General features: G+C 34.3%; 10 protein-coding genes, 1 non-coding gene and 1 pseudogene across 14 annotated transcripts; 3 read left to right on the forward strand and 9 right to left on the reverse strand.

Moving 5' to 3' along the window:
* Positions 1–3,211: 3,211 nt before the first annotated feature.
* LOC112714747 (basic form of pathogenesis-related protein 1) lies at positions 3,212–3,886 on the reverse strand. The gene has a single exon (XM_025766413.3). It carries the CDS (start codon positions 3,821–3,823, stop codon positions 3,347–3,349), a length of 477 nt encoding a protein of 158 aa, XP_025622198.1. The 5' UTR covers positions 3,824–3,886; the 3' UTR covers positions 3,212–3,346.
* An 8,442-nt stretch (positions 3,887–12,328) lies between these two features.
* LOC112714748 (probable pectin methylesterase CGR3) lies at positions 12,329–20,831 on the reverse strand. The gene is made up of 7 exons (XM_025766414.3): positions 20,362–20,831; positions 19,572–19,718; positions 19,259–19,298; positions 18,850–18,888; positions 13,386–13,760; positions 13,204–13,259; positions 12,329–12,769 (listed from the first exon to the last, which is right to left on the reverse strand). Exons 2-7 carry the CDS (start codon positions 19,692–19,694, stop codon positions 12,617–12,619), a joined length of 786 nt encoding a protein of 261 aa, XP_025622199.1. The 5' UTR covers positions 19,695–19,718; positions 20,362–20,831; the 3' UTR covers positions 12,329–12,616.
* Positions 20,832–22,409: 1,578 nt separating this feature from the next.
* On the forward strand, positions 22,410–23,331 carry LOC112714749 (histone acetyltransferase MCC1-like; annotated as a pseudogene).
* Positions 23,332–27,815: 4,484 nt separating this feature from the next.
* Positions 27,816–29,141, reverse strand: LOC112717207 (uncharacterized). Its single transcript, XM_025769302.1, has one exon. It carries the CDS (start codon positions 29,139–29,141, stop codon positions 27,816–27,818), a length of 1,326 nt encoding a protein of 441 aa, XP_025625087.1.
* A 2,810-nt stretch (positions 29,142–31,951) lies between these two features.
* LOC112714750 (squalene monooxygenase SE1) lies at positions 31,952–35,947 on the reverse strand. Of its 2 annotated transcripts, XM_072204469.1 has the most exons (9): positions 35,334–35,741; positions 34,807–34,918; positions 34,474–34,648; positions 34,201–34,369; positions 33,900–34,118; positions 33,708–33,810; positions 33,535–33,659; positions 33,012–33,290; positions 31,952–32,488 (listed from the first exon to the last, which is right to left on the reverse strand). In XM_072204469.1, exons 1-9 carry the CDS (start codon positions 35,616–35,618, stop codon positions 32,375–32,377), a joined length of 1,581 nt encoding a protein of 526 aa, XP_072060570.1. In that variant the 5' UTR covers positions 35,619–35,741; the 3' UTR covers positions 31,952–32,374. The 2 variants fall into 2 exon arrangements, with proteins under 2 accessions (XP_072060570.1, XP_025622200.1); XM_025766415.3 differs by having other exon boundaries at positions 33,535–33,810; positions 35,334–35,947.
* An 8,431-nt stretch (positions 35,948–44,378) lies between these two features.
* LOC112714752 (uncharacterized) lies at positions 44,379–47,300 on the forward strand. Of its 2 annotated transcripts, none has more exons than XM_025766417.3 (8): positions 44,379–44,671; positions 44,792–44,856; positions 44,957–45,018; positions 45,129–46,097; positions 46,199–46,274; positions 46,370–46,459; positions 46,561–46,784; positions 46,884–47,300. In XM_025766417.3, exons 1-8 carry the CDS (start codon positions 44,518–44,520, stop codon positions 47,131–47,133), a joined length of 1,890 nt encoding a protein of 629 aa, XP_025622202.1. In that variant the 5' UTR covers positions 44,379–44,517; the 3' UTR covers positions 47,134–47,300. The 2 variants fall into 2 exon arrangements, with proteins under 2 accessions (XP_025622202.1, XP_025622201.1); XM_025766416.3 differs by having other exon boundaries at positions 44,381–44,671; positions 46,872–47,300.
* Positions 47,301–56,198: 8,898 nt separating this feature from the next.
* On the reverse strand, positions 56,199–62,457 carry LOC112714753 (proline iminopeptidase). 2 transcript variants are annotated; one of them, XM_029289553.2, is made up of 12 exons: positions 61,974–62,457; positions 59,573–61,881; positions 59,121–59,323; positions 58,682–58,780; positions 58,499–58,609; positions 58,347–58,409; positions 58,166–58,259; positions 57,602–57,699; positions 57,098–57,199; positions 56,742–56,855; positions 56,589–56,663; positions 56,199–56,501 (listed from the first exon to the last, which is right to left on the reverse strand). In XM_029289553.2, the coding sequence occupies exons 2-12, from the start codon at positions 59,727–59,729 to the stop codon at positions 56,397–56,399; spliced, it is 1,221 nt and encodes a 406-aa protein (XP_029145386.1). In that variant the 5' UTR covers positions 59,730–61,881; positions 61,974–62,457; the 3' UTR covers positions 56,199–56,396. The 2 variants fall into 2 exon arrangements, with proteins under 2 accessions (XP_029145386.1, XP_025622204.1); XM_025766419.3 differs by lacking the exon at positions 59,573–61,881 and having other exon boundaries at positions 61,974–62,320.
* Positions 62,458–62,475: 18 nt separating this feature from the next.
* LOC112717208 (uncharacterized) lies at positions 62,476–63,820 on the forward strand. The gene is made up of 3 exons (XM_025769303.1): positions 62,476–62,560; positions 62,802–63,309; positions 63,451–63,820. The coding sequence occupies exons 1-3, from the start codon at positions 62,476–62,478 to the stop codon at positions 63,818–63,820; spliced, it is 963 nt and encodes a 320-aa protein (XP_025625088.1).
* A 9,561-nt stretch (positions 63,821–73,381) lies between these two features.
* On the reverse strand, positions 73,382–77,162 carry LOC112714754 (receptor-like protein kinase HAIKU2). Its single transcript, XM_025766420.3, has 2 exons — positions 74,231–77,162; positions 73,382–74,071 (listed from the first exon to the last, which is right to left on the reverse strand). Exons 1-2 carry the CDS (start codon positions 76,809–76,811, stop codon positions 73,725–73,727), a joined length of 2,928 nt encoding a protein of 975 aa, XP_025622205.1. The 5' UTR covers positions 76,812–77,162; the 3' UTR covers positions 73,382–73,724.
* A 12,783-nt stretch (positions 77,163–89,945) lies between these two features.
* Positions 89,946–92,226, reverse strand: LOC112714755 (protein TUNICAMYCIN INDUCED 1). Its single transcript, XM_025766421.3, has 3 exons — positions 91,875–92,226; positions 91,430–91,768; positions 89,946–90,930 (listed from the first exon to the last, which is right to left on the reverse strand). The coding sequence occupies exons 1-3, from the start codon at positions 91,995–91,997 to the stop codon at positions 90,106–90,108; spliced, it is 1,287 nt and encodes a 428-aa protein (XP_025622206.1). The 5' UTR covers positions 91,998–92,226; the 3' UTR covers positions 89,946–90,105.
* Positions 92,227–92,459: 233 nt separating this feature from the next.
* TRNAV-AAC (transfer RNA valine (anticodon AAC)) lies at positions 92,460–92,533 on the reverse strand. Its single transcript has one exon. It is a non-coding gene; the product is annotated as a tRNA-Val (tRNA).
* A 2,065-nt stretch (positions 92,534–94,598) lies between these two features.
* Positions 94,599–97,293, reverse strand: LOC112714756 (uncharacterized). Its single transcript, XM_025766423.2, has 5 exons — positions 97,110–97,293; positions 96,977–97,022; positions 96,275–96,883; positions 95,356–95,712; positions 94,599–95,199 (listed from the first exon to the last, which is right to left on the reverse strand). Exons 2-5 carry the CDS (start codon positions 96,995–96,997, stop codon positions 95,125–95,127), a joined length of 1,062 nt encoding a protein of 353 aa, XP_025622208.1. The 5' UTR covers positions 96,998–97,022; positions 97,110–97,293; the 3' UTR covers positions 94,599–95,124.
* Positions 97,294–127,295: the final 30,002 nt, after the last annotated feature.

Here is a 127,295-nt window from a genome sequence, read left to right on the forward strand (position 1 = left end):
TGACAAAAATTTCTGACTAAGAAAACCAAGATATCTGCAGATAAAAAATTAAATAATAAAATTTTTAGTTATTATTTTTATATGAAAAAGTCTAATTTTTTATTAGTAATTAATTTTAACATTCGTTATCTAAAATTTAAAATAATTTAATGTGTATAATTTTACATTTAAAATATTTTAATTGTAAAAAAATATCGAATGACATATTTTGATTTGTCAAATTACTAATATAAAATATAATTATATATAGAGTAAAAATAGTAAAGAGAAATATAAAAATGGAGAGAGGTAGATGAGAGAATTTAGGAAATTAGTTTATTAATTTTGAAAAAAAAAAATTTCAAGGACCTATTTGTCCTTCGAACTTTATTTATAAAATGACGTTAAGGACTTATTTGTCCTTCGAACTTTTTTTTCCTTCCAACGTGGCACCGTAACGGATACCTAGACACCGTTTCAGCCACATCAGCCAGTTCCGTTAGGTGTATGAGAATCAAATAGACGGAAGGATTAAATTGTCCTCCATTTGTTAAAGTCAGAGACTTTTTTTATTTAAATTTTATCAGGGATATATTTGTCAAAAGTTTGAAAAGTCAGGAATCTATTTGTCTTTTTTCCAATATAAAAAGCATAAAACGCAAGCTAACCTTGTGTGTTGCACAAAAATTGTATACCAGGGATGATTATTATTCCGATCTTTTATGTTTTCACGAGTTGCATAAAAAGCGTCACTAAAGTCAAGTTGGGTTGGTTTAATAATTAACTCATTAATTTCTTTAAATAAGTGTTGGCAATTTAAATCTCGTTAAAATAAAAAGCGTCGCTAGTGAAGACTTTTAGAAATCAGGACTCAAGAGGGGTATGGCGTCACTAGTGAAGACTTTAGAAGTCAACCGGCCGGCAATTTTCATGTCCGTAAATCTTGTAAGCACCCCAAATTAAGCAGTAAATTTTGCCTAGTTAAACCTAAAATACCTACATCATCACCAGTTAGGGGCTAATTTTTTTATATATAGAAAAAAATTGCGTATAATTCACGGATAATTGGTATGTTTTTTTAATATGGATTTAATTTTTTAAAAATTTTAAGTAACAAAGCATGTCTTTAGATTTCGAGGAGTAGAAAAATTTAAAAGTAAGATTTTTATAGTATACAAAATAGAGGGTCCAATTTGTGTTAAAATAAATTTTGGGAAAGTTTAGGATTAGTACTTTAATTAAAATTTGGCTAACACTTAATCAGCAAAAGAAAAGTGAGTAATTTCACACTATTAAATATAATCTTACATTATTAAAAATACTAATAATGGCTAATTAATAACTAGAAATCACAAAATTCGTTGTCCCTAACACTCCTCATAAATTTTTTTCTACCGTGAAACAAATTGAAATGTCTGATTTGAACATTTTAAATATTTTTAATATTAAAATACAAATTTAAAGATCAAGTTTGTATATGTAAAAAAATTTAGAATAAAAAAACTCAAATCTAATTCTCATATTTGGGCATTTAAATTTTTGATTAAATTTGTACTCTTCGCATGAAAAAAAATACATAAATTCTTCACATTATTTAAAATTATCATTGGAAGTCCAATAACAAAAATAAAAAGCGCCAATCAGGCCCATCTTTATTTTTTTCCATGATATCTCTAAATTTAGCCGGTTAAATATTAATTTATTTATTACGAATTTAAGTTTCATTTAAGAATTTATTATTAATTAATGTGAGTTATTATATGTACAAAATGAAATTTAAACCTTCAATATTTATTTAAATATCAAATATATTAAAAAAATAAAAGAACAACCAAAACTTATTTTATTTAATATTTATTGTTTAATTTTATTTGTTACCAAATATTTTCGCTTAAACATATATTAGTACTCTCCTAAAGTCCTAATGATTAATTGATTATTCAAATTCCTAGACTTTATGTGTTGATAAGTTGAGAACCAATAGCATTTGTTGGTGATCCAGACATGGCACTATTCACTTGTGAACACATTTTGGCACCACTCTAACCATTCACTTTTTTAAACAACCCAATCCTTCGGTATATAAATATATTAATTTTTAGTACTATATATTCAATATATATACACACACCCACGTCTCTATTATTATTTTTCCTTTGAGAGACACGTATGGCTTCAATGAAAATAATATTACAGGCAATGGCCTGTTGAGTTATGCATTGCAACCTCATCCAAATATATATAATTAAGTTAATTATTAGTATTGTTTATGAACTCATCGATCAGTTAGTGACAGTTATTCTGTTTTGGGAATATATAATGGAGAACTTGCATCAAAGCTAAGTCTGATATGTAACAATAACATACGTACTTTACTTCTCCTTGGTCTAATGTGTATTGTTAGATGCCACATTTCACTGCCGTTGGATAGGGATTAGGATTCTAGAGCGAGTGAGTTGATAATGTAATAAAATAAGAGACTTAATTAATCATTTTTAGAAGAACCTCAGAAGACCTTCTCGCAGGTGATTTCTAGTCAGTGTTAAAATAGTTGGATTTAAATATGATTGGAGTTACAAATTAAATAATATTTTTTAAATTTATTATTTTATCAATTTTTTATTTTAAAAAATCTAAATTCATTTGATAGCATATGTCTAACATATATGCCATCAATCAACACGAGATTATATCAGTTATTCACCTCTCATCTGCTGCTGAACCAAAATTATTGAAAAGAAAAATAGTGTTATAATTTTAAGAGAAAAGTGTTATTTTAGGTTTTAATGTTTTGGATTTAATTTTAAATGTCTTATTTTAATTTTAAAAATTTTTAAATATTTTATTTTAATATTAAAATGTTTTAAATAAATTTAATATTGTCCTAATATTAAATTTAATAAGAATAATTAATATATTTAAGAGCCAATATTATATTACGGAGAATTAATAATTAATTGATAAGATTTAAATTTTTTTTGAAAGAAAATTGAAAAGACAAAATATTATAAAAAAAGTTTTAATTATGTATCTCTAACACAAAAAAATATTATAACTTACTAATAACGATATTAATATTTACGTCATTGGTATAAATTTAATATTAGAACACTCTTCAACCCGTTTTATCCCCACATATTATATATCAAAATTCGCAACATAGATAATTGAGTTAGGGTGAAAACTCAGATATAGTCAATTTTACGTAAAATTAATAATGAGAGCCATTAAATAATTTGAATAAATTTTTATTTAACGACTATAAGTTATCAACTTAACTTAAAATTCACTCCAACATGAGTTTCTAGCTTGATTTAGTGACATATACTTGATATTATTTTGAGATGAATAGTGAGCAACAGATTAATCAATAGGGACGTTGGCCTTCAATGTTGCCGGGTGGGTCATAGCTGTAGATAACGAACTCCCAATGGTTGTTACACTTAGCTCTTGCGCACCCAACATGAACCGAATCACGCCACACTATCTGAGTGTAATGCAGGCACTCATCGTTAACGCATGAGTTTGAGTGGTAGTCATAGTTTGGCTTCTCCGTCAGCCAAAACTTCACGGCGTCGGACCCCTTCATGTCGCCGTAGCCTTCGGCGATGTTCTCGCCGTAAGGCCCCATCGAGTGTTCCAGGTTGCAGTCCGGGATCCTCTCGTTGGCGTAGCGCTGAGCGTAGGCTTCAAGTGTGTGGTTCCATGAGAGTGGACCCACACCAACCTCTTCACGAGCCTCATTGTGAACTGAAAGGAAGTCTTCAGGGGTATTTTGGGCAAAACACATTGTCCACATGAAGAAGAAAAAAATAAGGGCTAATAAGATAACATTCATATTCATTTTGTTTGTTTGTTTTCCTCTCAATTTTTTTTCTTCTCTGTTGGATGTGTCTGAAGAATTTGTTGTTCAATCTTCGGTATTTATAGAATGAGAATGGTGCGCATTAAGCCATAACAATTTTTTTTTGTTAATTATTATATGATTGTAGTGGCTGGCCTTATAGTTCTACTTTTCAAGATTCCCTACTGAAAAGGAAGTGGTAACAACAACAGAGAAATCCACCAACTTAATATTTTCTAATTTCTTATGGTCTATTGAATATAAAACTCGATCGGCTGGAAAAAGTTAACTAGTTAATGGCTTGGATAGAGGGAGGAAAAAAAGGGAACATTAATTAGATTCAGATACAACAAACAAAATATTCATGCATGTAAGTATGGTAAAGAGTGGAATTAAAGTATAATAATTATAAAAAAAATATTTTAGTGTCTTGGTCAGTGTGTATGATAAAAAAAAAATAAAAATAATAATTCATAAACTAATTTCCAAACTTGATATTAATTATATAGTTTGACAAATCTCTTAGTTTTATAAATAAAGTAATTACATTCAATAATGACCATATTATGCTAACAGTAGATAGATTCATGTTATCATGATTCTTCTCATTATTTATAGAACCAAGGTTGCGAGAATTGAATCGGTCATTGAATCGGTCGAGTAATTAGTTTAATAATTTAACCGAAATTAAACTGTGGTTGAACTTGTTTAATTAAATATAAAATAAAATTATAAAAAAATTCAATACATAATTTTAAAAATTTAAATTCAATAATTTCTAAACTAATAAAATTCAAAATTTAATAATTTCACAAAATAAATTATCCATAATTTATCATAAACAACTTCAAATATCAAAGTTTATAACTAAAGAAAATCAAAATGCACATAAATGACAAATACAAAATCATTGAACAAACAATACTTCAACTAAACAAAGACACTACTCATCAGAAGTCATGATTTTCAAGTCGGGTTAGATTTTCCTTGAGAGAGGAACCTATCTGAGTTTCTTGTACAGAATTGTGTTGTAGTTGTTGATGATTTTGTGGTTGTTCCATCTAAATTTAAAATGACAGCAATCCAAAAGCTAAACGAATATATCAATCCACACAATTCATATGATATTCAACATAATTAACAGAGCATAATTGAATTTATATACCAAAATTCAACAGAGCAGAATTCAACAAAACTTAAATAGCCAAATTCAACAAAACTCAAATTTACCCTAAAAGAATAATTAACAAAAATTAAAAACAGAACAAGAACTTAAAAGAAGAATAATTAACAAAACTCAGAACCAGAACTCAGAAGAAGAATAATTAACAACACTCAAATTCAACAAAATTCAACAAGAATAATTAACAAAATAAAAAAATTAAAAAATAGAACAAAAACTTAGAAAAAGAAGAACTCTGCATCTGAAGTTGTTAACTCAAATCTACCCTAATCTAATAAAAACTCACTGAATAAAAATTTATTGAAAAAACCAAAAACTCATGAACTCAAATCTGTCCAATTCATACAATTTTGTCACCAAATAAACAAAATTAATTGAAAGAAGGAAAAGATTGAAGTACTGAGTACTCACTGTGGGAGAGGCCGAGAGCATAGAAGGTCAGAGCCAGACAACGACCAACGCTTCGGTGACGGTGACGGTTCGGTGCCAACGCCAAGCTGACGACCAGACGACACCAACGCTTCGGTGACGGTGAAGGTGACGCTTCGATTCGCGAGAGCTGCCTCAATCCGTGACGGTGATGCTTTGCTCTGGCGTTTGTTGGAGATGATAGTGGTGTTTGAAGGAAGGTTGAAGGTTGAAGGTTGAAGGGAAACTGAAAAAGTTAGGGTTCGGAGGTGACTCTTCGAAGAGAAAGTAAGAGAAATTGATGCTTTAGTCTTTTTTCTCCCTTTTTTTAAACCCAGCGCCAAAACGACGCCGTTTCATGGCTTGGAGAAAAACCGACACTTGCTGAAACTCGGTCGGTTCGATCAGTTCACCGATTAATCGCCGGTTTGGCCAGTTTTTTTTATAGGACAGTTTTGTAGATGAACCAGACCGGCTACCTGATCGGTTAATCTGGTTGAATCGGTCGGTCCAGTCCGATTTTCAGAACCTCGAATTATAACCTGACTTGGCGACTTGCATGTAGTTAACTAATAACAGCAATGAAAAGTATAGGTAGACAATGAAAATCTTAAACAATGTGAACTAGGGGTGTTATCGGTTCGGTTTTGGACCAAAAACCAACCGAACCGATATGTTCAGTTCCTACAGACACACAACCGTTCGGTTTGCTGCTTTTACAACAATCGAACCGAACCGAACCGAACCAACAACGGTTTGGTTCAGTCGGTTTTTTTGATTTTTAATTTCTAATGAGAAAAATATGAATAACAATAATTAGAGGTTCAAAATAGTCAATAAACTAAAATAATAAGAGTAAAACATTGAAATGGTTAGGAGTTGGGGGTTTTTGTTGTTAGGTTAAAGATTAATAAAATGGTTAAAACATTGAAATGGATGCATATGTTCGGTTCGGTTTCTATCGAACCAACCGAAAACTGAGCCGGACCGATCGGTTTTGTTAGAAAAACAAAAAAACAAAAAAACCGATTTTTTTGTTTTTAAATCGGTTGTTGTAATTTTCAGTTCGGTTTGCGGTAATTTTCGGTCCGGTTCGATAACTTACACCCCTAATGTGAACAATAAATTTATTGGATATTCAATTCACTACTAGATGTGCAGATAGTGAATGTAGTGCATTTTATTTGAGTTTGACTAATTTTAGGACCCATTATTCATATTGTTTAAAAAAGTCATTAGTTACCTAACATAACCCTAACAACAATAATATGAATGTAATTAATTTATCAAATGATATGAACCTACCAGCAATTGTGTGAGATGAGGGACCCAATAATTCACATGAGTGCCTCTCTCCATGAGTTGACTCCTGCCCACAAATTTCGGCACCCTGGTTAAGATCATTTTCGCAACAGACATACATGAAATTAGTTTCCGTGAAACAATAAGGACGACATGTGAATTATATATCTTGTATTATAAAATAAGAACATAATGTGTACAAGTTTTAACAAGTTCACGTATATGTTTCTTTTGTTTAACACATTAATATATTGAAACCATGACATTAAACTAGCAAAACTTTTGCTAATTAGTGATGTGCATGATGTGAGTTGAAAAGAGAAAGTGCTTGTCGTGGACTTGAAGGGACACAAACAGTTTAACGATATTAACGGGTGAGTAGCCTTTCGTCGCAAAGTTTGACTTCAAGAGTTCACGAGACGTTGTGAGAGATCCAGAGAAAATACATTGATAAAGACTATATAGAGAGAGAGAGGAACCAGCGGAAAAAGAAAATTTTTATATATTACCAATAGTTTAATTATTCTGTTTCTATATCGAAATTTTAATTAAATTTTTATATTTTTTATTTTATCTTTATACACTAATTTTTTTAATTTAATCTTTAATAAAAATGTTTGAAGTAACATAATATTCTATTAAAAAAAAATATTCTCATAACTGGATTAGAATAACTAATTGAAGACACTTTCATATTTTTAAAATACCAAAAGAATCCTTGACATTTTGTCTCAAAGTCAGAAAATCTTAGCTGGCCTTAAGTTCTTCTCCAAAGTTTCCATCTAGCCGCGTTTCTCTTTTGTCGCATTGTGGTGTCGTCGTCTGTAGCGTAATCATCGTCCGTCGCTTGGTGGTCATCATTTCTCTCTGTCGTCGACGGGTGCTTTGCTCGTCCACCATCAATGGACCCATTGCCGCACCTCGCTTCATTGCTATTTACGCAAATCCTTGAGGACCTGGCCTTTACAGTTCAACATTCTCATAAAAAAAACCTCAGCTAATGACAAGGGCTTTAGAGCGGTTACCAAAATTGTAAAATCTAAGTGGAGCCACGCTCAGATTTCACGTGCCCTTGGGTGGTGGTCAAAGACACAGGCGTGCGTCTCGCAGGCACTTATGGTGTGCGCCAAAGCGATTCAAGAAGGAAAGCTTGACCTCGCTGACGTGCTCGTGAGCCATGTGTCGCTCCTTGTGTCGCAGCAGGCGGTGCGATGAGGAAAATCGCCACCAACGTCTTCCTGGTGAATGCTCGCGTCGCTGTACCGCGCCTCCGTCCCTCCCTTGCCTCCAATTTAATTGATTGTAGGTGGAAAAATAATTTCTTAAGATATTTGAGTCTGATAACTAAATGTTTGAATATATTAGTCTTTGATGAAGTTGCAGATTTAAAATTTAGCTGGTTCTAATTTGAGAACATTATTATGTCTGAAGTAAGAAACAAACTGGAATTTGATAAACTATTTGAGTTCATGGTTTGCGAAATTTTTAATTTCTTAATGTTATATTGGATTACAAAGTCTATTATTTTTTGTGATATATTATTGGTATTAAATTTTTTAATATTGAAATATAGTAGTGCTGTTTAAATTGTATTGATTTGCACTCCAAATATTATGTAGTTATTGAAAATGGCTTTTTCATTTTGTCCCATGTTCTATCATATTTTTCTTATGCTGCAGGTGAAGTTCCATTAGGTGTAAAAAAATTCTTTTTATTAGTATTCTCTTTTCTTTAACTATCAAAACTGTTGGATTGGTTGAGAATGAACTTCGTAACATCGATCAAAAGAAACCGAGCTGCAATGTGTGTTAGAAGAGAAAAATTGGAAAGTAGAGAAATCTAAGAAAAATATGAATTTATTATAAGTGGAAAATAGGGGTATACAAATAATTTCACAATTCAATATCGTTTGTTTGACGTTTAACGTTATCAAAGGACTAAATTTAAAAAAAAACTTAACGTATAAAAACCTAATTGAAAAGAAAAAAATATAGAAACCTAATTAAAAATTCGATAAAATTATAGAAACTTACAGAATAATTAAACTATAGAGTAAAGGACGAATAAGTCCCTGACTTTTTTTTTCGTAGACATTTTCGTCCTCAAGGAAGGAAAAATACATTCAAGTCCCTCACCCCCGAAAAACGTGGATATTTCAACTCTTTCGTTGAATTCAGGCATTTGGACTGGACGGAAAAGTCTGACCTGGCAGAGGTGGCGCTGACCTGGCCGTTACGGAGCCCACATGGCAGGGGACTTTTCGAAACAGGACATATAAGTCCCGGGAGAGTAAAACGATGCCGTTTTGTTACCTCCCCCAATCTTTCAAATTCTTCTGTCCTAATCTCTCGCCTGCACAGAAACGACAAAGTGGGTGTTGTGGGGAGTGGAGGAAGAAAAGAAATTCTTCCTTCCATGGCATCTGAAGGAGTATCATCAAGCTGGAGAAGAAGTGGAGGTCAGTTCGGCTCGAGCTCGCATCCTAACGGAAAGGAGGGCAAAGATGGCGTCTCACCCAAGTGCTGGTGTTCCATTCTTTTCTCTATCAGGTTCAGAGTTCATTGAGATGTTTGTTGGTGTAGGTGCTTCAAGGGTGAGGGACTTGTTCAACAAGGCAAAAGCGAATTCGCTGTGTTTGGTGTTCATTGATGAATTAGATGTTGTAGGGAGGCAGAGAGGTACTGACATTGGTGGAGAGAATGATGAAAGAGAAAAAACACTAAATCAATTACTCACTGAAATGGACGGATTCACCGAAAACACTGGTGTTATTGTCATTGCTGTCACTAACAGACCTGAGATTCTTGATTCTGCATTGCTTAGACCTGATAGGTTTGATAGGCAGATAATAAACTTTTGTGTTTCATAAGCATGAAATAATTTCTATCTATAATTGAAGTTGAATCCGTGTCAAAAAAAATACGTCATTAATGTTTATTTTTATTTTTTCTATAGGTTAGTGTTGGATATCCTGATATAAGAGGGAGAGAATTTGTATTGTAGAAGAATGATTCAAGAAAGTAAAAAAAAATGGCATGGCTTCTTTGAATTTGTATCAAGTTCATGTGATTAGAATGCAATGTTTTCTAAATACTTAATACATTTATGTTATCCATGAGTGAGGTATATATTCCAGCTATTCCAATTATCACAACTCCTACAATTATAGCCACTATGGCTATTGTTTCACACCCCAAAATGGCTATTGTTTCACACTCCAAAATCTTGTATTTTCCTGAAATCTTCAAGTAGCATGAACATGAAAGAAGAATAGAAGCTCTGACACTTAGAAATGCTCCAACTAGAGACATTAGTTTCCCAAATAAAGGCACAATCAATGCAATAATGACAGTGCTGATTACTATCATAGTGCTGACCAAAATTTTGGTGAATCTATTCTTGTACTTTTTTGGAAGCAAATTTTTCAAAGCATTGGTGATAGGTGTTGTCATCAAAGCATACTTTGATATTGGATTGACCAATATTGTGTATATTACTACTCTTGAGCTTAATTTGTCTTTGGCAGGTTCAATGTTACTTGTGATTGAACGTTTGGACCGAATATGAGGTATCCGATTATAGCCATAAAAGCATAACCAGCTGTGGTTAAAAAAAAATACACAAACAGAACCTGCAATGTAAAGAAAAAATCCAAATTGGATGAGAAACAAAAACAATTCCTCTTGCGTGAAAATTTTACATTAGCTAGTCCTCCATGATGTATATTTTTTATCAACAAAATTTTGCCTTTCGAAATCAGGTCTTCCATTTTCAAAGCATCAAAAATCTTGATCAAGGAAGGAGCAATTGGCAAAGTGGTAGAAAAGGTAGGATTCATCCCAAATCTAGTTACCATCATAAACATTGCATTGATCGCCCTTTTTAGAGAGAAACTGAACTAGTGGAGGAGCAGCGGAAGAAGAAGAAGAAGCAGGAGAGGAAGGCGAGGAGGATGAGCAAGAAGAAGCTAGCTATGCCAAGATTGGAGGAGCAATAACTCATAAGCAAGAAGAAGCTACTTGGGTAAAACAAAGTCTTTCCTTTCTTCTTCATCCACTACACCCACTTCACCGTTTCTATGGAGTCGACGGATTAGGGCTCAACAATTTGAAAGATTGGGGGAGGTGGTGAAATGGTGTCATTTTAGTGCGTGGGGACTAATTTGTCCTATTTTCAAAAGTTAAAAGTCACGTGTCATCTCGTAACGGTCAGGCCAGCTTTACGTTTGCCACATCAAAATTTTTTGTTGGATTCAACGGAGTAAATTCAACGAAAGGATAAATTTATTCGCGTTTTAGAAGGGTCAGGGACATGAATGTATTTTTTCAATCCTTGAAGACTAAAATGTTCAACAAAAAAAAAGGTCAGGGACCTTCCTTTACTCTAAACTATATTATAATTTATAAAGTATATACTCAAGTGTCAATAATTTGTTTTTTAAGAAGAAAAAAAATTATGCATGGATGTTGTGTGCACACGTGATTGATCAAGGATTGTACAATTCATAAATGTTGTGCATTATTACACATACAATCATCCAAATATTTTTAAATGTTACCTAACAGTATATACAAAACTCATAATGCCTTTTAAGACCTTTCTTAAGTTTTAGTAAGACGAAAGAATTCATATGGCACGAGATGTTTGTGCTTATGGAGCCATGCTTTGTCCAGCTGTAACATCATGGGTGGGATTGTGGGAACTGGAAAGGGTATTCGAATATTATATATTCTAATTGAATCTTGAATGCACCTTCAATTCAATTCCCATCCAAACAATTCAGAACCGCTATGTATCACTAATTCCCAAAAGCCTCTTTTCTTACATGAACCATTCAACTTGAACTTAGGAACAAGTATGATTGTAAATTCAATGTACATGAGCAAGCATGCGTGTAATTTATTACAAAAAATATTATTTGTAAACTAAAATTAACCATTAAAATAATTACTAATATATTTGTATATAAATATATATGTATATATATAATCTAATTTATTTTTAATATATATTTGTATTTTAATATATATTTTATATTAATGACAAATTTTAATAGCTAATTTTAGTATACACGTAACAAAATCGAATTTATTATGCATCTTACATATTCCGGCATATATAATTGAGATACTATTAATTAGATCCGATTCCTCTAAAATTATATTATAACCTTAAAAAAAATACACCATTAATCACTATTAGATTAAAATAATGAGACTTACAAATAATAAATATTATAAATTTAAAAATGATTAAAACTTCATTTTATTACTTTATTACCATTGTCACTTTAGAAGATATTTTTTTCTATTAATTAATGATAACTGACAAGATAATAATTAAGATATTAACACATATTTAGTCGAACACGTTAAATATTAATGATTACTCATAAGATAATAATTAAGATATTAACACATATTTAGTAGAACACATCAAAACATTTAACGATTATCAGTTATCCTAATTCCTGTTTGTGCAGCTCTCTGCTATTAAGAATAAAAATAAATAAAAAAAACAAACCTGCCTTATAAGCAACAAAGGGATGTTGCTCTTTGATGATATAATAAGATTCAAATAAACTAGAGATTACTTGTAGTAGTCATGAAACATGAGTGTCAATTGTGAAATTATATTGGCGATTCTTCTAAATAATAAAACACCATCAAGACGAATTAAATAGTTTACAAATGGGATTACCAAGAAAATAATAATTAATGTATCAATGTCTCATCATTATAGTAATTTGGAATATCAAATCAAATAATACTATAATTTCCATCAAAATATATATATGTGGAACTTTTACCCTTCGGGTGCTCAAGGTGCCTATATATATCAGCATGCTTTCTAAACCAATAATAAGTGATGAAGAGTTCAAAACAAGGAAGCTGAAAAATTCAAGCGTATGATTTGAGGTGAAATACTTGGCAACCTGGCTTGTATCCTTTCTTGGTTGAAGCCTGCTCAAACTTCTTGCCAGCAGTTTCATTCTCTTCCAAGCTTGTCTGAACGAAAAACCTAATCCACCACGATGAGCTGCGCAGTTTCGCCTTCATAAAAACAAGAACATCAAGTCCCCAACAAGGAGAAGCTTAATTAGAAGCATAACTATGCTCAAGTGAAATTTGGACGTAAATATGCAGTCTACTTAGTTTTTCTTTGAACAATTTCAGGATTAACTTATCAGTATGGTAATTTCCAATTTGGACCTACATTTGCTTATGTTTGTACTAAATTATTACGTCTTTATTGATTAATATAAAGAAAATTCACGAAAGCGAGCTTGATCAAAAAATTAACTCAACTTGATATTTGGCCATACAATCAGTTGAATCTAATTCATCTTCTCTCTTTCTGCCTATCAAACTATCATGGTTTCAATCTATGCTACTTCCCTTTCTTCTTTCCAAGAGAAATCATTCCCTTATCCAAATATGCCAAAATCCCAAAAAGATATCAAATTCAATAAATACTAGTGACTTACTGGACGACCAAATTTGGCCACTTCTCCACCTCTAGCTCTCTGCTGACCTGGATAACCTGAAACAAAGATGACATGTCAGGACAAAGAAAGCGAAAAGTGAACCGAATATAACCTGCATAACTTTTTGTATACAGTTAATCAGTTATGCCATCAAACAAGCTGCTTAACATAAGGGGATCTACCTGCGAAGATAACAACTCCATCAGCAGATACCCTCACCAACTCTGGCACGGTTCTGTTCAGGTATCTTGGAGATAAGTAGTCCAATGCATCTGACACAATTACAAGAGAAAATGACTTTGCTCGGTAAGGGAGAGGAAACTTCAAGTCAGCTACACGCACAATGCCCTTGCGTACAAGACTCTTGCACTTCGAACTGACATCATCTAACTCATATGGTTCAATTCCCCAAGCCTCGGTATCCTCTTCTTGATATAGGCTGGATACCACAGAACAAGATTCAGGGCCGACATGCAAAACCTTGTGCATACTGTCTCCGTATGCTTTCTTCAACAGGGGCAAAGCTTGTAGAACTTCTGCTGTGCAGGAGCCACCACCTGCATATGCACACTAGAAATGTTTAAATTGCTACAGGACCCAAAATCTGAAAATAACAGTTCTAAATTACATACTAATGAAATTGTACTACTTAAAATACCCGAGACAGTTATAAACAATGTCCAACATTCAAATTCACAAACATTATCATCAATTAAGCATGGATAAATATGATACACCTCGTCACCAACTATATTATAAAAATATCTGTCTCTAGCAAATTTTAGAAAGAACATGAAAAATATAAAACTGATTCTTTATGTCTAAATTATTGCACTGAGAGACAAAAGAAAATTTATGTTGCCATGGCACTCAAATTCAGAACAGTTGAAGTATATTGACAAGAATCATTATTGTTAATTATTTGCTTTTGGACTGCATTAAGTTTTTTTTTATTATTGTTTCAGTTTGTTGTTTCAGTCAATTAGTGGTTCCTGCACTTTAGGAGAAAAGTAGTTTTTGTTATTCCACTTCCTTATCTAGTGGGTATGTGGCAGTTTCTGTTCATCCCACTTCCTAGTTTAGTGGTGATGTGGTAGTGTCATGGATTAAAAGCCTATAAATGTACTGCTTCAGTAAAGTAAAAAAGTGTGATTCTCATTCCTTTCAACTACGTATTTTTCTTATACCTCTGTCATAAATATTTCTGTTTATACCATAAACCAACAAACTGGTATCAGAGCATTCTTCTTACGGGGCCTGTGAAAATGGAAGGTGAAGCAAGTCTCTCACAAATTGCTCCGCCCACCTTTGATGGAGAAAACTATGACCTTTGGGCAGTTAAAATGGAGTCTTATTTGGAGGCATTGGACCTTTGGGAAGCCGTGGAAGAGGATTACGAAATTCCTCCGCTGCCAAACAATCCTACCATGGCTCAAATAAAATTGCACAAGGAGAAAAAAACAAGGAAGGCAAAGGCAAGATCATGTCTCTTTACTGGTGTTTCATCAATAATCTTCACCAGAATCATGACTCTCAAAACACCAAAAGCAATTTGGGACTATTTAAAGGAAGAATACGCAGGGGATGAGAGGATTCGAGGCATGCAAGTGCTCAACTTGATGAGGGAATTCGAGATGCAGAGAATGAAAGATTCTGAGACAATCAAAGAATACTCTGACAGGTTGCTTTCTATTGCAAACAAAGTTAGATTACTCGGCACTGAATTCACTGATTCTAGAATTGTGGAAAAAATTCTAGTTACAGTGCCAGAGAGATATGAAGCATCAATAACTACTTTGGAGAATACGAAGGATCTGTCCAAAATCACCTTAGCAGGAGTGTTACATGCCTTGCAGGCCCAAGAGCAGCGAAGGCTTATGAGACAAGATCACGTGGTTGAAGGTGCTTTACCAGCCAAGCATCATGAAGTTGGAAGTAGTCAAAGCAGCCAAAGCAAAGACAAAGGTAAAAAGAAAAATTACCCACCTTGTGAGCATTGTGGCAAAATGGGTCACCCACCCTTCAGATGTTGGAGAAGACCAGACGCAAAGTGCAACAAGTGCAATCAGCTTGGACATGAAGCTGTAATTTGCAAAGGCAAATTTCAACAACATGAAGCTAATGCCAATGTTGTAGAGCAAAATGAAGAAGATCAAATCTTTGTGGCAACATGCTTCTCAGCAAGGAGTAGTTCTGAATGCTGGCTGATTGATAGTGGTTGTACAAACCACATGACATATGATAAAACTCTTTTCAAGGATTTGAAGCCTGCTAAATTCTCAAAAGTCAGAATTGGGAATGGTGACTATATTTCTGCAAAAGGAAAAGGAACAATTGTAATTTCAACTAGCTCAGGTATGAGAACCATTTCAGATGTTCTGTATGTGCCTGACATTGACCAAAATCTGCTTAGTGTGGGTCAATTGTTAGAAAAGGGATTTAAAGTTTTTTTCGAAAATCTACATTGTCTTATCTTTGACACTACCGGTCGGGAGATTTTAAGGGTTAAAATGAGAGGAAAAAGCTTCTCATTTGATCCAATTGTGGAGGAGCAGACAGCTTACATCACCCAAGTCAGTCCCACTGAACTCTGGCATAAGCGACTTGGTCACTGTCATATTCAAAGGATGCTGAACATGAAGAGGAAAGATATGATTGAAGGTCTACCAATACTCTCTTATCATTTGCCAAATTGTAATGCCTGTCAATTTGGTAAACAAAACAGAGTGTCATTTCCCAAAACAGTTTGGAGAGCCTCTCAAAAGCTGCAACTCATCCACACTGATGTGGCAGGACCTCAAAGAACTCCATCGTTACAAGGTAGTCTATACTTTATTCTTTTCATAGATGATTTTACAAGAATGTGCTGGATTTTTTTCTTGAAATTCAAGCATGAAGTGGCTGGAGTCTTTGTAAAGTTCAAGAATATGGTGGAAACTCAAAGTGGGTGCAAGATACAATTTCTAAGATCAGATAATGGGAAGGAGTACACCTCAACACAATTTGATCAATTTTGTGAAGAAGCTGGTATTGTACATCAACTCACAACCCTATACACTCCAGAGCAAAATGGAGTTAGTGAAAGGAGAAATAGATCAGTAATGGAGATGGCCAAATGCATGCTGCATGAGAAGGAATTGCCTAAAGAATTTTGGGCTGAAGCGGCCAACACAGCCGTTTTTCTTCAAAATCGACTTCCATCCAAGGCTTTGAAAGACAAAACTCCTTTTGAGGCTTGGTATGGATATAAGCCTTCACTAACCTTTCTTAAAGTGTTTGGTTGTGTTTGTTTTGCACATGTTCCACAGGTTAAGCGCGACAAGCTTGACAAGAAAGCAATTCCGGGTATTTTTGTGGGTTATAGTTCTGTTTCAAAAGCCTACAAAGTGTATCATCCTCAATCTGGAAAGTTGACTGTGTCTAGGGATGTGCATTTCAATGAAGATCAATAATGGGATTGGAAGAACCCAAGAAAAACAATTGGACCTTGTAACAATATTGAAGATGATTATGGCGGAAACCAAACAACAGAGTTGTGTCAAAATGAATTAGAAGATGATCATCCCATCAGAGGCACAAGACTGCTGTCAGACATTTATCAAAGATGCAATGTAGCAGTATGCGAACCTAGTTGCTGTGAAGAAGCACTCAAGGATCCAAAATGGAAAAAGGCAATGGAGGATGAGATTTCAATGATTCAAAAAAACAACACATGGGAAAAGGTTGACAAGCCTCAAGACAGAAAAGTTATTGGAGTTAAATGGGTGTTCAGAACAAAGCTTAATGCGGATTGCTCTATCAATAAATACAAGGCCAGACTTGTAGTAAAAGGGTATGCACAAATTTTTGGTGTTGATTATTCTAACACGTTTGCACCAGTGTCCAGATTAGATACAATTAGATTGGTGTTAGCAGTTGCTGCTCAACAAGGCTGGAAAGTATTCCATTTAGATGTCAAATCAGCTTTTTTAAATGGAGTTTTACAAGAAGAGATATATGTGGAGCAGCCAGAGGGATTTGTTATGCATGGAGAAGAAGATAAAGTCTATCTACTAAAAAAAGCCCTTTATGGATTAAAACAAGCACCAAGAGCTTGGTACAGTAGGATAAATGAACACCTATTGAGCATAGGCTTTGTAAAAAGCTTGTCTGAGGCCACTCTTTATGTAAAACATAAGGGAAAAAATTTTCTCATAGTTTCTCTCTATGTTGATGATCTTTTAGTAACTGGAGATGATACAAGTTTGGTTGAAGAATTCAAGCAAGAAATGATGCAAGTTTTTGAAATGACTGATCTTGGTCTTATGTCTTATTTTCTTGGAATTGAGATCAAACAAAATGAGGATGATGTGTTCATATGTCAAAAAAAATATGCTAAGGAAATCTTAAAAAAATTCCAGATGGAGGAGTGCAAAGCGGTTAGCACACCAATGAACCAAAAGGAGAAGCTGAGCAAAGAAGATGGTGCTGATAAAGTTGATGAAGGCTATTACAGGAGCTTGATTGGATGTTTAATGTATCTCACTGCAACAAGGCCGGACATTTTGTTTGCTGTAAGTCTTCTCTCTCGATTTATGCATTGTGCTAGTGAAATGCATTTAAAGGCAGCAAGAAGGGTATTGAGATATATTAAATGTACTGTTGATTATGGTGTGAAGTTTGAGAGCTGTCAAAATTTCAAGTTGTGTGGATTCTCTGATAGTGATTGGGCTGGATCCATTGATGACATGAAGAGCACTTCCGGATATTGTTTCAGTTTAGGCTCAGGAGTTTTTTCATGGTGCACAAAGAAGCAGGAGACAGTAGCACAATCCACTGCAGAATCTGAATTCATAGCAGCAACAGCAGCTGTAAATCAAGTTTTGTGGCTGAAAAAGATCTTATGTGATTTACATCTCCAACAGAATCACAAGACAGAAGTGTTTATCGACAACCAGGCAGCAATTGCGATTTCAAAGGATCCAGTGTGTCATGGTCAGAAGATCAATTGGCAGATTTGTTTACAAAGCCACTTCTTGTCAGCAAGTTTGAGCTATTGAGGCAGAAAATTGGAGTTTGCAGATCCTAAAGCAAGGAGGAGTGTTAATTATTTGCTTTTGGACTGCATTAAGTTTTTTTTTATTATTGTTTCAGTTTGTTGTTTCAGTCAATTAGTGGTTCCTGCACTTTAGGAGAAAAGTAGTTTTTGTTATTCCACTTCCTTATCTAATGGGTATGTGGCAGTTTCTGTTCATCCCACTTCCTAGTTTAGTGGTGATGTGGTAGTGTCATGGATTAAAAGCCTATAAATGTACTGCTTCAGTAAAGTAAAAAAGTGTGATTCCCATTGCTTTCAACTACGTATTTTTCTTATACCTCTGTCATAAATATTTCTTTTTATACCATAAACCAACAATTATGAAACAAGCATAAGGGAAAAATCAGAATATCAGACGAGCTCCCCAAAATTTTAGTATCTATTTTTGCACACATGCTTTAAAAAACAATAACAGTCTTTAGAGCCTATCTGGAGGAAATTAGAAAAACAGAATAACTCAGTATTTCAGCTTTACATGAATAATGCACATGCTGTCCTATAAGGAAAGTGCTTAGGAAGCTTAACATTTAAAAAAAAATTAAAAAAAAAATTATAGTTTAGATATTTACCTTCAAGTTTACTTACATCCTTGATATCACTGCTACTCCCTGCATGTGACAAATGCATTGGAGCAACAATCAGTACCACTAGAATTTTGAAGCATAGACAAATTCATGACATTATTTTCATTGTCAGTTCATTCACCGATTTTGCTATTTTTCTCCTTCTTTCTATATATTTGTCTTTGTAATGGTTTTATTTGACCAAATTTGACCACTTCAGAGTGACATAATGATCATGGCAGGATGATACAGATTCTAAATGATTGATGCAAATCAAGGACCATCTTCTTCCAGATGCCAACATAACTTGTGCATTGCTTTTAGAAAGTAACAAATCCAAAATCCTTTTATCTTTGACAACTAGGGTTGTACTTACAGATTCTATGCTACATTGCCAATTGACAAAGTTACAAACCTGAATTGCTATAACAATAACCGATCAGAAGGATTGCACCCTGTAAATTTGCAAATAATCAAATCCCACCTATTAGATATGCAATGAGTTGAAAGCAAGCAGTGACAAATATACTGTATAAAGTAAATTCAGAAAACCAATAATGATTAATGAGTTGCAAAAGGAGGAGATCAAGGAGAACATTGTTTACGAATGTAGGATTTTTTGGTGCTAAAAAAGTGCACATCTAACAGGCAAACAAACATATTGCACATAAATATAATGGATCCATAGTATCTTTGTAATGAAATGCACAATTCAAATAAAAGTTTACCACAACAACAAGACCGATAGATAGCACGGGAGAGTTGCGAGATTTGGACTGAATAGAGGCCACAAATGGTATACTTCCAGCATCAGCTAACCGACGCGAAGGATTTACCAGCCTCCTTGACATGATAATAGCAGTGAGCCTTCAAACCTATCAGAAGTTTTAAGGACATGTTCAATTCTGGTATTTCCACAAAAGGTAAATAAGATACTTCTAATTTTATATTCCAAGACATGTTTTCCAGAATCCAGAGTCACTATCAACTAACTATATTTTGCAGTGCTAACAACCTAAGTTACACACAGCAAAAGTCACCTAACAATCCCATTATACTTCCATATAAAAAAATCCAATTTTCTTCCCTATATCACTTTTCATTAAAGAAATTAGCTTGGCAAGTTGTAATTGCTAACCATAGTTACTTCTCTATGAGAGTAAATAACAACCGACATCAATGATAGATTCTAACAACCTCTAATAATGATGAAAAGGGCTCAGAAACAGGGCACAGTTACGCTAAGCTTAATAAAAATGTCTATTTCACAACTTCAAAAAATACTTGAAAAAAGATCACCCCAGAAAGGGTTTAAGTTCTAATCGAACACGAAGTTCATACAAATCCATTCAGAAAATGGCTATAGCTTTGAAGGAAGCAAAGAAACAATAAATTACAAACTTAATACTAAAAATGTAAGCTTTAGCGCATAAGAGTTCAGAATCATTAAAGGAAGCAAAGTGGGTATACATGGAAAATGGAAAGATTGAAGAATTGCGGGAAGTGAGGAATGGTTACCTGAGGCTGATAACAAAATGAAGAAAGATTAGATCTCTGTATAGTGAGAACTGAGCACTGAGATCAGATCTGAGAAGTGTGTGACTCAGAGTCAGAAAGCGGTGAAATCTATAGACTTGGATTTGGATATAGACGCAATGGCATCTAGTATTTTTTTTTCCTTTTTATTTTTCTTTTTTTTTTAATATTCGTTTTCTGATATAGTATTTTTTTTCCTCAGTTAGATTTATGCGCACTTACTTTCCGAGTGTTAGAGAGATTCTGATGGATGTGTGTGTATGATAGTAGTAGTAAAGTGCAAGTTGCAACAGCTATGATCCACAACTATTATTTAATTCAAATTTCACTTAATCGGTAACTTTGCACTTTGTGATAATTACAAATTACATTGCATGATTACTATAAAGTTTGGATTTATATCCTTTATGGGCAGAGGTTCTTGCCATTTTGTACTTCCACATTTTTTCCTTGAGATTAATAGTTACTTACTCTGGTCTTTAAAACCATGGAGTCTCCTATAATTTTAAACTTCTTGTTTTCCTTCGAGGCTTGTTCAGATGGACTTTTAAAAAAATATTTTTTAGTTATTTTATTAAAAGATTTTATAAAAAATAAAAATAATTTTATATTTAGATATTATATTAAAAAAAATTTTATTTATCAATTACGTTTTAATATAACAATATAAAAATATTTTTTATTTATTTATTACGTAAAAAAATCATTTTTTAAAAAGATCTTTTTCTAAAAAAAATATAAATTATAACTTCTCAAAAAATTATTTTTTTATATTTTTACTAGTATTTTATTTTCATTACTAGAAATTTATTAAATACGATAAAAAAAGATTTTTTTATTAAAAATATTTTTTTATCAATTTTATCACACTCAAATAATCAACAAGTCTACTTCAAAAATTTAAGATGTTTATATTAAACTACTCTTCCACTTTAACCATGACAACAAAAAAAATCTCATGGTCTATAAATTCAACTCAACAAAATACATAAATTCAGTTACAATTTTATCATGGTATCAGAGCCTTGGTATCCTCCTTGAAGAGGATACATAAGCTATCATCTTTCCGGTGAAAAATCACCTTACTTCTTTTTCAACTTCCTCCCACAATGAATAATCAATCTTTTAATTTAGCTCAGAATCCAACCAATCTCTGTTACGTCCATTCAAGTAAAAAATCTAACATTAGTCTTGGTTACAGAAACAACTATCATTCATGGAATAGTTACTATGGTTTGTCTGCACCTTCTTCCCCCAGTTCCATCTGCATCCGAGAGTTTCGTCTGCATTCTGTTTCAGCAGTTCAATCTGCATCTGTTTTAACAGTTTTATCTGCACTCTTATTGCGCTCCACGCGCTCTTTTTATAGCGCTCTACACGCTATTTGAAGAACACTCTTATTGCGACATACGCGCCCTCTAAAGATCAATCTTATTGCGCTCTACGCGCTTATTTTTTTTTTCTGCTCAAGCACAACATCTCCTTTTATATTTTTGCCGTCGACAGCTCTAACTTCTGCCGCACGCATCTCACTTTGCGTCACCACGTTAGACGCGTCTTCCTCAACAATTTCATTAGAACTTATCCAATCTGCGGATTATCTTCCATCCGACAGCTTGCGGGGACGTATTAAACTACTCTTCCACCTTAACCCATGAGGTGGTCTACAAATTCAACCCAACAGAATACATAAATTCAATTACAATTTTAGTCTTTATTATCTTATCTTATCTTTATGTTATTTTCTTATCTTATCTTATCTTTATTTTTATCTTTCTTAGGCCAATGCTCTATATATATTTAGTTTTACTTTCATAATACAATTTAATTCAATCAATCAAGAAATACAAAGTATAATATTCTTTCTCTCTTTTTTTTTATTCAATGAATTAAGTCGTTTTTGTCGCTCTTTCTCCATCAAAAGAGTTATAATTCAATCCTACAAATACACAAAATTTGGTTGAAAAAAATCTAAAGAACACAATATCCAAATCTTTCCATCAATTTCTGATTCTATGAATAAAGTAATAGCAAGTATTCAATGGCCTTTATCATTGTTGTAGAGTAAATAGAAGGAGAAGTGGTTGCACGACCGTTCCAAGGACATCAGATATTTGCTGGCGATTAAGTTATTTCTTCTTGAACAAAAACCTCAATGGTAGCCTCAAAATTTTCTACTAAGCCAAAAATATGCTACAGGCCCATTCGACCTTCTGACTTAGAGACTTTAGAGCATATCCATACGAAACTGTTTCCCATCAGGTATGAAGCTACTTTCTTCCACGATGTGGTAAATGGATGTGACATTGTGTCATGGGGGAGTTGTAGACTCTAATCGACCAGATGGCCGGTGTGATGAGCTCATTGGATTTGTGACAGCACGGGTTGTTTTTGCGAAAGAAAGCGAGATAGTGGATCTGCTTGGATATGACTCGGCCAAATCAGATCAAACTTTAGTTTACATTCTGACGCTTGGAGTAGTGGATACTTATAGGAAACTTGGAATCGCATCTTCTCTGATTAAGGAGGTCATAAAATATGCTTCAAGCATTTCAACATGCCGAGCTGTTTATTTGCACGTAATTTCTTACAACAACCCGGCAATCTTTTTGTACAAGAAAATGTCTTTCAAGTGCATAAGGAGGCTGCAGGGATTTTATTTAATCAATGGCCAACATTATGATTCATACTTGTTCATGTACTATGTAATGGGGGACGATCTCCTTGCTCACCATTAGAGCTACTTCCCGCAATAGTAAGTTACTTGAGGAGTGGCTTTAAGTTGATGGCTGCAAGGCTGTGCAAGAGTGACGACAGGAAGATCTCAAAGTGGGCAAAGTGTAAAGAAAGCCATTCTCTTGTGTCCCCAACACATAACAAGAGAAACCTAGCAGTGGAGTGTACTGGATATGATGTTGTTTAATCCTATATTTATTTATTGTTTCTTTTTTAGTCTTTACCCTCCCTACTATTACCTGTATCATTCAACTCTACTCTTGATTGCCTCGAGAAAAAGGTTATATCGAAAAAAAAAAAGAAAACATAAATAATAAAGACTAAAATTATAACTGAATTTATGTATTCTGTTTGGTTAAATTTGTGGATTACGAGACTTTTTTTTTTGTTATGGACTGAGGTAGAAGAATAGTTTAATAGTTTATTTTAATTTTTAATTTGTGTTTAATAATAATAATATGATAAATTATTTCATCAATTATATTAAACACAAATATAATCATTTAAAAAAGAAAGAATAATAATTATCAGCCTTATTTTTCATGTAGCATTCCCAACATAATTAACCACCAAATGCATTGTTAATTTTGGGGGGAAAAACATAAAAGGAGAATGATTGCTCTTTCAAATTATGCACTATATCAATAAAAAATATAAATTACTAATCTTTTTTTTTGTGACTATATAAATTACTAATCTGTTATTATATAAAATATATTTTGAAATATAAAATATAGGGTAAAAAACCTAAATGAGCTAAGGGCAGCTCATTTTAATCCAAATCAGCTAAATCAAACTTTGATACCTCAATCCACCAGAACTCATATTTATGTAATTCGAATCAATAGGATTCGAATCATCTTTCCACGTAATTCGAATTGACACCATTCGAATTACTTGCAAGAACTTTTTCAATGTAATTCGAGTCAATAAGAGTTGAATTATGCACGCAATATTTCATAGTAATTCAAAACGACAAGCTTCGAATTAGGATAGTGTAGTTCGAATTATATCAATTCGAATTAGTGGCAGAATGGCACGCGAGTAATTTTCGAATCAAATTGATTCGAATTAGGTGTAGTTGGTGGGAGTTAGTAATTCGAATCTAGTTGATTCGAATTACAAGGGTTTCGGCTATATAAGGAGTTCGAACCAAGTTCATTCGGATCACTTTCTCATTCCCATACCCCACCAAATCCCAGAGAAAACGACCAACATTTAGGCCGAGTAAGACCGGAGCGGCATATTCAGGCGATGGGGGACGATCCTGGGAGACTTTATCGTTTGGATGGAGTTGCTCATATCGCCGGGGTGATCAACGACGAGGTTAGTGGTTTATGATGTTGCGTTGTTGATAGTGTTTTCTGTTAGTGGTTTATGGTAGTGGTTGATGAAAGCGGTTTATGATAGTGCCATTTGTCCGTGTCTTATGATAGTGGTTTAGTGATAGTGGTATTTGTTATTGGTTTTTGATAATGGTTTATGTTATTGTTAGTGGTTTAGGATAGTGGTTTAGGGAAGTGGTTTGGGATAGCGGTTTAGGATAGGGGTTTAGGATAGTGGTTTAGGCAAGTGGTTTTTGTTAATGGTTTTTTATAGCGGTTTATGTTAGTGTTAGCGGTTTAGGATAGTGGTGTGGGCAAGTGGTTTTTTTAATGGTTTTTTATAGCGGTTTACGTCAGTGTTAGCGGTTTACGATAGTGGTGTAGGGTTTAGGTTTTTGTTAATGGTTTTTGTGTTAGTGGGTTTTGTTATTGGTTTTTGTTAGGGGTTTTTGTTAATGGTTTTTGATAGTGGTTTTAGTGACGGTTAGTGGTTTAGGGTAGTGGTTTATGATAGAGGTATGTGGTAGCTGTTTTTGTTAACAGTTTTACTTGTTAGTGATTGTTGTATTTGTTAATGGTTTTTTCACGTGATTTGTGTTAGCTGTTTCTGAAGACAATGTTGATAATTCATTTACTATATGTTGAGTTTTACGATTTATTTTTCGGTTCCTTATGAAGTAAATTGTATATGTTAGTGGTTTGTGCATATGTTCTAATTGTGCGGTTTATCTACTGCCCAGCCTCGGCGTTGCATATCCAGCGTTAGGCGGCAGCAGGGGATGCGTCTTGATGAGAGGTACGTTCCGTACTTGCAGATGGCCGGCTTGTACCATCTTGCGAGACTGAACGACAGATGGTTTCGACTAGACGAGCCCCTAGTCAGTGCATTCGTCGAGAGGTGGCGGCCTGAGACGCACACCTTCCACATGCCGTTCGGAGAGTGCACCATCACGCTTCAGGACGTCGCATACCAGCTGGGGTTGCCAGTTGACGGACATTACGTCAGTGGTTGCCTGACAGACTTCCACCTTTACATTGAGGGTGGGAGGCCCGCCTGGCAGTGGTTCCATGAGTTACTTGGTGTTTTACCTCCCGAGAACCAAGTTCAGAAATTCACAGTGAACTGCACCTGGTTCCAGGAGACATTTGGAGAGTGTCCCGACGGGGCAGACGAGGATACAGTTAGGCGCTTTGCCCGTGCCTATATGATGATGTTACTGGGCACGCAGCTGTTTGCCGATAAGTCCGGCAATCGTATACACATCAGATGGCTACCTTATGTTGCTCGGCTTGAGGAGATGGGTGGCTACAGTTGGGGGTCGGCGGCACTAGCATGGTTGTACCGGTGCATGTGCCGGGTCACCAACAGACATGTCGTGAAGTTAGCTGGGCCTTTATAGTTACTACAGTCTTGGATCTTCTGGAGGTTTCCTACTTTTAGGCCTACTGGGTATGATGCGTTTAGCTGGCCCTTTGCCTCGAGGTACCGATATTGTTTTGTATTATGTATGCCTATTGTATCTATTTTCGATTATACAAGCAGTTTCATGCATTCTAGAGTGAGTCATGAACGCATTAAAATGTTTAACTTGTTACGCAGATGGTCTGGTTACAATCCTGGGATTAGCAACAAGGGACCTCGCGTACAGATGGCTCGCCTGAAGATCGACTTGTTACAGCCTCGGGATGTAAATACGCTGAGCCCATATCTATATCCACCTGTTCTTTCAGTTTATATTTTGTGTCAGAAGTATAAAATTGTGTTTATCTGGTTTTTTTACAGTTCATATGGATGCCCTATAGCACACTCGACGTCATCCAGGTTGTCCATCCGGAGGTCTTGGAGCCTCGGCATACGATGTTATGGCGGCGTGTGACGTCCCTGATTTATTTTGCGGTGGTCGAGTGGCATCAGGTTGATAGAGTGTTATCGCAGTTTGGTGGCGTTCAGCCCCCACCGCGTCCCGCCCTGAACATCGACTTCTTGATGTCGAAGGACGGGAGAGGAGGTGACCGTTGGTTCCCGTCGCACTTACCTGACTGGCATCTTCACTGGCAGGAGCGTGCGAAGCACATTTTACAGTTCGACATCGTGCCCGATCCCGGCCCCTCCCATGAGTTCTTGGCATGGTGGCATCAGCATGGAAAGAGGTTCCTTTCACCGGAGATGCTCTTGGGGGATCCGAGAGGTATTCCTATTCCGGAGGAGGCTACGCAGAGGGGTGCAGGCCGAGTGCCAGAGATGGACCGAGTCGACGATGTTCCTGACAGACGTCGTATTGAGAGGAGAGCCCGAGTCGGGACACGTCGTAGCCAGCGTGAGGTAGATTGGTTGGAGCAAGCTATGGATGACGTTCACGACGCAGTTAGGGGTGGTGGGAGACGACGTGGTCGTGGAGGCAGGAGGAGAGGAGCTGCGCCTAGGGAGGCTGCCCATCAGCCTGTGGGGGATGCAGCTGGAGGAGGTGAAGCAGCGGGGGTTGATAGGCCCCATCAGGGGGGTCATGATGGTGAGTGGTATGGATCTGGTATGGGAGATCCCACGAGCCACGCTGACGCTGGTGGTGTGGGTGGACCTCTTGGAGATTATTTTGTCGGTGTTCCCGGTGACGATCAGACCCTTCAAGAGAGTACTCCATGGGTGAGTCCGGGCTCTATGTTTCCAGACTTCCTTGCTAGCGATGGCGCTGTTGCCGAGTTCGGTGGACCGCATTTCCTTGAGGATATCAGGACCATCATGCAGGAGGATGAGGCTGCACCAGGATGGGTTCACACGTCAGGGCCACAGGCACTGCTAGACGTAGATCTAAACGAGCCACCCACGGTGCCTCCTGTGCATACCTTTGCCCTTGGTCGGACACCTGCATCGGACCAGACTCTGGGGTCACATTCAGTTGCCGGCCTGTCATCATCCAGACCCGTCCATGTCCCGCCGAGGACCCCGACACAGGCAACTCCTGATGACGACAGCGACTCGATTGAGGACGAGGAGCCACTTGCACGGCGACCACACAGGACACGGGTTCCACGCCGTTGTTTCATGGGGTCTCACCTCTTTAGATGACTTAGGGACATTGGTGTATGTCGTGTTGTTATGTTTATCTTATGTACCTTCTTTGTTGGTTATCATTCATATGTATGCTTTCATTAAGATATTTGTTGAAGCAGCAGTTACTTTCTAATTATGTTATGTATTATCAGACATCCCATTAGCTTATGAACTTTGTTTTAGAAACTTAAATCCATAATTAAACTGACATTCAACTTTCATAACTTATAAGTTACAACTTAGTTCCACGTAGAACACTGGTTGATAACTGAAGTAAAATACATGTGCTGAATGTAAAATAAATAAAACCAGACGCAGCAACGCTCCTACTCATTCCCAACTGTCCCGGTGTGTCGTCCGGCTTGAGGACAATTCCGACGAGTGTGTCCGGGCTGCCTGCAGAGGCCGCATCTCTTTGGCCGGTTCGGATCTGCATCATCCATGTTGGTGCGAATGCGTGTGGACCTTGGACGACCCTCCTTCGCACGCCTCATGTTCGGATCCGGTATAATGGTAGGCCCGGCATAGGGTGGCCAGAAATTCTCCGGAATAGGAGGTGTAAATCCCATCTGGTAGACACCGAAAACGGAACTAAGGCGATAGACCTGGTGGACGTAAGGCTGCCAAGTAAGACGTGAATAAGCACAGCATGCCAATGCGTGAGGACACGGGAAATGAAGTGCTTGGAAGTATCCACAATCACAATTTTGAGACCCCAGTGAGACCCTGTAGGTACCAAGTGAGAATGAACCTGTTGGCGTCGTCTCTGCCACGGTGTACTCCGAGTTATCCCTGTCATAAACAGTCACCGTGAAGCACCTGGCTGTCTTCAGGTTGGCCTCGATACACTTTACTAGGTATTGACTGAATTGTTGTCCGGTACCCATCTGAGCCTCGGCCTCCCTACCCTTACGGACAAATAGCTCAGCCAGCCTTCCGTATGTGGCCTTCACTAGCGAGCACACAGGGAGGTTCCTTACCCCCTTCAGGATTGAATTGACACACTCTGATATATTGGTCGTCATGTGCCCGAATCTCCGACCCTCATCACAGTACTGTGTCCACAACGAGTACTCAATTCGGTTCGCCCAGTCACACATTGCCGGATTCTCGGAGCGCAGGATGTCAAACCAGTAGTCAAACTCCACCTCGGTCTTCGCATATACGGCGTTCACAAGAAGCCTTCGGGCATCTTTGCCCTTGAAGGTGAGGGCGAAATTCGCTACAACGTGTCGAATGCAGAATGCCCGGTATGCAGACGGAGGTAGCCATCCCCCATCAGGTGCCTCAAGTGCTGCCTTGATGCCGTTGTGCCTATCTGAAATAACTAACAGACCTGGCTGAGGTGTCACGTGCTGACGGAGGTGGGAGAGAAAGAAGAACCATGACTGAGCATTTTCACCCTCAACTAGTGCGAATGCCATAGGGGGTATGTTGGAATTCCCGTCTTGTGCAATCGCCACAAGCAACGTTCCCCCATACTTGCCATATAGATGGGTGCCGTTAATACTCACCAACGGCTTGCAATGACGAAATGCTTCGATACAAGGGGGAAAAGTCCAGAACATCCTATGAAAATAAGCCTGAGACTCGTCCACCTGTCCACCCACTCGAACAGGGCAGGTCCTGAGGACTGCTACAGTGCCAGGCATAGTCAATTGAACTCCTAAGACCCACCGAGGGAGCTCGTTGTACGACTCATCCCAGTCCCCGTAGATAATTGCGACCGCCTTCTACTTCGCCATCCACACCCTCCTGTATGTAGGCCTAAAGCCAAAGTGAGCTGCCGTTGCATTTAGAAGCACCTTGATGTTCACGGATGCGTCAGCCCTAACCATTGTGGCTTGTTAGGTTCCAATCACATTCTAGTATTCTATACAAGAGGTGAAATAATATTTGTCACACTTTTTCTATAATTTATGGTATAAACGATATTTTTTGTTTCTTTTTATTAATTATTTTTAATATTAAAAGCAAAAAGATATAGAGAGAAGTGAATTGTGCATATAGTATTTTTCATACAAAAATATAAAAATTAATCACTAAGTTAATTACTATCTATTTATTTATATATATTTTTAATATATATTTTAGGACAAAAAACTCAAATGAGCCAAGGCCAGCTCAAATTTACCCAAATCCGCCAAATCAAACTTTGCTATAACAATCCACCAGATTAGATATTTATATAATTCGAATCAATAGGATTCGAATTAGCCTCGCACATAATTCGAATTGATTGAATTCGAATTAATATTTGTCAATCTTTCAACGTAGTTCAAATTGAATTGGGCCGAATTATGCAAGCATAGTCACACGTAATTCGAATCGATTTGATTCGAATTATGCATGAAAACTAACACGTAATTCGAATCAATAAGATTCGAATCACCAAAATATAAATCGAACTATATTAATTCGAATTAGTATGAAATGGTGAAGAATTGCATATTTCGAGACATATTGATTCGAATTACTAATACTAGGTAATTCGAATGTAATTGATTCGAATTATATATATATGGTGCGAATGAAGTTGATTCGAATTAGTTTGGAGTGGTTTTCTATATATATGGTGGGAAATCATGTTGCTGTGAACAAAGAGGTGAGATGGCTAGTGAGGATAGTTTTCTAGTGCTAGTACATCACAGAGGATCGATTAAGAGAAAAACTCGGTCTGGCGTGAAGTTCACGGATATGGATCCTCTATGTATTATCGTGAGCCCAACGACCAGTTACGATGCTCTCGTTAGCTCCGTGCTTGGCAAACTTGGTCTGGAAGGAGTGAAAAGTGTTAAGAAGTTTTTCTATCGCATTCCAATCACGGTGCTCCACGATACGGTGAAGTATGATTGTTTCACGATCGGGAGTGATGAGGACTTGCAGGTCATGTTTCTCTCTCGTAGGCAGTTTCCCGAGGTGAGGACACCAGAGCTGTTGGCGAAGTTCGTCGACGTGGTATCTAGCTCTGGTGGGTCGAACCGGAATGCCAACACTATAGCCACGGCGGCCGGTTCGAGCTCGAGACCTGCGGTTGCTTCTTCCTCTGTTCCAGTGTATGAGGCAGCGGTCCAGCCTGCCGCCTCCCCATCGTTTGCTGTTGATCTCGGCGGCAATGTTGGAGACGAGGTTGGATATGGGGAACATCATCCGACTGAAGTACAGTGTCCTCCGCCGGCTGGTGTTGGAGAGGGATTGTGTGATGATCCAGATGATGATGAAGTCGAGTCGGATATTATCGCTGATGAAAGTGGCGATGATGTTGGAGCGAGTGATCCGATAAGGCCTACTGGTGGTTCTAGTTCTGGCATACATCAGTACCCACCCCATTTTTCATCTTTGGATCTGGATGCCATGAGGCAGGACGAACATCCTAGGCAGCTAGCTGGATTTGGCGCTAGAGATACCAAAGGGTCTGCTGGTATGACAGAGTTCCAGGTTGGTCAACAATTCCAGGATAAAGATGAGGCGCTGTTGAGTGTCAAGACGTACAGCATCCGCCGAGGGGTACAGTACAAGGTAGTTGAGTCTGACTATCGCAGGTACGTGAGAAAGTGTTCTGAGTTTGGGAATAGGTGCACATGGTTGATTAGGCTGAGCCTCCGACAACGCAAGGGCATATGGGAAGTCAAGCGGTACAACGGGCCGCATACCTGTCTCGCCACCTCCATCTCCAGCGACCATAGGAGCTTGGACTACCACGTGATAGCGACATTCATCATGCCAATGGTTAGGGCTGACGCATCCGTGAACATCAAGGTGCTTCTAAATGCAACGGCAGCTCACTTTGGCTTTAGGCCTACATACAGGAGGGTGTGGATGGCGAAGTAGAAGGCGGAACCAGAAAAGCTTAAATGCTTAATTGTATTGATGGTATATGTAACTACATTTGCAATTATGGATGACCCTACAAACATTTTCCCAAAACTATAAAAGAATTTTTAAAGAACCACGGATAAATGTGAGTTACAACCAATTTGCCTCAATTCAAGTAACCCCCCTCAACTGAGAGAAATATTAAATTTTATATAGTAGCTATAAGCCTAAGCAAGTGATAAGTATATAAGGCTTTCGTTAAAAATAAAATAAAATATTAAAAATAAAATATAAAAAATAGAGACATAAAAATTAATATTTTTATATTTATTTAATAATAAATTAAAATAAATTATAAAAATTTAATTTATTTTTATTTTTTATTTAAAAAATTTAAGAAAAAAATATAATAATAAAAAATATAATTATAAAAAATTAATTAAAAAATAAAAAATAAATTATATCTCTTGTTAGTATTTCTATATTTTTTCTATTAGAATAGACATAAAATATACTAATTTAATATCTTTTGACATAATGCGTTATTTGCCTAATACAATTTTATATTTCGTATTCTATACACTTAAACAAATGCAAGTTGAATTACTATTTTTTGCACAAAATCAAAAGTCAAAAGTCTTTCCGCTTTCAGAATACAAGAATCATCATTACTCATTATCATGTTCTACATTTTATGGCCATTTCAATGTAGGACCGGTTCATTTAACACACTACAAATCTACAACTACATATTTCAAAGTTTCAGCACTACCCTCATCACTATTGCCTCTTGTATTCACTGATATGCATAGAGGTCAATAAATCATACTGTATATAGAGTACAGACCAATTAATTCTTACAAGATTTGTGTTTGGGAACTTTGTTTTGTCCCGTATTCAAAATTACTTCTTCAAATTTTATGATACAAATTGCACAAAATCAATGTCTTATTTATTTTTGGCAAGATACTAATTACAATTGCAAACAAGTTGGACACTGACTTATATTCTGTTATTCTTTAACTGTCATTGTCGCAAGACAATGGAACAAACATATTGCAAGTATCATTTAGTTCTGCAAATTAACAGGGGGAGTTCTGTAGTATGCTGGCACAGTTACTGGGAAGAACATTTGTCTAACTCCTTCAGCCTTGATAATAGGGAAGATTATACCTGATGCTCCCTGAAATATCAGCAAAATGTTTTTGAGCTTGTTGCAGAGCAAATCATAAATGATAAACAAACATTATTAAGGTTGCGTTTGGAAGGAAACTAAGATTAAATGTATTGTGTTTGGTGTAAATGTATAAGATTAGTTATGTCTCAGTATCATATCTAGTTGAAAATAAATATGGAGACTGAAAAGTAGATTTGGAATTGAAAAGTTAAATGATAGTATTTTTTGTAAGAAATGTTATTAAAATTTAGTCTTTGTTTTTAGAAATTTCAGTTCCTATGTCTCCACTTTTTAGAGATATCGGATAAACTGAAATTTTGTATTCCATGACTGAAAAAAATTCGGTCTCTGATTACTAAACACAATATTCAGTGTCAGTTCCTCCCAATTTCGAAAAAAAATGCAGCTTAATATTTCACCAATTATGCCAAGCTTACAAAAAAAATTCAAATACTGTTCAGCTATTAGTCTACAATACATGTTAATATGAAATATACGTTAAAAATGTGCAAAAAAAAAAAGAACTCACAGAGATCAATCTAGCTCCAATCCACATGCGTGTTGGTGAAGGAAATGGCACGAGCAAGCGGCCAACGCCATATATAGCGACAGCAAAGAAATGGAGAACCAAGCTTAATGGGCGAGGATTGAGACCAGAGAGTAGAGCTATTGGTCCCTGAGAGAACACGCCTCCAAGTCTCAAATAATCAAAACATGCTTGCCTCATTTCCTTCCTAGCCGGATCAGGTGATGCGCAGAACACCTTGTACAATGCACCTGCCAATGTGTTTATGGTTGATGCCACTGGCTGCAATGCAAACACATTCAACATAAAATCAACCCGAGATATATCTAGATACTGTATTAATCTATAATATCCTTATTAGAGATATAAACAATTCACATTTCATGACATGATATCAGAATTTTTATGATTAAAAAGAGAAGCTCTTGCATGAAAAGCGTATTAGAAATATAACTATTCATGCGTCTCTTTCTATAAGCTTAAGCTTTTGAGCGAAGTAGTTTGGACAATGCTAAACTTATTATACCTTACGTAGAGTGTAGAATGATTCAAGATACTTGCAAAGAGCAGTAGAATCATGGAGATCGCGCAAAGGCCTAAGAAGATCTCTTAGCAGAACAATGTCAGACAAGGCCACAGTCATTCCCCCTCCTGTTAAAGGGTGACGCATGTTGAATGCGTCACCCATTAGAAGAGCACCAGGTGTTGGATATGGTGATGCAGGCATGCTTCTATTTGGCATGCTTCTTATGTTCCCTTTTTCCACTGTTGCTATAAAAGAATCATGCAGCTCTGAAGGCACCTGATGAAACATTCATACATACTAGTCCACATTCAAGAATGTTCATTATTTACAAAAGTATCAAATCTCAGAATGGTTCAGGTTTCTACCTGAGGAGCCACCACTGTTTTCAGATAACGTGCCATGTCGCCATTGCCAAGAGAAGGTAGTTTTTGGCCAGGCACATCCACCAAACACCGAATTTCAGTGCTGCTGATTGGATAAAATAAGATTGGTGAAGGATCACCTAAGATAACATGTCCATGGTTTGCATATGGAAGATTACAGTTCTCAAGGATCAGACCAACAAAATAAGATGGTAGATCAACCTGAAGAAAGTTAAAAAATATCTTGAATAACTTTGAACTATGAACCATTATTCTATTCTACAATATGTGATAGAATTCATACCTTAGGATCGCAAAGAGAACGCCTTAAGTTGGAAAAACAACCATCACAAACTATGGTGAGAGGAGCCTTTGCTGTAAGCTCTTCTCCACTCTTAGTTTTGTAGTGAACTCCTTTGACAATTCCATTTTCTTCTAATAGAGATGTGACAGTTCCTTGTTCTAACTTTACACTGCAAAACATAGTAGTACAAAAGCAAGATCATATGAACTTCATGTCTTCATGTATAGCTATTTATTCAAGAATCAAATTGTGAACTTGGTGAGAAAATTATACTTGGGAAGAGAAGAAGCCTTCGCTCGCATTCTTTGGATGAAACGGCCATTGTGAAAGCTTTTACCGGAAATATCAGAACTAAACTTTTCCAAGGGATAAGAGAGCTTGGTATTTTTCTCATCTTTGTAAAGGGCATAGCCAAAGACTTGTTGTGCATCAATTTCATCCACACAATCTGCAACAACTCATAACATTCATTCTATTAAGAGCCTTGAATTTGATGAGCAGAGTCAGGGGGAATGTGTTCATACCTAAGATTGAAATTCTTCAATAATTTGTCACAAAAAACCTTGTTATCCATCAGGAATTCAAGATTGAATATTTCTTGCTTACCCTCAAGTCCTAACTCAATCAGCTTAAGATAGCCCCCAGGTTGAAGCAATTCACCCACAATCCTGTCTTGTTCATTCAAGTCCCTTTCGATAACATGAACTCGTCTTCCATCCTGAGACAAAATCCACAATCCTGTCTTGTTCATTCATCCCTTTAGAACGTGTAAAACTATTTGATACTGACAGTGCATCAAAATTAAATTCTAGAACATATATCTATGCTTCCCTTCATGAAAAAGAACCATTGGAGCTCCAAGCCATAGAAACAAAAACAGAAAATGGATATATACCAAACACTATTCTCTCTAGAATACACATTCTTTGGGGCCTATAACTACATTTTCTGCATTTTATCCATATTCAACTTACATAATTTCATTCAGAACAGTCTTATAAGCTAACATTATTTATGTCAATTCAGTTAGACCATAGTATAAGATCTTATCTATGAGTTAAGACTTATTTAGAGGGTATAATATAAAATAGAATTCTAAATAGAGGAAACTAGAAAAGAAGCATTTGTACTACCTTTCCAAGAGTGAAAGCAAGGGCTGCACCAGCAACACCAGCACCTACAATGATGATGTCATCACATCCTTCTGAGACTTCTGGTGGAGTCCATGTACCATTTTCTGATGTCTTTATACTTTGTGCATGTGTTGTTGCACTTGGATCACTGGATTTTCTCTTGTTTGATACAGAACCGTACAGAAAAAGCACAAGCACCAAACTAGAAGCTATGACACTTCCAAAAATGAACATATAATCCATTGCCAAGAATAAGAACAAGGGATTGGTGAAATTGTGAGACATAGTTTGGGAAATAATGAAGAGAGATTAATGAGAACTAAGAATGGTGATACACCCTTTTTGTTATGTTGTTCGTGTGAGCCTTAACGTGTTACACTCTTCTTTCTTCATTCTTTTTATAGACGACCAACCAATTTTTATTTTTATTCTCTTAAAACGAAAAGTAAACTAGACCCTTCTTTAATAAATCATTTTTTATTCATTTTTTAAATTGAATCCAACTTCGATAGTATCTGATTTCACACATAAACCAATTATATTTGGCTAATCTTTCCGTGTCTCTTTTTTTTTTCATTTTAAGAAACTAATACTTATCAATATCTATTCTATATAGTATATACAATACCAACAGGGTTTTATATATAACTGCTCATTTAGTGTTCCTATATATTTATATATGTTATCTTTTTATCTTTTATACTTATAACTATTTTTTCATATTTATCTTTTCATTTTTTAAAATTTTATCTTTATTATTCATTCTTTATTCTTTTATTTATTTCAAGAAAACATTGTATAATAACATGAAAATATAATACTAATGTGGTTTTTGAAAAACAAGCTGGGGTGGCTAGCTAGTTGGCTATTATGGTATTTTAGAATTTCAAATGTTTTGTTGGGCAGAACATAAAATAGGTTCCAACTAAAAATCTTAAAATATCAAATTATTAGCCTCTCATTTTTATAAATTTCTCAATTTTTTTTTTATATGAGATTAACTTCATATATTTCTCACCATTACAATATTAATATGTTGATCAGCATGAGAGTATAATAATTATAAATAAATAGTAGCATTACTCGGTTACTCCCTTCAAACTTGAAAGGTGTGGTTGCAAAGAAACAAGAAGAAGACACGTCCTAACCGCCAACTAAGCCATTAAAGTGCATTAAATCGAACGTGAATGGAAGAAGGCAAGTAGCTGAGAATTAAAAGCCTAATTCAGTTTTAGAGCAGTTAGCTTTAAATGTAAGAAAAGAAGAAAATCACGATTGTGTTGAAAAAAGGGTTAATGTTCAAATTGGTCCCCGAAAGATTGTACGATCGTCAATTTTGTCCCTGAAAAATTTTTTTAATCAAATTAATCCTCGAAAGATTAGACATCAATCACGTTTATTCTTCTGTTAGTGGACTCAAAGATTCCGTTAACGGCAGTACAGGTGGACCGTTAAGTGACATGTGTGTTAATAAGTGTGTACCCAGTTGAAAGCTAACAAGATATGTTCTACTTATTATGTCAAATTAATCCCTATTCCCATTTTATAAACCCTAACCCCCAAATTGAACGGAAACATTAAGGAGTGGTGTTGCAGTGGTGCAAAGACATCACCCAGGTTTAGAAGCTCGAATGCAGAGCGCCGGTGGAGGTCGAAGTGCTGGGTTATCACCGCGATCGGTTGGTAGCTTCGGCTCTAGCTCGTCCATGCGAAAAAGGAGGATGAAGATGGACAGAATTTGTTTCTGTGGGCTGAAAACTGTGATCAAGAAATCCTCAACACCAGAAAACCCAGGAAGGTTATTTCACACTTGTCCAAGATATGGGGTGAGTTTAAATTGGTATGAACCATAGTTTCTTGAACCCCTCTTTCACCATTGATATGAGATTCAAATTTATCACTTCACATGTGCAGAAAGGCAGCCATTGTAACTACTTTAGTTGGGTAGATGATAATGAATATGATGCTTTTGAAGTTGCAAATGGTGGGGCAGAAGCAGAGTTTGAAGTTGAAAGTGATTATGAAGATTGGAAAGTGAAACTAGGTTGGAGAATGGGTAGTTTGGAAGCTGAAGTCAGAGTAGTGAAGATGTTGTTTTTTTTCATGTTTGTCCTAGTAATAATGCTTATGTTAGTGGTTGGAGCATTTTGTGTCAAATCAGTGGGAAAGTGAAAAAGTTGTAAAAGCATTGGTGATGTTGTTTTGTTGTATCTTATTAAGATTATTGGTGAAATGTAATAAATCACTTTGAATATTTTTGAATATCCATTAACAATCATGCAACCTGCATATTTTTACATTAGCTTAACAAATTTTTACACAATTCTAAAAACAGATGAATAAAAAATAAGTCTAAACATTTTTGCATAAGATAAATTAAGTCTAACCAGATGTATTAAAATCAAAGCATTTGCATGTCCATATAAGCATGCTAATATAGTCTTCACAATAATACCAAACCTATTAATGAAGTCTTCGTAATATCAAACATAAGTTACTTAATTTTGGGCTATACCAAAATATGAACAAGTACTTCAATATGTCTAATGCATAAAGATTCTAAAGTAGCAGCCCTTTACAAAATACATAATTTAGCCCTTAATGAACAACACAACTCAAACATCGTTGTCTTTCTTTTTCGGGTGTTTGAATCCGGGAGTTGGTACAAAAGTCATGAAACTAGCAAGTTTCTTCGCAGTAGCAGAACTGGTGCCCTTGATTGTTTCAGCTGAAATTGGAATTGTTGTAGCTGCAGCCGGTTGTGGTGAGGCTGGGATTGTTGTTTTTCCTTTTTTAACATGAAGCTTTGGAGGCCTTGCTCTAACTTTATCCTGCATTTTATCATCATGAAGGATAAAGTCAAATTGAGTAATCATTTTCACATTATGGAACATTATAATTTATAATAAAAGATAGATTAAACATAAAGTATTATACCTGGCTGAAAACAGATAAAGGTTGAGATTCTTGTGTAACTGGAACTCCTTCTGATTGGTCAATGATCATCTCAGTTGGTGCATTTGAAGTTGCTGCTGGTGGATTGGTAGGATCTTGGGTAACAGGATCAATCGGAGTTCCATTGGGTGCATGTTTATCATTAGCATTAGCAGGGGCAGCAACTACTGCAAGCTGAAGTTGCATAAGCCTTGCTTGTTCAGAAGCTTCCTCTTGTTTCTTCACTTTGCACGTTCTTCTGTTGTGCCCAACTTCACCACAATACAGGCACCGTATTGGGTTATACTTTCTTTTCATCCGTGTCTTTGAACTAACAGGTTGCTCATCTTTGTCCTTTCTCCTGTTCAATGTGGGCCTACCCGGCTTGATCTTGACTGGAGGCGGAACCGGTGCTGGCGATCCTGTTTTTTCCCATAGATCTTGCCCCTTTATTGGATTCACATTGAAGCAATATGTTCTTCTATACGCATCCATCGTTAACCAATCGTGGCAATACTCCTCAGGCCTCTTGTCATTCTTGTCTTGAATTGCAGCGATGGCATGCATGCAGGGCATACCTTTGCATAATACGACATTAGCACAACAGCATAAATTCACTAAATGCACAAATTTACAAACCTAACAGAATTCACTAACAGCTCAGCCAAATTCACTAAATGCACAATCAGCCAAATTCACTAAATGCACAAATTTACAAACCTAACAGAATTCACTAACAGCTCAGCCAAATTCACTAAATGCACAAATTTACAAACCTAACAGAATTCACTAACAGCTCAGCCAAATTCACTAAATGCACAATCAGCCAAATTCACTAAATGCACAAATTTACAAACCTAACAGAATTCACTAACAGCTCAGCCAAATTCACTAAATGCACAATCAGCCAAATTCACTAAATGCACAAATTTACAAACCTAACAGAATTCACTAACAGCTCAGCCAAATTCACTAAATGCACAATCAACCAAATTCACTAAATGCACAAATTTACAAACCTAACAGAATTCACTAACAGCTCAGCCAAATTCACTAAATGCACAATCAGCCAAATTCACTAAATGCACAAATTTACAAACCTAACAGAATTCACTAACAGCTCAGCCAAATTCACTAAATACACAATCAGCCAAATTCACTAAATTCACTAACTGTCTGGCTAAATAGTAAAGAAACACATTTTCATACATAATATTTCAGGATATTAAATTCAGGAGCTATGGTAAGCATTCTTTATACCTGTCAGCTGCCAGAATCTACATGTGCAAGTACGACTTCCCAAATCCACCACCATATTCGTTGGCCAGCCTTGCACTTCATACAACACCTCCTTGTCATCACCCGACCATTGAGGAAACCAATTTCTTGACAGCTTTGTCATTGCCTCTAACCGGCTTTGTTGAACAGGAGTCAGAATTCCCTGATAGTGCAATAACTTTCGCCTATTCTCTATCATGCTCTTCATGATGATCCTCCTGACTTCTTCAGCTAGTGTCAAGATGGGCTTTGCCCTGTAATGCTTTATTTTTGCGTTGAACGACTCACACGCGTTGTTGCATATTGTGTCCATCTTCGGCTCCTCTCTGAAGTGTGCCTTCGTCCATGCTTCTTTTGGCCATTTATCAAGGTATGCCCAAGCTGGCTCACTAATCTTTTTTACCTTGCTCATGTTTCTTTCAAATTCTGACACGGTTCTTGATCTAGCGCATTCCCATACCATATCCTTCAATTCAATGCTGCCCCATTGCTTTGAAAAATTTCTCCATAGATACCAAACACAGAATCTGTGGTGAGCATTTGGCATGACTTCTTTCACAGCTGGAATTAGCCCCTGTATAAACATCAAAGCTCGAAAAGATAATGAGTTAAAATAGTCCTTAGATGATCATCATTAAATCAATTTAGTCCTTAAAAATATTTTCGTAAATCAAAATAGTCCTCACCTTTTGCATGTCTGAGATAAATGCCCAACCATGCTGTGTGTCACCGAGGTCATTGTGGAGAAGTTCCAAGAACCAACTCCAGTTGTCTTTGTTCTCAACTCCCACAATTGCATAAGCAATCACGTAAACGTGATTATTGGCATCCTGCCCACATGCAGTCAAAATTTGTCCCCCATGTATATTCTTCAAAAATGCCCCATCCAATCCGATCAACGGTCTACACCCGGCCTTAAACCCTTTCTTACAAGCGTCGAGGCACACATAGAATCTCTGAAACTGTGGGGGACTCTCAGGCATCGGAATCACTCCAACCTGAATTGTTGAACCTGGGTTAGTGGTATACAGTTGATGGGCATAATCCCAAATCAGACCATATTGTGCAATCTCATCTCCCTCAACAACCTTCCTAGCTTTCCTTAATGCCCTAGTGATACATGTACTGTTCAACCGTATGCTACATTTTCTCATAAACCATTCATACACCTCTTTGTGCTTCATTGTCGGGTGTTTTCTTAGTTTAGGAATAAGCTTCTTCAAAGTCCACTCCTGAGTAGCAGCCCTATTACTCCTGCTTTTAGGACATGTATGCTTATCCACTAAAGTCTTAATCTGCCAAGACATATCGGACTTTTTCAAAGCACAATACACTACCCAAGGACAATTTTCTCCCCTACAAACAGCCCTAACCCGCACATTATCATTCTTCTTGAAAACAATATTCCTACTCCACTGTATAGTGTAGTCCCTAGTGGCATTCATAAACTCATGCTTTGTCTTGAAGATCATACCTACCTCAAGCTTCAGCTCTCCAAACCTGGCTTTCTCGTTATATGGTGGATAAAATGCACAGTCTTCCTCATCAGAATCCAATGCTTGATTCATATCCTCTGAGTGCCAGGATCCACAATCAGATTCACTCTTAGAATCTGCACCTCTTTCTGATCCTGAAAAATTGATAACAAACAGTATTTACAAAGTAACACAACACACCAGTATAGAGTTTTATAAATACATGTTCATAAATAAAGTTTCTAACACAACACTATAAATAATATAACAAAGTAAATTGCATGTCACCTGAATCCGATATCTCATCATCTTCAATATCCTCATAACTAGAGTCATCCGTATCAATTACCTTTTCAGTGGTCTTCTGAGACGCAGGCCTAGACTTCTCCTTGTTTCCATATTTCTTTGAACCTGATTTCTTGCCTGCAACAACCCCACTATCACTATCACTATCACCAGAACTCTCATATCCATCTCCCAAGATCTTCGGTGGCTTATACAAACTATCTTCGGTACTCTCGTACGAATCATGAGAGTCACTATCCTCCTGAAGTGGAGCTGGGGTAACAACTCTACCACTCCTTGTCACATTGGTTTTTTTTACTGGTTCTTTCTTTTTTTCTCCAATAACATGCTTCTTGAAAGGCTGAGATCTTGAGGGTTGGCTGTGAGTCTTCAATAGTTGGGACTGAACTTTTAAGGGTTGGGTAGATGACCTTGATGGCTGAGAAGAGGATTTCAGGGACTAGTTGTGAAGAACAAATTGTGTTTCAGGCTGTGATTTGGGTTGGGATTTGGGCTGACACATGGACTGTGATTTGGGCTGGGATTTTGGCTGTGGTGGTGTATTGTTGGGCATAGACATGGGCTGTGGTTTGGGTTGGGATAGTGGCTGTGATTTGGGCCTTAAACAGTATCTCTTATTCAACTGGGAAGTATTTGTGGCCTTGGGTTTACAGGTGCTCTGGTTCTCTAATATAACTAACTCATCATCATCCTCACTCATACACTCCACCATGTGTGGCTCTGAGACTCTATGCACAAAATAAATGTTGATCGAATTGTGATTCCTTCTACAATCCTTCACCATTTCCAACAAATCAGCATCTACTTCTAACTTCCTCAACCCAACTTCAAGCGCCATTCCGGGTACTTTCCAGCAACAACCGTCCACCTCTGAATATCCTAACTCCTTATAATATCCCTTTATAAAGAAAACATCTAGCCTATCCCCTTCAACTCCCGCTAACACTTTTGTATTGTCTGGTTCATAAATTTTTGATCCACCTTCATCATTCATAAACTTTCCACCATGATGGAAAACAAATGTCATTGGATGATTTTCCATCTACAAATTAAAAATAGCAACAATGAATCATGAGAGTGCACTCTGTTTTATTTTTATTTTTTAGTACAATTTATTTATGTTTCATCAATGAAATTTCAAGAACTACTTTGATCTAAAATGAACACCGCAAAGAATCAAACCCTGTCTTTACATGAACTAAACAAAACAAACCATTTAATCTATCCACACACATTGCATTTGGCCATATCAAAACAGAAAGCATCCACATTTTTCAACATACACAATGTTTGAACCATTACAAAACCCTAGTAGCAACTACCCCATCACAAAAACCCTAACCCAAAATCAACCAATATTCAAAATCATCGAATAGCATACCACACATTCATAAAAAAAAAAGAAAAAAGAAGTAGAGAAGGAACTCGCCATGCAAGAGAACTTACCTCTCACTGAGACAGCGCCTACCACCGCAGAAGACTGGTGGCCTTCAGACTGTGACGAGGAGGACCGATCGCAAGGCGAACGGCGTCGCTGGTTAGTGCTTCCACGGGTGATCAAAGTAGCGTCTTCTTGTTACTCTGTTTCGGTGACTCTTCGTTGGTTTTGGGTGAAAGAGGGGAAAAGTGGAAGTGAAAGTGAAAGGGAGAAGGGGAATGGGAGAGTTACTTCAGTAATAGCCTTTCTTGCTATACGGCGTCGTTTTTGGATGAACCTAGGTGTCACTTAACAGTCCACCTGTACTGTCGTTAACGGAATTTTCGAGCCCACTAACAGAAGGACAAACGTGATTGATGTCTAATCTTTCGAGGATTAATTTGATTAAAAATTTCTTTCGGGGACAAAATTGACGATCGTGCAATCTTTCGGGGACCAATTTAAACATTAACCCGTTGAAAAAATTTTTGATTGTGGGATAAAATCTATCATTTGACCCCAAGGTCCATGTTCTACTGGTGTTGAAAAATTTAAGTGCTAAAGGCCTAAAACACCGAACCAAATTGACTTAACGCACAAACTCAATAAAGTTGACTTATCTTCAGTCCAGTGGGAGTGGGAAGTTCAAAAAAAATTTTATTTTATATCTATTAAATAAAAAAATTTAAAACATTTCACTAATAATAAGTTTATTATATACTCTTACAACACATGTTAGGTAAGTCCTATTTTTTTAAAGAGAAAAATATTGCAACTTTTAATTTGATATTAGCACTTATTTTTGTGTGTAATTTTTTAAATTAACTTTTATTACGGGAGAAATTTTTTATCAGGGAGGTGAGAATTTTATTCCTCCTATTGATATAATATTACTCTATACATGACTTTTTTGTTGTATTTTTTCATGAATATGTTAAAGTCTTAAAGATAGAAGTGGCATTAGTGTTGATATCCATTTCTTAATTTAGGAATAATATGTAATTAAAGAGCAACACTATTCCTTGGAAAGTGATAATATCTATTCCATATTTATCTTATTGGAAAATGCATGAAAAATAAATAACATGTGGTGGTTATTTTACCTTTTTTTTTTTTCATTACAACTCTAACACATACTCTATTTAAGGTTTATCAATTATCTCTAATAAAATCTGAACTCAAATGCAGCTTATTAAAAAATATCACGATAAATTACTCAATTAAAGCTTCAGCTGCGTGGTTATTTTAATTTTTTTTTGTTTTTCACGGTATTTTTTAATGAATTGCTGCATGTATAAAGCAAAATTCGAATCAAATTTGTTTAAATAAATTATTGAAGTAATCACTAAACCAACTCAATTTAGTTGGTTATTTTAGCTAGTTATACCTGGGGAATTTTTTTTTACAAAAACCTCTCATTATACATGATCTTGGGCCACGATAAAATCAACATTATTATGGGCTATGATATGATTGGGCCACATGATTTGGGTCATTCAGGAACCCAGCCCATTTAGTAAACCAAAAACAGGTTGTAATTCCGAAAAGACCCCATACCCATTACATACCGTTTATTCTTACCAGCCAACCAGGCTGTCGGAATCGTAACGGCTACTTTGATAGAACTAACGAATTTAAAAATGTGTCCTTTGAACCCCCTCACTTTTCACTACACTACTGTGTTCCTGTCTCCACATTACACGCTCTCTCTCTCTCTCTCTCTCTCTCTTGAAGAAGAAGAATTGAAGTGAATTGAAAGATTATTTTTATTAGTATGGCGGAAATTCGGTGTTTGCCAGTGATTGAAGAAGATGAAACCATTGATGAAGACTTCTATGAGAAGATTCAAGCCCCAAAATTCGTTGACCTCACCGCACCCGATCCTCGCCTCCCAGACGAGGACCGCAACTGGTTCTGCATGCGTTTTGGTAATACTACACTCTCGAGGTTTTCTAAGTATTGAATTAGAAACTCTTCAGATCTCACTCTTTAGCTTCCTTAAACTAATTAACTAAAATTTATTGTAATTTTCTTGAATTGGAACTCAGGATGTGACCAAAAGCACGAAGAAGAGTTGGATTCTGAGGCAATTTACAAGGATTTTGTTCTTAGGGTTTGTTCTAGTTTCACCCTAGTTTGTTTAACTTGGTTATAATAATCAATGACTAATGAATATAAATAGTTAGGTTAAATGATTGTTGGGTTTTGATCAGGTTATGGCAGCTAGAAGTCCCAATGTCAAGCTTAGAAAAGCATTAAACAGAAGAGAAGCAAGGTAGCTCACAGAAAACATTATGTTGAACAATTTTCTTATTATTTTGGGGTTATTTTCTGTGCTTTATTTGTTGCTTTGAAGTGAAGCAATTTCTCAATTGTGTCTGGCAGTGAAAATCTGAAGTGTCCGCTTACAGCTCCGGCAAAGCCGAGGGTGTCAAGAATGGCCTTGATTTCCTCATTGTCACACAAGATGGCTGAAAATAAGGCCAAAGTTAATAAGCCTCTTGCAAAGGTTTCTGCTTCTGCTACACCAAATGCCAAAGTGAAACAATCACCTTCTGTGGCTAAGGCTTTGACTACTCCAAGGAATCAAAAGAAGAAAGTCTCCATTGTCGAACCATTCAGAACTGTTCAGAGCAAGAAAGCCTTGAGTGTTGCTGTGCCTAAGAGCAGAATGGTAGGCAAGGCTCTGGTGTTTCACTCACCGAAGAGGACAGTGAAGATCAAGAGTTCTGTGGAACTGAAAACACCGATGAGAGTGTTGTGTTCGGCAATGAAGAAGCTTGAACTCAATGGGGGGAAGAAGAATGGAGAAGAATGTAACAACTCATTGCACATTTCTGCCTCAAGAAAGAAACTAAGGGGACGCGAGGTCAAAAGCCGTGTGTTTGATTTATTGTATTCTAATAACTGCAAGGGTCCGGAGACTAACACTGTGAAATGTATGAAGGAGAAGAGAGTAAAAGGCATGGAGAAATGCCAGGTTAATGTGCCCCATGGGGAAAATGAAATTGACTCAAGTGACATGGAAATAGATGAAAAATCAAGGGGTGGTTCACTGGAAAGATGCACTGAATCAGGAACTTCTGGTGGTAGCAAACCAACAAGAGTAGAGAGTTCATCAGAAGCTTCGGTTACCACCACACTGTCAAATTCTACAGAAGAAGAAAAAAAGACCACTGAAGAGAGAAAACAGAGAGGGGTGAAAAGTAAACCAGTTTCAGAGAAGGGTGAAAACCCTGAAGCCACAAAGAGAAAGGATAAAGAGAAATCTGTTAACTTTGATGACAAAGAAAACCAGGCTGGTTTGACTGAATACGATGACAAGGAAAATGCCTCAGCCCCTGATGAGAACAGGTATGGAATTTGATTCTCTCTCAAAAAGGCAAAACAGTCTGCTGTATGTCTCTTGTTTATCTTCAGCTTCATTTGATCAATGAACTATTTGGTGACTGCAGAATAATGACGACAAATAATGATCCCAATAAGGTCAATCTTGGCAGCAAGACTGAGGATTCAAGGAACACAGACAAGGTATGGTCTAGTTTATAATTTCTTTCATGTTTTTAATATTTTCCCCTTCATTTATTGATTTGACTCTTGTCCCCATGGATATGACTTTGAAACAGAAGCATTCATCTATCACTACTAGTTCTCAAGTTGTTAAATACAGAAAACTAAAGCCTACAAATCCTAAGCCTTTTAAGCTGAGAACTGATGTAAGTAGTCTATGCTCAAGTTGGTACATTAGTCAACAGCGAAGCATATCAATAAATTATGTATGACTTGTGTGTTCTTTTTTTTTTTCCCTATGCTGCAGGAAAGAGGAATTCTTAAAGAAGCTAATTTGGATAAAAAGGTTCCCTCACAATTGAAAGAAACCACTACCAAAGGAGGCAACCTAATGAGAAAACATCAGATTGCAGCAACACAAAGTCCTGCTCCTAAACTTAAGAAACAAATTGATCCAGAAAATACACCTGAACATGGATACAAGTTAGCAAGACCCCAACTGATGCAGCTTAAAGCTGTTAAGCCTCCAAGGTAAGTAAACAGTTATCATATTCATAGTGTATCTATGTATGTTATTATGATTTTTTAGAATTGATCGATACAAGTGCCTTATTGCAGTGCTTTGTATAGGAAGAAAGGAAAGGTTGTCCTTGGAACGCCTTGTAAACTAAGTGTTATTCTTGAAAAGCCTTCAAACATTGGGAAGCCAAAGGACGCAGCAAAGCCACGTCAAAATGATGCTTCTTCACCTACAAGCAACGGTGCTGCTTCCAATTCGAAACCTTGTTCACGAGGAAGGAGGATTTTAACTGTTCCAAAGGAACCAAAGTTTCATAGTCTCCATGTACCAAGGAGCTGTACCATTAGGAATCCTACATAGGGGACTCCTATGGGGCCTTAGAGAGATTTGTTCAATATCATCATTGAATTTTTAGTGGCTTTGGTGTAATATTGAAGAAAAGGGTGAATGTGTGTTTTTGTTGTATCATCATTGATTTGTGTAATAACAGGATTTTTTACCGTACCAAAGTTACAATGATTTATGTAGAGCTAGTTTACTTTTTTTTTTTTTTTTTACTTTTGAATTATAAAAAGTCACAATGTGCGTCTTTGACACCATTTAAAAAAAATTTTAACTTTTCCAAAAGTTAATTCACAGTTTTTTTAAAAAGTAGAAATATATGACTTCTCCTTTTCGATAAATTATTCTATCACTTCCTTAAAAAGAATTAACTTCTTCATAACAAAAGATCTACTCTCATTTTTGGCTCTATGAAAATATTTACTATTTCGAGACCCTTCCATACTCCTGGATTGTTTGGAGTTTTAAAACTCATTTACATTATTAATATTATAATATACGTTGGTGCAATATCTTAAGGAGTATTCCATTAATGAAGTTTTTAATGTATATTAATAAGATCATTAAGCAATTAATACATTTTTTTAAAACTACAAACATATTAATTATAACCTTTAAAATATATTTTTAATAAAATGACAATTATGATTATTATTCAGTTTTTTTTATAACTTACTATTAAAAATTTAACATGTTCTATTGGTTTAAAATTAGGGTAAAATATATAATTAAATCAAACTCAAAACAATATTATGTAATTCACCCAAAAAGAAAAACGTTACATGGATCACTCAAGTGCATATTTCTATATAAATCGAATGAGATGCATTCGATTTATAAATTCTCATAATAAATCAAAACTGATCAATTCGAATTAAAAAAATCTAAATTGAATCGGTCAAAGTCGATTTATGCATGCACCCAATAAATCGAATCAGTTAGTTCGATTTATGCATGCAAGATTTCGATTTTTGTTATCTAAAAATTTAAGATAAATAAAATAAATTTATAAAAAAATTTATAATAAAATATTAAAATTTTAATTTTTGTTATCTAAAAAATAAAGATAATAAAAATAAACATAAAAAAATTTATGTAGAATAACATGTAATATTGATTTATTTAATAGGATAAAGTACTAAATTAGTCAGCGTTGAGTTAAGAAATTAACTAAATTAAATTAACAATGACAAACATTATTTTTAGTGAGTTAATCACCCAATTAGTTTTGATTATTTCTGATTAAGTGATGCATGCTATAATTAGCAAACATAGCAGCAGCCCAATATAAAACAAAATGAATCTGCTGGTGGGTCGTCTAAACAAAGGAAGCCCAAAGGAATCAAAGCAAGAAATTCAGCTGGGTCGATTGGATCAAAGCCAACCTAAGCCCAATGTAATTCTCTCAAGCTAATCTCTACAAGTGCTTGCTTCCAAAGCAACGTTCCTTTTTCAAATCGGATAGAAATCAGAGAAGAGAGAGAGAGTGTTTCGTTCCTAAGTCAATCATCAAAGAAGAAAGAAAGAGAAGGATTAAGCAAAAAGGTTGAGATCTAATCACCCAAATCAAACCATATCAAGTTAAAACAAAGGCTAAAGGTGATTAATTTCCTTTTACATGCATCTTATTTTCTTCCCTCCCTTTCCAACTCTCTACTACTACATTTTGAGATATATGAAAAAAGTGATTTCTGAGACACATTGCTGTGAATCAAAGGCCAAGATTGTTTCTTGGGGACCAAGTAGTATTTTAAGGATTCAAATGTGGGATTGCCATTGAAAACTTTTTTCTTTGTTGTTCTGAATCTTTTGGTCAAGAAAAATGGATCTGTTCTAAAATTTTAATTTGGGGATTAATGGAAGAAAGTGAACGGCTAAGTTGATAAAGCACAAAGCTCAAGGGTTGACTTGGAAGAAAGCATCTCAGCAACATACAAAGAAATACAAAAAAAAAAAATTGTTTCTGAAAAAGTAAGGAGAGTAAACTAAAGTTTGAAGTTCACGTTATGAGAGGTCTTCTTTGAGAGAGTTCATCAACTTGGACAGTACTTTCTATCAACGGAGCATTTCGGCAGAATGGGGAACAAAATCAGAGTTAAGCAAATCTGGTTCATCGCATAGCAATAAAGGCTGTTGAAGCAATTAATCTCCTTCATGTTTTACAGATTGTAGTTTTCATTTTTAATGTATATATTTCTGTAATTTTTTGAATGTGAAAAGGCATAAAAAGAGAGATCAAGTAAAAGCCAATGACTGATAAAAAGGCTGAGTGATGCACTTGAGTGAAAGGCCTAGAGTGATGTTTAGATTTCTTTAGGTTGATTATTGTATCTTGTATCTGTGAGGTACCATTTTCTTAGTTGGGTAAGCAATAAGAGTGAAGAGTTAGGTAATAGCATAACCAAATCAAGTTAGGTTAAAACTTGAGAGGGAAAGGATTGTGTCAATCATTTTGAATTGTAATACTTTAACTATAATAGAAATTCCACCACTATTGTGGTGCAGACTAGATGTAGGTTGTATTGCACAAGACAGCTGAACTAGGATACATGATGGTGTCAACTTCTCTTTTCCCTTCTCTGTTCTGTTTTCTGCTATTCATGAGACAAAATGAAATTGTCTCATAAATTTTTTGCTGCTGAGTTCAAACAGATTCAGATTGAAAATTTGTAATTAAAGGGTTATTTCATTAAAGTAAAAGAAAGTCATAGATTCAACCCCTCTTCACTAAGCCTTCTACAACCTTCAGTTAGTCCCCTACATTTGGACGTAATCCTGTTTTGGTCCTTAAGATTTAAAGTGTCCTATTTAAATCCAAAAACACCCATTTAGTTTCAATATAGTTGTGGGGTCAAAGTTAAATAATTAACGAAATATCCTACATGATGTAACACTTCGAATTTTTGAAAATTAAATAATTAGTTATTTATAATTTATTATATTATATTAAAATTTTGTTTTAAGAAAATTATTTTTTAATAAAAATAATTAAATAAAAATTTATGATTATTAAAATTTAATTTAATTATAACTTATTTTATTAATTTAAATTATTTATTAAAAACTATTTTAATAAACAAAATTTAAATTTTTTTTCGGAAACTAAAGGAAAGAAAAGCCACAACGTGACTTTTATTTATATATATATATATATATATATATATATATATTCTTATTAGTTTTATCACAATGATTTGAATTTTGAAACATGTACTCAATTAAGGTTGGTCTGAATGGCAAAGCAGTATAAAAAGGTCTATTAAATAGAACTAAAAATGATAAGTTAATAACATCCATCCTTAATGTAAAGTGATAAATAACTTAGTAATAATGATAAAAAATTTATAGAATGATAAGACATAAAAACTTAAATGATTTATATATTAATATTCAGGAGATTATTTTAAACTCCCAATTATTATTGAATATCTAATTGTTTATCCTTCGAAACCTTAGACAGAGTTGGAATTCTTATACTGTGTGATTATTAATGTATATTGGTGTTGTAATAAATAGGTATAGCTTTGAAAGAAGCTTAGTAGAATATAATCAAACATATATGGCTTTTATTTTCTTGTTTTCTTTGTATCTACTGGTATTTGGCAAATTGAAGTTGACAAGAATGGTTGGAGGGTCTTGATAACTTAGTTAGTTCAATCAATTTGAAATTGAAGTATTTGAAAGCACCCTATATAGCAGCATTGATTAATTTCATACATGACTCTTGGTATTGTACTGATTTAGTATTCTATTTTTTTATTTTTTATAAATTTCATATTAAATCAATAGAAGTTCTTTTAATACTTTCTAAATTTTCAAATTTATTGAGTACTATATACATACTCTTATTAGTTTTATCGACAATAATTTAAAACATGTACTAAATTAAGGTTGGTCTTAATGGCAAGGCAGCATAAAGAGGTGTATTAAATAGAACTAAAAATGATAAGTTGATAACATGCATGGTTAATATAAAGTGATAAATAACTTAGTAACAGTGATAAAAGATTTGTAGAATGATAAGACATAATAATTTTGAAGATCAACAAGTTATTGGAGAAGCTTAAGATTTGTTTATTGGATATCTAGGAATATTGGCAGTTGATTGTGAGTTATTTTCAATCAATTTTTCAAAGTGATTAGGACCTTTAGGTATACCTCAATCTAAATTTGAAGAGTGTTTTAGTAACTTGTCGAAGGTATGTATTTGAAATATTTACTTTTATCAAATTCCTATTAATATTATCTATTGTTAATGATATCTTGTTATTTATATATGATTCTTTTTTCTAGCCAAAATTTCATTTCAAAATTTCTGAGGACGTTACAAAGCGATATTACAAATTGAGCTTGGCAAAAAAGTGATCATAACATAGAATTAAGTTATGGAATGAGTTCTATGATCCATGCATGAGTAAACAAGCAATTATTGATAATGTCCCAGTTGGAATACACAGAAATCAATGGGCATCCTTTGTTCAGTATCAGTTTCTACCTTCTACAATAGTAATATGCTAAATTTTTTAGGATATAATATTAATGCGTAATCACTTTTGTAATCTTCATTTTTCTTTTTTCATAGGAGATGTGTAAGAGAAACAAAAAAGTTCGCAAGAAGCAAACAATTTTTCATACTGGTGGCTTGAAACCCATCTCAAGGAAAAGACATGAAATAGTATGAACCATCACTCAATTTTTGTTTTTACTAAATTATCATATGCTCTTTAACAATTTTTTTATATTTCTTTGCATAGTTTTTAGAAACTGGACGAAAAATTAGCCATGGAGAAATGTACATAAAAATTTATAAGAAAAAAGATGGGTCGTTTGTGACTGATGAATCTGGACCATCCACAAATAATGCTATTGGCAAAGTTTTTGGAGAGGAGCATTCTGGTAGGGTGCGATGCATGGGAATGGGAGCAACACCTACTAATACTTTTAGAAATGCCAATCATCCTAGCCAGTTAGCTATTTCTTCAACTTCAATGTCATCTACTATCAATTATTCCCAAACTGATTTTAAACATTTAGAGTTTAAATTTGATGGAACATTGACTGCATTCAAGACTTATTTTCTTGCTAAAGAAGAAAAAATTCATGTTGAACTTACTAGTATATTTGACTATGGAACTCAGGTAAATTGCCTTCTCTTGTCGATTTTATGTTGCACTAATAATTTTGAATTGTCGTTATAGTGTCTTAAATGTGGCAATTTTTATGTTGATATTTCTGTTTTTAATTTATTTTAGGCTAATGATGTTGAGAACAAAACTATTACACCGATAATAGGAAGAACATCATCAGACGAAAGCAATGAAAATTATGAAGACATTGTTTAGTATTACTTTAAAGATGGATTAGTTGTTTATTGTTGCACATTTGTTAGGGTATTATGTTGCATTCTTTTACTAAACAAACTTATTTAAGTAGTGAACTCATTAATGGTAGTTATGAGTTTATATTATTTTAATTTATTTAATATTAAGGATTAGACATATAAAGATAGTGAGGATTGAGATATTATGTATTTTATTATAATATAAAAAATTATTATTTATTTTAATGAGTTATATTTTAGATTTATACTTTAAAGAATTTTACTTTTATTAAATTTTGCATTCTAATTAATATTTTATAAAATAAAAAAATTATATATATCATAGTAAATCTTATTTTGGCGTTACATTACAAATTGTGGGAGTTCACAACTCCAACAAAATAAAAAGTTGTTTTAAGTATAAGACATTTGCAGGAGTTTAAAACCCCTAGAACTTGAATCAAAACTATTGCAACATAGAACTATTGGAGGTCTTTAAAAACCGATGTAATTTAGTTGAAACTGCCGCAAACAGCGGAGGGTAAAAAACTGCCACAATTATGAGTTCAAAATAGCGTGGGTTCCAAAAAAACTCCCGTAACTTATCGCAAGACACCTAATTGCGTCATTTTACTAAACCGTCGTTACGCAACTTGCGGGCATAACAAAAAAAAAACTCCCGCAAATTAGCGTCTTTTGTAGTGAATGAAAGTAATGTGATTAAGTATAATTTATTTAGATGTGATTAAAAATTAATTGAATATTATGTACAGTAAAAAATTGATATTATTAAAGGATAAAACTAAAATTTATTTCTATGTATCGTTTTTGTTTTCAACGTTTTCATCCTATTTAAGTCCCTAACGTTTCAAAATCGTCTCAATTTTGTCCTGCCGTCAATTCTGTTAATGGATCCCTAACGGCAGGATAACATTGAGTCAATTTTGAAACGTTAAGGACTTAAATAGGACGATTGAAATGTTAGAACAACTTTGGGACTTACCCTAAATGTTGGGGACAAAAACGATACTTTACTCTAAATTATAATATCAAATAAATAATTAAAATAAATAAAATTTAAAATTATTAATTAATTAAAATTTATAAACGAATTTAATAATTTTAATGACTTATATACCAATAGAACATGTTAAATTTTTAATAGTAAGTCATGAAAAAATAATCAATAATAATCATAATTATCATTTTGTTAAAAAAATATATTTTAGAGATTATAATTAATATATTTGTAATTTTGTAAGAATAATGCATTAATTGCTTAATAATTTTATCAATAAGCATTAAAAACTCCATTAATGTAATCCCTTCTAAAATATTGTGCAACACATATTATAATATTTATAATATAAAGGAGTTTCAAAATTCCAAATAATACAGGAGTATTGTAACATCCACCATGATTTATCTGCTAAAAATATTGATCCTCCATTACTATCTATTTTTAATATATAAAAGTAGATGGATACGTTTACCTATATTATTTTAAGACATCTTGCTCTTCCTACTAATGCTATGTTAGCAACATCGTTACTTGGCAAAATTTTAGAATCAACCACTAAATTTTTGGCAAATCAATTATTATTTTTAAATCAACAAAAAAATATATATACAAAAGAAACTAAAAAAAGACATTGAATTCATATCCTTATATTTATTATATCTTACCGTTATAAACAATACAATAAATTTATAACCACTAAATTTTTGTCAAATTAACTATTATTTCCAAATCAACAAAAAAAATATACAAAAGAAACTAAAAAAGACATTGAATACATATCTCTATATTTATTATATTTTACCGTTATAAGTAATACAATAAATTTATAACCCTAATAATTAATTTATTAATTTCTATAAATAACTCATTAAATGTAATAAGCATCCATATTACAAATGATATAATAATATTATTAATCATAATAAATTTTACGTTACAAATATTCAAATTTCATACTATTTTGAACTATTTATACAAGTCTCTTATCACTATTTCTTCAAATAACATCAAATTCAGCACAAGAAATTTATTTTCGAACTACACAACATCTCAAATTTACTCAATGAAACTTCATTCTTTATCAAAGCTCTCGTGGTTTGTCTATGGGAAATATTAACACCCACAAATAAAGAGAAAGTAAGAAACCTTTTGCTTAGAAATGATTATATTAAATGAAAAGGAACAAAACAAATATATTTATTGTATTTTTAAATTGAATTTACGAAAAAATACTTTAATTATTTTTTTAATACTTTTTATATTATTTTATAATACTTTATATATAATTATATTTTAATATCATTAAAATTATACTTCTTTCAATATGCTATTCATTGTTTATTTTTTAATAACTTAAAAAAATGTAATAATTTTTTTTATTAAATACTTATTTTAGGTTAAGAATTCAATTAAAGATTTCGATCAAAGTGCTATACCAACTTTTGTGCTATTTGATGGCAAAGCAAAAAAAATTGTTAGACACAACTATTTTAAATCTAATGACATTCCATAAAAGTAATAACATTGAAGTACCACCTCAATTGAAAATTTTTTGCAATCTCACACTTATATTTGAAGTTAAAGTAAATGATTTTAATCTCAAAGAAAGTTTTTAACAATACACGGTTGCCAAGACATTTGTTCCAACAGAAAAAAACTGAACCTCAACACCCCGTTACAACAAATAAAACAGGTAATACTCCAACAAAAATTACTTATTTAAGACATCATTTTTATTCTAATTTAAATTATTCATTTATTATAGGAACTAATTCCGCTAACACTAATATCATCAGACAAAGATCTCATACCCATCAAGAGATCAAGGAGAAAGAAAATCATATAAATTCAAGAGACATCTAGAAGTCCATCAACTAAAAGTTTAAAACAAATGCCAAAATCAAACCACTGAATAAAAATATCATTTTGTACTACTCTAACATCTAAATTTTTTGTACTACAAATTATTTTAAATAAAATATCTTTTAAATTTAACTGTAGTTTATATATATATTTAATTTAATTCTACAAAACATAAGAATTTTTAATATTTATTATATGCTATTATTAATTTATCTTCCCGCATATCGCACGGGTCTTATTCTAGTTTTAAAACAATGTTCCATCTGAATCAGCTACTGCATATATTCCTTCCAGTTATTTTTTTATCATTTTACTACTCTATTTTTATTATTAAATTTGTATTTAACATTGTGTGTGGTATGAAATTTTAATTTTAATTTTATCTTTTTTACATGTGATTTTATTTTTATATAGCTTGCTCTTATTTTTATAGTTAGTTATACCAAGTTCTTGACCCTAATAAAGAAGGAGACTAATAGGAGTAAAAAAATTAAAAAACTAACAACAAAATATACACTGACACACATTTTATATTTGTTTTTTATTTTTACCTACCATATCATACACAATAAAACAACAAACACTAACTACACAATAATTATTTTAGCATTGTCATCAAGATTATTGTGAATTAAAGTTTTATTACTATTCACCATATATAGGAACATCATTATGAGTGAAAGTGAAAGAGAATAACTAATTTTTAATAATATTTATAACTAAAAATCCAAACACAAAATAACTTATCTATGAACTGCTATTAATAAAAGTTCTTATACTTTAAGTTCTTTTTCCAAAAAAACTTATTTAAGTTGTTTATCCAAACTAGGCCGTAATACCATTAATTTGTGTTTCGTGTTAAGTAAATCAACAGACCACATTAAGGATGTTAAATTTATAATAAATTAAATCCCTCGCCGATGATGAAAGAAAGTTTCGGGGTTATGGTACAGTATGCTTAATATTTTGAAAAAAACAATTCTCAATAGGATAACAATCTCATAAACCCGGAATGTTTGCAGCATGCAGATCAGTCTCCCGTTGCGCCTTTATTCTTTGTTTGTTTGTTGAGTAACTTCAGTTCCCTTTATTCTTGATTATGTTTTTTAGTTTCTCATTTGCAGCCACTAGTTCAGCAGTTATCCCTGGTTCATTGGCTGAATGTCCCGCATCAGCAACGACCTGCTTCATAACATTCATCAGGCGGAATTACGATTAGAATTTAAACTCTACACCGAAAAACCAATGCAACTAACATTTTAGTCATACCCTAAAATCTGCTTCTGGCCAAGCTTTATGAAGATCCCAGGCTGACATCATAGGACAACAGACATCGTATCGTCCCTACAAAATTATGAAACAAACATCGAAGAATCTAAGATCGTCGTTAAGTTTTCAAGGCTATAGTACAAATGTATTTACCTGCACAATTGTGGTGTTGATATGCCTAATTTTGTCAACGTTATCCAACAGGTATGAATCCGAGGGCAAGAATCCCTTGTTCACAAAATAGTGGTTTTCAATCCTTGCAAATGCCTATTGTAAAAAGATAACTAAATAAGCATTTGTCATCACTCATTGGTACAAGTTAAAGAATTAGAATCATTACAAAATCATAGTTGAAACCAAAATTGATTTATATTCTTTAGGAAAAAGAAATACCAGTATTTTTGTTAGAATGAATAGATAGAAACACAAAATATTGCGACAAATAAAAAGGTAATCAATCAGAATTTCTTCTCCGTCAAAGTGCCTCATTTCTCAATTGATGAACCTACCAATGAAAATTTATCGTCATCCCCTCTTTTGATGTTCTCTTCATTTGGAAGAAGATGAGCTGTCATCATTTCCCATTTGGTCCATGCTCTAGCAGCTCCATACTAAGAACAAAGACATAGATAAGAAAACAACAATGGAAAGGCATCTTTTTTATTTTTTGGAAGGATAATGATCACCCACAATGAAAAACCTTGTAGTGTGACTGTAATTTGGACAAAGGAAATCAAGAAAGGAAGATCAATTTGGGACTTAGTCATTTGGTAGTACATACTGCTCCCTGACTCCCAATTAAAGAGAAAACCCACATGCTATGATTAAGATTGTATTCAACAACTCACATGCTATGATTAAGATTGCATTCAACTTTTTCATCAAGCACAAGAGCTATTCTAGATAAAGCACGAAGCTCACACTGTTAGCCCTCATTTGTATCACTAAGGATAGAAATCTAAGAATAGTTGTAGGAAGCAGTAGGCAAACTCAGAAACCAGACAGACACTCACCTGAATTTCAACATCGTCAGAGTTTAACCTCTTTTTATAGGCATCGACAAAGCATCCTCTCTCATTCTCTGGAATCAGATCCCTAAATGACTCCCAAGCTGACATGAGACAAAATGCATAAACTGAATTTAAGTAAAAAAAAATTGCATAAAAACGAAGTTTCTCAGATGCAATTAAAGTGACACAAACTAAAGCTTCAACATATTTCCACATATTAAAGAAGTCGAAATGTCTTCATCTTTAAAGGAAAGTTCGTGCATATCAATCCCCTACGTTACCAACAGCATTTCTGCCAACTTCTGTCCACTCTTGTTTATGACTGTGTTTAATGGAAGTGTTTTTATGGATGTGTCTAATAAAAATATTTTTTTATGACTGTATCTAATGGAAGTGTCTTTATATATATATTTCTTATATGTGTCTCCTTATGCATGTGTTTAAAATATAATAATTAATTATTATTGGCAATAAGTTAGCGGATAGTATATTGGTAACCTATACTTTTCCGGTATTCTAAACATAGTCCCAGATAAATAAATAAAAAAGAACACACTATATACCAACCATCAGGGAATATTGCAGCAGCACCACCCTCATAAAACCAATCAATCTCTTTCTTTCTTAATAGGAAAATTCCCCTGAGGACCATGCCAGTAACCTTCAAACAAAATTACAAGACATTTTAAAAAATGAACAATAAAACATTGTTTTACAAAATTATACATTACGACACAAATTAGTACACCTTGTCTGGGTGAGATTGGCTATAAGCAAGACCAAGTGTGCTTCCCCATGATCCTCCAAATACCTGCATAATACACAGGAGAATATCATATAGCCTATTACATAAGGATGATAAAATGTATGATGATAAACAACCATAGGGTGAAAAGAGACCTGCCATTCTGGAATCTGCAAGTGTTCTCGTAACTTTTCAATGTCGTCAATTAGATCCCATGTGGTGTTTTGCTCTAAGCAAGCATGGGGCGTGCTTTTCCCTGCACCCCGCTGACAAAGAGAATAAATTTCATTATTCAAATGGTGGAGCTTTCTTTGAAATAAAGCAGTTCAAAACCTAACCTGATCAAATAGAATGATTCTGTAAAATTCAGGATCAAAAAATTTCCGATTACTTGGGCCAGTTCCCCCTCCAGGGCCTCCGTGAATGAAGACAACCGGCTGCAACAAAATTGTATAGAAAATGATTAAATGATCATTTTTGCATCAAATTATTTCTCCTCTTAACAAAGTTAGGTAATGGAATACACATGTATAAAGGCTATTAGTCTCCACCAAAAAAACATTGGATCAAATATTAACATTTATTACTCATTCAACTGCATCAATAATCAATCTATATAGAATTCAATCACTAAGCCAATAATAGTCCACTGCCTCCCATTCCAGTTTTTCATCAATTAATGTAAACAAATAAGCATACATAGCTTCAAAATTTAGAAAGGGAAAATAATATAGCACAGTTTAACTTTGCAGTTATTGGGGAGTCTTAGCTACTGACATGTCCATTGGGGTTTCCAGATTGCTCCCAGTAGAGTGTGTGAATATCTGAAACTTTCAAAAACCCTGCGCTGTAGGGTTCTACATTCGGGTAAAGATTTCTGTTCACTTCTGTAAATTCCTGTTCTCGAGCCATCAAATTAACGGGTGTTGACTCAATAGTATGATCAACTTTATGCATACGAATAATTGCGCTCTTTCTCCCTGCAATCATAGAAAGGACACAACTTTTAGCAGACCCAGATTAAAAATAATCACCCAAAGAGGTTCCAGTGTGAGCTGAACCGGAAGAGAGCATTTTTCATATTGGGTATCTTCAAAAGATGCAAACTTTGGATGAAACTAGAAACCCCAGATAATTCTAGCACGGAATTCAGTAACACACAAGCAAATGAGAGAGAGAGAGAGAGAGAGAGAGAGAGAGAGAGAGAGAGAGAGAGAGAGAGAGAGAACCTGAAGAGTTGGTTTTGAGAGAGAGGGGATGCTGAAGATGAAGACGAGAATGAGGGAGTAACTGTGAATTGGAGAGACTGAAAACTAGGGAAGGCAATAGCAAAGAGGAAGAGAAGGATTGTGAAAGAAGGGTGTTTGGACTAAAACCCAACCTCATTCTTTTTGGGTTATGGTTATGGACTCGTGATAGTGATAATGATTATCATTATTTCCCATTGACCCATTGGTAGATACTAAATTGTAGGCATCAGATGCAGACCCAATTGTGTCATCTTCACATTGGTCATCTTGTCTTATCTCATGGATTATCATTGTGATGATGATGATATGATGATTATTATAAGTTTGAAGATGATGATTCCTTGCCTTAATACAAACAAAAGCAATTGAGACTTACACATTTGGGTAAACACTGCAACGGGTAGCAATAGGCAAGTAAATCAACATGATAAGGATCTTAGGATTTAGAACAAAGAAGAACATTATCGGTTGTAGTTAGATTTTTTTTCTGTCTTTATTGATAATCTTTCGATTGATTGTTCAAATGGACGAGTAGGATTATAGATATTTATCTTGTGCGGAAAAATAAGAATTTATCCGATACACTATAAAGAAGGGAGCTTTAAAAGCTATTGCAGAAATGAATCATATAGTATTGAGAGGTAAAAGAATATTTGTTGCAGAAGCAAAATACAGAAGGAAACCTGAACCGAAGGACATTAAAAAAAAAGGAGTGGAGGAACCGACAAGAAAAGAACAAGAAGATGGATCTCAGTAGCACAAGATTGCAAAAAAGGTGGAAGAGCAGGTTCGTAAGTCTGCAAGACATGCGTAGGGCAAGGACCCAAATAAGAATGAATGGTCCAAGAAAATAGAAATACAAAAGAGTATTGTGGGAGGCACAAAGAAGATGATCAATTTTCAGACACTACATCAAAAGGTTAATAATAAATGGCCGTGCGTAACGCATTTAAGGAAGTTAGGTGCATACAAAGCAATGCTAACGTTTGACACTTTAGCTAATCCAGAGGAAGCATACACATTCAGAATGAACGATCTGATAAAATTGTTCTATATGGTATGGAGATAGGATGAGACTGAGAGGAGCGAGACTAGAAGAATCTGGTTGGAATACTATGGAGTACCTTTGCATGCCTGGTCAAAGGAGACCTTCACAAGACTAGGAGATCAATGGGGTGAAGTGGTAAAGTGTGATACTTTAACGGAGATGTGTAATTCGTTTAGTGTTGGTCGCGTACTGATAGACACATGTATGTTCGATATGATCAACGAGTGGGTTCATGTCACCATTGGTACAAGAGGATTTGATGTTCTTGTGAAAGAGGTTGGTAGTGAGGTATATCGGGAAGAATGTTTTCCATAGGCCAAGTTGGACCAAGTAGGTAGGTATAGTGGCCATGGAAGATATGCAGCAGGTTGAGATAAGAGAGAAAGCAAGTGGTGGTGCTGAGCTGAGGGGGCAAGACGGGATCCGGTGGCGGAGCTCATGGAGAAGAAACAATCGACTGAGGAACAAGACAAGGGCAAAACAGTAATTTTGCCCTCTGAATTAAATGAGTGGAATATTCAGTTTTCAAATTATCATTATGAGGGCCATGATTATACGCAAACAAATGGGAAAGAAATCTTAATGGTAACAGACGCAAATAATCAGGAGATTGATTCAGATTACATGCTATCATACAATTATGAAGGAATTCAATTTCAACATGAGGATTCAGCTGTTCGTGTAAGGGAGAGAATTGGGCTTATTGCAAGCAGACCCAATGTTTTAAAAACCAAGGATGGAAAGGACAAAATGAAGAGGGCCCAATTAAATGAGGGAGGGTATGGGCTGTTCAACAGGGGTAGGGCTGGAGTTGCTGACGACCCGACCCAGCTGTATGAAGGACCGCGGGTTGTACAGCCCGTGACCCGGTTGGTGGAAGAAACAGTGAACGCAACATGCTTCTCTGTTAGGTCGTGGTGGATGCGGAGGAGAGAGGACGAGGCGACTTCGCGAGGGACTCGGTCCATGAACGATCGCCGCTGTGCAACGCAAGGAGACGGGGGAGGCGAAGCTAACGGAAAAAAGGAAAATGGTGATGACAGACGGGATATGAACTCTACAGATGAGAGTGTTAGGCGCGACAAAGACAAGGATGAATAGTTCCCTGTGGCTAGTCGCTGCTGTGAAAAGCGAGAAGCCGAGGGAGGCGCGGCGATTGGCAGTTACAAAGTCAACGATGATGCTAGAGACCTGAGTGTTGGACGAGATAACGGTGAGGATGAACATGATCCTGGGAAGGCTACAAAACAACAGCAGATCCATGACATTAAACATTTGGGACAGAATATGATGAGAGAGGAGAAGGAAGGAAGAGGATGGACTGCAGAGTACCTTGAGAGTCCGGAACCCAGGAGTGCGGTGGGTAGGTTAATGGCGACAGGGTTGGAAGAAGCATATGAAGCTGGGAGAAGATCTGGAAAAGAGATTCAAGCAGTAGATGAGACTGTTGCAGGGCTGGGTAGGTACGAAGCTTCGGCGATACACCTAGGCAACCAAATTCAGAGTCGGGAAGAAGATGTGGCGGAGAATAGAGAGGCTTGGAAATTAGCGGTTGAATCAGGCGCAATTCCGTGCAGTGATGAAGAAGACATTATAGCTATTCTCCAAGAGCAAAATGAAGCATTAGCTAGAAAATGGAGGCAGTCGAAGCAAAAGGAGAAAATCAGAAGGAGTCAGCCAAAGATTCGTAAGCATGTGTGTAATAAATTATATAAATGATTTTAAACTCTTGGAACATTAGGAGTTTGGGAGGAGTTGCGAAATTGAATATGATAAAAAGCTTCAAAAACAAGTTTAGAGTTGATATATTGGGGTTGATAGAAACAAAAAAGAAATGGCGAATAAATTTGATGTAGCAAGTATCTGGGGTAATGATAGAGCTAGTTGGGAGTGCGTTAATTCAATTGGAGCATCAGGAGGTTTACTGTTAATATGGGATGAATCTGTTTTTAAATTAACAAATTGCTATAAAGGAGATAGGTGGTTATGTATGGAGGGAGTGACGACCAATGATAATTTTTACTGTGCTGTTTGTCTGGTATATGGACCGCATGTGAGGGGTGAAAAACTATTACTATGAGAGGAATTAAGTTATGTTATAGGGTTGTGCCAAACTCCGTTTTGTTACATGGGGGGACTTCAATGAAATTGTGCATATAGATGAGAGGAAAGGGGCGACGAGTTTATCTGCAACTGCTGAAGACTTCAGAGCATGGATAAATGACATGGAGCTGGTGGACTTGGCGCTTAATGATCGCAAGTATACATGGTTTAGAGGCCAGTCTTGTAGTTATATTGATAGAAGCCTGGTGAGTTTGGAATGGCTGGACGCGTATCCGGACACTCGTCTTAGAGGAGGACAGAGAGGATTATCTGATCATTGTCCCTTGATAGTGGAAGGCAGAAGATTGGTTCAAGGTACAAGACTGTTTTGCAGCCTAGATTCATGGTTCACACATGAAGGCTTCCTAAGGATTGTGAAGGAAGACTGGAGGGGGTTAACAAAACCGTTGGGTAAATGGCATAAGCAGCACTTTGGAAACATACCTGAAAAGTTGAAAAGGTTTGAGGAGGAGATCAAGAAAGTGGATGACATGGTCAGCAACGGGGTTTATGATGGTACAGTAGAAGCAAGAAGAAAGGCGCTCGTGAGGTGTTGTGAGCTATGGTATACGAGACAATATATACACTAAAAACAAATGTCCAGGTCCTGACATGCCAAGGAAATGGAAAGAAACACTAGATACTTCCACAACATTGCATCAGCAAGAAGAAGAAATAACAAGATTGAGTCCTTAGTGATTAACAGGAGGTTGGTCAAGAACCATGCAAGAATCACGGTAGCCATTAGAGATTTCTATAGGAATCTGTTCCAACAGGAAGCTTCGCCAAATATTAGCTTTCGAGATGGTCTAATCAATCGGTTGGAGAGGGAGGAAGCTCAAGTGTTAGAGATGTTACCGTCGGAGGAGGAAGTTAAGGATGCAGTATGGGACTGCGAATCATCTAAGGCACCGGACAGTGATGGGTATAACATGAACTTTATAAAAAGGTGCCGGGAGGACATTGGAGTGGAATTTACTAAAGCTGTGATGACTTTCTTTGAGACAGGACTCCAATGTTACCTGGGTAGCGCTGGCACCGAAATTTGTGGGTGCAAAGGAGATACAGGACCTTAGACTTATAAGTATGGTTGGATACATTTATAAGGTAATATCAAAAGTGATGACAAGGACAATGAGGAGCGTTATGCCAGGCTTAGTAGGGGAATCACGGAGTGATGGTTTCAGTGGCTAAGAGAAGGGGGGATTGAATCTTAGCCCCCTTTTTCGATGCTAACACTTGCTGACCTTCAGAGAAGACTTTTCTATTTTTGCTCGTCACTGGACACGAGCAACTTTGTTTTGTCTCGTCCCTTGCCACCAGACTTTTCTTTTTGTCTCGTCACTTGGCACGAGATAATATCAGTTTTTGCTCCTGTGTAGTAGAAACCTAGAACATACACCCACACTTTGGACTATATCCGGTCTAGAGGAGGTAAGGTACATAAGTGAACCTATCATTCCTCTATACCTTGTTTCATCCACATCTTGGCCATCATCATCCTTTTCAAGTTTATTATTGGGATGCATAGGAGTGCCCATTGATTTGGAGTTTTCTAGGCCAAACTTTTTTATAAGTTCTTTGGCATATTTTCCTTGGTAAATAAAAGTGCCACTAGGAGTTTGTTTAATTTGGAGGCCAAGAAAGAAAGTAAGCTCTCCCATTAAACTCATTTCAAACTCACTAGTCATGAGTTTTCCAAACTCTTCACACAAGGAAATGTTGGCCGATCCAAATACAATGTCATCAACATAAACTTGAACAAGGAGCATATCATCATTAGATGCTTTAATAAATAAAGTAGTGTCGGTGGTACCCCTTTGAAATTTATTTTCCAACAAGAAGGCACTAAGCCTTTCATACCAAGCTCTTGGAGCTTGTCTAAGGCCATAAAGAGCCTTAGTTAGTTTAAAAACATAATTTAGAAACTCTTTATGTTCAAAACCGGGGGGTTGAGCCACATACACTTCTCTATCAATAAAGCCATTAAGGAAGGCACACTTAACATCCATTTGAAACATTTTGAAACCTTTATGGGCAGCATAGGCAAGAAGCAACCTAATTGCTTCCATTCTAGCTACCGGAGCAAAAGACTCATCAAAATTAATACCCTCTTCTTGATCGTAACCTTGGGCCACTAATCTAGCCTTGTTACGAACAACTTGTCCATCCTCACCAAGTTTATTTTTAAACACCCACTTAGTACCGGTAACTTTCTTACCATCCGGATGAGGTACTAGTGTCCAAACCTTATTCTTGTCAAATTGAGCAAGCTCCTCTTGCATTGCTTTAACCCATGATGGATCCTCAAGAGCTTGTTTGACATTGTTGGGCTCTATTTGTGACAAGAGAGCAAGATTGCTAGGTTCGGTTTGCCTTTTGGTGGATGATCTTGTTGTTACTCCTTGAGAGGGATCACCAATGATAAAGTCATGAGGATAACCCTTCATAGACTTCCATTCTCTAGGCTTTCGAACAGGTGTAGAGTTTTGATGAACTTCTGGTGGTCTCACTGTTTCAGTTGCTCGTGCCTGCTCAGGAGACAAAACAGAAGTGTCTCCTCCAATCTGACGAGACAAAACTGTACTGGCAGATTCTTCATTCTGGACAGATTTAGGATTTTCTTTACTTGTTCCAGCTCCTTCTCCATCTGAATCATTATCTATCACAGTACTGGGAATTAAGTTAGAATCACAAAAAGTAACATGTATGGATTCCTCTATTGTCCTATGCTCCTTGAGATAAACTCTATAGGCCTTGCTTGTGGTGGAATATCCAACAAACATTCCTTCATAGGATTTTGGATCAAATTTTCCAAGATTTTCTTTATTATTAAGTACGAAGCATTTGCATCCAAAAACATGAAAGTACTTAAGATTTGGAGGGGTTCCTTTCCATAGCTCATAAGGGGTTTTCTTTAACCCTTTTCTAATGATTGTTCTATTCAAAATATAACATGCTGTGTTCACAGCTTCAGCCCATAAAAATTTAGGAATCTCATTTTCACATAGCATAGCCCTAGTCATTTCTTGAAGGCTTCGATTCCTTCTTTCAACCACCCCATTTTGTTGGGGTGTTCTAGGGCATGAAAAATTATGAGAAATCCCTAAGTCATCACAGAATTTTTCAAAGTCTTGATTTTCAAATTCTCTTCCATGATCACTTCTCAAATGGGCAATTTTCAAATCCTTTTCATTTTGAATTTTCTTGCAAAGGGTGGAGAAAGCATAAAATGCATCATTCTTATGAGCAAGAAAAAGTACACAACCAAATCTAGAGTAATCATCTACCACTACAAGACCATAGTGTTTACCTCCTAAACTTTGAGTTCTAGTAGGACCAAAAAGATCAATATGTAACATTTCTAATGGCCTTTTGGTTGAGATTCCATCTTTTGATTTAAAAGAGGATTTTACTTGCTTGCCCAATTGACATGTATCACAAGTAAGATCCTTATCAAACTTGATGTTTGGAATTCCTCTAACCAAATTCCTTTTAACTAGCTTAGAAATTTGGTACATGCTAGCATGTCCCAACTTTCTATGCCAAAGCCATTTTTCAGATTCAAAAGATGTAAAGCATGTTACATTTTGTTCCTTTAAATTCTCAAGAGTTAATCCATACACATTGTTGCATCTCTTGGCTTCAAATAAAATGTCCCCAGTTTTCTCACAAACAACCAAGCAAACAAACTTCTTAAAAATAACATCAAAACCTAAATCACACAATTGACTAACACTAAGTAAGTTATGTTTCAAACCATTTACAAGAAGCACATCATTTATACAAGATGAAAAGTTTTTACCAACTTTCCCAACAGCCACTATTTTTCCTTTTGCATCATCTCCAAAAGTGACAAGCCCTCCATCATATTCATCAAGCTTTATGAAGAAGGTTGTCTTTCCGGTCATATGCCTAGAGCATCCGCTGTCCATGTACCACATATTTTCTTTCTTCTTGGAAGTTAGGCATACCTAATCTACCTCATTTGCCATGAGACAAGACTGTGATTTAGTCTCAAACTCTTCATCATCATCATCTGAGTCATTTTCCAAATCTTCCCATGTGGCCATCAGTCCCTTCTTCTTCACTCTTTTCGGCTTCTCCTCCTTTTTCAACTTGGGACAATCAGATCTGAAGTGACCCATTTCCTTGCAATTGTAACAGATTACTTTGCTAAGGTCTTTCTTCATCCTCCTTGAGCTGCTGCCTTTGCCTTTGAGTTTCATCATTTTCCTGAATTTTTTTGCAAACAACACAAACTCATTTTCAGAAGAATTATCACTGGATTCATCATCCAGAGGGTTAGTCACAGAAGAAAAAGCAATTCCTTTCTTTTTTGAATCTTTTTTCAAATAGGAGTTTTCAAAAGCAAGAAGATTTCCTCTCAAATCATCAAGTGTCATGGAATCTAAGCTACTATTCTCAGAAATAATTAAAGCTTTTATTTCCCACTCTTTAGTAAGACATCTCAATACTCTTCTCACTAGCACAGATTCTGAATGAGTAATTCCAAGAGCATCTAAGCCAACAATGATGGAGTTGAACCGTTTGAACAGTTCATCAATGGACTCTCCTTCCTTCATTGCAAACATTTCATATTCCCTATTTAACATGTCTGTCCGAGTCTTCTTTACAATGGAGGTTCCTTCATGAGTGATTTGCAACTTGTCCCATATTTCCTTTGCCGTTGTGCATCGTGATACTCGTCGGTACTCCTCAAAGCTGATAGCACAGTTGAGCAGATTTTTTGCCTTGGCATTTAACTCCACCTTCTTCCTATCTTCCTCGGTCCAGCTTGCTTCTGGTTTAAGAGTGACTACTCCTTCAGCACTTGTGGTAGATGGGAATTGAGGACCTTCTAGGATGATCTTCCATAGTCTGTAATCCACAGCTTGTACAAATATCTTCATCCTCTCCTTCCAATAGGTATAATTTTTCCCATTGAACAGGGGAGGTCTGTTGCTTGATTGACCTTCAGCCAGATTGTAAGACACCACATTTGCACTACTGTTTTCTGCCATGAGGATCTTTACTCCAAGTTGCAAAGCTTGATCTCTTTGAGACCAAGCTCTGATACCAATTGATGGTTTCAGTGGCTAAGAGAAGGGGGGTTGAATCTTAGCCCCCTTTTTCGATGCTAACACTTGCTGACCTTCAGAGAAGACTTTTCTATTTTTGCTCGTCACTGGACACGAGCAACTTTGTTTTGTCTCGTCCCTTGCTACGAGACTTTTCTTTTTGTCTCGTCACTTGGCACGAGATAATATCAGTTTTTGCTCCTGTGTAGTAGAAAACAGAAATGGAGTAGAAAGGAGAAGAAGATTGCACCCAGATATATCCTGGTTCGGCTGCTAAGTGCAGTGCAGCCTACATCCAGTCTCCATCACAAACATGATGGAATTTCACTATAATCAATCTGATTACAACTTGTAAAGTGCTAACCCAACTTACAAGGGGATTCCCACAGAATCATGATACACAACATAGATGAACAAAGGACCTCTAAGACATCTATGGCTTTTTTTTTATTTTGCACTCTCTGCCTTTTTCCGCTCTATGGCTTTTTCATACAAACCTCACTTGTTTGCCTTTTCCATGAGACTCAAGACATGACAAAATTAAACAGAAAAATTACAAAATGGAATACATTGAAGGAGAAGAGAAATATGTTAGCTCAGGTAGCTCTAAGAACTCTGTGCCTTGCACTCTCAAATTTTCTCCTTGCTTCAAACAGTGGTTGTTCCCCCTTTTTAAAGAAGAGGAAAGCCTCCACACTTGAAGCCAAAACCGAACCAACTTCTTCCTCCTTCAACAACACAGAACCGGTTCGGCCACTTAGAGAGAGAAGAGATAACCATGTAAAACCCAACATGCAATTACCTCTAGTCCTTTCTTGATCATCACCCTTTATCAATCCGAGCTCTCCATCCTTGGCTTGCTCTCCAAGATAGATTTCTGGCTCTTGATGCTTCATGATGATGATGACTTCATCTGCTTCAATCTCTGCCTTCAACCATCACTTCGCCACTCTAGCTACTCCCTGTGGTGGTTGAGCAGAATCAAAGACAAGCCATGCTTCAAGAATCTCCCTTGCTGGCCGAATCTTCATCTTCCTTTTCTGAGCATGAAGAGCTCGAGATTACCTCACCAAATCTAACCACATTTGGTGAAAATCTCAGCCACTACATACTTTACTTTTTCCTGCCATCATTAACTTGATGGTCTTGATGCATGCAACTTCTTCTTTTTCTTTGTTGATGAGCATAGCGTCCATAGCTTCCTGGACAAGGACCGAAGAAAGAAGAAGAAAGAGATGAGAGAGAATGAAAAGAATCTGAAGAGAAGCAATACAAAGTGGTTAAACCAATTAATTGAGAATAGCTTGCTTTTACTTCCCTAGCTTAGAGTGGCGTGTTTGTCATAATAGCCATCAATCAATTCAGCTGTATTTCTCTCTCATATTCCCCATGCATTAATTAATAATGTAATAGATTTTGAAATCCATCACATGGTTAAAGACTTGGTTCCGTTGGAAGCACTTTGCTTTCATTTTTTTTTTATTTCGGACCAAGCTTGGAACCATTTATCACTAATAACATTTTGGGCTTGTAACATTGAGATTAAATCTGGCCCGTTTAGTTAACATTTGCTTTCTTGATGAAATTTGGGATCAAGCAATGAACTCATAGGAAGGCTTTCATTGGGCTTTATAGAAACAAAATTTTCTGGCCCAACTAATAAAACCGTTTCAGCCAAAAAATCACACAACAAGAATTATATGGGGCTGAAGTTTAATTAATTGGGCTTGGGATATTTCTTTTCATTTTGGCCCAATATAAAATCTGCACAACAAAATTATTAATTAAGTAAATATGAATTAAGATCAAATTAATAATTTTGTAATTAAATATTTTAATAATGTTTGTTCATCATCAAAATTAAATAAGAGTTTTCCAAACTCATCACGGAGTACTTTTGTTAAGGGCAGGAGAATACATGATGGAGTGTTAATAGCATGTGAAACTGTACAATGTTAAAACTGAAAAGAAGGGAGTCAGCAATCATCAAATTAGACTTCCAAAAAGCCTATGACAGAGTCAAGTGGAACTTTGTTGATGTCGTTCTAGAAAAGATGGGGTTCGAAAAAAGATGGAAGGCATGGGTTGCAGAGTGTATCATGTCAGCATCTATCTCCATATTGATTAACGGGTCACCTTCGAAACCATTCAAGATGGAAAGGGGTCTGCGGCAAGGTGATCCTTTATCGCCGTTTCTGTTCGTCCTTGTTGTAGATGTGTTGAATAGGATGATTGGGGAGGTGGTTAGTAATTGGTGGATATCTCCTCTTCTAGTCGGTAGGGATAATATAGAGTTATCACACCTGCAATTTGCTTATGACACTATATTGTTCTGTCTACCAGAGGAGGAGACAGTGCGAAATTACAAGAGACTATTACGGTGCTTTGAAGTGATGTCCGGGTTGAGCATTAACTTTGAAAAGTCCAGCTTGATACCGGCAAATTGTAGTCAAGAGTGGGTGGATCAGATGTGCGAACTTCTAGGGTGCTAGGCGACAACTTTACCGGTGAGGTACCTGGGTATTAATCTTGGAGCAAACCCAAGACTGGTAAAAACATGAAAGCCGGTAACAGACAAGGTAGAAGAGAAACTTAGTTTGTGGAAAGCAAAGGTCCTCAGTAAAGCAGGAAAGTTGGTCCTCATCAAGTCAGTTATCAATAGTCTGCCAATTTATTATCTCAGCGTGTATAACATGCCAGCTGTGGTGGCAAAAAAATTAATCTCACTACAGTGGAGGTTCTTTTGGGGGAAAGAGGATGGAAGACCTGGATTGGCTCTTGTAAAGTAGAAGATGATACAGGCACCGAAGAAACTAGGAGGTCTAGGTGTGGGAGATGCGTTGATTAGGAACACCGCCTTATTGTTCAAGTGGCGGTGAAGATTTTCTAAGGAAGACTGTCCACTGTGAAAAAAGATAGTGTGCTCGTGCAATAATCTGAATCCTACCCAATTATTGTCTACTCAAGCATTACCAGCAAAAGGGGGCCCGTGGAAAGAAATATGTAACTTGCAAATAAAAAAGCAAAAATGTCAGATAGAGGATGATTGATGGACTTGCTATGGAAGTAGGTGATGGTAGATCAACCAGATTCTGGGAGGATACATGGTTACAGTCGGAGAAGTTGAAAGACTCCTTTCGGAGACTTTTCTTGGTTTCAAATAACAAAGGTTCCGTAATTGGGGACTGTGAGTTTTGGGATGGGATAGAGTGAGTGTGGAACTTTCAATAGAGGAGGAAACTCCGCCAATGGGAGATAGACAATCTGAATCAAATGCTTGATATCTTGCATGCTGTGAGATTGATAGCACATGTACAAGATAGAGTGGTGTAGAAGTTTGACAAGGAAGGTGTTTATACTACTAATTCATTTATGCAAGTTTTGCAGGAATAGACTATGACAGATGATATCCTTAGCTACAAGTTCACAAATGAAATTTGGAAAGGACTGGTGCCCCTAGAGTTAAGTTGTTTATTTGGTTTGTGCTAGTAGGTCGAGTTAATACAAAGGAACGGTTGAGTAGGTTCGGCATCATTGCTCAGAATGATAATGCTTGTGTGATGTACAACAAGGAAGTTGAATCTGTCTAACACTTGTTTGTTACGTGTAAGTTTACGTGGCAGGTATGGTGTGCATGGTTCGCTCATGTGGGTCGGGCATGGTGCATCCGGGGTCCATAAGAGAACTCTTCGAGAGCTAGAGGACGATGCCTATAAGAAAAGACAAGCGTAAAACATGGTTAGTGGGTTTCTTCTCAGTTATATAGAATATCTAGCTGTGTAGAAATTAACTCATTTCTCAGAATAAGACAACGGTCGTGGTGGATTGCATTGCTAGATCGTTCTGTAGTTCGAGGGAATGGTGTGAAATTAACTCATGTTGTTGATGGCTATGACGGAGATGATATAGGAATTGCTTTGTTTCTTTATTCTTGTATGCTCCATCGAGTGTGTTGAGCTTATTTATCTTTAAAAAAAATATTTTAAAATATTATTATCACTAGTTTAGTTTTGGGATAAGTATGATTTTGGTCCCTAACGTAGAGGTCGAAAATTGATTTCGTTCCCGGCCTTTTTTTCGCTCTAAAATGGTCTCCAAGATTTCAGTTTGTTTTAAAATCGTTCTTCGAACGAAAATACCCTTCTCCCTTCACCCCAAAATCAACCGAAATCAACCACCACCACCACCACCAGACCAGAAGCCTGCGCCCAACCAGAACCACCACCACCACCACCAGTATCATCATGGTCATCATCATCATCATCAGAACTTTTTCCAAAATCAATCAAAATCAACCAGAAGCCCAAGCTGAACAAGAACTCACCACCACCACAACCACCACCATTATCATCATGGTCATCATTATCATCATCATCAGAAAATTCAAGCAACATGCACTTTGAACAAGAATCAACAACTCCAAATTCAAATTTCAGCAACAACAATATTCTACAACAAATTTCACAAAAAATCCAGTTCACAGAAGAAGAAGAAGAAAAAGAAGGTGCGGTGATGCGGTGGTGCGGTGCGGCAGAGAAGAAAAAGAAGAGGAGTGGCAGTGCAGTGGTGCTGTGCGGTGCGGCAGAGAAGAAGAAAATGAAGAAGAAGAAGGTGGTGGTGCGGTGCAGTGCAGCAGGACGGCAAGGCGGCGGGCGACGGTGCGGTGGTGTGGCGGTTCCCCTTCCCTCCCCCCTCCCCCCTCCTCCCCCCTCCCCCCTCCCCCTTTTTCTCGCACCCCTCTCCCGTTCTCTGTATCCTTTTCTTTCTTCTTTTTTATTTATTTTATTTTATAATTTTTTAATGAGAGGTAGTTTGGTAATAAAAATAAATAAAATTGGTAAAAATAATGATTTTAAAACAAACTGAAATCTTTGGGACCATTTTATAGTGAAAAAAAGGTCGGAGACGAAATAAATTTTCAGCCTCTACGTTGAGACCAAAATCATACTTATCCCTTTAGTTTTCTACTAATTACTTTTGTATTCTTTATTTCTTTTATTTAAATTAATAAAAATGACAAATCTTTTATTCAAAATTTAATCATAATAGTAAGTGATTAATATTTTTTTATATTTACTATATATTCAATTCCTTTAATTTAGTAATCTAACAAAATATTTTAACCTACACTAATTAATTAATAATAACAAACAATAAATTCTGATGAGATTCTAACATATTTATTATTTAAATATGATCTCATGTTAATAAAGAATAAAGTTATTCAATACAAAACTTCAATTTATTTAATAAATATTTTCAACGAAAAAATTCAATTCAATTTTATAATTTTACTAATTCATTATAAATACTAAAATTTAATTTAATTCTGATTGGAATTTCATTTCTAATAGAATTCAATTTAATTATATACCATTTAAAATTTTAAAACAACTGTAACCAAAAGAGCAGCTAAACATTGAAATTTGATCATTAATACTTCATAGGATTAATAATTGGTGTGTCATGTGACGGGGAAGTATTTGGTTGTTTTAGTTTGAAGCGTCCTAAGAGCAAAACCTTCTATTCTAAGAAGCAACTATTCTCAGAACAAACTATGCAGAAGCTTAACAGGGTTCATATACATAGAAAACATGTTACAAAAATACAAAGTTACAAGCTGAACCCAACAGAAAATACAGATTCATCTACAAGAGGATTTCATTACACATATTCTACAAAGCTACAAGCTAATCCTTTTTTGGTTCCTCACTAGCATATATTTTCCAACTGTAATTATATTTTGCTATTTATACAATGATATTTATCACCCCTTCTTGGCCTCACATTTTGTGCAGCTTATTAAGGAGGAAAAATGTAACCGTTTTTGGAATCAACATACCATTCCAGTTGCTAATGGATGATACGTCCACACAGAATACGATAATGACTATGTTGTTTAATCATGTGTGATCACTATGTTGGTAAGAGCACAAGGGTCTGCCTCTTCCAGCATTTGAACAACCATTCTCATGGAGGGTCTTGAAGATGGAATCTTGGCTGTGCACAATGCTGCCATTCGCAACACCTTCATGGCATCTTCTCTGGAATGCTTTGCTATGGTGGAATCCACCAACTCAAGAGCTTCCTCTTTGCTCCTCATATTGCTGCATACCCAATACACAATGTCCTTGCTCTCCCCAAACTCTGCCTCTATAGGCCTCTTCCCTGTTACTAGTTCCATTAGCACTACTCCGAAGCTATAAACATCACTCTTCTCTGTCACCTTACAAGTGTAGGCATATTCTGTCATGACAAAAATCAATGTGATTAAGATTAACTTTCCTAAGCAGTTATAACTGATCAAATTGTTTTGAGCAATAATGTTCATTGTTTGAATGAAAATATATGTATCATAATAGAAAGCATTATATTTATATCTAGATTTTAAAGGTTGTTGGTTACCAGGAGCCATGTATCCAAGTGTTCCAGCAATGACATGAGTCAAATTTCCTGCTCCTCCATGAACAATCTTAGCAAGACCGAAATCAGCAATCCTTGGCTTCCATTCTTCATCAAGCAAGATGTTACTGGACTTAACATCTCTATGTATAACTGGTCTAACACAACCATGGTGCAGATACTCCAATCCTCTAGCAGCACCCAGTGCAATCTCATACCTAACCTCCCACCCCATCTGAGCCTTCTTACTTGTATGCAAGCTATCCCACAAGCTTCCATTCGGCAAGAATTCGTAAACAAGCAAGCTACTATCTTCACTTGTGATGCTGCAATAGAGCTTCACCACATTGACATGCCTTATGGAGCTGAGAGTGGCCACTTCTGCATCATACTCTGATGAGGACCTTGAACACCTTTTCAGCATTGCTGAGGTGCTCCTATAACTTCCCCGGTCGCTCGGATTTGAAGTCCATATGTGTTTGACTGCGAATTCTTCACCACTTTTAAGCACAACCCTGTAAACATTCCCTGATCCTCCTTTGCCAATCAAGTTCTCTGCTTTAATCCCATTAATGATCTCGCTCTGGTTGAAGTTTAGCAAGTGATACTGCTTGATATTCCAAGAATTAGTCTTCAGAACCGGCTTCTCAAACTTGTCCTGCTTCAGTTTCAAGAAGAGGATATAGCACAGAGAAACAGCAATAACCATTAATGCAGCAATCAAACACAGCACAAGTGTTCTGATTCGCCTCGAGCCCCCGGATTCAAAGGAGCATGGCTTGAAATTCTCCAAAATCTGGCTGCATAAGTGAGGATTCCCAATGAAACCATCTTTGTAAGCTGAGATAGCAAGTGAATCTGGTATGGGACCAGACAACTGGTTGTTTGATAAATCAAGAAGGCTAAGCCTTTGTGCAGATAAACTTGATGGAATTTCGCCGGAAAGTTTATTCGAGGACAAGTTCAATGAGTTGAGTGTGAGCAAAGATCCAATACCAACCGGTATTTCTCCGGAAAGTGAATTACCAGCAAAGTTTATTTCATTAAGAGAGACACAAGAACTGATAGAATATGGTATAACACCAGAAACATTGTTCGTGTCCAATTTAAGAGTAGTTAGCCTATGCAAGTTGCCAATAGTATCTGGTATTTGTCCTGAAATTTGATTTGAATTTAACTCAATTGATACCAATGAAGAAGCTTCTGAGATTTCCAATGGTAACTCACCTGAGAATTGATTGTAAGACAAGAAAATCTGAGCAAGTGATTTTGCTTTGCCAATATCACTAGTTATTGACCCTTCTAAATGATTCATTGAAAGATCAATAATTTGGAGATTTGGCAAGCCCCATAGACCTGAAGGAACAACACCAGAAAGCGAATTGCGACTCGCACGAAAGCGAATCATGGAAGAACAATTAGCATATGTTTCAGGTATGGTTCCAGTGAAGCTGTTGTTCAAAAGTAAGAAGTCTGTCATATGGTTGTTCTTGCACATATCAGGCGGTATGGAACCGGAAAGCGAATTATCCGAAACATCAATGTAATCCATGCCTCCATAGGAACCAAGCTTCTGAGGAAGAGGACCAGTGAGCATGTTACCATAGAGAGAAAGTTCCTTGAGGCTTTTCAATTCTCCAAGCTCTTCTGGAATTGTACCTGATAACTTGTTCTGAAAAAGCTGCAATGATGAAAGGCTTTTCAATGATGAAGTTATCTGAGAAAGATCACCTTCAAGCTGGTTATTAGAAGCATCAAAATATTCAAGATTTGTGAGGTTACCAAATCCAACAGGGATTTTTCCACTCAAGAAGTTATCATAAAGCTCAAGTTGCCTTAGGCTTTGAAGATGCACAATATCTTTTGGAATCTCACCAGTTAAGTGGTTATCTGAAAGCTCAAGATTCTCAAGCTTTGTGAGATTCCCAATACCAATTGGAATATTCCCAGTGATGCTGCAATTTGTGAGGTAAAGCCAATACAAATTTGAAAGCTTTAAAACCTCCAAAGGGAACTTGCTTTTCTCCAAAAGGTTATCACCAACGCTCAAGAATGTGAGTTCTGTCAAATTCTCCAATGATTTCCATGGAAATGCACCAGAGATTCCACTTGCATTCAAATTCAAGTACTCTAACTTGTTCAGAGTTGACAAATCAGGAACCGAACCAGTGAATGAATTCCCACCCAAATCCAAGTATTTCAAATTCTTGCACTTTTTCAAGTCATCACTGATGATCCCATGCAATAAATTGGACTCTACAGAGATTTTCTTCAGCATTTGAAGCTCACAGATTGAGTCAAACGGAAGAGTTCCAACTAATGCTTTACTTGCAAGGTTGATTTCTGAGACAGAACCATCTGAGCACACAATCCCGGTGAAGTTGCAGTGAGAATTCGCTTGGTTCCATGAACTGAAAACATTTGGTTTTGAACTTTGAATAGAAGACTTGAAACTCAAAAGAATTTGAAGCTCAGTTTCATGAGAGGAGGTAACAAAACAGAGGAAAAACAGAGCATTAAGAAGAAAAAGAAGAAGAAAAACAGGCTGCGGCGAACCGTGGCAGAGAATTATTCCGGCGAACATGGCTGCCGGTGGCGGAGGCTAAGTGAGGAAAGTGGGTGGGATATGGTTTGAAGAAAGTGGCATGTGAAAGGTGGCTTCTTTGTGAGTTATGAGTTGGAAACTTTGTTTGAGTGTTTGGTTTCACATTTTGCAGAAAAAATAATTCACATGCTCGGAAAGAAAATCAGACAAATCATTGATTTGATTATGTGGCCGGTGCTTCATTGTTATGGTGCAGATTTGGATGTTAGAACTTGAAGATTGTTTAATTGTCATGTGTGAAGATTTCCATGATCTTTCCTTCATTCTTTTTCTTTCTTTTAATTCGGGAATATGAATATAATTTAATTTCAAAAATATTTGGGATGGCCTAGACAATCCAACATTATTTTATTTTATTTTATATTTTTTTTTAAAAAAAATTTTAGAGACCATTAATTTTATAATTATTTAATCAATATAAATACTAAACTATTTTTAATAAATAAATTTTATTAATTCATGTGTATAAACTCTAAAAAATGTGAATGCAAACTGTATTGATTTGTATATGTAAATTCCGGTAAATATAGATATAAATCATATTGCTAGTCAAATAGTCACCAAAAAAATATTACTAGCCAAATGCTGTCCAAAAATAATATTTGTTAGTCATGTAACACTGTTTAAATAAAATAATTTGAGTTATTATTATTTTAGTTTATACACTACAAATATAAAAGATTTTATAAAATTAATTGTGTATTATCATATTAATAAAAATAATTAAATTTTTAATTATTACCTAAAAATCATTTAAATATAAAAATGTGATTGAACAGTGGTATAAATTTTTAGTGTATTAAAATCAAGCTACTTGAAAAGCAAAAAATATTCGAAAGGAAAGGTAGTTGTATTCATTTGGCATAAGATATTTGGTTGATTATGTTGGCATAAACTAGTTTACGTAAAATGAGTGCAAATAAGACAAATTTTAATAGTTTTTGTATGATTTGGTGTGATTTATAACTTCTGAGTGTGTCTACCTAACCAAAATACATCTGGAGTGTATACAACGATATGTATAATACATATATATATGGTTTTGTGAACATTGAGGAAGATTATGTATGTTTACCCTTCTTATGACTAAGAATCTAGTTTTATTTTTTATTTTTTGACAGATTAGTTTGATTTCTTTAAGGTTTACATAGGAGGGTGAAAAATTAACATTTATACAAAGGCAAAAGCAGATACATTTTTTTAAGATTTTTCAATTAACTGAACATCCATCTTATTAATTTTCTTTTATTTTTCTCTCAAACAAATAAAGTCTAAGTAATTTAGTTAGTGGCCAACAATAGCATAATTTTTTTACACTCATTTAAAGATTGTAAGTTTAAATTTCACTTTTAAATTTAAAAACAAAAAATAATTTAGCTAATAAATTTTTGAATTGAATATCTGAAGCGTTTAGTTTAGTTAGATAATAATAAAGTTGAAAATAACTTTTAAATAAGGACTTTTCTAATAAACTTAGTATCCGTTTGGGAAACACCAAAAAGCTACCTTTTTTTTTTTACTTTTGATTTATAAAAAGTTATATTAATAGTGTTTGATATAATTTTTTAGATAAACTTTTAATTTTTTCAAAAAATTATTTAAGAGCTTTTGAAAAAGTTAAAAAATATGACTTCTCCTATTTTCAAAAGTTATTTTATCACTTTTATTTAATGCACAACTTTAAAATAAGGACTTCTATAATAACTTTTCAAACACAAAATAACTTATTTAAAAGTTGTTATTAATAAAAATCTTTATATTTTAAACTTCTTTTTCAAAAAAACTTATTTAAGAAATTTAGTCAAACTGGCCCTTAATTTATAGTTTAAAAAGTCAATATTTAATTTAAATTTTTTTATCAAAATATTTTATTTATAGCATTTTTAACTAATATCTTTAAAGCATTTTGTCATGGCCTTGGACACACTCCAACGCTACCGTGCCGGCACTCGGACTTACTCAACCTCTTGAGCTAAGACCAAGTCAGCCTAACCCTCAATACTTAGCAAGAAAGCTAAGAACACAAGAGAACACAAGAGAAATGAAACTTTGGTGGAAGAACACTTTATTACTCAAGTGTTTGTTACAAATGATTCACACACCCTCACACTAACTCTTACCTCCTATTTATAGCCATCCACCTCCTCAATGGATGGTTAGGATTAAATCTAATCAATGGTCTAGATTAATCATCTAGAACCTTCTTTATAAATATCTATTCTACCACTACTTTCTAAATACTTCTAGATTGTTCCATACAACTCTTCATACTTTTATATCAATCCACACTCTTCTAGAATATTCTATGATCTTCTAGAGTCTTCTAGAACCTTCTAGGGTATTCCAGAAACTTCTAGGACATTCTAGAACATTCCGGAACCATCTAGAGTATTCTCAATCACTCCAGAAAACTATACAAACACTGTTAAATCTAACCTTCTAAAAATTTCTGTGACATTCTCCCCCACCTAATGCGCAGACGTCCTCGTCGCGTTCTGTTCATGATAGTGCTCTAGGTGTTCTTGGAATTGCCACAGATCTTCGCGAGTTTCCCAGCTAGCTTCGGTTATCGGGAGCCCTTTCCACTTGATCAAGTATTGGATACTTGGTGGCACCCCTCTTCGTCGCACGATGCGATTAGCTAAGATCTCTTCGATTTCTTTATCAAATGATCTAATTACCACAGGCGGAGCGCGACTTGAGTCACCTCTACTCGGTTCGTCTTGGTCTCCATGATATGGTTTAAGCATACTCACATGGAAGACCGGGTGAATCTTCATAGAGGGAGGAAGTTGTACTTTGTAAGCAACCTCCCCAACACGTCCAATGATCTCAAATGGCCCTTCGTATTTGCGGATTAAGCCCTTATGAACCTTGCGAAAGGCTTTGAATTGTTGTGGAAGAAGTTTGATCATTACCTTGTCTCCCACTTGATAGCTTGCATGCCTCCTCTTCTTATCTGCCCATTTCTTCATCCTCTTGGCAGCTTTGTCGAGATAAGAACGAATGACATCTGCTTGTTCTTCCCATGACTTAATCATATGATAAGCTCCAGGGCTCTTCCCTGAGTAAGAGGAAGAAAGAGAGTGAGGTGTAAGCAGCTGTTGTCCAGTCACAATCTCGAATGGGCTCTTCCCGGTAGACTCACTCCTTTGCAGATTATATGAGAATTGAGCAATGTCTAGGAGTTTTGTCCAATCCTTCTGATTAGCGCTTACAAAATGCCTCAAGTAACACTCAAGTAAGGCATTCACTCTCTCAGTCTGCCCATCGGTTTGAGGATGGAAGCTTGTTGAGAAATGAAGCTCCGACCCAAGGAGTTTGAACAGCTCTGTCCATAGTCGTCCTGTAAAGCGTGGATCTCGATCACTAATGATGCTCTTAGGCAATCCCCAGTACTTCACCACATTCTTGAAGAATAGTCGTGCTGCTTCCTCTGCAGTGCAGTCAGTAGGGGCGGGTATAAAGGTAGCATACTTCGAAAATCGATCCACTACCACGAGAATAGATCCAAACCCCTCAGACTTCGGTAAGGCAGAAATGAAATCTAGAAAGACACTTTCCCACGGTCGCTCTGATGGAGGCAGAGGTTCCAACAACCCGCTTGGTGTCTTGTTTTCAATCTTATCTTGTTGGCACACAAGACAAGTCTTCACATAGCTCTCCACTTCATCTCTCATTTGAGGCCAATAATAAGAAGATTCAATGAGTGCTAAGGTCCTTCGCCGACCTTGGTGACCAGCCCACTTGGTGTTGTGGCATTCTCTTACCAACTTTCTTCTCAGATTTTCCCACTTAGGAACGTATAATCTTCTCCCTTTTGTATAGAGAAGGTCGTTTTCGAACCAAAATCTTTTGGTCTTACCTTCTCTAGCCAACTCCACCAACTTCTTGGCTAGTGGATCGTGATGCAACCCTTCCTTGATGGTATGCACAATATCTCCTTCAGCCATAGAAATGGCCGCCAACTCAGCCTTGCGACTCAGCGCATCAGCTACCACATTAGTCTTGCCTGACTTGTATTCAAATTCAAAATCAAACTCAGCCAAGAAGTCCTGCCACCTAGCTTGTTTGGGGCTCAACTTCTTTTGAGTTTGGAAGTAGCTTGTAGCCACATTGTCTGTCTTGACGATAAAGTGTGAACCAAGCAAGTAGTGACGCCAAGTTCTCAAACAATGTACTACCGCGGTCATCTCCTTCTCTTGGACGGTGTATCGCCTCTCTGTATCATTCAACTTGCGACTCTCAAAGGCAATCGGATGTCCTTCTTGCATTAGAACCCCTCCAATGGCATAGTCAGAAGCATCAGTGTGGACTTCAAATACCTTTGAGTAGTCGGGTAGTGCTAGTACTGGACCTTCTGTGATAGCAGCCTTCAACTCATCAAAGGCCTTTTGACACTCCTTTGACCATTCCCAAGTGTGATTCTTCTTGAGAAGATCAGTTAATGGTGCAGCCTTGGCGAAGTATCCCTTGATAAACCTCCGATAGTAATTGGCCAACCCAAGGAATGACCTCAATTCAGATACCTTGTTTGGCGGCTCCCACTCTTTGATAGCCTTCACCTTTCCTTGATCCATGCAGAGAGTTCCACCTTTAATGATGTGTCCCAAGAAGTGGACTTCGTCCCTTGCAAAGGAACACTTTTCCTTCTTCACATATAGGTTATTCTCTCGCAAGATCTTGAACACGGTTCGTAAGTGTTCTACATGTTCCTCCAAAGTATTGCTATAGACAACAATGTCATCCAAGTAGACCACTACAAACCGATCAAGGTAAGGTCGAAAGATCTCGTTCATCAAGGTACAGAAGGTCGCAGGAGCATTGGTCAAGCCAAAAGGCATTACCAACCACTCATACGATCCATACCTCGTGACAAACGTGGTCTTAGGCTCATCACCATCAGCAATTCTCACTTGGTGATATCCTGACCTCAAATCTAGCTTTGAGAACCACTTGGCTCTACCAAGTTGATCAAACAAATCGGCTATCAAAGGAATGGGGTATTTGTTCTTGATGGTTACCTTGTTCAGTGCTCGATAGTCAATGCATAGTCTCAATGAACCATCATGCTTCTTTTGGAACAAGACAGGTGCGCCATAAGGTGCCTTCGATGGACGGATGAATCCAGCATCTAGCAAATCCTTGAGTTGCTTCTTCAATTCTTTAAGTTCTGGCGGTGCCATCCTATAAGGTGTTGAGGCGGGCGGCTTTGCTCCTAACTCCAATTCAATCTTGTGGTCCACCTTCCTCCTAGGTGGTAATTGTTTTGGCAACTCGGGAGGCATCACATCCTTATTTTCTTCAAGGACTTCCTTGATTTTGGGAGAAACGTCTTCTCTTTCAGATGTTGACTCCTCTTGTAATAGAGCCAAATATGTAATCTCTCCCTTCTTGAACCCTTTCTTGAGTTGCATAGCAGAGAGTATCGGTGGTCCTCCAACTTTAGAGACTGTAGGGACCATGCATGGAGACCCTTTCTCCATGACGCATACTACGTCGTAGTATGGCATAGGTATTATATTTGCCTTCCTTTGCAAATCGAGCCCGATGACTATTTTAAAATCATCCATGGGTGCTACTGAGAAATCTACAAGGCCCTTCCAAGAACCAAGAGTCATCTCAACCCCTTTTGCTACTCCCTTAAGGGGTTCACCCTTGGTGTTCACGGGTTTTAACCAACCATTCTTTTCGGAGATCTTCAACCCAAGCCTCTTTGCTTCATCAGGCGTGATGAAGTTGTGTGTAGCACCAGTGTCGACCATAGCCATGACAGGTTTTTCATTGATAAAGGCTTTGACATACATCAAACCTTTCTTTTCTGCAGTGCTTGGCTCTTTGCCCTTCACAGCATTTATGTGTTGGATGGATCCAACACACTCAGTTACTTGAGTTTGGGCCTCTCGTTCCTCGGCGATAGATGCCAGAGTCCCTAACTTGGGACAGTCCTTCATTTGGTGTGGTCCCTTGCATACGAAGCATCCTCCTTTAGGTACGAAAGCCTTCTTCTTTTCCTCGTACTCTTTCTTTGAAGAGTATTTTCCTTCCTTCTTGGTTGAGAAACTTTTTCCCTTGTCTCCCCCACTTTTAGTAGAACTAGGCTTGGAAGAAGACTTGGGTTTAGAGTCTCCCCTATGATACTCAGTGAGTGATTCGGCCACCACGATGGCCTCATCGACATCCTTAACATTCCTTCTTTGTAGTTCTTGCTTTGCCCAAGGTTGGAGTCCATCAATGAAGAAGAACAATGCATCCTCTAATGCTAAGTTGGGGATTTGAAGCGTGAGAGTAGTGAACTCCTTTACGTAGTCACTAATTGTACTCTTGTGCTTCAACTCCCTCAACTTCTTCCTTGCTTCATAAACCACATTTTCAGGGAAGAATTGTCTTTTCAACTCCCTTTTAAAATCTTCCCATGTGGCTATGTTGCAAGTACCATTCTTCATATCTTCGCACTTTCTCCTCCACCACAAAGTAGCATTATCAGAAAGGTAGAGAGCTGCAGTGCGTACCTTTATTGCTTTTTCGACCACCCCTTGGCCTTCAAAGTACCTTTCCATTTGCCATAGGAAGTTCTTCACCTCTCGAGCGTCCCTCACGCCCTTGAACTCCTTTGGCTTTGGGAGATCAATCTTTGTCATCTCCCTTATAATGGTTGGTCGAGATTTTGCCTCCTCGAACCAAACTCGAACTTCCTCAAATAGCTTCAAGGAATTCTCAAGCTTCTCTTCAATTTGGAGCATGCTTTCTTTGAAAGCATCTAATTCTCCCAACACGTGAGCCTCGAGGGTTTCCTTGTCATGTTCTATCCTTTGGAAGCGCTCATCCATAGAGGATAGAACATTTTCTAACATAGAAACTCTTTCTTCTAAGAAGTTAGAGTTCTTACCTCTAGGCTCACTTGAAGAACGGATCTTCTTACCTCCCCATTGAGAAGGAATAGCATCCCTTCCCCTTTGAGACTCAACATGCTCCATGGTGATATTAGAAGCCATTCCCACAAACCACTTGTGCTCCCTCTCGAACCTGGCTCTGATACCAAATTGTCACGGCCTTGGACACACTCCAATGCTACCGTGCCGGCACTCGGACTTACTCAACCTCTTGAGCTAAGACCAAGTCAGCCTAACCCTCAATACTTAGCAAGAAAGCTAAGAACACAAGAGAACACAAGAGAAATGAAGCTTTGGTGGAAGAACACTTTATTACTCAAGTGTTTGTTACAAATGATTCACACACCCTCACACTAACTCTTACCTCCTATTTATAGCCATCCACCTCCTCAATGGATGGTTAGGATTAAATCTAATCAATGGTCTAGATTAATCATCTAGAACCTTCTTTATAAATATCTATTCTACCACTACTTTCTAAATACTTCTAGATTGTTCCATACAACTCTTCATACTTTTATATCAATCCACACTCTTCTAGAATATTCTATGATCTTCTAGAGTCTTCTAGAACCTTCTAGGGTATTCCAGAAACTTCTAGGACATTCTAGAACATTCCGGAACCATCTAGAGTATTCTCAATCACTCCAGAAAACTATACAAACACTGTTAAATTTAACCTTCTAAAAATTTCTGTGACAATTTGGTAGCGAAAATTCTTTGAATAAAAGCATCTTAATTTATGGCTCATGACTTCGTGTTCATTAAGTAGTGTGACTGTGTGAGACTATTACAAGCAGTCAAAGTGTCAAAGTTATTATGATAAGATAGGAATAGTATACTTGATATTTGTAGAGTTTTCAGTGCTAAAAAAGATCTTGAATGCTTGAAAAATTGAAAAGTATAACTAGGCTCATTTCTAGAAAGGCACTACTAATTAATCAACTTTTGTGTCACCCCAAATACCTAAAAGGGATTATTGCCGCAACTTTTGGTCACTAGTGTGTAAAATAAAGGCAGACATTAGACTCAATGATTGGGGGCAGTGAATTTGCCCATACCAACTTAGGGGAACTCACTAGTTAAATTGTTAGTACTAGTTTATTTCTAGTAACATTGTTCATAAGAATTTCACTCCAACTGTAGTACTTGAAGAATCATGAAACACGGGTTTGGCGTTTGGTGAGAATGCGTGTGGTTTCTGATTCCGTGGCCGCCGTAGTTGACTTCACACTTCACACACCACTCTCTTGCTTTCATGTGTTGTGCTGTCACCCTTTGTTTCCATTTCACTATGCAATTCATGGGCTATTCTATTATTTTTATTTTTATATTGATTAAATATATGTAATATGTTGTCGAAAATTTTGGTGTTTTTGTTTGATATGGAGTTATTTTTTTAAATTGATATTAATTAAATTAAATGGTTCGATTTATTTAAAAAATAAATAGATTTTAAATCAGAGGGTATTTGCATTTTTTATTTTTTTTATTTTTAAAAACAAAAACTGAAGAGTCTAATTTTAATATTAAATTTAAAAAAATTTAAAAACATAAGTCAGACGTCTAATTTATGATTTTTTTTTAAAAATTAAACAACATAAATCGATAGGTATAATTTTTTGAGATTATTGTGTAACTAAATAAGAGACCGAAGAGACCATGTTTTTTCCTAACCATTAAAAAATATATCTCTTAACTCATCTTTTTATATTGCACACTACCATGCAATATAGAAAAAATAATAAGCGTAATTAATAAGTTACAAATTATTTAGAGTTTAATTTTTATTTTAATTGTGATGCATAATAAAATAAAATTTATATGTACAAAAATAAAAATAGAAACTAAAAATTTATTACATGGAGTATTATAAAAAAAAAAAGAATTATATGTCTGTTATTTACTCATCAAAATATTAATCATTTTAAATTGTCAACAAAAAATAACTATCAATTAGAATATTATCATTTACCTGACAAAATGATCAATTTAATTTACAACCATGTAATTATAAAGGAAGCAGAAATGTCAAAATGTTGAAAGACATGTTTATCTAACTTACACTATTCGGTGATGACTTAATATAGAACACAGTTTTTTCTTCGTGTAGTCATATCTTTATTTTGAAGTGAGCTTGGGCAGCATAACAAGTAAGATGATAATAATGATCTGTTTGACGCCCATACATGCATTAAAGGAGACTTAGGTTAGATACATAATGCATCTATCTGTTCTCTAGGTTTAGATCAATGATTAAATTAAACACTATCAAGTAATGGAAGGAGCAAAATAAAATTACAATGGCAAAGTAAATAACCTTATCATCTTACAATATACAATAACTTTTTCGTATTTAAGATTGTATTTGTTTATAAAGATCGGATATTGAGATAAATATAAAATTGTGTTTAATAGAAAAGACATAGATAAAAATAATGTGTCTAAAAATACTGAATTTATGTTAATAAAAAAAATAAAAAATACTAACAAGAGATACAATTTATTTTTTATTTATTTTTTATTTATTTTATTAATTTTTTATAATTATATTTTTTATTATTATATTTTTGCCTCAAATTTTTTGAATAAAAAAATAAAAATAAAATAAATTTTTATAATTTATTTTAATTTATTATTAAATAAAATATAAAAATATAAAATTTTATATTTTTATTTTTTTATGTCTTATTCTCAATATTTTATTTTATCTTATTCTTAAAAATAAATACAGTCTAAAAGAGTTCAAAAAAACCAGAAAAAGCTTTATGTAGAATTTGCGTTGAGGGAATCTTTTTCTTTATAATTTACACGTCATTTTTGGACAGAAATACACCAAATTTCCAACAAGTATTGTCTAGACACATGCATGCCACCTTTGAATTCTTCTGGGCAGTTTAATTTAAGAAATTATAATCTCTTTTGAACAATCATCTAACATATATACAAAAATTATAACTTTTTTTAATGTATAATACTTTATATTTTGAAAATTGAAAACAAAAATATATCATTTTTAAATTTGATTAAAATTTTAAAATGAACTTTTAAACGTAAGCCATTACCCCTCTCTTTTTCCTTTCCATTCTTATCCTTATTTAATACTAATTGAAAGGAGACGATATATAATTCTTGAAAAAAATGTGTCGGCAGACGATGATGATAAGAAAAAGAGGAAAGTGTGGTAGCATAGTGTAAGGTATTTCTAGTTATCCAATACTTAATTAAAGATTTCTAGTTTAATATATTTTAAATTCAATGATTTTCATATTAATAATTTATTAAGAATTATATATTCACATATAGTGGGCTTTGCGATATTTATGTTAAAACATTTTAATAATAAACAAATTGTTGATTGAAATCAAATATAAAATTTAATTCCATTCAAAATAATAATCCTTCTAAATTTCAATTTAGATACACATTTTGACAAAAACAAGTGAGATTAAAGATTGGTGACACTAGTTATTTTCATATAAAAGTTAGTGATTGTTAAATAATAATTTAATTAAATTTATTAAATTATTTAATAATTTTTAATTATTAATTTTACGTAAAAATAATTATATATGAATTTTTGATACGGAATAAAAGTTAGAATAAGATGAAAATAAAAAAAAGATTCTTCTACCTCAATTTGATTATAATCACTTTATATCTCTTCCTCACACTCAAATTTTTTAAAAAAAAACTCAAAAAAAATTTTTCATAAAAAAAAGGTAGTTACAAAGTTTAAAATTTTTTATACTTCTTAAATTTAAAACTGTAACTCATAAATTCACTAAAATAAAAATACACCAAATTATAATTAACCTAAAAAAACAAAATAAAATAAAATAAATATAAAATAAATCTTAAAATAAATATTAATAAAATTATGCATATTTAATTTAATTTGACTAACAAAAATCTTTAATATAACTTATAAATAATAAAAGGTTTGATTTTTTATAATCATTAACTATTATCTTAACTAATTTTGAATGTATCTTCAAAATAAATAATTTAATCTTATTTATAAATTTTTTTATCCTCCTAATTATTACTCTTATAATTAAATCAATTGACATATATATGTGGGTTTGTCCAAAAAATTCGTATCAGTACCCATTTTAAAGATTTTGTATGGAGTAAAGACCCAATCCGGTTCTTGTCCATTTTCACGAAGGACAAAGCGATCCCTGTCCAAAAAAAAGGGACACTTTGACCCTCGACCTTTTTATTTTGGGACAATACGGTCCCTCTGTTAAAAAATTCATTAAATAATAATAAAAATTAGTTTTGTGGAGGGTTTTATTTGTATTTTGTGGGGGTTTTAAACCCCCACAAAAATCTTTTCAACAATATAACCAATTACTATTACTACCATTATCTTTTTCATTCTCATTATTATCACTCTTACTTCTATTATTTTTATTGTGTAACCATATTTTATCATCATCATTATCTCTTCTACCGTCATCATCACCAACAATATTATCAACATTAAAGTTTTCTTCTTTTATTTCTTATTCCATATTATTTTTTTCCTTTAAAAAGTATTATACTATAATTACTTTTATTTTGTGGCATCATTTTTATCAATGGTTTTTCTTCATTTAACCACTATTGATGAAAGAATTTTTTAAAAACAAAGTTATTAATAGTTTGTGGAGGTTTAAAACCCCCACAAAATACAAATAAAACCCTCACAAAATTAATTTTTATTATTATTTAATAAATTTTTTAACAGAGGGACCGTATTGTCCCATAATAAAAAAGTTGAGGGTCGAAGTGTCCCTTTTTTTTAGACAAAAATCGCTTTGTCCTTCGTGAAAATGGACGAGGACCGGATTGGGTATTTACTCATTTTGTATTTGACTTGATGCTTGTTAGTGGGTTGGTGTTATTAGTTTGATGGTGATCCAATTGGGTGTTTCACTGCGATCATCAATGATGATTCGATTATGATATGTGAAGACTGACTTGGAATTTTCTTTCTCATAAGTCATTCGTTGCATCATAGCCGGACATTAATATATTCATACCATAGTCAAATATTGCCAAGGTTGTGGTCCCATTGACCCAACTAAACCCATTGCCGGTCTTTCATATACTTATTTATTCTTGTGTTAAAATAATATTATTTTAACATTCAAAGTAATATATGACATTTAACAAAATTTAAGAGTGAAAAAAAAGAGAGTTTGAATGTAAAATAAGATAAATCACATCATCCTTAAACACTCTTTATTAATTAAAAAATATTACATTCTTTATTAATTCAATAAATTTTATTATTTATTTATTATATTCTATATCAATAATTTAAATTGAGTTAAATTTTACAATATAGAATTTTTTTATCTTTAATAACAAAGTTATTTTCAGATATCACTACACTCTCATTATTGTTTCTAAATCGCATTAACATTCACCAAGACTAAAATTAAATAGTAATTTAGTAGGTATTAAGTATTAACACATTTTTCAATATTTTAATTTTTAAATACCACAAATATTTTCCTCCTTAGTCAGATTCACACTGTCGGTTTGTTTTTTTTTTTTTTGGTATTTACTGTCGGTTTGTTTTGCCAACCAATATGGAGACACACGCGGAGACATAAAGCCCAATTTGTCAAGCAGTCCAAAGAAGTAACAAAACACAGCTCAGTAGAACCATATCCAATAATGCAAGCCCATACTGTGTTAGCTTAGAAAGATTAAGGGGGTGTTCTACACTTTGATTGTTTGCAATTGCATTAAAAGTTGATTAGCACCTACATGAAATACTCCACAGCATGGAATATGAATAATGGCCGGTGAAAATTTTAAGAGAATTGGATACCACACAAAATTGAAGTTTGTCAACATTTTACTCATAGAATGGAAGCTTATAGGAAAACATTTCGGGTTAGCCAAACTTGAGCTTCTATGATTTGGATGAATGCTGCTTGCTCAAAATAGAGTTAAAAGAGGCAATAATTTTCAACAAGATTAGGTGGCAAAACAGTTGATCAACAATACATTGGAAAACCAAAGTTGTGAGTGATAGGGCAAAAAGTAGTGCAGGAGATGGACAAAACATGATGCATTGACATAACACATAAAATGAAGGGAAAACGATGAAGGATTTTGCATGAAAAGAGTGGATCAATTGCAATGTTTTGTTCTGTTAAGTAATAATGTAAATACCATGGGGGAAGTGCTATTCTAAGAAGCAATCATGGAAGGCAGATAAAAGAATAAAACAAATTATTTTCATTCCTCAACATTTTTACAACTTCCTTAACTATTATGTATATTATCAAAAGTGATACAAGGATCTCTTCTCTCTTCTATAATCCCCCTGGGTAATGTACACAAAAACACACTCCTTTTATCCTTCCACCAACAAATTACAAGGCAAAGGGATCCGGAGCAGGCTGAACTATTGGCATCTTTGACATGGTCACATTGCCCGTGAGTAGATTTGGCGCCACAGTATCCTCCACGATAACAGGAGTTACCGGCAAAATTCTCTCTGGTATGACTTTGTCGCCATCAAGCTTAGCCAACACCTCAAAGTGCATTTTCACAGTCTCAGGCTTAGTCCTCCACTCAGGGTAACCCTGTAAACTAAACCCGTCTCCTTCCTTTAGCTTCTTCTCAGCCTGAAAGCCTATCTTTACAAATGTCTGAGCTGAAACATCAGCCTTCAACAATTTGAAGGAACCCTTCTTGTTAGCCTTAGGACCCAGCACAGAGGCCAACAGTTTCTCAAAGCCCAACAAGTTGGCGTTTGATCCATTCAGGGAAGTGAGAGGCCATAGTGTCCTAAACTGAGTTGGAGTAAGTAGTGTCTGGGCTTCACCATGGAGATCAATAGTAGGCAGGGCATCAATTGCTTTGTTGTTTGATGGGGATGATAACTCCACAAGACCAGGTGCAAGACGTTTGAGCTTCAACCTGTTGTTGGGAGAGTCTGATGTTGAGGACGGGGCCGCAAGTGATGTAGGACCAACAATACGGAGAGAGAGGAGGGGTGTGTCCTGGGTACGAGAAGCATGTCGAAGATGCTCAGCCAAGGTGAGAAGGCCAGCAGCAAATCCGTTATGCGATTGGTTTAAGGGGAGGGGTAGATCAAGGGGCTGCCTTAGACTAACTGACCTTGCACCCTTGACAGTAACCACAGCACCTTCAGCCAATATCACTTTTTTTAACACCCCAGCATCTACATCATGCTGCAAAACAAAACAAAATCAATATCTTGTTAGCATGGAGCACAAACTAATTTCACATTGTCCAAATTCAACCTCAAAAGGCAAGACATACTGCATGGGTTAGCTATGAGATAATGCCACAGCATCTAATTATACGTTCATCACCTATATTAATTTTTATAGAGCCATAGACCATTCACCATATCACCAAAATAAAGGATACCAAGCATCTAATTATAAGTTCATCACCTATATTAATTTTTATAGAGCCATAGACCATTCACCATTTCACCAAAGGATACCAAATTACCAACACTACAACTCTTAAACTCTAACAATGTGATGGAAATTGATCACAATGATAAGATAGCTAAATGAAAACATTAGTACTTCTAAGTTGAGTTTTAAAACTAGTTAGCTTTGAACTAGCCACTGTAACCGCAACCATTTTCACATACGATATTATTAGAAACCTTAAATACCAAAAATGATGATGATTGAAATAAAGAAACTTGCTTACAGGGAGAGAGATCCTCATGTCCTTAGCATCCTGAATCCACAGCTCCATGGGTCCAGCGAGCTGGAATGGAGCCAAAACCGGCAACCCATGACCCGAATCCCTCTTCTGAACCAACCCGGTTTGCTGACCCGGTTCATCGACCCGGAAAATTGGGAGATCCACGTAGTCCCATCGGTTCACATCTTCAAGGAGCTTGAAAGGTATCACCTTCTGACCAATCTCAACATCGAATTCGTAAGCCACCGAATGCCCAACCTGAGCTTCCCTTGGATCAAACCCAGTTATCTTGAAATCTTCAGCTGTAAATCCTAACCCTTTCACAATCGTTTCCTTCAAATCCTACATAATCAAAAACAATCTTTTACTTAAGAAAAAAATAGCAATATCCAGAATCCGGAAATATGACAACCTAAGGTATATACGAAGAAAAAAATAATTATCTTACAGAAATCGCCTTAGGGTATGGAGTGGTGGATTCAGGAGCGGAAAACAAAGCGGAAGCGAATTGAGAATGGAGAAGAAGAATTGCGAGAGGAAGGATCCGAAGGCGGAGAAAAAGCGAAGCCATTTACAATGGCGTATGATGAAATTGGGAACCCTAGTTAGAATTGATTGTTGAATGCCTGATGAAATTGATTATAAATTATTTTTTGTTTTGGGGGTTTGATTACAAATAGATTAGATAGAGACGTGAGTTGGATGAAGATGGAGGGTTATTTAGGGAATGGAAAATGGTAGATGATTCTAGGAGTGATGACGTGGACCAATTAGATGGTAGTAACTGATTTTAGAAGAATGTGATTGGATGGAATTCGTGGAGGTACGTTAATAATAACATTTATTTATTATTAAAGAAAAAGGAAAAACTGATTTTAACTTTTTGGAAGAATCGGCGTTGATTCAGGACAGGTAATACAGTTGGTCTTCGAATTACGCGGCTTGCCGTGATTAGCAGCAAAACGACGACGTTTTATTGCTTTTTTTCCCATATGTTTTTAAGAAATAAAAAATTGGGAAGAGAAAAAAAAAATGGCGTCGCCCGGACTCGAACCGGAGACCTTCAGTGTGTTAGACTGACGTGATAACCAACTACACCACGACACCTTTGTTAATAATTAAATTGATTATTATATAAAGATAAATGAGAATTGCAACACATTTTTTTATGGTTAATCTCCTAGAAGAATTTTGCACTCGCAAAACTATAGTAAAACAAATTTATTAATGTGAGAAAAATAACATAAGCACATAAATATTTTATAAATGACAAATAACTTTTATATTTGATTGAAAGCAAAGATTGATTTTTAGGTTGCGTTTGTTTATAGAGATAGGACACTTAGATAGGGATACAAAGACACAAAATTGTGTTTGACAGAAGAGTCATGGACAGACACAATGTGTCCAAGAACACTGAATTAGTGTATTTTGTGTCTGTGTTCTAACAGGAAGGATACGGAGACACTAATAAGGAATACAACTTATTTTTTATTTTTTCTTTTATTATTCTTGTTAATTTTTTATAATTATAATTTTTGTCTCAAGTTTTTTGAATGAAAAAAATAAAAATAAATTAAATTTTCATAATTTGTTTTAGTTTATCACTAAATAGGATACAAGAACACAAAATTTTGTATCTCTATCATTTATATCTTGTCTTCAGTGTCTTGTTTTATCTTGTTTTTAGAAACAAACACCGCGTTAGATATGTTTTATATTCTTTTAAAATCATTTTGCCGCCAAAAAATGACAAATGTTTAATCTCTTTAATCATGTATGAAAAAAAAATCAAAATTTAATAGTAAAACTTTTTGTTGTTGTAGAACCCAATCTTACATTTTGTTTTAAAGAAATGATATGACCATCATTTTTTGGGGTCACTCTGTCATCCACTTTATCAAGTTCTATTGTTCTATTGTTTGAACTTTATATTTTAATCAAGTCTGTTGTTTGGTCTAAAAAAAGTTGTTTGTTGTATGTTAATATTTAATCCTTGAAAGTTTGATGTTAAAAGGGAAAAAGAAAGTGACCATCCAAGACTTAGAATTTTATTTAGTTTGTATTTTTATCTTCAATATTTTTTGTTTTTAAAATTTTATAAAAAAGAAAATAATGAAAAAGTAAGAAATCATATTTTTTAATTCTAAAAAGACCATAAAATCAAAATTAAGAAAATCAAATAACTCAATGAAGTAACATATAGAAATAAATTGCACATAATACAACAAGTAATGTCGTATTAAGATCATGATCTTTTCAGGGAGATTTATATATACAAAAAAAAATCCCGACAACGATATTTAGTTGAGATTGCAAAAACATAAGATATTAGATACGACATCTAATAAAGACAAAAACCTCAGCAATATTTAAACCGGCTCAGTAAGCTTTTCTGCATTTTGTGTGTCCATCTTGTTCTTTTTATATTCTTTTGTCCCCGTTATGTCATTGTTAGGTGACATTAAGTGCCAATTCCTCTTCCTTTGATACATTTTAATGAACATTATTATATCTTCCAAGCTAACAACTTTGTGCTAATCTCCCCTAATGATTAATTAGTTTCGTTGGTACTATCCTTCTAATTATTATGAGCTTATATGTCATATTCCTTCATTCTCTTACTTTGCACGGTATAGTTCCTTACGAAGGAACTTAGCCAATCCAAAAAATAATTAGTAGTTTAAACTGATAGGCACAAAATCCATTCATTTCAGTAGTAGATTATTGACAAGGAATAAGTGGCTACTTACAAGTTATCTTAGTACAGAGATAATAAATAAAACATATTAAGCCAAACATATAAATTAGAATTTAATTTTGATATATTTTCAGTGTAAAATGGTTTTACATGTGCAATCAATCATGTAACATCATATTAGCAAAAATAACTATATTTTACATTAATCGCGTGAATAGTTATCTGTAAAACAAAAATGTTTGGTAACCAAAGAAAATTAGTCAAAAACAGTTATAACTTTTCTTATTTAACAATTAAAATTAATTAATTGTTGCGATAATTAATTAATGCTAAATAAAACAAGTTCTGATGGTTTCTTTTGTCTCCTTAACATTACTATCTGAAAAAATAGTTGTAATTATACTGTATAAAGCATTTTATACTGTGAGTCAGTAGATGAAAATTAAACCCATTAAATTATTAAACAATATATTTAAAAGTGCAAATATTCCATTATATAGTATGGTGAATTGTAAAGCAATTCTTACAATAGAAGCATACTCATATTCACTCAAGGGAACATGATAACAAGTTACTCAACAAAGGCCTGCTTGTCAAAAACATAGGTAAAGTTGAATTGAAACCTTGCAACCTCCTTTGAGGAAAGGAAAAAAAAAAAAAAGAAAGACTAACTAACACTTAATTAACAATCTCAACGTTCACTATTAAATTGAAACAGGTGGGTGATGATGATGATGATAATAACATGGTCAAAGTGTTGACCATGCAAAAAAGAAAAGTAGCTATGGCTAGCTACTGAAAAACCCTCCTGCAAAATGAATGAACTTGAGAGCAAACATACATTTATGTGTGGCTTTTGATGATTATGATGGGAGACATCACAGGCCTTGTAAAAAACACAACTATAACTTATGAAGAACATGTTGGACTTCTATGTATATAAAAAGAGCCTATATGATGAACTGAATGATAATGTGAAACGAACTACTTAGCTTCTTCACATGAAAGTTGAAAACGCTGAACGTAGATTCTTAACAAGTTCCTTCACTGTCATGGAAAATTCCATATCCATCTGCAAATTCAACAAACAAATTCCCTTATTGTTACGACGGATTTAATTTTACATAGACATTTGTATTGTTATCAGACCAAAATTTTTCTTATTTAATATTTTTTATTAATAAATATTAAATAAGATAAGTTATGATTATTTTTTTTGTCTCGATACCTGAGCAATGATGGTTATATCAAGGGCAAAATTGCCAAATGTTAAGACGCTGCTATTGATGACTTTGAGATGGAGTTTCTCAATTTGAATGATTGTATTTTCTATAACACCCTTTTTCTTCTCGCAGTGAACTCTTATTAGCACATTTCTTTCGCAAAATCTTGCTTCAATTTCGGGTAGTGGCTCAGTCTCTGAAGAGCAAGAGTCTTCATCATCATTACATAACTGAGATTTCTTCACCATTACCACTGATTCCACGGTCTTCTTCTTTTTCTGTTCCTCCTCAAGAGCACTCACTTTTTCTTGCATTTGTTTCAAGTACTTTATAGCATCTCCCAGAACAGAAGCTTTATCCATCTGTGTTATATATTCTTGTTATTATTAGTCTTAACTTCAAAATATGAGTCCCTTCGAAATATATAGCATGTGAAATGACTCATACAAGCGACACAAATTAGAATATGGTTTGAGATTCAAAAGATATCATACACGCTAAAGCACGTCAGTCTGCATGAATTGAGAAGAATCAATAAACATTTTAAGACGACGAAGACGAAAACAACAACAAAGTCTTATTTTATTAGATGGGTCGACTACATAAATTAAACGACTATCATATATCATGAAATATTTTATGATATGGACTAAGTCTGGAAAAAGAGGAGAGTTATGTTAATCCCTCTACATCCAACGTTAAAATTTTGTCGAATCTTTATGGCATGGACTAAACATGATATTGTGCTAAACATTTTAAGACACAAGTAGGAAAAATTAGATGTACATGACCATGAGCTTCAAGTCATATTTTCCAATCATTAAGATTAGGAAATACCAAAGAATGATGTCAGAATCTTTTGTTAAAGGCAAAATTAAAGCAGTAAACTCTAATCTTCATGAATAAGGGCATAGTTAATGGTACCTTTTTGAGGCCAGGAACAAGGGCAGATAAAGCAATGAAGCGCTGGCTGAGCTTCTCTCTGCGCTTCCTCTCAGCAATGATGTGATCATGAGGTTGATGAGAAGAAAGCTTAGGACGTTGCCCAAAGTTCTTAGCCTCATGGCATGATGATTCTTTGAATAGATAGTTTTCATGATTATGATGATGATTATTATTATTCCCCAACAAGGTTGTTCCTTGAGTATCTATGTTGTTAGGACTACTACTCATAATCTCAACCTTAGGCTTCATTACTAACCCCAATTGATGATGATGATGATTTGTGTTGTCAACAAAGGAGAGAAGATTATTTGAGCAAGAACCAACAAAGTGTGACTCTGGTGTCTTGTTAATGTGACTACTCCAATTACTAGTGTTGTTACTTCTAAGCTGTTTTGCTGGTCTTTCAATTATAGTAGTAGTAGGTGAAGTAGTAGTTTCCATCATGGAAATCTTGGAGTTCATCAAGTTTGAGTTACAGAATAATGGATTATTCTTTTGCAAGCTATCTCCAAAAACAGCTAAGGTAGTAGCACAAGTATCAATAGAGCTTAAGTGCCAGAGAAAGCTATTAGGATCCTCCATTATACCCTGCATATACATAATATACAATAACGCAAAAAAAATTATAATTGATTTTGATTACATACATGTGCTAAGCTATAGATATGAATATGTTATTACCAATTCAGATGAAATCTCCATAAGATAATCAACTCTTCCTAATATCCTGCAAAATGAAACCATCCAGAATTAAAAGCTGATGATTAAGTTTGGTACATAAAATTCTTAAAAGAATCATATTATAGAAGCTTACTCATCAAGAGATATATGATATCTTTAGTTTCAACTTTGCTGAACACTCCAAAAGCTGCAGATTATAGCCTTGGATTTATTCACTGTTATGAAAACTTGTGAGAGTTACACTGTGATGCTCACGGGTTTCTGATATGTGAATTTTGCTTAGAACAGAACACAACAATAGAAGAACATTTTATAATTTAGAGCTACCTTTCATGCTGACATATTAATACCTTCATGGCTCCACCACCTCTTTGTTGTTTTGTGGACTTTTTGTGTTGATCTTCACCAACTAGCATTGAAAATTTTCATCAAAGGGTTTGCAAAATCATATATAGATAGGACCACTAATCTTGTAGAATTATTAGTATTATTATTATTATATTTATTATGTATATGCATGTGGTCCCTTGCCACGTCTCATATCAATTTTATTCGTTTGCCAAATGCCTAACTACCATTTTTACTCTTTTCCTCATTTATTTTCAAAGGTTACTTTAATTTCTAAGATCCTTCATCTTCTTCTTCATCATCATCAATAATATTCTTGTTCTCTTTGGTCAAAGATTATTGAAGATCATAACCAATAAGCAAAAACAACTAGAGCTTAATTAGTGGAACCACATGTGATATTGTGAGTTGATACTTGCCATCATTTGCCACTTGCCATTTGGTAGGTGGTCAATTTTCAAATATGAAACCAAAATTAAAAGTTGGGAATTAAGGTCTTACAAAAATGAGTAGAGTTTTAATTTCTTGTTTCCCTTCTTTTTTTTTTTTTTTGTCACAAAGAAATGAAGAACACAAGAGTTTTGATTGACTTTGACAAATTTTTAGCCAATTCCTAAAGTGCAGAGAGGAGGATTTAATTTTGTTTAATGTGTGTGTAGCCCACAGAACCGGCAAATTAAATAGTCCTCACAAATAATTAAGTAGATATTCAGGGTTTCATAGTTGATAAATTTTGTCGTTTATTAAGAAAGTGGGAACAGAAGTTAACCAATTTTTATATTAGGCAAAAAAATAATAGTGGTGTAATGATCAAAGGTTAATTATAAATAATGATAGTAAAATAAATCAATTTTTAAATAATTCTATTCTTCCCTTACTTTTGTCCAACACTAGATTGATTAAATGGTAGGTTAAGGGCTTGTTTAGGTGAGCTTCTAAGAAAAGATCTTTTTTCGAGTTATCTTTTTTTAAAAGATCTTATAGAGAAGTAAAAGTAATTTTATGTTTGGATATCTCATGTAAAAAGGTACTTTTATCTATCAATTATGTTTGGGTATAACAATATAAAAGTACTTTTTTGTTTATTTATTACATGAAAAACATCTTTTTTTTTAAGGAAAAAAGATCTTTTAAAAAAAAATGTAAATTACAGCTTCTCAAAAAAGATCTTTTTTTTTATTTTACTAGTGCTTTTACTTTTACTACTAGAAATTTGCCAAACACGTTAAAAAATAAAAAAAGATCTTTTTTCATTGAAAAAAGATATTTTTTTAACAAAATAATGGCGCCCAAACATGCACTAACTCATTTATTAAATATTTATTCGGTCTTTAAAAAGTTTTAAATCAGATATTTTATTTTTTAACAAACTTTTATTCTCTCAAATTTTAAAACTATTCATGTTGAACAAATTAATCTTTCTATTATTTTAAAGAAGAATCGTTTATTTTATAATTATATTTTTTGAATCAAATTATCTCATAAAAAAAATTGTTAGGAACTTAATACCTATATTAAAATTTTGACTAAAAATGACGAAAATTTAGTCTCTCAAAAGTAATTTTTAAAAACCTTATAATAATAATAATAATAATAAAAATTTGTCAGAACAATCAGAACCAAACATTTGGAAGTAAAAAAATTTAACACAATAAGGTGGAGCAAAAGAAAAAAAACAAAAACTCATAACGCTAAAAATAATAATCCCTAGTCATCTCGGGCATTATTATTAACAACCACAGGGTTCGCCACCAATTCACTCATCGTAACATGTAAAGGATCTGTTAATAATATCCACCACACTTGAACCTTAATTTTTGAAGATTCTATCATTTTTTCTAGCTAAATTGTCGAGATAACTGCAAAAGAACCAACTAACCACCACTTCCATTCCATCTTTCTCACTGATATATCCGTCCAATTTTCATAGTGTTGTTTGATTTGAAATTTATTAAAAACTAATTTAAATATTTATTCTAATTTTAAATTCGGTTTTAAAAACTAAAAATTTATGCTAAAAGATTCGTTCATAATTTTTCAAATTATTTGTTACTAAACAATAACAAAAGATTTTTTAAAAAATAAGAATAGATCTCCTATTGAGAGTTGAAACTTGAAAGTCGAAATAAACCTACGTATCCGATAAACTGGGAGCCAGAGTGGCAAAACCTGATCCAGATAGAAGTGGGAATGGAATTAATTGATTCCAGTTTTGGATATGCTGCCTAAAAAGGACTATTACGAACGAAACAAAAATTATAGATTTTCGCTGTTATGTGCTGGACCTGGAACAGTAGCATTCTAGAAATCTTGCAAATTTGCAATACGTGGACTTTAAAATAAGTCTCTTTCATGCGGTGCCTCCCACCCCTTGAAAATGAAAACAAAATTTGAAAATTATACCTTGTTAATACAAACGTTACATTAAAAAAGGTGATAGATTTGAAGTCTAAAGTAAATTTTTGTTTTGTTGCTTACAAGTCTAAAGTGATTTTTATAATTTTTTCTTTTTTAAAGCTTGGTGCAAGTAATGATAGCAAAGAAAAGGGACTTGTTCACATGAATCATTTGTTTCATATCTAGTTCTAATTCGAATTTCGCTTAGAAAGCAACTAAGCATATGAGGTATCAAAAAAAAAAGAGCCATTTAGATAAAAATATTAATTTTTTTTAAATATTTTTTAGTAATTAAAATTCAATACATATAATTATTAAAATTAATTTAATCAAAATTAAATCAGATAAATTGATTTGGCCAAAAAATAATAAATTATATTTTAAATCAATTTAAATTAATATTTTTATAAAAAATAACTATAATATTTTTATTATAAAAAATGACTAAAATATTTTTATTATTATTATTATTATTTTATATATATATATATATTTTTTTTTTGAGAATCCTAAATCTTAACCTTTCTCTGTGCCATCTTAGGGTTAAAATTTAAGGTTCTCAAAATAATATATATATAAAATAAGAGTATTTGTCATTTTCTATAAAAAAAAATAATTAATTTAGATCGGTTCAATATTTGGTTTATTAATTTTTTCGGCCAAAATTAATTTATCTGATCTAATTTTGACAAAAATAATATAATTTAATTGATTACATGTATTGAATTTTAATTACTAAAAAATACCTTTAAAAAAAAGATGTTTTAAGTGTCTTTATTTAAGTAGTTATTATCTAAAAAATAGTGTTTACTCTCGTAAATATATTTTTATGTCAAATAATAACTGAGAACTGTTAAATAATAATTTAGTTAAACATACTAAATTATTTTTTATTTTTTATTTGTTATTTTTACAAGAAGACAATTTTATACGAGTGATCATAAATAATGTTACCATCTATGTGATTAATCTCAAACATCAATATTGAAGCTGATATATGATCAAAGATTTGGTCGAAAATCCAGTCTCATACTGAACTTGCTAGGCAGTGTAGTTTTCAGCAGAACCGCAAAAGCTATATACATGTTTATTACATGGCTACCATAGCAGCTTCCTGGTTACATAGTTGTAACAACTTAATTTATGTACAAAATAAGTACACATAACTTGATACCTAAGATCTGTAGTCTATATATTTAAATTTATTTTTGTTAACGAATAGAGTTATAAAAGTCACAAGTCACAACACAGCACAATTATGCTATTTAAATAGATGAGGTATACTTCACTTATTAAGAACATAGAAGATGTGTATTTGTAAAAGGAATTATCGGTGTGTGTTTCAAGTGTAAAGTTAAATAGAATTAACTGCATACTTTATTTCAAAACCAAGATGATTTTTTTATAAGTAATGGACTATTAATTTTGAAATAAATAACGATAAAAAGATTAATGATTATGTAGTTACATACTTATGATATTTTAAAAGAATATTTTTATTGAAGTTATATCCATTCATTTCAACTGAGTTATAATAGTCAGGTCAATTATAATAATATTATAAAAAAGTTTGATTATGTTAAAGGTAGGAAATTATTTTATTAACAAAAATATATGGACAAATGACTTTAATAAATCCAATAGATTTTAATATGTTCTGAATGTTCCAAATAAAAAAATATAACGTCAAAGTTCCAAACCATATTTGTATATAAATCGAATTGATTGAATTCGATTTAGTGAAACAAGTAGTAAATCGAATCCAATTGATTCGAATTAGGTAAAAAACGAAGTTCAATTAAAATCGAATCAAATAAATTTGATTTGAAGTTTTCCTACTAAATTAAGTAGGATTAATTTAAAGATGAACTTAAATAGAATATATTAGATTCGATTTTTGAATGAACGTAAATCGAATCGATTAAATTTGATTTACACATGCACCAACGTTAGAGTAAATCAAAGTTAGATGTTTCGATTTACAATGGAATGAGGTGTATAAAAATGAGTTCTTACACGAAATTTTGTAGAAGAGTGAGATTCACAATAGCTAGTGATGAGAGTATTGTAGCTCTTGTGCACTATACAGGATCCATTAAGAAGAAAATGCGATCAGGAATTAAGTTCACCGACAAGGACCCACTGAGTGTTTTTCTCAAACCTTTGACTAGTTTCGCTGAGTTTAAGAATACTATACTCCAGAGACTAGGACTGCATAGCGTGAAACGGGTGGAGAAGTTGTTCTATAGAATTTTGATTTTCGTGTTACACGATGATGTAAAGTATGATTCATTCGTTATTAGCAGTAACGAAGATATACATGTGCTGTTTCATTGTCGCCGTCAGTTTCCTGAGGTGAGGACTCCGGAGTTGTTGGCGAAGCTTGTGGATGTGGCATCTAGTTCCGGAGGTTCGAACAGGAATCTGTACTCCACAAAACATCTAGCCAGCTCTAGTGCATTGCTTGTTGGATCTTCGTCAGCAATGCCGGTGATTGCACTCGAGCCAAATTTAGTGGCTTCACCATCCTTTGCCGTCAATCTAAATCGCAGTTGTGATGCATTAGTTGGCGAGGCTGGACCGTTGGAATACGGTGATTTTGCGGCACTCAGTTCTCCTCCGTGAGTTTCGGTTTTCGGAGAGGTTGGAGCATCCGATGGGGTTGAGGATGCATTGCAGGATGATGATGATGATGATGATGATGATGTGGAGCCCGCAACGATTGCTGATGATAGCAAGGAGGAGACACCACAGACGACTCCACCTGTGAGTGGGGGAGCATCTAGTTCAAGTACTAATCAGTACCCCCCCTCCCACTTCTCTGCTCTGGACTTGGATGCCATGGCTCCTCAGGAGGATCCTTTTATACCATTGGCTTTGGGACAAGAGACACGTAAAATGTAGGAGATGTAGCTGAATTTCAGGTCGGACAGCAGTTTCAGGATAAAGAAGAAGTCGTGCTTAGCATAAAGATCTATAGCATTCGTCGCAAGGTTGAGTACAAGGAATTAGAGTTAAATCACCGCAAGTACTATGGCAAGTGCAAGGAGTTCGGGAGCGGATGCGTATGGCTAATCCGGGTCAGCCTCCGCCAGCGCAAAGAGATTTGGGAGGTAAAACGGTACAATGATAATCATACTTGTCTAGCCACATCGTTCTCTAGTGACCACGGAAAGCTTGATTATCATGTCATATCGGCCTTCATTATGTCCCTGATTAGAGCTGATGCTGTCACGTCGATTAAGGTACTGCAGAATGCCACGAAAGCACACTTTGGATTCAGACCGATGTACAGGAGGGTTTGGATGGCCAAACAGAAGGCCGTGTCATTATTTTACAAAGACTCGAAAGATTCGTATGACATGAACTAAATTCAAATATTTGTTTTGGGATTTATTTTAAAAATCCCACACTAACAGTCTAACTAACTACTAATTTATTTAAAAAAAATTTTAAATATTTAAAAACACTAACCTCAAGGTGGACGGCACCAGTAATATGCGCAACTCCATCTAGCCGATACAGACGATTCGGATCGTCTTCCATACATGCAGATTCGGTTGTTCTCGGATTGCTTTCAGAGAATCTCGGATCTGGGTGGTGGAGTCGGGGATGGGGTATGAGGTTTCTAGGTTCGAATCAACTGATTTCGATTTGTTTATATAGAAAAGATACAAGAAAATCGAATCAATTAGATTCGAATTACATTCGACGACAAGTACGTGTAAATTGAAACAAGTAAATTCAATTTACAAAACCATCAAATCGAATCAAATGATTTTGATTTACGTTGGGGATGAAATCCGTTGGCTAAATCGAATATTATTACTTCAATTTACACGTGTTTAAAAATCGAATTCACTAAATTCGATTTATTTATTTCTTTACCATTCACGTAATTCGAATCTACTAGTTTTGATTTTCATTCAAGTTCCTTTTTCAATTAATTCAAATCAATTTGATTCGATTTATTACGTATTTCACTAAATCGAATTCACTAAATTCGATTTATATAAAAATGTAGTTTAGAATTTTGATGTTGTATTTTTTAATTTGAGACATTTAGAACATATTAAAATCTATTTGGTTTACTGAGGTCATTTGTGTAAAATATATAAAATAATATTTATTAATATACATAAATGATGAGTAATTTGGAAAATCCAATAAAAGTTTTCAAATTGAACGAGTTGATATCTCTTGATAAAAAGAATATTGACCTAGTCAAAGAGGACAAGACAAGTTAGATATAGTGTATCCAATAATCATGGAAAAAATTGACAATATAACTAATGCCACCGAATCAAATCCCCGTGCATATTCAGCCACCACCAACGTAACAGAATCCATATAACTAAACTAATCAGTGACCAATGCGTGTGGTGAATTGGTGATCCAATCTAATTGAAACAACAAACAAGGTAGAATAATATTACATCTACATGCACTCGCTAATTTCCTTGCACTTGCTGGTTTCATTTATCCCAAGTGCACCATTATTAAATTCTGAAGACATTGGTTGTACTCCTAAGTCCTAATGATTGATACCCCACCAACCATGTAAATGAATGCAGTATAATAAGGGGTTTCTTAAGAGTTCAAATAATGTACCTACCTAAGTGAATGAATATTCTATCTGCTACTCATTATAGTTGTAATAAATTTTTTGTCAACGAGAACTTAAGCTTTGTTTGTTTATAAATATAGAATACTAAAACTAAAATGTAAAAATATAAAATTATATTTGATAAATGAGATATAGATAAAAATATTATATTTAAAGATATTAATTAATATATTTTATATTTATTCTAATAAAAAAGACATAAAAATATAATAAAAAATATAATTTAATTTTTTTATTATTTTTATTAAATTTTGATAAATAATTATATTTTTTATTATTATATTTTTATTTCTAAATTTTTTAAATAAAAAAATAAGAATAATAAATTAAATTTTTATTATTTATTTTAGTTTATTACTAAATAAAATATAAAAATATTAATATTTATGTTTCTGTTCTTGTGTTTTATTTACAATAATTTATTTTTTCCTCTCAAAAGTAAACACAAATTATAGAATAGTAAATACATAGGGAAGTATATACGGCAAATTGAAGTACCAATAAACATTCTACATTTCTACCTAGTATTTATAACTCTTATATGGTAAAGGTGAGAAAGATCTTAGTTTTCTTATTGCTGAAGCAGTATTCAGTATAGAATAACTAAGCCTGCGTTTGTCTTGAAAATAGAATAAGATGAAATACTGAAAATAAGATATAAACAGAGATACAAAGTTTTATATTTTTATATTTTATTTTGTGATAAATTAAAAAAATATAAAAATCTAATTTATTTTATTTTTCATTTAAAAAATTTGAGATAAAAAATATAATAACAAAAAATATAATTATAAAAAATTAATAAAAATAATGAAAAAAATAAAAAATAAATTGTGTCCCTTATAAAATATACTAATTCAATGTCTATGAATACATTGTCAAATACACAGCCTAAGTGACATAAATATATAAAATATATATTCTGATGCTCAAATTATTAAGGCCGCGTTTGTTTTCAAAGACAGCTCAGAATATGATACTGAGACAGAGACAATAGGACGGAGACACTAAAAATTATTCTTTGTGTATTGTGTTTAGATACTATGTATAAGACACTAATTTAATGTCCAATATTATGTTTGGATGCACACGACAAAGACTAAAATATTATATAAAATGACTAAAATAGCCATGTGATTCCAAATTTTTTATATCAAGTACAAACTAATTTAATAAAGAATGAGAGTACGTAAAAATACATATGGAACTTGAAAAAATATTTGAAGAGGCCAAAAATTTTAATCAAACTAAAAATTTTAATTATACTTTTTTTCTTTTAGTCTAAATATTATTTACTAACGTAATAAAAAACAAATAAATAAATAATAATAATAATAATAATAATAATAATAATAATAATAATAACTCATAATAATTAAAATGTCATCGTAATATATACATGATACTACATATATTAAAGATGATTATATTTAAAAAAAATTATTTTTAATAAAGTTAATTTACGTGTAAATTAACTAATTTTTATAACATATGATTTATTGTGTAATTTTTTCTCTATTTATATTATTAATATACGAAATAAACAACTCAATCTAGGACAATAAATATAATATAAATATCCACTTATTTATTAGTATTAAAAAAATATAAATAGTAGAAAATATGAATTTTTTGGTAGAAAAATGATAATAAAAGTTATTAATTAAATTAATTACGTAATAAAAAAATTATAAATAATTTTTTAAATAATAATAGAAGAATAAAATCACTATTTTCACATACTACAATATTTATAAAAAATTTGGATAATAAATTAATCCTCAATAAATTATACATTAATCCTATTAAAAAAATAAATAAATTATATATTAATCCTGTAAAAATATATAAATTATACATTAGATATATATATTATCGATTATTAAGTTATAATTAATTTCTAACTCAATTTTCATTCATTAAAATTTAAATTATTGAAATTATTAAATATCGAATATTTTGTACTTAACTAATTTTATTTTTGTTATTTAAATTTAAAAAAAGGTGAGTTGTTAATCAATTTTAAAGTCAAATTTAAATTTGTGTAAAAAATTATTTTTAATTTTATTTTATTGATTAAAATTAATATTAAAATAAAAAACTATTTTATACATCATATTATAAGATAGTGTAGTCATTCATTTTTTTATCGATAATTATTGCCAAATAAACTGATATAAAAGTGGGAGAAAAATACATTTGCCAATCTAGGAATAATAATTTTTTCAATAAAATAAATTATATATATATATATATATTGATTTTATTTTATTGATCAAAATTAATTTTAAAATAAAAAATTATTTTATACATCATATTATAAGATAGTTATTATGATTTTTTTCACACAAATAGCGCATAGTAGTGCAGCGCCTAATACACCAGCAACTCCCATCATATGAAATGGTTTAATGTCCAATTATGAAACCCTTGAAAAAATAGGATGAATCGAAATATAGCTGCTACACCAAAACTGGGTGCAAAGAACCAACCAGACTGACCCAGGGGATAAATCAGGAATACGAAAACAAAAACAGCAATTGGACCAGAGAATGCGATTGCATTATAAGGGCGCAATTGAACAGATCGAGCAAGTTCAAATTGACGTAACATGAAACCTATTAATGCGATACTCAACGATAGTGTTTTAGTAATATTACTAAGGAATATTTATCAATCTAATAGCTTTTGTAAAGAAATAAGTCTATATATAAGTTTGAAAACTTGAAAATTGTTACGGTGGGTAACCGGAGATTAATGGATTGGATGGTGTTGGTTGGCCCAATCGCTTGAAAGAAGAAGCCTTCGAGTGGGTCTGCACCTCGGGGCCTCCGTCCGACTTGCTCGTATGAGGAGAAGGGGGTGGTACCTGCAAGGACACTCCGATGCCTAAGTCCGCACGGGGTTAAGCAGGTTTAGAATGTATTGGAACTTAGAGATACCTGAGGGGTGTTAGCGTATTTATAGTGGCGAACCAATAACCACCGTTGGAGTAGTGCCACCCTTTTAGGGTGTTAACCGTCCCTTTATCTTAGGGAGGTTAAGATATGGCTCTGTAAAGTAGGTAGAGAGATTCTTGGGGCAGTTACTCTTTTGAATGAGTGTTTATCTGCTAACTAACCCTCGTACCCGACTTCTTTATAGCAAGTCGTGGTGAGCACCGACTTCATAAGACGAAGATTGGTACTGGGTGAGGCCCAACCCTTTGGTTTAGACCTTTTGCTTAATCCTGGGCCTTTATTATTGGGCCAGGGTATGAACAGTGCCCCTACTCGAGCCCAATTTTCTTTTCAAGATTTGGGTTCGAGTATTCTACTCGGGATCGTTGTCGACTTGTAGGAGGACCGACGTGATGATCTGAAACCGACGTGGCTTTTCGTGGCCTTTCGGTTCTGACAGTTACGTCTAATCAAGCGTCGTGTCTGTTAGGGATGTGCGTAGGGATTGATGGCCTTGGTAACGGTGCATTCTCATTAATGGCTGCCCCGCTTTTACCATTATGCCCCTAACGTGCCTATAAATACTTTCTCTCTCTTTCCTTGTCTCGTTTCTTTGATTTTTCAAATTTTCACTTTCATCCGTGAAGCATTTTCATATCGGTTTGTGGGACTTCTTTCGTTGAAGGATTTTCATCCTCTCCTACCTTTTTCCGGCAAAGGTTGGTTCTTTCTCCTCTCCCTCTGTTAATTGCTTTTGCTTGCGTGTTTTTTGTTTTCTTTGGAGAGGGAGAAGTGACGTTGTAGGCTTCTGTTAAGTTTCGTATCCCCTTAGGGACTCTCGTTTTTTATTCTTTTTCTTTTTTCCTTTATAGGTTTTCGTCGCATTTTTAGAAAAAATGTCTTCTGTAGAAGTTCTTGCTCAGTGGGTTGATGTTACGGTCCTGGGAGAGGAACCCTTGGTTGATGCCGAGTTCATCACCCATCTTCGCACTCATCATCGCCTTTGTACTCTTAAGGAGAATGAGCCCAAGTATGAGTTGGTGGCCCCGGGTCTGGAAGACCGGGTTTGTTTTGGGAGGGATTCCGAGGAGGTCCCTCATTTTTTCTATATGTATGAGAGCATGATTATCCGTTTGGGTGTTTTTCTTCCGTTTTCTGAATTTGAAATGGCTGTTTTGCGCCACTGTCATGTTGCCCCTACCCAACTTCACCCCAACTCTTGGGGTTTTTTGAAAATTTATCAATTTATAAGTCACGCTTTGGACTTTCCGACTTCTTTGAGGATTTTCTTCTATCTTTTCCACATGACTAAGCCCTTCAGTGGGTTAAATAACAAGCAGCAATGGGTGTCTTTCCGAGCCATACAAGGTCGGAGAATCTTCACCCTTTTTGACGAATCCTTCCATGACTTCAAAAATTATTTTTTCAAAGTGCAAGCTGTAGAGGGTCACCACCCCTTTTTCTTGGATGAGAATTCTTCCCCTCGCTTTTCCCTCTATTGGTTGGAGGCCTCCCCCTGTGAGAAGTATGGTCTGGACGACCTAGACGAGGTGGAGGCGGCCATTGTGGGGTTTTTTCGAGAAGTGTGGGGGAGGGCCCTATACTTGGATACTAGAAAATTCCTCCAGGGATCGCCAACTTTTGTTCGGTCGCAACTAGGTAGTTTTTATACATGTATATACGTTTCTTATTTTCAACTTGTATCTGCCGACTTGAGGTTTGTCGACTTGTTGTTTTTGCTAATTGTTTTTTTGCAGATATGGCAAGGAAGAATGCTCAAGAATCTTACCAAAGAGTTCAGGAGGCTAAGGCAAGATCTCGGGCTAGGACTGCTGGCACCAGGGCGATCGTCTCTCCTCCTCCTCCTCCTCCTCCTCAGAACGTGGGGAATCCTTCCCAGCCCATTATGATTTCTTCTTCAGCTTTGTCTCGGCCACTCCCCTCCGCCCGACTTCTTTCTGAGCCAGAGAAGAAGAAGCGCAAGACTTTAGAGTCTGGCTCTTCTTTTGATGGTGGGGTTAAGGCGGATGCTCTTGCATTCATCCGAAAGAACATCTATCCTCATATAAGTATGGATGATGTCTCTGTTCGGAACCACCTTACCACTCTGGCTGAGGAGAGTTTTAGGGCGGCAGGTGTTTGTGGCAAGCTCTTGGATATTTTTGAGAAGACTCCTCTCAGCTCTTTGGGGTTAACCTCGAAGGTTGAGGAGCTGGAAGGAAGGCTTCTTGCTTATCAAGAGCATGAGAGGGAGTTGAAGGAGGAGGTCGCTAAGCTGAAGGAGGAGAGAGATACCCTTCGGGAGAAGGAGAGTAAGTTGCAGGCCCAATGCAACATGGAGGCGGGTTTGAGGAAGGCAGCACAGGAGAGTTACCAGAGTTTATTTCAAGATCTTGTGTCTGTGAGGAAGGACTTATTGAACTCTCGGAATGCATATGTTGAGTTGGAGGACTCTATTGCTGATGGTGTCGAGGAGGCTTGGAGGATTTTCAAGGAGCAGGTCGGAGTCATTGCCCCTGACCTGGACCTTTCTCCTTTAGATCCGGACAAAGTCGTCATTGATGGTGCTATTGTGGATCCTCCTGCCCCCGTAATTGTTTCCGAGTCAGAATTGAAGACTCGGGGGGCAGAGGATTATGGAGTCCCCTCCTCGTTCTAAAGACGCTCCGAGCTCTTCTGTTGTTCCTCCGACTTCCTCTTCATCTCCTGTGGTTGCCTTTCTTCCCAGTCCTGGTGGTGCTTTTTCTGACTCTGGTGGTGGTGATCCGTCTACTCCTCTGCAGAATTAACTTTATATGGCTATATGGGGGCTCGGCCTGTGAGTCCCCCCCTTTTTTAAACTCTTTATATCTTGTTTGTTGGTGGTATTTGAACAATTTCTTTTGGCCTTTTAAGGCTGTTAACAAAATATTTAAAAAATATCCTTTTTTAATAAGGGTTTTTAGTTAACAAAATACCCTTTTTTGGGTAAGGGTTTAAGTTACCTTATGCGTGCATGCTTTTCTGATTTTGATTTTTCGAAATCCCCTTGATCTTTTCCTGAAAACCTTTCCCCTTGGCTTGTCTGTTTTTCTGAGCCTTTTTGTTTAAGGACTTTAGGACAGCCTTTGAACTTTTTCCTAGGTTTTTTCAATCTCTTTTTTGTTATTCCTTATACTCAACTTTGCTTTATTGAGTTCTTACGACTTAGGTTATTTTTGCGATGCGTTTTTCTTCTACTCGGTTTTTCATTCCGATTTACGGGTCGAAGTGTTTCCAAGTTTCTTACGATCAACTTTTATAACCTCTTTACACCGACTTGTACCTCGTCGTTTTATCCTGACGACCATCTAGGCCGGTTCATGGGATTTTCACATTTTGTCGAGTTTAAGTCGGTGCGTTTCGTAGAAAGAAAGAGAAAACAAAGAAGGAATTTATAAGAGATATTTGTAAGATGAAAAAGATCTTTATTAATTGGGGGAGGTACTCTATTGCTACTAAGAGTTTTTGACAATCTATTTCCTTTAGTCCCTACTATGATGCCTTGTTAAAAACCCTTCTCCAGAAAAAACCTTTTATTTTGGGAAAAAATCATGAAGTTGAAAAAAGAGTACATCAGGGAGTAGAGTTCGCTTTTAACTGTAGTACCTTTTCATATTACAAGCATGCCACGACCTCGGTGACTCGGTGCCGTTCAGGTCGGTCACTTTATAATAACCTTTTCCTAAGACCTTATTGATTTTGTATGGTCCCTTCCAATTAGCAGCGAGTTTTCCTTCCCCTGACTTGTTGACTCCAATGTCGTTTCTGATCAAGACCAAGTCGTTCGGGGCAAATGTTCTTCGAATGACTTTTTTGTTGTACCTTGTAGTCATCCTTTGTTTCAGCGCTGCTTCTCTTATCTGGGCTTGTTCTCGTACTTCGGGAAGTAGGTTGAGCTCTTCTTTGTGCCCCTGTATGTTCCCGATCTCGTCGTGGAGAATTACCCTTGGGCTTTGTTTATTGATTTCTATTGGTATCATGGCTTCTATGCATAAACTAGTCGGAAGGGTGTTTCTCCAGTAGCGGATTGGGGGGTCGTTCTGTAAGCCCATAGCACTTGTGGGAGCTCTTCAGCCCAGGCTCCTTTTGCCTCTTGTAATCTTTTCTTTAGCCCTGCCAGTATGACTTTGTTGGCTGCCTCGACTTGCCCATTGGCTTGCGGGTGCTCCACCGAGGTGAACTGGTGTTTGATTTTCATACTGGCTACTAGGCTTCTGAAGGTAGAATTGGTGAATTGGGTTCCATTGTCTGTAGTAATGGAATAAGGTATCCCATATCTTGTGATGATATTTTTGTAGAGGAACCTCCGACTTCTTTGAGCAGTGATAGTGGCCAATGGTTCTACTTCTATCCACTTTGTGAAGTAATCTATTCCCACGATCAGGTATTTAACTTGTCCTGGTGCTTGGGGAAAAGGACCTAACGAATCCATTCCCCATTTTGCAAAGGGCCATGGAGAAGTGATACTGATGAGCTCCTCTGGGGGAGCCATGTGGAAATTTGCATGCATCTGACATGGTTGGCACTTTTTCACAAATTTTGTGGCATCTTTCTGCAAGGTTGGCCAGTAGAATCCAGCTCGGATTACTTTCCTGGCTAGTGACCTTGCTCCGAGATGATTTCCGCAGATTCCACTGTGGACTTCCTCTAACACCTCGGTGGTTCTTGAGGTCGGTACGCATTTTAACAATGGTGTTGATATCCTCCTTCTGTAGAGAATATTTCTCATCAAAGTGTAATGTTGTGCTTCCCTCCGGATTTTCCTGGCCTTTTTTTCCTCTTTAGGAAGGATGTCAAATTTTATGTATTCGACCAAGGGGTTCATCCATCCGAGGTTTAAACCGACTATCTCAAGGACTTCTTGTTTGTCTTCTATTTTTACCACTGAGGGTTCCTGGAGGGTTTCTTGGATTAGGCTTCTGTTATTCCCTCATGGCTTGGTACTTGCTAACTTGGATAGGGTGTCCGCTCTGCTGTTTAGATCCCGAGTTATGTGTTTAACCTCGGTTTCTGCAAAGCGCCCAAGGTGTTCCAGAGTTTTCTCCAAGTACCTCTTTATATTTGGGTCCTTTGCCTGATACTCTCCACTTATCTGGGAGGTCACCACTTGTGAGTCGCTGTATATCATCACCTTTGTAGCACCGACTTCTTCTGCCAGCTTCAATCCAGCAATCAAGGCTTCATACTCTGCCTGATTATTTGAAGCTGGAAATTTAAATTTTAGGGAAACCTCTATCTGGGTTCCTCTTTCATCTACCAATATTATGCCTGCACCGCTTCCTGTTTTGTTGGAGGATCCATCTACATAGAGTTCCCATGTAGTTGGTTTTTCCTCCTGATCCCCTGCGTATTCTGCAACGAAGTCGGCGAGGCATTGGGCTTTAATCACCGTCCAAGTTTCATATCTTAAGTCAAACTCGGAGAGCTCTATTGCCCATTGAACCATTCTTCCTGCAACATCCGTCTTTTGGAGGATTTGCTTCATGGGTTGGTTCGTACGGACTCTTATTGTGTGAGCTTGAAAGTAAGGCCGTAGCCTTCGTGAGGCTACTACTAAGGAGTAGGCAAACTTCTCTAGTTTGTGGTACCTTAGCTCAGGGCCTTGTAGAACTTTACTGATGAAATATACTGGATGTTGGCCGACCTCGTCTTCTCTTATCAGGGCTGATGAGACAGCCTTGTCTGCTACAGATAAGTATAGGACGAGGTCTTTTCCAGCTACGGGTCAGGTCAGAATAGGAGGTTGGCTTAAGAATATTTTGAACTCCTGGAACGCCTCCTCACATTCAGGGGTCCATTCAAACTGACGTCCCTTTCTCAATAAAGAGAACAGTGGAAGAGATTTTAGTGCTGATCTTGCCAAAATTCTGGAGAGGGCTGCAAGTTGGCCATTCAGCTGCTGGACCTCTCTCAAACAAGTCAGGCTTTTCATCTCCAGGATGGCTCTACACTTATCGGGATTGGCTTCGATCCCTCTTTGTGTTAGCATAAATCCTAGAAATTTCCCTGCCTCTACCGCGAAGGCGCACTTTGCGGGATTTAGTCTCATCCCGTGCAGCCTTATGGTGTTAAAGACTTGTGAGAGGTCCGACAAGAGGTCGACTTCTTTCTTGGTCTTTACCAGCATGTCGTCGACGTATACTTCCATTAGGCTCCCAAGGTGAGAGGCAAACACCTTATTCATCAACCTCTGGTATGTGGCCCCTGCATTTTTCAATCCAAATGGCATGACCACGTAACAGAAATTAGCTCTGGGTGTGATGAATGATGTCTTCTCCTGGTCTGGCTCGTACATCGGGATTTGGTTATACCCCGAGTAGGCATCCATGAACGACAAGTATTGATACCCCGAGCTGGAGTCTACTAGGGTATCGATGCTTGGCAGTGGATAAGGGTCCTTGGGACATGCCTTATTTAGGTCGGTATAGTCCACACACATTCTCCATTTGCGATTTTATTTTTTGACCAGCACTACATTGGCTAGCCATGTTGGGTACTTGACTTCTCTGATGAAGCCAGCTTCCAGGAGCGCCTGTAGTTGCTCCTCCACTACTAGGGCTCGTTCTGGGCCGAGCTTACGTCTTCTTTGTTGTACAGGTCGGGATCCCGGATAGACCGAGAGCTTATGGAACATGAGCTCGGGGTCTATCCCAGGCATGTCGGAGGCCTTCCAGGCGAAGAGATCGAAGTTATCTCTTAGGAGCTTAGTCAACTCTTGTTTTAGGGTTTCCCCTAGGTTGGCTCCTATGTGAGTATTTTTTTCTTCCTCTTCGCCGACCTGTATTTTCTCGGTTTTTCCTCCCGGTTGTGGTCGCAGCTCTTCTCTAGCCCTTGCGCCACCGAGCTCTATTGTGTTAACTTCTCTGCCTTTTCCTCTCAGGTTTAGGCTTTCATTATAGCATTTTCTTGCCAACTTTTGATCCCCCCTTACCGTTGCTATCCCCGCTGAAGTCGGGAATTTCATGCAAAGGTGGGGAGTGGATACTACTGCTCCAAGTCGATTTAGAGTAGCTCTGCCGATTAAAGCATTATATGCTGACCCCACATCGATGACTATGAAGTCTATACTCAAAGTCTTTGACTTTTCCCCCTTTCTAAAAGGGGTGTGGAGGGGCAAAAATCCCAGTGGTTTTATCGGCGTGTCCCCTAATCCGTATAAGGTGTCGGGGTAGGCTCTTAATTCTTTCTCATCCAACCCTAGTTTGTCAAAAGCGGGCTTAAAAAGGATGTCCGCTGAGCTTCCTTGGTCTACTAGGGTTCTGTGGAGATGGGCATTTGGCAGGATCATAGTTATTACTACTGGATCATCGTGTCCAGGGATTATTCCTTGCCCATCTTCTTTTGTGAATGAAATGGTAGGGAGGTCGGATGATTCCTCTCCGACCTGGTAGATTCTTTTGAGATGTCTTTTGCGAGAGGATTTGGTGAGCCCCCTCCCGCGAACCCCCCTGAGATCATATGGATATGTCTCTCCGGAGTCTGCGGTGGTGGGTCTCTTCTATCCATATCATCTCGCTTTCTCTTTCCATGACTGTCCGACCTTTCTATGAGATATCTGTCAAGCCGACCTTCTCTAGCCAGCTTTTCTATCACATTTTTAAGGTCGTAGCAGTCATTTGTGGAGTGATCATATATTTTATGGTACTCACAGTAGTCGCTGCGGCTCCCCCCTTTTTTATTTTTAATGGGTCTAGGGGGCGGCAGCCTTTCAGTATTACAAATCTCTCTGTATACATCCACTATAGAAACTTTCAGAGGAGTATAAGAGTGGTATTTTCTTGGCCTCTCGAGACCGAGTTCTTCCTTTTTCTTGGTTTCCCTCTCCTTCTCTTTTGTTGAGGGAGGGTGCCCAGGTCGCCAACTCAGGTCTCTCAGCTTAGCATTTTCCTCCATATTGATGTACTTTTCAGCTCTTTCCTGTACATCACTTAGAGAGACGGGGTGTCTTTTAGATATGGACTGTGAGAAGGGACCTTCTCTAAGTCCATTGACTAGCCCCATTATGACTGCCTCTGTGGGCAGGTTCTGAATCTCTAAACATGCTTTGTTGAACCTTTCCATATAGGCTCGTAAGGGTTCTCCGACCTCCTGTTTTATTCCCAGGAGGCTCGGTGCATGTTTCACTTTGTCTTTCTGGATAGAGAACCTCATCCGAAATTTCCTTGAGAGGTCTTCAAAACTGGTGATCGACCTCGGGGGGAGGCTGTCGAACCACTTCATCGCTACTTTCGATAGAGTGGTCGGGAAAGCTTTGCATCGCGTAGCGTCGGAAGCATCAGCTAGGTACATCCGACTTTTGAAGTTGCTTAAGTGATGCTTCGGATCCGTGGTTCCATCGTAGAGGTCCATATCGGGGCTTTTGAAGTTCCTCGGAACTTTTGCCCTCATTATGTCCTCACTGAAAGGATCCTCCCCTCATAGGGGCGGTTCTTCTTGCTCTTCACGGGAGTTCCGCCCTTTGAGGGAGGATTCTAACTTTAAGAGTTTTCTTTCTAACTCTTTTCGTCGTTCCATCTCCTCTTTTAGGTTCTTTTCGGTCTCCTTTTGTCGCTCCCGTTCTTGTTCTAACTGTTCCAGGCGATTGTGGACTAATCCCATGAGTTCGGTTGCATGGGATGGTCCCTCTTTCTCTGATTCGCGACCTTCTGAAGAGTTTACCTTCGAATTTTTTATTCCGGAGGTACCTTCCCTGTGTTGATCATTGGTTCCCTGTTGGAGGGTCAAGTCTGCATCATTATTACCTGTGTCCAGATTCTCTCGTTCAGAATCTGACTCCACATGACCCTCTTCGGGGGATCTGTCCGCCATCACTGGTTGATCTCTCGGGTCCCCGGCAACGGCGCCAATGTTACGGTGGGTAACCGGAGATTAATGGATTGGATGGTGTTGGTTGGCCCAATCGCTTGAAAGAAGAAGCCTTCGAGTGGGTCTGCACCTCGGGGCCTCCGTCCGACTTGCTCGTATGAGGAGAAGGGGGTGGTACCTGCAAGGACACTCCGATGCCTAAGTCAGCACGGGGTTAAGCAGGTTTAGAATGTATTGAAACTTAGAGATACCTGAGGGGTGTTAGCGTATTTATTGTGGCGAACCAATAACCACCGTTGGAGTAATGCCACCCTTTTAGGGTGTTAACCGTCCCTTTATCTTAGGGAGGTTAAGATATCGCTCTGTAAAGTAGGTAGAGAGATTCTTGGGGCAGTTACTCTTTTGAATGAGTGTTTATCTGCCAGCTAACCCTCGTACCCGACTTCTTTATAGCAAGTCGTGGTGAGTACCGACTTCATAAGACGAAGATTGGTACTGGGTGAGGCCTAACCCTTTGGTTTAGACCTTTTGCTTAATCCTGGGCCTTTATTATTGGGCCAGGGTATGAACAAAAATCATGTCATAAAATGTGAAATATTAACCGGTAACAACGTTGATCATATTGTTTTGACTTCATGAATGAATATAATACCAAAAATAAAGTTTTCACATTTAAATTTTAACAAAGACAAATCTCCACAAGTATTGCTATCAATTATAATTGTTCTACTTTCAAGACAAATACTATTTTTTCCCCGTATTTTTTAACTCGGTAAGCCGAGAACTAATCCACCACGGATTGAAGCTCCATTTATCAAGGGTCTGTCACTAGCCAATGAGTTGTTATATACATAAGCAGGATCAAAAATACTTCCGTAAATAGACGAGTGAGATAACTACTCAACCAACTCAAATTAATTAAAATAAATACTAATTATTTTTTATATTTTTGACATTAAAAATCGTTAATCTTTGATTTTAATTATAACTTTATAAAATATTTATAGTAATAATTGTTATATATATTTTTTGTTTAATTTTTTTAATAAAAACTCATATTATTAATTATTCCGTACACTGCATGAGAACATTGCCAAATAAAATGGTGTAAGAAATTAAAAGAAAATGTATTTAGTAATTTAGTAAAATAATAATTCATTTTACAATAAAATAAATTATATATCGAATAATAAAAATTGTTATTAGTTTCTCTTCCCACAAACTAATACTCAACGATGGTGTTACAGTAATGTTATTAAGGAATATTAACTAACTTAATAGCTTTTGTAATGGCATAAGTCTGAGTTTAAAAACTTGAAAATCATGTCATAAAATGAAAAATTTTAATAGGTAACAATATTGATGATATTATTTTGACTTCAAGAATGAATATGATGCTAACAAATAAAATTGTCGTAGGTAAATTCCAACAAAAACAAATCTCCATAAATATTGTTATCAATGAGAAATTATTTTACTTATAAAATCTATTTTTTCTATGGTATTTTTTTAACTGGACAGATCGAGAACTAATCCACTACGTATAGGGTTGGCAGTGAGGCGGGTTTTTACCTTACCCGACCTTGTCCGCCATCCTTAAACTTCTCAACTACTCACTCCATCTATACCTGCGGATAGTAAAATATTGTACTCTAACCCTTTTCTGTGAGTAGTAAAATGTTGTACCTTAATCCTTTCCTGCGAGTACTCTCCCCACTCTTACCCATCCTATAACACTTAAATAATACTTTAAGATTTACATATTCATACATAAATTAAGATAAAAAAATTAAAATTTATACATAAATTAAACTGCAAACATAAAATTTATATAATGTCAAATAAACATGAAATAAAAAAAACTAATGTCTGATCACTACAAATTTAACATGAAATGTATTAGCATTACTCTAAATGTCAATCTCAATATCATTAGAAGCAACACTGTTGTTTTGTGCGTCCTCTCTAAGATTACTAGCCACGAAATAATCTTAAAGCACCTATATTAAAAAAAATTGAAAAATCTAAACAAACTATATATAAAGTACTTATTGAGAAAACTGAGCAAACCATTACATCATCAGTAATTAGATCCATTATACATCTATAAACCAAAATCACAAAAGCTCTAATTCTCAATCAACATATATAAACTGTTGCAACATGCCAACATCAGTAATTAAAACCCAAAGTAGTCAATAACGATTTAAAATAAAAAATACAAAGTGAACTTTATATAATGAGAACATTCACACTTCAATAAAGAATCAATCATGAAACATATTTATTTTTATATAAAATAACCTTAAAATCAATCATGAAAAATATTAGTACATAATATGAATAGAAATCATTGAAATGTAGATTAGACCCACTGCACATATATAAACAAAATTGCAACACAAATTCACAACTTCACCAATAAAATTACACCACAAACTCACAACTTCACCAAGTAGAGATTCAATGAAATACAGATTTAGTCATTCATAATGTGAGAGAGAGAGAGAGAGAAACTTATCTGTGGACATATAAATAGAGGAGGAAGACAGCGACACGTTCAGGAGAAAGGGATTCCGGTAACAGACTCACAAAGCTGCAGTAACGACCAAGTGATGAGTCTATGGAAGAAGAAAAGAAGAACTTAACAGACTCACAATGTGATGGGAGAGAGAGAGGGGGAGAAAAATTTAACTAGAGAAAATGGGCTTAATAGGAGGAAGGCGGTGATGGGTTTAAGGAATTTACCTAGAGAAAAAGGGGCTCAACAAGAAGGTAGCGACAGACTCAACAACGACGGTGACGAGCTCAGCAGTGGCGACGACGAGAGCTGTGAAGGTAAGCAGTGACGGGCTCAGTAGCGAGACGACAGAAGCTGTGATGACAATGAGAGTTGTAAGGTTTTCTGTACAGAAGTCGAGAAGAAGAAGACTCTAGGTGAGAATGACTAAGTCTCTCTGGTGGCTATGGAGTATGGACTCAGACTAATCATTGAATCTGTGATGTGAGGCAAATTCTAATCCATAAAAGGTGTTTATATGTATATACCCTGGAGTGGGTACACCTTAAACCCGACTCGTTCTTCCCCGCTCGAACACTCGCCCTGAACGAAACCTGCCTCGCCTTGGGTCGAGTTATTATTCGTCTTGACCGGATAGGGACCGGTCGGGTACTCACGGATTTCAATACTCCTGCAAAGTCTAACCACGTATTGATACTCCATTTATTAATGGTCAATCACTTGTCAATAGATTGCTACGCATGCAAAGCGAGATTCGAACATCCTAATACTTGTTTAAGCGGATAAGTGAGATGGTCACTCAACAAAATCAAATTGATTAAGACAAATATTAATTATTTTTAATATTAAAAATTCTTAAAATTTGATTTTAATGATAACTTTATAAAAGATTTATAATAATAATTATTATATATTTTTATTTAATTTTTTTAATAATAATTTTTATATAATTTTATATATTATCCCATATAAAGTACGAAAACATACACTAATATTATAAAAAGTTTGATTATGTTAAGGTAGGGAATTATTTTATTAACAAAAATATATAAAATAATATTTATTAATATACACAAATGATGACTAATTTGAAAAATCCAATAAAAGTTTTCAAATTGAACGAGTTGATATCTCTCAATAAAAAGAATATTGACCTAGTCAAAGAGGGAAAGATAAGTTAGATATAGTGGATCCAATTATAATCATGGAAAAAATTGCCAATATAACTAATGCCACCGAATCAAATCCCGTGCATATTCAGCCACCACCCACTTAACAGAATCCAGATAACTAAACTAATCAGAGGTGACCAATGCGTGTGGTAAATTGGTGATCCAATCTAATTGAAACAGCAAACAAGGTAGAATAATATTACATCTACATGCACTCTAATTTCCTTGCACTTGCTGGTTTCATTTATCCCAAGTGCACCATTATTAAATTCAGAAGACATTGGTTGTACTCCTAAGTCCTAATGATTGATACCCCACCAACCATGTAAATGAATGCAGTATAATAAGGGATTTTTTAAGAGTTCAAATAATGTACCTACCTAAGTGAATGACTATTCTATCTGCTGCTCATTATAGTTGTAATAAATTTTCTGTCAACGAGAACTTAAGCTTTGTTTGTTTATAAATATAGAATACTAAAACTAAAATATAAAAACATAAAATTATATTTGATAAATGAGATATAGATAAAAATATTATATTTAAAGATATTAAATTAATATATTTTATATTTATTTTAATAAAAAAATATAAAAATTTAATAAAAAATATAATTTAGTTTTTTATTTTTTATTATTTTTTTAATAAATAATTATATTTTTTATTATTATATATTTTTTAAATTTTTTAAATAAAAAAATAAGAATAATAAATTAAATTTTTATTATTTTTTAATTTATTACTAAATAAAATATAAAAATATTAATATTTATGTTTCTGTTCTTGTGTGTTATTTACAATATTTTATTTTGTCCTCTCAAAAGTAAACACAAATTATAGAATAGTATATACATAGGGAAGTATATACTGTAAATTGAAGTACCAATAGACATTCTACATTTCTACCTGGTATTTATAACTCTTGTATAGTAAAGATGAGAAAGATCTTAGTTTTCTTATTGCTGAAGCAGTATTCAGTATACAATCATTAAGGCTGCGTTTGTCTTTAAAATAGGATAAGATAAAATATTGAAAATAAGATATAAGAGACAAACACATAAAATTTTATATTTTTATATTTTGTTTTGTGATAAATTAAAAAAATTATAAAAATTTAATTTATTTTCATTTTTCTTATTCAAAAAATTTGAGACAAAAAATATAATAACAAAAATAATGAAAGAAAAATAAAAAATAAATTGTGTCTCTTGTTAGTGTCTCTGTGTCCTTCCTGTGTAAAATATACTAATTCAATATCTATGAACACATTGTCAAACACGTAGCCTAAGTGACATAAATATATAAAATATATACAAAAGCTGCGTTTGTTTTCAGAGACAGAATATGACAGAGACAGAAACAATAGGACGGAGACACTAAAAATTATCCTTTATGTATTGTGTTTGGATACGATGTATAAGACACTAATTTAATGTCGAGTATTATGTTTGGATACGCATGGACAAGACTAAAATATTATATAAAAAGATTAAAATAGTCACGTAATTTCAAATTTTTAAGACATAAAAAATAATAGAACTAAGTACAGCTGAGAAACTGATGTCTCAAACATCATTGTAAAGATACCTGTACATTAGGCTGTATTTATTTTTAGAGATAGCATAGAATATGATACTGAAACAAAATCAATAGGATAAAAATTTTTGTGTATTGTGTTTGAATACGATGTACAAGATATTAATTTAATGTCTAATATTATATTTGGATAGATATGGATAAAACTAAAATATTATATAAAATAACTAAAATAATTAACCATACGATTCTAAATTTTTTACATTAAGTACAAACTAATTTAATAAAAAATGAGAGTACATAAGAGTATATATAGAACTTGAAAAAATATTCGAAGAGGTCAAAAATTTTAATAAAAAAATATATCATAGTATTTATATTAAAATAAAATTTATAAATATAATTATTTTATTTTTAAATTTATTATTAATATGTAGAAATTCAATCATTATTATATTGTTTTTTTAAAAGATCTGGAGTGCAACCAAATCAAAAACCCATTGTCCTTTATTGAATACTACTTTTTGAAAATAAAACTCAGTTCTTTCACCCTGAAAGACAAAGTAAATTTATCTTTAAGACATAAAAAATAATAGAACTAAGTACAGTCTACTCATGTCTCAAACATAATTGTAAAGATATATGTACATTAATCTGTGTTTGTTTTTAAAAAAATGACAGAATATGACATTAAAATAAAGACAATAGGACAAAGATATTGAAAATTATCCTTTGTGCATTGTGTTTGAATACGATATTAAAAAAAATGATGAAAGACAGCATCAAACCAAATGAATATATATTAAGTTTATTAACGGATGTTTTGTGTAGAAGAGAAAGAGTTGGAGAAGCTCAAAAAGTACATAATATAATATTGAAACAAGACTATATACCTAATGTTGTGATTTATAATATATTAATTGATGACTACTTTTTAATTAAGGAAGTGAATGAGAGTTGTTTGACAAGATAATCAGAGAAGAGAAGGTTTGGCGTCCGATCAGTTGCAACATTATGTATAAGACATTAATTTAATGTTCAATATTATGTTTGGATATACATGGACAAGACAAAAATATTATATAAAATGATTAAAATAGCTATGTAATTCCAAATTTTTTTACATCAAGTACAAACTAATTTAATAAAAAAATGAGAGTACATAGGAGTACATACGGAACTTAAAAAGAATACTTGAAGAGGCAAAAAAATTTTAATAAAAAATATATAATAGTATTTATATTAAAATAAAATTTATAAATATAATTATTTTATTTTTAAATTTATTATTAATATGTAGGAATACATATGGTTAAGTTTAATCAAAAAAAATAATTTGAGTTTGATTAAAAAAAAATTTGTTTAGGTTAATAAGCTGAATTAATTTTAAATAAAAAATCAGTTTTAAAAAAGAATCTATTTTTACATGAAAAAAATAGTTTTTGCACATTAAAATTTATTTTTATTTAGAAAACCAATTTTTTTATCTAAAAATTGATTTTTCTTTGCAAAAATTTGATTTTTTTAAATTATATAAAATCAATTACAATTTATAAATTATTTTTTTGTATTTTAAAAGATCAATTTTACTTTTAAAAATATTCATCTTTCAATAATTTCAAGATTAATTATTTTTATTACAAATCAAATAATATAATATAAGGTTAAAATGGTATTGAAGTAAAAACGATAAGAAAGAAAGAATTATTTAATAAAAAATTCTACAAAAAGGAGAGTACCTGAAAAAAAAAAGAGATAGAAAAAATAAGAAGGGATAAGAGTGAAATAATAAAAATATCAATGGACAAAAAAGAAAATAAAATATATAAAAAAGTCCATGTCCATCCTTCCAAATTCTGTGTTCATCATTTTCCTTCATAAAAGAGTTGACAAAAAAGTATAAAAAATTGTCTCTGAGACAATGTATTCAGTGTCTATATCTCTACTTTCAAACACTTTTTAAACATATGTTGTCCAAGTCTCTGTGTCTTGTCTCCGAAAACCGAAAACAAATGCTACCTAAGAGACACGTGAGAGTAATTGTATATTTCAGAAACTTTTTTTCTTTGGTAATGACATACTTAGAATTATAACTAGTATTTATACCCTTAATAACATTATAGGAATATAAATTTTTTTAAATTACGGTCCATTTTGTTCTGACAGTATAGATTATACATGACATGAAAGATTTATAAATTCAAGCTACTTTTATAAAAAAAATTATAGGTTTACAAAAATTTCTGACTAAGAAGACCAAGGTATCCTAGATAAAAAATCAAATAATAAGATTTTTAGTTATTATTTTCATATGAAAAAGTCTAATTTTTTATTAATAATTAATTTTGACATTCGTTATCTAAAATTTAAAATAATTTAACGTGTATACTTTTATATTTAATTATGTCTTAAGTCTGTTGTACAAATAGAAATAATTAATTTTTATACTTGCTATTTAAAAATAATATATTTTCTCTCTGTGTATTTAAAAATATAATTAGATATTAGTATAAAAAAATTATACTATAGTTATAAAATTAACTCATCTATATTTTTTTTAAAACAATTGAATCTTGATTTTAACTTTTAATTATAACATTAGTATTCTCTCCAAATTATATATAATAAATATTTGAAAGAAAAAAAATAAAAATATATATTAGAAAGATAAACGGTGAAAATTTAAAACTAAATAAAAAACTAAAAAATATGTATAATATAATAATAATAATAATATTTTTTATTGAATTATATTATTTTGTTAATTTTATTTTTTATAGAACAGAAAAATAGAAAAAATAGAGAATGAGAGAAAAGAGAGGGAAAAATAAAGATGAAGAATGAGATTAAGAGTGAAAGTTTGTTAATTTTAGAAGAAAAAATTTTATTTGAATTGTAAAAAAATATCGGATGACATATTTTGATTTGTCAAATTATTAATATAAAATATAAATTATATATAGAGTAAAAATGGTAGAGAGAAATAGAAAAACGGAGAGAAGTAGATGAGAGAATTTAAGAAGGGAGTTTATTAATTTTGAAAAAAATATTTTCTTTTAATTTTAATAAGAGAGTGTCATGTGACACATTTGATTAGTAAATTAGATAGTAATAATGATACATAATATAGGCATATTTTAATTTTTATTTTAATATTTTAATTTTAATTTTAATGCAATTAAAGAATGTCATTTTGTACATTTTGATTGGAAATTAGTAATTAGTCATTGATAATGATATATAAAATAGATAGAGTGGTTGAAAGAAAGAGAAAAATAAGAAAGAAAGAGGGAGGATGAGAGAACTCTTTAATTTTGGAGGGAAATATTTGATTTCAATTTCAATGAAAGAGTGACATGTGGCACATTTTGGTTGTAAAATTAGCAGGGAGGAAGAAAAAACTCTTTAATTTTGGAGGGAAAGATTTAATTTCAATTACAATAAGTATAATAACCCGTGCCATGCACGTGATAAGATTGAAATTATAATTTTAAGTTGTTTTATTAAAATTAATTTGAATTATAATAATTTGACTAATAAAAGAGTAACATGTTATACATTGTTCGTTTTTTCTTAATCTGATGTTAAGTATATCAAGTCTAAAATAGTTATTAATTAGTTTTAGTAATTTATTTTTTTCAATATATCAGACATGTTACATGTATACTTAATGTGACCATAAATAACCTAGTAATACTTTCTACTAACAAATTTTTATATGTTATTTTACCGTGAAGTAAGAACATATCAAAATCAGCTTAAAATGAACAACAAATTATTAGAGAATTCTAATGCAAAAAGTTCTCTAATAAATAGTAAATAATTTAAAACTACTAATATTTATTTAATATATACATCATATGCTAATACTAAGAGTATTTTTTAAAAACATATATTCGTAAAAATAGATATAATATGATTACAAATATAACATAAACAAATATATTAGGTATGAAAAATAAAAAAATAGAAAAAGAACAATGTCTGAATTATGAATTCTCTAAATAATAAATAATTGTAAAAATTTACTATTACTATATATATATATTCATAAAAAAATAGAAAAAGAACAATGTTTGAGTTATGAATTCTCTAAATGATAAATAATTGTAAAAATTTACTATTACTATATATATATACACACATTAATTATACACGGTAATAATTAGCCAATATTTTTAATAGAGATACTTGCTACAGTTAGATAAAAATTATGACATTATATTTTATTAACCTTTATGATTAACTCAATAGAAATACTTACTCAATATATATGTTATCTACATTAATTATATGTCAATATTTTTAGGAAAGAGCTAAAAGAGGAGATATATAAATATATATAATAATATTGCTATGTAGGAAGCAGATATGAATTGCTACGTTCTTTTTTATTATATTATACAACTTAAAATTATAGTATCATATTATTATTAATTGTAGATACTTGCTACAATTATATCAAATTTAATTATGACTCTAAATAAATAAAATATATAACAATCAATATTATTTTTTTACATTCAATATTTACTGTAAATATAAAAAGTAAAATAATTAATGAATAAAAATAGAAATAAAAAATAAAATATATTAATTAAAATTCATTTTGTTAAATAATTGATCCTGTGTCCATGTAATAATATAATTTCGCAAAAATGTTATGAATTACAACCTTTTTATACCACAAAAAAATACTATATGTAATTTTTAGTAGATAAAAATAATTATAAAAATTAATTATTAATATTGATATCAATCACAATTTATTATTGATACTTCAATCCTTTTTAAAATATATTTTACTTTTTTAAAATACAATTCATGTACCATATATACCTTTTCTATTATTATTATTATTATTATTATTATTATTATTATTATTATTGATATCAAATTAAATGAGTCATCATTAATGTGTACCAACTATTTACTAATAAAATTATTGCACATTGAATGAGAATTAGAACTATATCAATTAATACAATTAGAATAATTAAAAATATTGATGATTGATAATTAGTTTAAAAATGTATTGATACCTCACTTTCATTAGTTGATAATATATTAAATATTAATTTTATATAATTATAATAAAGATATTTTTTTAAATTAGTATAATTATACATTATTTATCAAATATTAATTGTAATATAATTATAATAAAGATATTTTTATAAAATAAATTTAGAAAAAAGAACAATACTTTCATTTTGAAGGAAAAATAAATTCATGAGGAATTGACACCTTACTTTCATTAGTTGAAAAAAATTCCAATTTTAGTATATTAAATAGATAAATTTTTTATGTATTAATTTTATATTTAATATTAAAACATGACAATTTACTATGTTATTTTACTATTACTGTATGTAATATTACATTATAAAATATAAAAATTGAAGTAATTATTATATAGCTTAGATGGGTTGGACTGAATATAAAAATATAAAACAGAATATTATTATTAAATTTTAGTAATTTTAATTAGTCAATAGTTTAAAATAAAATAGAAGTGACTATTCATAATTGAATAGTTTTGGTTGATTAGACTAAAAAAAAAACGCTCTAAATAAAAAGCCAAATTAACTTTAATATTAAATTTATTAATACGATTTTAATTTTATATAATAGTTAGATTATAGATTAGTAAAAGCAAATGAAAAGATGACTTTAATTAGTATTCGATAAAATATTCATTTAGAATAATAAAAAAAAGTAAAAATATGATATTATTAAAAATAATATATTTTTATGTTTAAAAAATTATATTAAATAAAATATTTATAAAATATAAAATTTAGAGTAACATAGCTTCATGAACATCAATCGTTAATCAATTATGAACTAACATAAAATTATAATACAATTTATTTACAAAAAAAAATAATCAACAATTAATATTAGTAAAAATAAAAATCATCCAAACACTTTGATTAAAAGTATGAGTGGT

Source organism: Arachis hypogaea, chromosome 10 (genome assembly GCF_003086295.3).
Source record: "Arachis hypogaea cultivar Tifrunner chromosome 10, arahy.Tifrunner.gnm2.J5K5, whole genome shotgun sequence".
Taxonomy (NCBI): Eukaryota; Viridiplantae; Streptophyta; class Magnoliopsida; order Fabales; family Fabaceae; genus Arachis; species Arachis hypogaea.

Bases quoted from the DNA above. Each gene is read 5' to 3' on its own strand.
- LOC112714753 (XM_029289553.2), bottom strand. From the start codon at position 59,729: ATGAGGTTGGGTTTTAGTCCAAACACCCTTCTTTCACAATCCTTCTCT. The intron at 58,260-58,346 runs GTGTACTAATTT...TTTTGTTTGAAG, and splicing joins GCCAATCTCACCCAGACAAG to GTTACTGGCATGGTCCTCAG. The intron at 56,664-56,741 runs GTAAATACATTT...ATAATTTTGTAG, and splicing joins TCAACACCACAATTGTGCAG to GGACGATACGATGTCTGTTG.
- LOC112714748 (XM_025766414.3), bottom strand. From the start codon at position 19,694: ATGTCAAGGAGGCTGGTAAATCCTTCGCGTCGGTTAGCTGATGCTGGA. The intron at 18,889-19,258 runs GTTTGTAACTTT...TGTCACATGCAG, and splicing joins TTATTGTTATAGCAATTCAG to GGAGTAGCAGTGATATCAAG. The intron at 13,260-13,385 runs GTAGATCCCCTT...TCTTTGTTTCAG, and splicing joins TGGAGTTGTTATCTTCGCAG to GTTATCCAGGTCAGCAGAGA.
- LOC112714754 (XM_025766420.3), bottom strand. From the start codon at position 76,811: ATGTTCGCCGGAATAATTCTCTGCCACGGTTCGCCGCAGCCTGTTTTT. The intron at 74,072-74,230 runs GTAACCAACAAC...TTGTCATGACAG, and splicing joins ACTTGGATACATGGCTCCTG to AATATGCCTACACTTGTAAG.
- LOC112717208 (XM_025769303.1), top strand. From the start codon at position 62,476: ATGGCGAATAAATTTGATGTAGCAAGTATCTGGGGTAATGATAGAGCT. The intron at 62,561-62,801 runs GTTTACTGTTAA...TTGTGCATATAG, and splicing joins TTCAATTGGAGCATCAGGAG to ATGAGAGGAAAGGGGCGACG. The intron at 63,310-63,450 runs GTATACGAGACA...AGTGATTAACAG, and splicing joins GTGAGGTGTTGTGAGCTATG to GAGGTTGGTCAAGAACCATG.
- LOC112714755 (XM_025766421.3), bottom strand. From the start codon at position 91,997: ATGGCTTCGCTTTTTCTCCGCCTTCGGATCCTTCCTCTCGCAATTCTT. The intron at 91,769-91,874 runs GTAAGATAATTA...TTGATTATGTAG, and splicing joins CATACCCTAAGGCGATTTCT to GATTTGAAGGAAACGATTGT. The intron at 90,931-91,429 runs GTAAGCAAGTTT...TTTGTTTTGCAG, and splicing joins ACATGAGGATCTCTCTCCCT to CATGATGTAGATGCTGGGGT.
- LOC112714756 (XM_025766423.2), bottom strand. From the start codon at position 96,997: ATGGAGATTTCATCTGAATTG. The intron at 95,713-96,274 runs GTACCATTAACT...TATATAACACAG, and splicing joins TTGTTCCTGGCCTCAAAAAG to ATGGATAAAGCTTCTGTTCT. The intron at 95,200-95,355 runs GTATCGAGACAA...TTGAATTTGCAG, and splicing joins ATATAACCATCATTGCTCAG to ATGGATATGGAATTTTCCAT.
- LOC112714747 (XM_025766413.3), bottom strand. From the start codon at position 3,823: ATGAATATGAATGTTATCTTATTAGCCCTTATTTTTTTCTTCTTCATG.
- LOC112714750 (XM_025766415.3), bottom strand. From the start codon at position 35,618: ATGTCTCACAATTTCACCAATCCCTTGTTCTTATTCTTGGCAATGGAT. The intron at 33,811-33,899 runs GTAGAAACCTGA...ATGTTTCATCAG, and splicing joins AAACAGTGGTGGCTCCTCAG to GTGCCTTCAGAGCTGCATGA. The intron at 33,291-33,534 runs GTATAATAAGTT...TTTGCATTGCAG, and splicing joins CATTCTACACTCTACGTAAG to CCAGTGGCATCAACCATAAA.
- LOC112714752 (XM_025766416.3), top strand. From the start codon at position 44,518: ATGGCGGAAATTCGGTGTTTGCCAGTGATTGAAGAAGATGAAACCATT. The intron at 45,019-45,128 runs GTAGCTCACAGA...TGTGTCTGGCAG, and splicing joins TTAAACAGAAGAGAAGCAAG to TGAAAATCTGAAGTGTCCGC. The intron at 46,275-46,369 runs GTATGGTCTAGT...ACTTTGAAACAG, and splicing joins ATTCAAGGAACACAGACAAG to AAGCATTCATCTATCACTAC.
- LOC112717207 (XM_025769302.1), bottom strand. From the start codon at position 29,141: ATGCCTGGCACTGTAGCAGTCCTCAGGACCTGCCCTGTTCGAGTGGGT.